The 144,179-nt window shown below is 34.7% G+C and overlaps 4 protein-coding genes across 5 annotated transcripts; 3 read left to right on the forward strand and 1 right to left on the reverse strand.

The window, feature by feature from the left end:
- Positions 1–490: 490 nt before the first annotated feature.
- LOC123523935 (peroxiredoxin-like) lies at positions 491–25,067 on the reverse strand. 2 transcript variants are annotated; one of them, XM_045301708.2, is made up of 6 exons: positions 24,936–25,067; positions 7,898–8,055; positions 6,140–6,256; positions 4,734–4,856; positions 3,712–3,842; positions 491–2,917 (listed from the first exon to the last, which is right to left on the reverse strand). In XM_045301708.2, the coding sequence occupies exons 2-6, from the start codon at positions 8,035–8,037 to the stop codon at positions 2,832–2,834; spliced, it is 597 nt and encodes a 198-aa protein (XP_045157643.1). In that variant the 5' UTR covers positions 8,038–8,055; positions 24,936–25,067; the 3' UTR covers positions 491–2,831. The 2 variants fall into 2 exon arrangements, with proteins under 2 accessions (XP_045157643.1, XP_045157641.2); XM_045301706.2 differs by lacking the exon at positions 24,936–25,067 and adding an exon at positions 8,962–9,114.
- Positions 25,068–47,982: 22,915 nt separating this feature from the next.
- LOC123523934 (thioredoxin-like) lies at positions 47,983–88,291 on the forward strand. The gene is made up of 5 exons (XM_045301705.2): positions 47,983–48,143; positions 67,251–67,355; positions 79,450–79,509; positions 80,471–80,536; positions 86,104–88,291. Exons 1-5 carry the CDS (start codon positions 48,120–48,122, stop codon positions 86,164–86,166), a joined length of 318 nt encoding a protein of 105 aa, XP_045157640.1. The 5' UTR covers positions 47,983–48,119; the 3' UTR covers positions 86,167–88,291.
- Positions 88,292–95,050: 6,759 nt separating this feature from the next.
- LOC123523933 (uncharacterized) lies at positions 95,051–110,069 on the forward strand. Its single transcript, XM_045301703.2, has 11 exons — positions 95,051–95,256; positions 97,545–97,856; positions 98,197–99,319; positions 101,204–101,426; positions 102,828–102,962; positions 103,595–103,783; positions 104,461–104,614; positions 105,042–105,165; positions 105,667–105,839; positions 107,341–107,474; positions 107,959–110,069. The coding sequence occupies exons 1-11, from the start codon at positions 95,220–95,222 to the stop codon at positions 108,160–108,162; spliced, it is 2,808 nt and encodes a 935-aa protein (XP_045157638.2). The 5' UTR covers positions 95,051–95,219; the 3' UTR covers positions 108,163–110,069.
- A 20,338-nt stretch (positions 110,070–130,407) lies between these two features.
- Positions 130,408–142,804, forward strand: LOC123523932 (uncharacterized). The gene is made up of 16 exons (XM_053539398.1): positions 130,408–130,492; positions 130,895–130,953; positions 131,166–131,233; positions 131,874–132,068; positions 132,629–132,705; positions 133,055–133,358; positions 133,625–133,948; positions 134,062–134,148; positions 134,457–134,569; positions 135,569–135,806; positions 135,996–136,304; positions 136,512–136,784; positions 137,076–137,348; positions 138,973–139,068; positions 140,602–140,823; positions 141,136–142,804. Exons 1-16 carry the CDS (start codon positions 130,487–130,489, stop codon positions 141,648–141,650), a joined length of 3,159 nt encoding a protein of 1,052 aa, XP_053395373.1. The 5' UTR covers positions 130,408–130,486; the 3' UTR covers positions 141,651–142,804.
- The last annotated feature ends 1,375 nt before the right edge of the window (positions 142,805–144,179 follow it).

Consider the following 144,179-nt stretch of genomic DNA (forward strand, 5'->3'; position numbering starts at 1 on the left):
TCAATTATGTTGTTTGTGTGATGAAATTGTTTTAATGTTGTTTTTCTCTCTCTGTTTTAGCTCTGTGCCAGGAGGCTACTGAGCCTGTGTGTTATTAAGCAAACAAAATCACAGTTATCACATCTGAGTGTGAAACGTCTTATCAGTTTGCTGGAAAAGAAACCACACAAAACAGGCAAATATTTGGTGGATAGCCACAAGGATGTTGATAACAATCCTTGGTATTGTATTAGAGTTGAAATAATAGATATAAAACAGTGATTTTCTCCTGAATGAAATCACTGTCGAGTGTTGTTCAGATGCCCTTTATTATGTTACTCAAGCTGCGCCCTTGTGATATAACTCCTTTACATCTCAACTCCAAAAAATAATTTTTTCAATGGCAAATTACTGTTTGGGAATATTATTTCTCAAATAGCACTTTTAGATCAAAACATTAACAGAATTCAGGTCCCTACTGCTTGTGGGATAAATTAATACAACAAACTCATTTAGTTTCACCTACAACATTTATTTTTTTATCTAACAGGTGATTTCTTCAAGTGATTTTTGTGACAGAAAACAATTTCTCATGTCTAACATTACTTTTCTTTACCCTTAAAAACCATTAGCTATCCTCCACTAAACTGAAAGAACTTAACAAATATTGTATGGGCATTAGAACACTTCTAGATTAATGCTACATGTGAAACAAGCAGGGAAAAAAAAGACATAATATTAAAAATTCTAAAATGAAAATAAAGACTAAGTTTAGTATCAAAACGAGATTATTTACCATTAATCTTATTTACTTTTTCAACCGAGAAAACAAGTATACTACTATAATTATATTAATCCATATGCAATAAAAACTGTAAAATTCTAAGCCAATGACGAGTTTTCTTATAACACAATACTGCATTTTTCCAGTGAAGCTGTTACTTTAGTTGCAATATCCCTGTATTCATGTGTGTTTCTATACCTAAAATCTTGTCTTAATACTTTCTCCATGAAATACTGCCTAAACATACTGCAAAACTCCAACAAAATCTCAATCAATGAAATCCCACATGATTCAGAAAAGTCCTCCAAAAAAAACCTAAAATCAACAAAGTCTTGCAAATAAAGATATAGCAAATAAAAGTATTAAAATGTAAACAAATTTTAAATGGATGGAAATTATAAAAGAAATGCACGTTTTTTGAGGATTGATAATCTGGATAGAGCACTGAAAGACTAGTTTAGCAATACTTTACTTACTATCAGAAATTGTTATATACATACAACACAATTAAACGTTTTTGTTACTTGTAAACAAGATAACAATGTAGGAAATGTACTTCAATTGTAACAAACCAAAATCTTTTATCTGAATACATGTTGTGGTTGTACATACTCTTTTTCAACTATAAAAAAACTGAGACAGTACATGCATGTATTAATTACTAAAATCAGAACTTTGCCATGTTGAGTAAGAGAGAAAATAGTATCAAACAATTCCAAACCAAAATCTGTTAGTCAAAGTAAACTACTTTGTGAATAAATAACACTAAAAGCTGCATTTATGAATTACATAAAATACACTTAATCTGACTGTAGTGACTAACAAAATAACTAAATTCAATGAAGATTTCTAATTTTTTTTATTTTTGTGTATAAAAATCTGATGTAGTTTTTCTTTTTAAATCAAGGAATATTATTGAAGTAACATAAGCATCACAAACTTAAATTATATCAGTTGGCAATGTTTCTCTCAAAATACAAATAAACAACTTTGAGATTTTGTCCTCAGTCATATTATGGGCAAGTAAAATGATTCAAACATTTCTCCAATCATCACTTTTCTAACCACAGAGCATATCATTTATCTTTAATTTTGGAAATTAACACAATGAAACTAACAGTTCTTCATTATTCGGAAAAAAAAACACCCCAAAAACAGCCTTATCGTTACTATCTGGCCACATGACTAGAAAAAATATTGTCATCACTAGTATTTTGTTTATAAAGATCTAAAACCTTGCAAGACCTTCTTTCTGAGAAGCCACAACAACACAGATTCATTATCTAAATCAAGAAATATCTATTGCTTAAGGTTGTTATATCCATTAACATTTCCTGTTGGCTATACCAATTATTTGTTCCAAGTTCTTTTAAAGTTTTTTACAAAAATATAAATCTTTCAACAATAACCTTTTGCCAAGATTCTGCAATTCAATTAAAATTTTATAAAATTAAGCAAATGTGTCTCTGAACGTGGAGTAGAAGTTGATTTATTACATCACTTAATACATGTTGAAACTGAAATAGGGAAAAATCAAACAGTGGTAAGACATTAACATAAAAAGAACTGTTATACTGTACATAGCACTACAATGCATCAGGAGGTGTATAAAGAAAACATATATCAGAGCAGTCATCATCTCTTATGATATAAAACACACTTTCAAAAGGAACTCGTACATCAAAATGGGGAAAAAATCTGAATCGTCTGTATCTGCTACAAAAGATAAAACAGTAACATTACAGAGGAATATTTTGGCAGTAGACAAATCAGTGAAAGATTTGAAACAATGTAAGCTTTCACATATTAGCATGTGGAGAAAGTAAGGAGATTTGATCATGATTAATTGAGTATTGATTTGCTCAACAGAAACACTGCTTTAAAATGACTGAACTACAAACTGACTGGGAAAAAAAGCTATGATGATGATGAACACTATGAGTGTAAAAAGGTCACGTTATTTTGTTAAACTGTCGGTGAAGAAAGCACCTTAGACTAAACAATATGTCTGCCCAAAAGTCAAATTTCCACATTTGTATAATAAAGGGATCTCCACGGAGTTGCTTGTTCAGTTGTGTTTACTGAAGTAAGTTTGGGATCCTTTCGGGTCTGGCTTCATTGTGTCAGATCCAGGCTTCCAGTTGGCAGGGCATACTGTAAACACAATACAAAAATATGTGAGCCTTTTTTCATACACCTCGCTTTTATGTTGGATGATTGAAGACTTAATGATGTAGTATTAGAAAAAGTGTAAATCTACCTCTCAGAAATATAAACTCGATATTAAATAGTATGAGGAACTGGATGAAAAGTACTTTATAGACGGCAATTTTTAAAACATCTGGAAACTCTATAAAGTTTCCCTAAGCTTCCACAGGTTTAGATAATAACTAACAATGTACCATTTTCATATTAATTTCAGGAAGTTTCATGAAAGCAACTTTTTCAAATTTTTTGGCAATTTTTCTTTTCTCTCAAAATTTGATAAATTGTGCATGTTATGCAAGTAATCAGTGGCAAATATCTCAATAAAGTACCAAAAATATTGTACAAAAGTGAGTAAACCATTGCAATGTTTTTGAAATAATAGGAGAAAATCAACACTCTCTTACTTTTCTATCAATATCTAGCACTTATTTTTACTCCCTTCATCAGGTTTCAGTGTCATATATACTTCAGTGTCATATACACATTCTATGCCAAACTTAGTGGAAATGAACATGTTGAAAAATTTCACCCAAACTGTGGGAGAGTAACTTTAAAAGGTTTTCACAACTTACCCGGTACCTTTAATAACAGAAAACAAAACTAACCTTTATAAAATATAAAGTATAAAACCTTTCCAAAGATTCTACATGGCTTCATAATCACAAAGAAACTGACAAAATCTGATATTTCTTTTCACTCATATATAGTTCAAATATAATTACAAACTCTTGTTACTCTACCTTCTCCATGCTTGTCAGTAAACTGGAATCCTTGCACAAGTCTCAACACCTCATCCACATTTCTACCGACCGGGAGATCATTTATGGTTATCTGACGCAGATTTCCCTTGTCGTCAATAATAAACAAACCTCTAAAAAATAGAAATATTATAATCATTAGTTACTCTATAATTAGTTAGCGTTTGATGAAACACATGTTACAAACAGCCTTACAGGAATATTGAATACATAGAGGATATTTGTTCATTTCAGTGTAAGATGGAGATATCGTCTCGCCGAGTGATCATCAAGTGCAGTATTTTCACAACTGGCACAGCCAGGAGTGAAACATTTCAAAGCTGGTGTTCAAGTGTGAAAGATGTTTTAATTTTACATGATGTAAAACTAACAAATTTTCCTTTTATTTGTGTCTTTTAATGGTTTTTACCAAAGTATACAAGTTCTTCCTGCACAACCTCATGGGCACTGAGCAATGTTACACGCAAAATCATGTAAACACTGGATAAAAGTTAAATGATTCTTTCATAGTTTTAGACTTCTTATACATACTAAATATCTTTATGTTTTTTGTAAGGTATTTATATACATGTAGTTATTTATCCCTACTGGTGTATATTTTGGAAAGAATTTTCAATAATTTATACTTCGTATTCTTTCCCCTTTATTTATGTATACATAGTTTAGTAACCAGTCACGGGTCACTACTTGAACAAATAATAACATAGCTTATTTATATAAGACACAATTATAGGTCATATGGTGACTTTCCAGCTTTATGAAGGAGGAAGACCCCAAGTTCCTCTCCAGGCATTATTTCATCACAGGCTGGCACCTTGGTTGAACCACCAACCTTCCAAAAGCCAGTTGGATGGCTTCCTCACATGACAAATTCAATGCCCAGAGTGAGGCTTGAACCCACATTGGTGAGGGGCAAATGACTTGAAGTCAACGACCTCAACCACTCAGCCATGGAAGCCCCCATGAACATTTTATATACATTTAAAAAGAAAACTGTTTTTTACCTGAAAGTTATACCCTCATCTTCTTTGAGTACTCCGTAGGATTTTGCAATACTGTATGTTTTGTCAGCTACCAGAGGTATATTCATGTTACCTAGACCGCCCTGCTTTCTCGGAGTATTTACCCTAGAACAACAATTAAAATTAGTCACAGATGTACTTTAGTAAGACTTTTTACATCTCAATCTTATAACTCTTAACTTTGATATGGCTGAATCCCTTTTCAAGAAAGCTGTGTAATACTTTTCTAATAGAATTTCTGTGCTAACATACCATGAGGTAAATAATTTATTCATACAAAAAACATGATAATAAACCTGTGAAGAATAAATGCCATGTGAAGCTCATACACTGCAAGAACTTCATTTTCCCAGTTCCAGTCAAGACAATAGCAGATAATACGACTGTCAATCATTTTTTGAATAATATCTCACAGAAGAAATGGACAACTGTTTTGTGTATGGTGCCCAAAATACAAGAAATTCTATGCAAATTATTTTTCAAATAAATATCTTAGTTCCATAATACTTTTATCTTTATGTTAAAAATAGATAAAGCAGTTGTTCAAATAAATGTTACACATAATCAAATGGTTATCATTAATTTTCTTTCAATACTACATATGAAATGCAAAAAGGGGAGGTAATCATAAACAATGAATTCAACAGTATTTTCTGCTGTTATGGCCCATACCAGCTGTTTTTCAAGGGGATAAGGAACACAGGCCAACACAGAGATTACTAGGGCTTCAGCCTGAAGGCAGGATCCTAATAGCTTATCTGATTTTAAATTCTATAGCACTTTTGGATCCTTCCCCTCCCCCGCCTCCACCCCACCCACACATACAAAAGAGCACAAACTGGGTCATATACTGATCAAAGGCATTCTCCAGCAACTGGTCACAAACATTTTCAGTCTCATGACCTTGACCTTTTACATACTGACCCTAAAAGTTCAGGCTTCATTACCTGACCATAGGCAATTATCATATGAACAGATGGAGACCAGAGCATTCTCTAGTTATTGATTAAGAAACTGATGCGTCTTTCGACCAACCAACATGAGCAAACAACATACCTCATCTTCAATGAGGTTGCAGGCCTTGTAAAAATTTGGAAGTTTAACAGAAAACTGTCTCACTTTATTGCAGATGGATAGATAAATGTAAGCTAATTAAGGTGGCATACGATCAAAAAGTAACATCATCTTCCAAGCTCTTGTGCCCGACAATTACCTGGGTTTATTTAACCATTTAAATTAAAACACCTTGAGTACTGCGTCTACCAGTACCATTTTTCAACTTTTAAGAACAACAGGTGCTAGGATTAAACCCAAGGTCTTCTGCACTCTACCATTTACTCCTTGAGTCAGTTAGCCAGTTTGTTGCAATTTTTGTTAAACAGTCTTACCATGCTAGATGTGAGAAGTGACTGTCAGTAGAACACGCTACCACCTCACACTTTATTTTACGGAATTCTTCAACACGGTCACTGAATGAAATAATCTCTGTCGGACAGACGAATGTGCTGAAATTTAAATGATAATTCATTATTACATTATTATCATAAAAATCTTAAGTTTTTCACAAAATACAACTGGGACTGACAAAATTTTATTTAATTTTATCCTGTATCAGATTTCAAAATTAATTATTTCTCAGTGCCATAATTCTTTACAGTACAGACTTATTGACAAATAAACATTTATAACAAATGCATATTACTTGTTTAATCAAAAGCATCACTGCCGAAGGGATTATATATATCTTTCTTTATCTACATTTTACGATTTAATCTGATATTTAAAAACCTTTGTAAGCCTAAGGGGAATATTAAGTTGAATAAAGAAGTTCAAACTATCTCAATACATTTCAGATGTCACATTACTCTCTGTTTGTTTATATACTCCCATCTATTCACAGGACACAACTACATTTTCAAATTTTACCAAATTTATGAAAGACTCAACAAAAAGCTGACAACACAAGACGGAAAAAAAAAAAAAAAACAATTAAAAAGATTTCCAGCGTAATGACCTCAATCAACTGTCTCATCTAGCAGTCAACAACCTATTTTTTTGATATTTCTATTAAATATACTACATGTATTATAATAATATAATGGACTCCTAAACCTGCTCCTCAAATGTGGCCTGAGACTGTGCAGAAAATAAAATTATTAATCTCATGCCTTGTTCCAGCAACATTTAAGAACACAGTCCTGTACATGTATACACAGCTTAATTCATTATAAATGTAATCGTTACTTGAAGCATGTGTAAACAACTGAAGACGCTGTTAATGACATTTCATTTTATGACAGTTCGTTCAGTTGAACTTGATTGTTTCTATTCATCTGAATATAAAGTATGCAACGTGAAAGAATGCATGTCTAGCTAAAATATACATGACATTCATCAATCTAAATGACACTGATCAAATCTAAATGGTTTACAAATCTTACACAAAATCATTGTTTCTCTTGTCTTTCTTCTACAATAGTAGGAATTGTGTTTTTGTTCAGGGAGTTTTAAAACCTACCAGTTTTGATAAAAACATTTCTACAAAAGAAACAGCTACCACTCTAGGCTTACATAAATCACACAGATGCTGCTTCCCTACAGTAAAATAGTGATTATAACTTTTGACATCCAAGTGTGACGTTGACCATGGTCCTAGTCACCTCGGTTGTGCTCTATGCACATTGTCTTATGAATCTAAACATTTGTGCTAGTTTAATGATAATCTGTGCAGTGGTTAAAAATTGGAAGGAGCGGTCAGGAAAGGTTATCTGAAGGGTGACCTTGACCTTGGACCCAGTGACCTGGACTGTGCACTCTGCATGTCATTTTGTATGTGGTGATCTTCCAACAGGTTTAGAAGATATGAAGTAGACACAAAGTTTGACCTTTGTCCTCCACATCAAGTGACTGACCTTGGCCGAGCTGTGCACTCTAGATGTCCTCTTGTAATTAACAATGGATGACAGTTTTGTGCAAATCTTCTCATTAAGATTTGGAGCGGATGCAAAGGACTGATGGACAGATGGACTTTGTAAATTGGGATATAATACTGAAGAAAATAACAATATTCTCAAACAATATTCAAACAAGACACATAACACACTATACAAGTGACTATGTAACATCTGGTTTTGAAATTAACTTACAAATCTGCGGGATAGAAAAAGAAAACTAGATATTTCCCTCTGTAATCAGCCAGTGAGATCTCCTTAAATTCTCCATTGACAACAGCCTGTGCAGACCATTCCGGTGCTGGTTTCGTCAACTTCAGTTCTCCCAGAGACATCTTTGTAAATGTGTCAGTCTGAAAAAGAGTACAATATAAGATTTTGTAAGTGCAGCAGTGCAAAAACTATGTTGTACACTCTAAAGTGGAGAAAAGGCTGATATATTATACAAGTCGATGTACACTCTACAGCTGAGATAAGGCTGATACAAAAATGTTGTACACTCCACTGGGGAGATGCTAGGGCTTGGTATAAACAGGCCGATGCACACTCTAAAGTTGAGAATAGGCTGATATATACATGTCATACACTCTACAGTGGATAAGAGGCTGGTATAAACTTGCTGACGTATACTACAGTTGAGAATAGGCTGATTAATACATGTTGTACACTCTGCAGTAGAGAAGAGGCTAATGGCTACAGTGTTCCTTCTAGCATTTAAAGTTGGGGGGTAAAAACTGTTTTTCTTGCACATTTCCACCCCCTCACTAAGAAATATGTAACAGCTGTCTCCAAAACTGGGGGTGTAAAGTACCATTCTGGGGGTGAAAAACCCCCATTTGGGGGTTTCTGGAACACTGTGGCTAACATACATGTTGTACGCTCTGCATTGAGGGCTTGTATAGAGGCTGATATGTACGGTACATGTTGTACGCTCTGCATTGAGGGCTTGTATAGAGGCTGATATGTACGGTACATGTTGTACACATTACAGTGAAGAGGCGGGTATAAACATGCTGATGTACACTCTACAGTTGAGAAGAGTGTTATAGGGGCTGATATATACATATTGAACACTGTCTAGTTGAGTAGAGACTTACATACATGCTATTCACTCTACAGTGCAGAGGCTGATACTGAGGCTGATAATTATATACATGTTGTAAACTCTTCACATACTGTACTTGACCATTTGAAAATGTCTGTCAAGTGTCAGGTCAAAAAAGCAGGTTAAACAATATATCAAAGTAATATCAACTTACTTCTAATTTACTTGGAGATGAACTTTCAATTAACTTGTCCTGATGTTTAAGTCCAGCTTGTATATTTGAACTATTTTTGAACTCAAGTTCTTCTATGTATCTTTTATACATTAGCAATAAATAATGTCAGATGATTTTGATCCCACTTCTTTATAATTGTCCATTACACTCATGTGATGGCTCTTGTTCTAGAACAATCTGTTGATGATTATGTAACTCAAGTTGTGTAAGATCACATGTGCCTGTGTTTGATTTTTATCTTTATATTAGAGTACTTATATTTACGCTAATTTAGATTTATTGTTCAATTTTTGTCACAGGAATAATTGCTTGATCTATGATATCACCAAATTGAAATCAAATAATACTAAATTTGACTAACTTCTACACAGTTTTGGTTAAAATCACACAGACAGACTCAAGTGTTTTACAGGTCTTTTATACTGTTTGAGTGTTTAGTATCTGATATGAGATAGTGATTAATTCCTAATTACAAACATTTTTCAAGACATTTATTTTCAATGTTTCAAACAAGTTGAAAAAAATCAGTAAAAAAAAAGAAGTAGCCAATAAATACATTGCAGGAAATCATCACTCAAGTTTTCTATCTTTAAAGATTATTTAGATCCGTATTTTAATCTTATGTACATTTCTTGAGAATAAGTCAATGTGAAAACTGTCTTCCTACAAATTTAAAAGGTCAAGGATATAATATTATTTTAAACAACTACTTTAATGAACAGTTAGCTTTTGGTCTCTCATCATGCTCATAGTTACTTCCAAATACTGTTACCTACTCTTGCTTTAAAGAACAAGAGCTCTGACAGTAATGCTCGACTATCAATTACCTTATCAATTAAATTAATATATAAGCTGAACAAGAGCATCGCAATGCGAGCAATATACACCCAAAGGTGTGACCTTTGACCCCTAAGTATGACCTTATCTTGTAGCTAGCTCAAGGTTTTTTCTTGCTGTTTTGGGAACATAGCCTATACCCCCAAAATTGGGAATTTTGACACATAAATGTTCCAGACTGGGAAATATTTAGTCCCATAGAATAAAGTAAGGATGTGTTTAAGCACTTTCTCATACACTTGTTTCACATTGTACAACCTCTTGAACATACTGTCATTACAAAATTGTCCATAATTTGGTCAATGTTTGTGCAATTTTGATGATTTTTTTTTCAGAATGTAGATTGGGAATTTTTGCACTCATTTTGGGAAAAAAACATACTATTTGGCATTGGGAATATAGCCCAATAACGGCTATGAAAACGGCCGAAAAAAACCCCTGAGCTAGCTATCTAGAACATGCGCTCTGTACATCGTCTCGATGTGGTGAACATTTGTGTCAAAGTTTTTTGAAATCCTTCAAAGGGTTAAAGAGTCACAGAGTGATGGCTTTTGACCTCCAAGTGTAACCTTGACCTTGAAGCAAGATATCCAGAACATGCACTCAGCAAGTTGTCTCGATGTGGTAAACATTTGTGCCGAGTTTCTTAACAATCTTTCAAGCAGTTCAAGAGTTACAGAGCGGACAATATGAAACACACTCATATGACTATTGACCCCTAAGTGTGACCTTGACCTGGAAGAGAGCCATCCTGAACATGCGCTCTGCATGTCGTCACAATGTGGTGATTCAGAACACTTGTGTCGAGTTTCTTTGAAATCCTTCCATGGGTCAAGAGTTACAGAGTGGACACAAAACAGACTCATATGACTTCTGACCCCGAAGTGCGACCTTGACCTAACACTAGCCATCCAGAACATAAACTTAACCAAAAATTTCTACATCGAAAAAGGGACATAATTTTGTAAACAAGAGCTTGTAGAACACGCAATGCCCCCCTTGATGCATTCAGTAATTGCACAAGGAACAGAAATAATCTGGTCACTGTAAATAAAAGTTCTACTATTCTGGGTCAATGTGACCTTGACCTTTGACCTACTGACCTCAAAATCAATAGGGGTAATCTGCTGGTCATGATCAACCTCTCTATTAAGTTTCGTGATCCTAGGCCAAAGCATTCTCAAGTTATCGTCTGGAAACGGTTTAACTGTTCCAGGTCACTGTGACCTTGACCTTTCACTAACTGACCTCAAAATCAGTTGGGGTCATCTTCTGGTCATGACCAACCTCCCTATCAACTTTCATGGTGCTAGGCTCAAGCATTCTTGAGTTATCATCCGGAAACTGTTTAACTGTTCAAGGTCACTGTGACCTTGACCTTTGTCCAACTGACCTCATAATCAATAGGGGTCATCTGCTGGTCATGATCAAACTCCGTATCAATTTTCATGATCCTATGCCCAAGCTTTCTTGAGTTACCATTCCCGAAACCGTTTAACTGTTCAAGGTCACTGTGACCTTTACCTCTGACCAACAGACTTTAAAATCAATAGGAGTCATCTGCTGGTCATGAACAACCTCCATATCAACTTTCATGATCGAAGACTCAAGCATTCTTGAGTTATCATCAGGAAACTGGTTTATATACTGACAGACCCACATCTACAAAACAATATACCCCTCCTTCTTTGAAGTGGGGGGGGGGGGGCATAAAAGCAATACAGAGTTATGGGACCTGTGCAATGTTAGTCAGTTGTTTTTCACAGTGAGTAAGTGTGTGAAGTTACAATCCATTTCAACAAGTGGTTACTGAAATACCTGCTTACATACAAAAACTCGCTGAAGCAGAAGCATGGGCGAGTCCAACAGCTGAGGCTACCTGTTCTTTCAAACAGTCGAGCTAAAAAGGTACCTTAGATCAACCACTTAGACCACTTGGTAGCATTTAACTTTTGAGATATGTAGGGAAGTACCGGTAATGTAAATAAGGCTGACCTGCCTTAGTGGCCACTTGCATTAAGCAACTTGTCAGCTATATTCCCAAACTGACATTTTGTTCTAATTTTAACTTGTCTAAAGCAGCCACCTGCCTTAAACAGGCAGACTGTGTCACTCCCTGGACTGTACATCAAAATTTAGTAACGACTTTGAGTGACCTTGCCTAAACTGTCCCTATGCTTTTTTCCCAACCAGCTAACTTTTAATTTTATGTAAATATCTCGAATCAACTAAAACTATTGATCAGACTTTATTCCTGTTTTGACTAAAACAAAATCTTTACTCCAATAACCTGTGGCTTACAATTGCAACAAGGCAAAAATCCTGGTTAAAAAAACCCTTCCTTTCAATCTATCGTCCCAGATAATATTTTCTCAATAAACTCTCCTTTTGTCAACCAATAAAATATTAATATGTGAAAGAAGTCATTAATATTATTATTCATTCCAACAATCACTGTTATTCAAATGTACTCGATATTCACAATAAAGCTTTAATAAATATCACCATATTAGCATGATTAGAGTGCACATCAAATCACATCTGTTCATTTCAATGAACATGCACTCACCTTATTAGACTTCCAGCCTTACTTTAGTACCTGAACAGCCAATCTCATTGATTTTTGTCACCATGGAAACCAATATCTCAATGACAACAACAATAGAAACAGTGCAGCTAGACCAAAAGATTCTGTACATTTTTACATCAGAAAGGTTTTTCTAACAGTACAAACACCTTCTCTTCCTGATTTTTTACTTCACAAAATGATTTATTTTCCAGACTGAAATAACTTTTCACAAGACATGTACATTGTATGGATAGACATGTAATCAGTTCACTTATTGCTCTCAACTCAACACTCTTGTATACACGTAGTCAAACTGCAGTTTTAAAATGAACTACAGTATTTTAAATACTGTGACGAGGGCTTTAATAAGTGTAATGTTTATTGGCACTAAAATGCTGCCTGAATTTATCTGAAACATTAGCAGCTATGACAACTATATTTGTATCATAGTTCGGTGTTTTTTCTTGACAAATTTGGTGCAGGTAAATCGTATACACTGACTACAGGGTGCGGTAACTAAAAGTGTGCAGTATTTAATACCCGCACGCTAGTTACCGCACTGTTGGATAGGAAAGTATGCCAGCGTGTCTGGAACAGTAGACAGCGAAGTGTATTTTATTGATTTTCTGCTCTCGCATTGGTTTATTTTACCTGGGCTTTACACATTTGTAATGCAAGGATTTGAAGTACTCACTGAACTGCTGTATATGGCAATGAGGAACGCCTACAACTACCATATATGGAAGGCTATGATACAAAACAGAAAGAACATTAAAACTCTCGGGTAAACAATTTATACTCGGGGGCTACGCCCCCTCGTACAAATCGTTTACCCTCGAGTTTCAATGTTCTTTCTATTACATATACTATATTGTCATACATGTACTTCTCCAAGTGTAAATAACTGTCACCTTATCATTTATGGGAAAATTCACTTTGAATTAAGACTTATATTCTGTATTTTCAAAGTTACCGGTAAATAGTACTACCATTATTAGTTTTGGCATCAAACACTAGGCAGTAAAATACTCCTAAAAGCTCTGTACATATGGAAGGGATGATTAGCCCGTACATTCATACTAACAACATTTCTAGTTTCAAGATAACTTCTAAATAAGTCACTGACATTGATAATTTTAACTGCACTATCTAAATTACATACACCCTAAATGTGCCTTTAATCTAAGCATTTTTTATGCAACAAATAATTCTAAATGTAACATTACACTCCGAACTATATTCTTTATTTGGCAGGACATTCCCATGGTGGCCATGTTCTTTAACAAATCAAAATACTTCATTATTGTTTGAAGGAATCTGGAAGAGGGCCAGCAAAGGGACATTTCACTGATTTCATCACCCAAGGGTCTTTTAAAAGAATTTTTCTGAATGGCCAAGTTTCAGCTGAAGAGTAAAATAAAAGGTTTTCTGTATTGCCATAATATACTACCTAGAGGGAAACAAGAGGGTCATGATGACCCTGGACCGCTCACCTGAGTAATATGAGCTACATGTTTCAAAGATCAAACTGATGATAAAATATTAAGAAAGTCAGTTGGTCACATTCATGGTCAATGATATTCAGTTTTACGATTGGTATGCAAAACTGTGTATGTCATCAAAATTTCAAGGCTGTATCTTAAAAAACAAGAAAGTACCGTATTTTGGTGTGTATAGGTCGCACTTTTTCTACCCATTTTGCTGCCTGAAAAAGTTCCTGCGACCTATACGACAGAACATTGCCAGCAGAGTTTTTTTTCGAGCCAATTTTCTGACCGTAGCTCTCGCAAAATTACGTACATCTGTCACGAACGAACAAAATGGATAAAAATTATCAATATCGGCGGCCTTTCAACCAATAGCGGTTACTTTCAATAAAATATATCGTAAATAACCCATACAGACTATTAAAATTACGAATTACTTTAATTCAAAGATGTTTTTGCAATTTCAATTACGTTTGTTTCTACTTTCGTTTTACTGGACGCCACTGACATGTACTCCGGGTTGGATAAAATCCGGACAGATCCGTCATCCATTCCAAACATTGTTTATACTAATTCTTAGCGTATTAAAAAACTTAAAAGATAATTTTTTACTTTTGATTTTTAAATAAAAGAAAAAAAATCCAAAAAGAGATATTTTGTTAATCTCAGAATCAAAAGAACGCGGTTAATTACATGACGCGGAAAGGTAGGTCAGTAGGTCAAGTGACATCATATTACTTGGGTTCATCAGGTAATTGTTATTAAACAGTCTTGGAAATAGGATCAAATGATTTTTTAAAGTATTTTTTCCTATATAACTCACATAGTAACTAAGTTACCCCAAGGTGGAGCTTCTTTTAACCCCAGGGGCATAATTTGAACAATTTTGGCAGAGGACGACTAGACAATGCATCATACCAAATATCAAAAGCATAGGTTGTATGGTTTCAGACAAGAAGATTTTTAAAGTTTTTTTCCTATATGTCTATATAAAACTTTGGACCCCCAGGGCAGGACCTCTTTTCACCACAGGGGTACAATTTTAACAATTTTTGTTGAGAACCATAATGCTACAAACCAAATATCAAAGGTCTAAGTGTTGTGGTTTCAGACAAGATTTTTAAACTTTTTTTCATATATCAGTCTATGTAAAACTTGAGACCCCCAGGGCGGAACCATATTTGACTCTAAAGGGATGACTTGAACAATCTTGGTAAAGGACCACTAGATGATGCTACATACCAAATATCAAAGCCCTAGGCTGTGTGGTTTTGTACAAGAAGATTTTCAAAGTTTTCCCTATATAAGTCTATATAAACCATGTGACCCCCGGGGTGGGGGCCATATTTGACCATAGAGGGACAATTCGAACAATTCTGGTAGAGGACCACCAGATGATGCTACAAACCAAATATCAAAGAGGTAGGCCATGTGCTTTTGTACAAGAAGATTTTCAAATTTTCCCTATATAAGTCTATATAAACCATGTGACCCCCGGGGCGGGGCCATATTTGACCCTAGGGGGATAATTTGAACAATTTTGGTAGAGGACCACTAGATGATGCTACACACCAGATATCAAAGCCCTAGGCCCTGTGGTTTTGGACAAGAAGATCTTTAAAGTTTTTCTTTCGGTTGCCATGGCAACCAGAGTTCTGCATGGAATTCAATTTTTTGAATAATTTTGAAAGGGAGCCACCCAAGGATCATTCCTGTGAAGTTAGGTGTAATTCTGCCCAGTGGTTTTCAAGATTTTTTTAGAAAATGTTGATGGACACACAACGCACACCGCACGACGGAGACTGAGGGGTCACATGTATACTATTACAGATTTATCTAAGGAACAAAAACGGCACGTAGTGTTAGATCCCTGTTACAAATGTGTACTTTATTGACTTTTATAAAATTTTGTTATTATCCCCTTTTTTTACGGAATTATTTAAAGCATTGAGTCTTTTCTTTTATTTCAATGTAATTTCTAGTTTTACATTTTGCATTTCATAGATAAAACACAAGTTTTAAAACTGTCTGGCTCCTGAATTCATTTATTTCCAATTTTGGTTGCCCAACCAAGATAGGAAAAGAGAGAAAACATGCATTTCTAATGTCAATTTCACCTTAAAATATACTAGTAGTTGTTAATGCAAATAATGAACAAATATATACAATAAATCTTTTATTTTCATCATTCCTTAAAGTGGCATTATGCGCATCTAATACTGCATATAGTGTGTTTTGGGTGAGTGTTCTATAAAAGCAATTTTCGGTTGCTGTGCATTTATATGTGTTAAATTGACGATAATGCCGCATTAGTATTTGAAGTTGATGCTTTAAAAATAAAGAAATCGGACGGATAAAATAATAGATATTTTTTCAATCTTCTGCGCAATGATCTCCCTTACCTGAAAATGGAAATTTCTGAAGTAGAAGGGAAGCAACTCCTGGTTGCAGTTTGCCTTTTTTTAAAAAGACTGTCCCAGTCAAAATAAGAAAAGTCATATTTGGAAACTTATTATTTTGTACTGGTAACAGGAAGAGTTTGGTATGTTGGGTTAAAAGCTATAATGTCCTCCATCCTTTTTACATGTACATCTATTTAAGCTTGATTTTTACTTGAGAAATGCATATAATTCCACTTTAAGCAAAGTACAATTAACAAGTTTATATTAAACAACTCCAGCTTGGTACAACATCTGATTTGATAAAATACTTCCTGTGAAAGTGTAAAATTTATTGGACCCTGGTATTTATCAAAATAATTTATGAGTAAAACATTATCAATTGCTGCAATGTAAATTTAAGACACTGTCTGGGTAATTTTGTCAAATATTTGGACAACACACAACTTATTACCGATTTTTCTTTGTCAAAATGATCGACAAGGGCATTTAAAAATAATCAACCTACTTTTACCCAAATAAGGTGTGAAACATTATCAAACATATAATCAGCTTTCAAAGTAGGTCAAAGTAGGTAGCACTGCACTGTGACTGTTCTTCTCAAAAAGATCAAATACCACGAGACAGAAAGTAACGTGAAAATAGCAGCAAGTAGTATAATATGTTTGGTATTAAACACATCTTTCTAGGAAATAGAGCTGAAAAAGTTATGAAATTTGACAAGAAAATATCTCTTATAGGAATAAGGTTGGAGAAATGGATGGAGAAATCCAAGTGTACTACTGTACGTGATACTTTGGCTGCTGTTCCTTGAGTGTGCTTCTCCCATTACTGAAGGTCATTGCTGAGGGTTACGCCAAGGTACTTGGCCCTGTCGTTAACTTGGAGGATGCTAACCATGGAGATAGTAGCTTGTCTCCCAAAAAGTGGTTTGTTTGTTGTAATTCTCAACACAGTTCATTTATCAGGGTGCAAGCTCATCTGCCACTTGGGACTCCCAGGCCTCCAGAGCTGTGAGGTCTTCTTGGAGCTTGGTGGCATCTTATCGTTGCGGATGTGTATATACAGTAGCGTATCATCTGCAAACTGGTTGGCTTGAGACAACTGACAGTGGGAAGATCGTTATTGTATCCCAGGAATAAGAGGGGTCCCAACACTGTTCCCAGAGGTACTCCTGAAAGAACTTCAAGTTTCTCTGATGAACTCCCCTCTACAAGGACTTGCTGTGTTCTGTTGTTAAAGGAAAGATGATATCCACTGAAGGCTTCAAGCGTGTTATTACAGATGCCTTAGAAATTTAGTTTAAGTAAAAGACTTTGAAATGGGACCTTTAAAAAGCTTTTGCAAAGGACAAAAGTATGACGTCCACCTGATCTTTTCTAGATTTGAGGTTTACCAAATATCGTGCAATACGGAAGAGCTACTTCCGTTTTCGCTCCAGTAACAATGTCAACATAGTGTAGGCGGGGCTAACATAAATGCTGGTGAGAAAATTGTTTACACCGGTATCATGGAAGACCCGGTACCATGACGGCATGAAAAAGGAGTATAAACAGGTCTAGGAAAGTGGTATATTTACAGATTATCTGTAAATTTACAGATAACCTATAAATTTACTGAGTTTTCGATCTATAAATTTACAGATCAAATGTGAAAACTGCTAAAATCATACTCGGACTCAAAATCGCAGTTTGAAATTAACTGAAGAATGGACATGGAAAGCTTATAAATCAAGCAATTAATTAATTAATTTTGACTATTATATCGAACTAAAATGGATTAATTATGAACACTTAATAATTAGGGGTGTATCGATACATCGAAATATCGATGCATTGCGATACTAGGGCTGTCATCGATAGAAACGATATCGATGTATCAACGATATTTTTTGGTCGATCGATTATCGATTCCCATTTTCAAAAATCGATATTTTACAGAGAGAAAAAACAACTGTCTAGATAAACACTTAGACCCTCTAAAACAACTTTTTCTGCCTGCAAAAATGTGCCGAAAGTAACGGAAGTTGTCAAAAAAGGTCATGTCTAAACTTGTACCGTAGCAGTCTTTTCCCACTAGCCGGCACTACCTATATGGGTAGAAGTAACAAGAGGGCCATGATGGCCCTATATCGCTCACCTGTTATCATTGCACTTAAGGACAAGTCTTCAAGGTCAAAAGATCATAATAGAAATCAATCAAAAGAATTATGAGAAAATATAGTTGAAATTTTCTTTAAGTAACTTTAAAAACAAGATTTGAAAACTTTTTGTAGAGGTCCACTAGGCAATGCTACATGTCAAATATCTAAGCTCTTCTGGTTTATTTTTAGAAAATTTTGAAGATTTTTCTATGTACAATCAAGTAACCCCATGGGGCAGGGTCAATTTGACCCCAGGGGTCATGATTTGAATAAACTTTGTAAAAGTCTAATAGGCAATGCTACATGTCAAATATCTAAGATCTAGGCCTTCTGGTTTATTTTTAGAATTTTTTTTTAAGATTTTCCTATGTAAAATCAAGTGACCCCTAGGGCGGAGTCAATTTTGACCCCGGGGGACAAGGTTTGAACAAATTTTGTAGAGGTCCACTAGGCAATGCTACATGTCAAATATCTAGTCTCTAGGCCTTCTAGTTTATTTTTAGAAAATTTTTGAAGATTTTCCTATGTAAAATCAAGTGACCCCTGGGGCTGGGTCAATTTTGACCCAGGGGGTCATGATATGAACAAATTTTGTAGAGGTCCACTAGGTAATGCTACATGTGAAATATCTAAGCTCTAGGCCTTCTGGTTTATTTTTAGAAAACTTTGAAGATTTTCTTATGTAAAGTCAAGTGACCCCTAGGGCGGGGTCAATTTTGACCCCGGGTCATAATTTGAACAACTTTAGTAGAGGTCCAATAGGCAATGCTACATGTCAAATATCTAAGCTCTAGGGCTTCTGGTTTTTGAGAAGAAGATTTTTTAAATATTTTCCTATGTAAAATCAAGTGACCCCTGGGGCGGGGTCAATTTTGACCCCGGGGGCCATGATTTGAACAAATTTTGTAGAGGTCCACTAGGCAATGCTACATGTGAAATATCTAAGCTCTAGGCCTTCTGGTTTATTTTTAGAAATTTTTTGAAGATTTTCCTATGTAAAATCAAGTGACCCCTGGGGCGGGGTCAATTTTGACCCCAGGGTCATGATTTGAACAATTTTAGTAGAGGTCCACTAGGCAATGCTACATGTCAAATATCTAAGCTCTAAGGTTTCTGGTTTTTGAGAAGAAGATTTTTTAAGATTTTCTTATGTAAAATCAAGTGACCCCTGGGGCGGGGTCAATTTTGACCCCGGGGTCATGATTTGAACAAACTTGGTAGAGGTCCACTAGGCAATGCTTCACACCAAATATCTAAGCTCTAGGGCTTCTGGTTTTTGAGAAGAAGATTTTTAAAGTTTTTCCTTTCGGTTGCCATGGCAACCAGTGTTCTGCATGGAATTCAATTCTTTGAACAATTTTGAAAGGGGGCCATCCAAGGAACATCCCTGTGAAGTTTCATCAAAATTGGCCTGTTGGTTTAGGAGGAGATGTTGTTTAAAGGAAAGTGTGGACGGACGTACAACGGACGGACGTACAACGGACGGACGGACGCCGGACGGTGAGCGATCACAATACCTCACCCTGAGCACTTTGTGCTCAGGTGAGCTAAAAAGGGCTCAACTTCAGAATCTATTTGCAAAAAGTTACGTTGTCCTGTCTTGAAAGGTCGCTTCGTTGTTTGTGCATGTAAAAACATAGAGTATTATATATACTGTTTCTACGTCAATCTCGGCTCCTTACTTGTTCGTGTATAGCTGATCACTCAGTAAAAGGTACAGAATTTAGCTAGTGCCCGTAACAATAACAATCAAAGATGGCCGAAGAGGAAGCCGTCGCCGGCTTAAATAGTGGAAAAACAGTCAAAAGACGGAAGGAAAAGCTTTGTTTTGGTTCGTAGAAACACAGGGTGTTGCTTAAACATGCCTTTCAGTACAACAAACAAACAGTCAAACACTACAAATTTGAGGCCCATTGAAAACTTGGGCAGAAGTTAAAAAAGAAAAAAAAAAAAACAACAACAAAAAAAAAAAAAAAACACGCGGTGCCAGTACCTAATCCGAATGTAAACTTGTGCAAGGTAAAAATTAAGACAGGGTATGAAACAGGCTAAAAATAAATAAAAACATTGTAAATAAATAAATTAATTAATTTAATAAATAAATAGTATCTGTGGAAGAGAAATGCAGAATTTTAGCTGTTTGAAACCCAACTCCAGTGCCTGGTATTATAGTTTACTAGGCTGTAAAGTAGGATAAATGCAAAAGAGGAGTGAAGGCACAATGAAGATCTATAAAAGACTTCATTAATTTTCATTTATTTTATTTATTTCATAGATACAAATACAACATAATCAAACAGTAATATAAAAAGTAGGCAAAAAAAACAACAAAAAAACATAACATTAACAAGAAGGTATATAGCATGCCCATAAACAAAGAGATTGTTAATCTAACTTAATAATTGATATATCGATGTATCGTCGATATTTGTCTTCCGATATATCGGTATCGTCGATATGCAAAAGACCCAATCAATGACAGCCCTATGCGATACTAAGTGTCCCGATAGTTTGCATCGATAGAAAAATCACGATCCAATAACAATTGCCGATAGTTCCTTCAACAATCGATAATTTCGACAGTTTTGAAATTTTTGTAAATACAGAAATAATTTATAATTTATAAACCAAGAAACAGAGCCAGCTTTCATTTGCGCCTCGGAAAACGTTTTCGTCTCCATTACAATAATTACCCTCACGGAATTAAACTACCACAAAGGAATGGGAAGTCTGGGAGATAATTAATAACTATTATATATATTACTATAGCTTCTTAGAAACTTCGATTAAATATATTTAAATAACCTGTTTTAAATGAGAAAATGTACTATGGACATGGAGAAAGTAGGCTACTTGTATGATATAGCAAACTGTTCGATAGGGCCCTTCATTTAGTGCTGGTATACCTTAGTCTGATCTGTCAATTTTCATCTTTTTCAATGCTTTGGGTTATTAAACATGTTGACATTCGCAACAAAATGGCCGATTCGTTTGAGTATACTTTGCATAGGTTTATTGTTTTACTTATTGTTCCAAAGCCAAGGAAGGCAAAGAGAAAAAATGTTAAAAATATTAAAGTTAGATTTATTTCTGTCCATTTCAGTTATACAATCATCTCAATGTGTATTAACAGCAATTATAAACAGTGCCGTGTCTTACACACTGTAACAAATTATGTCAGCTGGTAGTTTTACTGTATAAATCATGGTGGACGATAACTACTGCAATAGTATCGCAATAGTAATCTGCAAGAGAATAGTATCGCAATAGTTTTTCAGCAATATCAATAGTATTGCAATAGTCAAAATTGGCCTAAATAGTCACCCCTATTAATTACTGTTGTTCTAAAAAAAAATAACATCACACTGCCGCTATTGAAATTAAATGTCATTTAAAACAGTTAATCATTAAAAATTCTTGAATATTAAAATATGAAAATTTAAAGTACAAATGTATTTCAAAACTGTTTTAATTTTGAAAAACTGGTGAAAAAGTTGTTAAAATTTAAACATTCCTATCCTATAAAGGCTATCAGATGAACAGATTGTAATGTGTGATGTCACGGCGATCTCGCCATTATCGATTTAGGCAAACTTTCGTTTTATCGGCTGAATAATGCATTTATTTCTTGTAAATCTAAATAGTATGTATTCACATAAAATTTTGTTTGCATATAAGTATCGATATCATAAGTAAATAACATTAAAACTATATAAAATCATAACTTATTCATTAGGAGATCTGTTACCGGACGGCTAGAAAATCCCGAGGATTTTCTTTCCGGTAACCGGAGGACTAGAACAGGCTGGTAACATTGCCCGATCGGGCTTACGACATAAAAACTAATATTTCTTGAAAAATAATGAAGATATTTCTTTCAAACTTAGTCCATTTATTAAGTGTAACAAACGATACAAATTAGAATAAAAATAACTTAGTTGCCTTCAGTTTTGGTAGAATTATTCCCCCTTTCAGATTTTTATGACACATAATCTTTGAAGTCCAAAAAAAAATTGTTCTAATGCTAAGTTTTAAACAAAAAAGGGTTCAATGGCTTTCTAATGCTCTAAATAATTGCGCTAGGACATCAGTGTATACATTTTACTGTGCTTTCACTTACAACATTATAGAGAAATGTTAGTTCTAAAAATTGTTCATACATCTGCCCTAGAAATAAAGTACTTACCCTAAATATATAGAATAAAGGTATTGGCGCGCAAGTTTGGAGCAATGGAAAGCCAATGAACCCTTTTCTGTTTTAAACATTGCATTAAAACATAATATTTTGGACTTCAAAAATTATGCATCGTAAAAATCTGAAATAGGGAAGTAATTCTAACAAAACTGAAGGCAACAAAGTTATTTCTATCTTAATATGCATCATATGTTATGCTTAATAAATGGACTAAGTCTGAAAGAAATATCTTCATTATTTTTCAAGAAATATTAGTTTTTATTTCAAAAGCCTGATCGGGCAATGTTACCCACAGGCACGGGTCAAGTGTATATTTTTTTGTTTAATATAATTTTTATCACACAAATATACTTTATATATGTTAGTCAAAAGAAAAAAAATCGATGACAAAAAATCTGGTCATAGTGTCATTTACATTGAAAAGGTGAACTATGCGAGCGTAACGCTATGGGAAGTTACTCAGCAAACTTGTGGAACATTTCAAAATCAGAGTTTATACACTTGCAGCCACTACCTGCATGATCGCACCTTTGAAACATTTAAAGCCTTCCATAAATGCTAAAATGACCCCATAAATTGCTTTGAAAAACACAGTACAAGTCTCTAGGAGCGAAATATTTCAGTTATCCCCGGTGATTTCATTCCGGATAGCGGACGTGTTCCTGGTTTTTATCACTTCGTTTGGCAGCTGAAATCGCCGGGGATATTTGAAATATTTCGCTCCTAGAGACTTGTTCTGTGCTTTTCAAAGCAATTTATGGGGTCAGTTTAGTATTTATGGATAGCTTAAAATGTGTCGAAGGTGCAATCATGCAGGTAGCGACTGCAAGTGTATAAACTCTGATTTTGAAATGTTCCACAAGTTTGCCGAGTAGCTTCCCATAGCGTTACGCTCGCATAGTTCACCTTTTCAATGTATATGACACTATGACCGGATTTTTTGCCACCGATTTTTTTTTTCATTTGACTAACATATATAAAGTATATTTGTTTGAAAAAAATTTATATTAAACAAAAAAATGTACACTGGACCCGTGCCTGTGATGTTATACTCAACATCACTAATCTCGCTTCATCACTAATTTCGCGGTATGTGAGTTGCGCCACCTACGTGGTGTTTACCGGGGAAGTTCGTGACCTATTTTACTCATGCTGGCGAAAAATGTTCCTACCTGCAGTTACACTGCTAAATATCCGTCAGTATTTATTAAAATCGTATTTTTCACATATCTATTGCAAAAATCCATGAATTAAGCAAATATTTGCAATGTTTATAAGTTCGTCTACTGATCGGCATTTGTCCTCATTAATTATGCAAATTAGGTCCCGCCTATAGGTTAGAGACCGCAAAATTTTAAGTAACATCCCCCAGCTACACAAAAATGAATGAAATATCGGTATCAGGCAAAACATCAAAACGTCTTAACTCGACGGATTATAAGAAGGAGAAAGGGATGGGGGCCCCTGACCATCTCCTCAAAATACACCCATGATAATGAGCAGTGAATTTTAACATGCTAGATAACTATCAAATAGAAAATATTAAGTAATAGTACGATTCTTAGGCTCCGCTACATTATGACCATGCCCGCGACCTTGTGATTTACTTGCAAAATATCTGGTGTGTCCGCTGCCCAGAGGAGAATATTTTCGATAGTGCCAATGTAAACAGATAATATAAAACGTTTAAACTGGCGTTTAATGACTTTTGAGTGTTCCTGTTAGTTTGAATTCGATAGCTTTTAAATGTTTGAATTATATTTAGTATTTTTAAACCTATACCGCGACATTAGTGATGTGACGTCACATGATAACCATGACTGACTATTGTTGTTCGAAGTACACATGGATGTTTCATGAATGATATCTTATTCATTTTCACACAGTTATTGACGCATATGACATGAAATATTGTGGTAAAGACAAGAAATACACTGTTGTGTTGTTTCTTTTTTAATGTCGTTACGTCGAATGTCAAGTACCGCGACAGATGAACGGTATACCAGCCTGTAGAACGCAGGACGACTAGACACTTCCTTTTATTTTTCATTAATTTATGATAGAACTTTCATAAAAAAATAGGAGAAGTGATATGCTATAAAGATACGTAAACACGATCTGAATTTGCCGTTTTTCATATGACACAAAGAAGAGTTTGAATTACTGACCTTCAACCCTTTATTTTGGACTGTCAAGGCCAAGGACTAAATATTTTGACCCGTAATTAGACGGAATAGCGTGAAGCTTTTAAATTATATCAAGCGGAAAAGATATTAAACATTATCAAACATTGATGTGAACAGATTAAAGGAAATAAACTTACTTTTAATTTTCGCACACAAAATTCTAGAAAAGTCACACCGGCCGGTTGAGTATAAATGATGAATAGCAAATGTCACGAGGAACCGAGGTCATGTGAATGTCACTGTAGTGGAAGATGTATCCTAAATCTTTATTTCATGCGCCAAGCGATTCTTCTGGTTGAAAACCACTAAATCAGTAAATGTTAGGTTTTTGCACCTATTTTTTATCACGTTGCTATGGTTTCTCCTGGGTGGATTGAGTAGATTAGGAGAATACCAGTCGTTTCACCCCCTGGATGTTTCACCCCTAGTTGTTTCACCTCCCAAAACCCTAGTTGTTTCACCCCCCATTTGAATATGAAAAGTATGATTGATTTAAGCTGAAGTTTCAGTTTAAATTATCTAAAAAGAGGTTTAATCCTAAAAAGTATGGCTATAAACATGCAATTTAAATTATGATATATAATAATGTTAGTTGATCAGTTGATGTATGGTGAATAAGCCTTTGTAGATAATACAGCAACTTTTTTGTTGTTGTTTTTAATGTGTCAATAAATTATAAATTTAGATATTTAGTGTTTTCAAAACACTAATAATTAAAATCAGCAACACAAATATAATTAATGACATAGTTTAATCATAAAAGATATATTTGATTGATGTAAACAAATATTTATGTGATATTAAGTATAAAAGTTTTTTTTTCAAATGTGCTTACATAATTTTATGTCATTGATGATTACATAAGGACTAAGTTCACTTTGATTATATGTGTATAAATGAAAGTGGTGATACTTGTTAAGATATTTATGTGATTTTTTCCAAAATTAAATGCTTATTTTTGAAGGAAAATAGTTTAATAATGTATAATATAATAAAATATATGAAAGTACAAGTGTTTCCTTGTTTAATTCAATAATGAATGAAGAATGACTCTTTATGACTTTAGTTATACTTTGTCTGGAATGTAGAATGTGTATCAAGTGTCAGTTGCCAATCAGTGACACATTAATTTCACAGGAATTTCAAAAATGAATTGACATAGAATTTCACAGGAATTTCATAGGAATTCACACCTCCCTGAGTAGCCTCTCCCCAACCCAACCAGCAAAACCTTGCCATTTTATCTTTAACATCCATTAAAATTAGGTTTTTTTGGCTGTTTCTTTTAAATTCTATATTCTGAAATAAATATCAAGGAGTAAATGCGAGAGTTCTAAGTGCAATTAAATAAAGAAACACTTAGAACTTTTTCACATTTACCTCTCGATAATTATTATGCAGTTTTTTCATTCATTGAAATAAGTCTTGTTGTGTAATGATGTTTTTTTTTGTTTTTTTTTTTTTTAGAAATTAGTATGTAGTCATTTTGTACTGATAATACTAATTATTTTTTCACTGATTTTTTTTTCCATTTGACTCAAAGTTATCTACACATTTTGCCTAAAATAAACATTCAAACAAATTAATTTATTGAATAATTTACAAATTTAACTATAATCTGCAACATTTTTTTTTTAAATACTACAGAATTATTATTATAAACTTAATAAAGATTATTCTTAAATTCAAGAGGTATGATAAGTTTTCTAAGTTTCTAAATTATGTAGTCTTTTTATTGAAATAAATAACAATTTTTTACTGATTCTTTTTTCAGTTTGACTCAAAGTTATCTACACATTTTGCCTAAAATAAACTTTCAAGCAATTTTATTGAATAAACAATTTTACAAGAAGGATTATCATAATTTTACCTTTTTTATATATCTTTTTTTAAGAGTTTTTCTAAAAAAATACTTAAATTATTTTGATTTATTCAGAAATACAAAATGTATGTACAAAAATTAAAATATTTAATTCAATAGACCTATTAACTGCAATTTTTTTTATAAGACTGCAGAATTATTCTTAAAAACTTAATCAACATCATTTTTTATTTCCAAATAAAGTTGCTGAATATGTTGATTAAGTATGTGCTAAAGTTCTGCTGTTATGCTTCTTTGATCTGAGACTGCTCAACACCTACCATTAATCAAAGATCAGTCAAGTTTAACAAAAGATCATTTAACACCTATTTAATCACTATAAATAATCAGGGGATGAAACATCTAGGAGTGAAACAACCAGGAGGTGAAAAGTCTAGGGGAGAAACGTCTAGGAGGTGAAACGTCTTGATACCGATTAGGAGGCCTAGTACTCTATGACTTTTACTTACCCCTACGCATGGCCATTATATTCTGTCAAGAATGTTTGCAATTACTATAAAAGAAGAAGAAGAAGAAGAATCAAGCTCGTTGTTGGATGTCATTTATTTAAGACGCGCCTTCTTTTGTATTTCCATGATGGTAATTTTATACGGTTTGCATGAAAAAATTGTGAAATAACAAGTATGTAGTTACAAATTAGTTACAGTGACATATATAAGTCCAAGACAATGTGTTTTATGTCTAAATATGCTAATGAATTAATGTAATAATATGCACAATACTTAATGTATTAAAGCAGCATGCCTCCAGATCGTTCGACAACAAAAAAGAATATTTTTTAGATATCTTGAAATAAATGCTATATTTCTTATGAAGGTTTTAAAACTTAATTACTGACAAACTTTATGTTACGGAAACACATGAGAATTTGCTGTTTTTACTACTTTTTACGATGAAAATCGAAAAGCGTTTTACGCTTTTACTCCAGGTAAACTGTCTCGATTATAAATATCTATAGTTTGAAGTCATTATTCACTACTTCAGCTATAGCGCTATTGGTTACGATGACGGAAACATGCCGCGGCGGTCCGGGGTTCGATTTCCGGCGCGGTCATATTTTTTTCTTGATTTGGAACTTTCAAAATAATTTAGAAACAAAAATTCATATTCTAATGTTCATAATATGACCAAACTTCAATTTGAAAGAAATACTATAATGAATAGAAAATGACTGGGAAAGTTTGCAGACGAAGTTGTGAAAACACATTTATTCAGAGAGGGCCTAAAAAGTCCACATGTCATGTTGTTGAATAGCTGTATTATACCAGTATAATCATAATTAATGGTTTGCATGAAGTTCATGTTAGAGGAAAAATTAGGTCAGTATAGGTTGTGGTACGGTGGGTCTTTAAAATCCTTCTTTGTTTCATATAAAAAAACGACAGCTTCAGGTCGTACTTACATATCCTCAAAGAACATCACTATTCCCTACACCTATTTTTCGTGAAAGTTCTATCATAAAAATTGGAAAATTCAGATCATGATATTGTTTCTCAAGAAATTCAGTTGAAAATAGGCCGTCCCTTCCAAACTAAAAGAAAAATATTCTACTATGAGAAAGCCTACTGGTCAAAACTAAATCAAGAACTAAACAAGTTTAGTAAAGATTTCAAGGCTGACCATTATCCATATCATGACCAGGCCTGGAATGCATTCAAAGTCAAATTAAATTGCCTGTGCTCAGAAAACATCCCAGATAAATGTACTAAAGCCAGGCAAGACCTCCTCTGGATTACCCCGCAAATTATAAGACTCATATACTTTATCCCCAAATCATAGATAGAAATAATGTTAACCCTGGGTTACTCTTTCAATTTTAGACGATTAAAGCTGCCATCCAAAAACAAATTCGCAGTTCTTACTATTCGTATTTAGAATCTGTCATTTTTGAAGGAGACTCGCAGCCAGGCCGTAATAAGAAATTGTATACCTTTGCCAAACTTAAAACTGTGGAGTTTCACCCCTAAAGTCTGATGGAATCACTTACATGGATCCCATTGACAAGTCAAACATTCTAAACAAACAATTCAAATCTGTATTCTCTAGCCCTCAACCACTCAGCTTGAAACATATTGGTTCAAGTCTGTTAAACCCACCAGAAAATCACACGCCCCCTGTGAATATCACAGTTCAAGGTATTGATAAGTTGCTGTGTGGTCTCTCCCCTAATAAAACAAGTGGCCCTGACAAGATCACACCCCGTGTCCTAAAAGAAAAGAAGTAGTACCCATCCTGTGTGAAATCTTTAGGTTTTCCCTTCATAAAGGCATTGTCCCACATGACTGGAAACAAACTACAATTGTTCCAGTGTTTAAGGAAGGCCCTCAATCCAAACCCAGCAATTACAGGCAATTGCATTCACCTGTATTGCTTCCAAACTCATGGAACACATCATTGTCTCCAACTTGATGAACTATTTTTTTTATGATCATAGTATTCTTAGCCCCTCCAACATGATCTTAGGTCAAAGCGAAGGTGTGAGACCCAACTGGTCAGCTTTACACAGAACGTTTTTGATAATCTTGGAAAAGGTCAGCAGACAGATGTAATTGTAAGGATTTCTCAAAAGCCTTAGATAAAGTGGATCAACACAAGCTCATCCACAAACGCTGTAAATTTGGTGTAAATCCAGAAACTTTAAATTGAATAAAGTATTAAAGTATTTTTTTGCAAAATCGTTCCCAGAGAGTGGCGGTTGATGGTCACCTATCTTATGAACTTCCTGTACTATCGGGTGTTCCACAGCGCTCTGTTATTGGTTCTTGCATTTTTCTTACCTACATTAATGACTTACCTGAATCCATCAAAAGTAAGGTCCGACTATTTGCAGACGACACCATTTTATACTTGACAATTAGCTCCAAAACAGACTCTCAGAACCTACAGACAGATCTACATAAACTTGAAAACTGGGAACTAGACTGGGCTATGGAGTTTAACCCAGATAAATATGAGGTCCTAAGAATCACCAGGAAGAAAATCCCTTACACACTGCACAACACTACACTTAAAACCATTGACTTAGCTAAATATCTATTTCTAAGGATTTAAACTGGACCCTGCAAAAGAAACATCGAAACATCAAGCAGAAGGGTCAAAAATACTGCTTACACTACATACGTTAGACAACAAGATGAGTACTGCTCAATTGTTTGGCACCCATGGCAGAAACATTTTGCCTATAAGATCGAAAGTGTCCAGAGAGCTGCGGCCAGACCTGTATGTTTGTAATAATTATGATTTCTCCAGCAGTGTAACAAAAGTGATAAACAACCTCCACTGGAAAACTCTAGAACATAGAAGGATCAATAACTCTCCCATATTCCTGTATAAAATTCAACATTCAGCTTGTTTATGTTGACCATGATTACCTCATACCCAATAGAAATCTGAACTTCCTCACACCCCAGACTCGAACTCCGTATCACATGAACTCCTTTTCCCCTAAAACTATACGTTACTGGAACATTTTCCCTGGTCATATTCAGTCTATTCCCAGCCTCAATATCTTTACCCAGAGGCTGGTGACGGTCATTCATTAGCTTATAACGTACTGTTTCTATTTTTTTTACCTTTGCACTCTATTTTTATTTTTAGCTTTTAACCTTTGCACCTAACTTTTATAGATTAAACACTGTTTCCCTGACAAGCGCCTTAATTGATTGTTCGGGAGTACCGACTAGAACTGGAACACGGGAGGAACTGTTACACGAGACTCGGTTATGGAGGATATCATGTTACAGATTTAGGATGCTGCTGCTACAGTTTTCCCGGATAACGTTACAGCATATGAAGGATAATAATTGCTGGTGGTGGTTTGTTGACCAAAGAAATGGTAAAGATTTATCTCTTTTGTTTTGCAAAATATTATATTGTATTTCTAGATCAATGGTATGTATGTGATTTGAGATATGGCTTAACATACGAAACATCGTATATTGAAGTCTATCAACCCTTTTATGACAGCATTCGAAATTTTAATATAAAATTATCAAAAAGGAATTGACTAAAAGATATTTCAATCATATTTTATGCTCAATTGCATCGATAAACAAGAAATATCTTTATAAAAGATGGTCGGCGAATTGTATTAAGACAAGAAGTTTATGAGGTTTTCATATCATTTGTGTTATTCTATCATCTATCTAACATTTTGAAAATAGCACAACTAAACACAACACTTAACAGCAATTTAAATGGTTCTCTTTAAAATGTTTACAAAGGTTTCCTAGATGTGCAATTTTGTTTCGTTTATTCTACGACAAATAATTACAGAAGCAGTCTGGAAGGCACTTCTCTACATAGAAGACTCTAATCACACCCTTATTCATGTGATACGCAGACCGTATTCAGCTCTTTCTGTAAATTGATATCTGTTGGTATTTGAACAGGTTATTATCATATTTATTAAACTTACTTATCATTTTTTAGATATATCAATATTCTTGCTAAATATACTGAGCGAAACTTAGCTTTAAAACTGTGAACAGCGTCATTTAGCATAAATGCTTTGTCTAGATTTCATCCAGCGTAGCACAATCAGCAGAGTGAAACAAATAGACACTCTCGTTCAGTCAGGCAGAGTGTTGCATAAAACGTTCATTTTGATAAATTATCTATAATGCGTTATCGAGTAGTCTGATTTGCAAACTGAAATCACGTGGCATGGTCACGAATTCGTTCTTAATACGGCATTCGCCGAAAAACCCTTTCAGGCATGCGCTTATCATACGAGATAGAAAAAATACTGTGGGTCTAATTTTTCGTGGTGTTATTTAATGTTACAGTTTAGCACGATATGTTCTTCTTGATGTGTTACAGATTTAGGATGATACTTTTTGGAATACGTTTAGATAATATACATCACCAGAATAGTAAATGAAATTTAAACATCATTAATAATGCGTTTAATTTTGTAAGATTTAACAAATACATTATACCAAGTGCTTTATTTTTCGAAATTCTTTGGTCAACAAACCACCACCAGCGATTATTAACAAGATATCCTCTATAACCGTGTAACAGTTCTTCCCATACTGAGAAATTTTCCTCACTTATCAGGGGAAGGAAGTGTGCAAATACTACGATTAAGTCAGTTTCGCTGTTAGCGTTTTCTCCCCTTAGCGCTTTGATAACTCTTATCTCAAACAGTGATCAAGTAACAAGACATCATCTCTTACATGCTTGATTGTCTATATACTTTCAATTGATATAAATGAATAGCATTCTTTATTCGGAATGTGAATGTTGTCACTGATGCTTTTCTTTAAACAAAATATTTTAGCAATTTATTTTCTGTGCTTTGCGCGAAACAATGGATACTTTTTCGCTCCTAATACGCAAGTGTTTCATTAGAAATTTATTCGTTTTATAGATTTCTGATCTGAAATTTTAATCCAACAAAAGTATTTAAACTGTACGAGAGGAAAACATTTCAATACAAGATAGTGATATGTTTTGTGATAGTATTTATTATCAGATCAGAAATCAGATTTTTTTTTTGAATAATTGATGTATTCTTCAGACTGAATGACAAGCAGATAGATCTATCAAGTTTACCAAATCTATTCAATAATTTCATTGCACATCTTTTAATAATATCATGTATTGGTATTCAAACAAATCAAAGAATACATGTGTATGTGTATGGATGAATGGCTATACCCTGTTTTAAATGTACGCATGCAGCTATGATAAAACATAGAGTTCTTATGAAATTTGATAATATTGAATTAGGTACATTATATACAATATCTGCCCATCTGTTTATAATATATCATCTCCAACACCATTCCCCTTATTTTCAGAGTCCTTATCTTTGCATCATCTTAACACACACTTATCAATAAGCATCAGTAGCTTTGCGGAGTAACTTTTGTAGTGATTCCTAGTGATTTCAGTCTTCTTTTAAGTTCTTTCGTGGTCATTTCACTGTCGGGTTTTTTCATTTTCTTTTTCAAATTGCTTTAAAACTTAATTACTGACAAACTTTATGTTATGGACACATACTAGAATTTGCTGTTTTTAATGCTTTTTACGATGAAATATAAAATATAATTCCTTGTGCTTGTATTTTTATCTATAGTTATATTATTTTATGAATGTTTGCCCGGTCCTGAAGATTTTAAACGACATTTTGTAGAACGGTTTTAAGTACGTAGAAGAATGGTCACTATAGTAGAGTTTTTCGTTGAAAAATCATGATAAGTGTGACACGTTTTCCGTCTTTTACAGAAAAAAAATATATAAAAAAATGTCAGACAGATGACTCGAACACACTACCCTGCGGTTAGTGGCAAAACGCTTTGTCCGCATGATACATGATGGTATATTATTAGCATTTCAATAGTTATATTGTTGTTTAGGTTCGGACACCGAAAATTTATTTACGAAAACATGCGGAATATTCATGAGTGCCAGGTCAATACTTACGGACAATACGTAATTATATTATATAGTTTAATTTGAGAATTATTTTCTTTCCTTGTTTCTTATTATTTTTAATAAAGGGTAAACCATGAAAAAAAAATAAAACCTAAAATGTTGACCCAAATGAACACAGGTGGTAGTTATTAGTTGTCGATTCTCCATTCATTATGAAACACATGTGCATCTGTCCACTGTTAATTACATCTAATTAAGAGATAAACATCTTTTTGGCGTAAAACGGCACGCACTAGAAAACTGCTATCAATTTTGTAATCTCATATTAATTCTTTGAAAGGCATTTAAGTTTAGTACTACATTGTCAAAAATTATAGCCATTTAGATTTCGAAAAATGTAGGAACATTTCAATTCTTTCTTTGCGAGATTTTTTTTACAATTGGTTATTCCATTTAATTATTAGAACATTTTACAAGGTGCGTATAACAAAAACCTACAAATCATAGTCAATATCTTGTCAATTTTCTTTTAATTCTAATTCACTGATACAATTCACTGATACTTTGACATAAATCACGCATTTAAATTCAAATACTTATGTCATACATCGGCACGTGTCACGATGTTATACCTTTCATTCATACATGCCGTGATTCGGATGGCAACATACGTGTCCCTTTAGAATATAATTAACATAATTTAATTTCTGCGTACACTGATTTAAGGCATATGACCATAAAATTTATAATGCTAATATTTTGTTAATACAATACGCTGTCCCGCGCCACGATGATATATACATGTATACAAGAAACAGGATGCTACCTGACCAAAATGACACTTTAAATTTAAATTTAATAAATAAATTAATTAAATAAAGTTTAAATAAACTTATTCACTGAAACACCCAGTCATTTTGTCAAAATAAGTCATAATAAATATATTGTGTTATTATTTTGGTTATTACTGTAACGCAACTACAGAGCTACTTTCACTTTTATTTTCGAATTTTTAAAAACATATCTCAGTATTTTCAAAGGAAAATGCCACGAAAACTTTAAAAAGAAAAAAACTTTTAAAAGAACATTGGTCAGAGGGAACGCACCTAAAAATCATGCTAAACTAAATAATTATACAATCATGTATTCCTATTCCGATACGGCTCTATCTTACCGTAAAACTTAGCACGTTTTTGTCAATATACAGAAAGCGTTGAAACTCTGTTTTTAAACTAATTTAGAAGCAAGAAAGAAATAACTTAATTTATAATAAAATATATGTCTAGAATGTGCATGGCGGGAACTTTCCAAATATATCAGGGATGAAAATTTAACTTTAATATTTCCATCAAAATAATCAGTAAAAACAGGGTTATCGTGTAATTCTGCCAAATATATATAGGGAGTATATTGAATTTGAGAGACTTTTTTCAAACGAATTTAGAAGCAACCAAATATTTACTTATTTTGAAGAAAAATATACCATCGTAAAGGTATTGAATTGTTTTTTAAGGAAATATCAGGGATGGTATAATAGAATAAATAGAAATGTGTAATTTATGACATTTTCTATGGTAAATGTATCATTTTCCTATATAAATCAATGTAAGTTTAGGAATAGGATTTATCAGTTGCGCTGTCCGGTGGCTTATCAGAATATGTGCCGTAGATGTACTGATAAGATCGCCAAAGAGGAGAATTGTTCAACATGCCGTGAGAACTAAATTAACGAAAAAATGAAAAAAAAAGAAAAAAAATAGGGGTTAAATAGTTCCTAGTGAAATGTCAGTCAGTTGTGGTCTGCTACCCTAAATGTGGCGCATATTTGCCCTTGTCCGGACAATAAACACTTAATTTCGGTTTCAATTTGCAAATGTTGCCATATGAGGCGTTTAAACATGAAAACCGTCTCATTTCATGATGAATGTTTTCTAGCAGTGAAATGTGTGACTAAACACTCGTTTTACATAATTTACACAAAAATGGGAAAATTAGGATCTACACATGTATTTACTTTGGACTTCTTTACACCACGGAGGCACATTTTCGACCGAATTGCGTCACAGTGTTTAGGTTAGGAAGAACTAAATGCTTCCGCTTCTATTTTCTATGTAAAAATAACAATATATAGCAAACTTCATTAGCATTTCCAGCCTTTCACTTCTTGTGAGACTTCCATTGTCTTGAAGGTATGTATTTATGCAACAAAAAATGGGATTAAGCATTTAATTTCAGGTGCATGAACCACAAATTATGTACTTATTGAAAAAGGTCATTTCATGTAATTAGGTAGAGTTTTACATGCTTGCCATCTTTGCGACTCTTGCGAGTCTTTTACTTAAAGTTTTAGGAGACGAGTTCAATTATCTTTTACAGTCTGGCCATTTAAGATTATGAAGGAAACATATCTTCCCCTAACTACTTTACACAATTGACAATTATCATACGTCCCTTTGTTTCACCTGTGAACTGAAGGAAAATTCTACATGCAGCTACCCAAGTTTTCTTAACTAATTTGTCCCATGGGTTAATCCCCTGTGAAATTAAAGAAAAAAAACCCCAGCGTTTGCTAGGTTTTTTATCAATGCTGTCCTGAGGGTTGAGAAAACAGCTGTCAGCCACAGGAAGAGATGTAAGAACATTTGCTTGTCTATCATGTTCGAGATCTGGGAGTTTCCTCTCCTAAAATCATATTTACAAACCAGAAATACGTCATTTCGTCAAATTGTTCTGCGTAAAATCCACGACTCAAACAACTTTGGAACCACCTGACCGGATAAAACTATGGACAATGCGTTTGTTGAAAATAGAAATATTTATAACAAAATTAAATTCATAGATATAGAAAAGTGTTAATCTTGACAATCAAAAGTAACTGTGTACCACGAACTTTGCACCACGTCATCGAGAGTCAGATGTTGCGGTTCGACACTGGGTATAGATAAACAATTTTGGTCAAGCCATAAGTTAACGGTTACCAGGGGCGGATACAGGATTTGGTGTTAGAGGGGGCGTAAAATATTTTTAGTCTAGAGCAAGAAGGCGGGGGTCCGGGGGTATACTCCCCCGGAAAATTTTGAAAACAATGCATCCATCTGGTGTATTCTGGGCGTTCTGAGGTACTTTATTTTATATTGACAATGGACAGGTTTTGTGAAAAAATCAACACAAATAACATGCTAATTATAGATAATTAGATACTTTTAGGCATATAATTTATACAAGTGTGTATAGGAGAGATCGCCGTGACGCATTAACACCTGTTTATCTGGTGGTGGGTAAAACAAATGTTTTACATCATTTGTGTATGGGATCGGAATTTTTAATTTTTAATAACTTTTCCGCTAATTTATGGATTTTAAAAATTCAAAAAGTTTTGAAATGCTTACGATTTTCATATTTTCTTATTCAAATATCTTTTAAAAATGAATAACAATTTTAAATGACAAATGATTTTAAAAGAGGCGTAACGATGCTCCAAACTTTTAGAAAAAACACTGTAAGTTAAGCATTCATAATTAATCCATTTTATTTCGAAATAATAATTAAAAGTAATCAGCAAATTGCTTGTTTTATATCCTTTCCATTGATCAAAAAATTATTGATATCATTTGTGTTTTAAAAAAGTTTAAGCCGTTAGAAAAACATCACTGTTTACAAAAAAACATGGATGCTCGGCGTCTGCCCACCCGACCCTTGTCTTATCAGTTCTAAAAATAGAAAATACAACGGATTTATATACAAACATGATCTCTCCTATATCGGTAGTCTACTCTCAGTATTGCATGAAGTTAATGGATAAGTAATAAACGCAATAAACATTTATGCATATCACTCATTCAATAGCGTTAAGGTTCTACTTCATATAAAAGTAAAATATGTACTGAAACAGTCAACATTTTAAAATAATTAACACCCAGCCATCATTCCATATCGGTCTGATATCTAACCGACGTCGTTGTCTATAACGGCCCGATATCCATATGGGAAAATTAGACCCATCGTGAAAATCACCACAAAAGCTCATTATAAGTTTGTCCAGGTAAATCGACTGTTGAGACTGTTCGCTACTTTTCGGCCTACTTCGTATTTTAGGCCGATGTCTAACAAGTAATCTCTTCTTCGTCAATGTACCGTTACATTAATACTTTTGATCATATGGATTTAAGGAATTATATCAAGTCTAATTTACAGTGATTGCAAAGATAAATTAGAATCTAGATAATAAATTGGAACTAATCGGAACATGAATGGTATTTGGCGGATTAATCAAAATACATTTATAACGACATTTTCAACAAACACATTATTATAAATCCGAAAATCACTTTGCAAAAATAATTTCTACTATCTTACAATCAGATGGAAGCCCGCTTTTATAATACTTTGTTTGATGATCATGATTATGAAATAAAGGTTTTAAATAGTTTTTTTGTGTAATCAAATAACTGCACATTTATTATTATGTCATGAGCGGTGTCCAACTAGCTTAGAATCTTATGCCAGCTCGAAGATAGAAATTCAACTTCATAATCCCAAACTACCCCTGAAGATCGAAAAACGTCAAATTTCAAAATAGCTTTTAATGATCGAAATTCATAATATTCCAAAAGCCAAATTTCGATCTTGTATTGAATGAACAGCCTAAAGATTGATATTGATTTTTTAAAGTCAAATATCGAGCAAACAATTAGTGTCGAGCCAGCTCGAAAATCGTGCTTACAATTTTTAAAGATTGACTAGAAATTCATGCTAGCTCAAAATATTTAGTTTAATTTATACTAATTTATTTAGATCGGTCGTCATGAAAGCTTCAAGCTTCCTGGAAATACAAGTACTGGTGTCATATGAGAAGTCGTGGCCGTGACCCCAGTAGGGCTCGAACCTACGACCCCTGGGTTGAGCGGCCGACACATTATCCACTAGACCACCGCTCCCCGCAAAATATTTGAATTTCAATCTTCCTGCAGGCTTTAATTTCAATTCTGATTTCTTTTGATTTTAATTTCGATTTCCGAGTTTGTGCGAAATTCAATGTAAGCGAAATTAAACGTCATCCTTTCGAAAATTTGAATTTCGATCTTCTACATCTAACTTGCCCAAAATATATCGCCTCAAATTTCAGCGTTTTGAAACTCAGTTTTAAGTCTTTTTTCTTCCGTAAGTTACACGCTCGAAATTTAATTCAAGCTCGAAACCAGTTCCTTAAGATTTCAATTTTCGACAGACTCGATGTTCAATGCTGGCTTGAATGAACCACTGAACATTTCAGTTTTGAGCTTCGAGTAAGATCTAAATTCGATGCAAACTCGAAATTCTTCTTTTCGAAATTTTGAATTTCGATCCTCAAGCTGTTTAAAGTTGACTGTTGGCTGTAAATAAAATCATATTATGGAGCGTCCACTAATTTATAAGTCCGTACATGTGTGCAGTTTAGCGGGTGAGAAGAAATCAGTTTTTACCGTCAAGGAGCTTAAATTCCGTAAGAATTTACGGAAATGTACGAGAATGTTCGAGTCTTTCCGATAACGAAAAAAAAACTATACTCATCTGCAAAATGCTTAAAAAAGACCATTTTCTTCTTCACCTGGAAAACTGAAGTTAATATGAAACAATAGCTAAAAGAACATAGATTACTAAGTCGTTTGCAATGGTCTTCAAGGGCAAATAAGAATCTATTTATTCTTTGTTATTAAACAGAAGAAATTTCAGCAAATTATCCATATTTTATTACGTATCTGTACATGTAATTGTAGATAGACAGACATAAAATATACGCCAAAAAGACCGTTTTCTTTTAAATTCATTTAAAAAATAAAATATTCATAAGAAAGACAATGCATTGAATATTATCACATCGTTTGCAAAGCTAAAATACCTATAATACTTTTTCTATAAATTTAAATAAAGTAAAGGGCTCCTTCTTTGCGCTATATAAAATATTTTCATTTGTGCGAAAAATCGACGGGTCTAATTTTCCAATATGGGCTTCAATTTCGGCTGCAAATAGGTATGATGTCGGCCCGACGTCGGCAGATGGTATCGGACCAACATCATAATGACATTGGTCCAATATTGGCAAACATCAAAATGATATCGGCCCGATATTGGCAGATCGTGGTCGCGAAATAGTGTGATTATCAAAGTTATCTTACAATATACATTTAAATTCCCAGAGAGTACTTTTCTTGAGAACTGATGTGTCTCGCATCATGTGTATGATGCTTATTTAATTTTATTGATACAATATTTTTCACAACTATATGCTGCATGTTTTATACAGTTACGTAAGCTTTCTGCATATTATTAACACTATTAAAATTGTTCAATTAGAATTTTAAACACATTCATATTTTCATTTTTTTTTGGCGGCATTTTACATAAAAATAAAATGCATCTTAATTTTTACCTCCCTTTATTACATATAAAATTTTGATAAATACCGTCTACAAATTGTTTGGAACCTAGTCTGATTAATTCTGGCATACATCATATTTGCTTAATAAATTAGCACATATAAACAATTAGATTACTTTTTCACGTTTTTCAATAATATTTTGAAAAATATAGTTATATTAGAGAATCCAATATCGGCCCGATGTCAATCCGACGTACTAAATAGGTACACTAATTGATGTCGATCTATTGATTTCAATATTTTGCGGCTCTACAACGGCCCGACGTCGGCCTTACAACGGCACAGTTTGCCGACATTCCGACATTATACCTATATCGGGCCGATATAGTTATGCTGGCTGGGCAATTACGCGTAAATCATTTAAAATGTCTTAGACGTATTTATTATGTATTTGTAAAACGCTATTGAATATGTTTTACGTAAAAATAGGCATTTAATCAAAACAGTTTCAGTTTCAGTTTAGATTGATCGACTTTTGAAAATATACAAACAATAGTGAACATGATTATAAGAAACTTGATCAACATATAAATAAAAGTGTCTTTGAAAAAAAGGACAAATAAAGTTTCGATATCGCATAGACTCAAATATGTTCCACAAAATGTATAATTTATATTATGAGAGCTATTTAACAACACATCTGCAGTGATCCAGATACCTCTTTTCCATAAACTTTCGGCCACAAACTGTGTACATTTAGGTGATACCTGCATAGAACAACTGCAACACGTGGACTTGAATTAACGCACTAGCTTCTGCCGTTCAAATTTGTCTTTTCTTGTGAACATATTTTGATATTGATCACATTCGATCATTTTGTCAACCGTTGTATCATCAGGTGTTAGAGTAAAGACTTTCTATGAGTGTACACGTAACAAGCCTTCAGACAAAAAGAACAGGCGTGAGCTCGTTCCCTTCATGGATGCACTTATGTCTGCTAAGCAATGACACATACTGAAACTGTTTTAGGGCTGTTTTAATCAGGGCTGTTATATTTCGATCTTCTCAGATCGTTCAGCACGACTTTCATGCCGTGTTATTGGTACTGTTTAGGTTTCCCAGTTTGAATATTTCGGCCTGGGTGGTTCCACTACTCACGCTTTCATAGCTTTGGGTATTGTATAATCACCCCTCGGATATAGTGCCTGCGTTTTAATTTTATCTTTTGGTAGTTCCTGTGTTATGCAGACTCCATAACTTCAGATCCCCTTTCTAAGTTCCATTTTGTTTAGTTCTGCTCATTGTTTTCTCGTTTAGGACAAACCCATTATTTTAACTGGGAACCATACGCCGCTTTTCATGGAATTACATGCAAGTGTATCATGTAAGGTTCCATGTGCACATCTGCGGATGGATGTCTTTAAATTATTTTTTGTACTTGTAGCATGTGTAAATGTTGAGTTCTGCTCAACCCGGGGCTAGAGGGCGTGGATGGTAGCATGCATTTCAATTATCGTCCATGAACAGGTTCCGTCAAACCGAGCCTGCAATATTTTCGATTTTGTCGTGTTTCATCTGAGTGACCTGTGGAGTTTCCACTTTTTCCATTTACTTACATAGCACACTGAAAATACCCCATCTGAAAATATAAAAAAAGTTTGTGACTGTCATTTAACAATCCTTCGGGATCATTGATTTCAACTCATTTAGATTTGAAGATTGAATACTGCTTAAGCCGGTGCTAGGGGGCATGGGCAGTGTTGCATTTTCCATCACTGCTCATGAACAGACTAAATCAAACAGAGTCTGCAATTTTCACTGATTGCCTTCTTTTCGGTGCTTCCGAGAGATCTACTTTCCAGATTTTATTTACTTCACAACAGCAGGTGTTAAGTGCTGTGTGGCGGCCGTAAAAAGTCGCTCCGACTGCATCTCAGTGTTGTTATATTTTCTGGTCCTTCGGCGTCATTGATTTCAACTCATTTAGATTTGAAGATTGAATACTGCTTAAGCCCGTGGATAGTGTTGCATTTTCCATTACTGCTGATGAAAAGACTCAATCAAACCGGGTCTGCAATTTTCACTGTAAAAGCTATAAGTAAGCCTTTTTCATTAACCTGATTCAAGTGTGTACTTCAATTTTGTTCATTAAAAAGTGATTAAGCGCTACATTATAATTATTAAAAATAAAATTAGACATGTATAAATTTTTAAAAACGAGTGTAAAGTTTGTCGTCATCACTTTGGTAGCGATACCTTTTATCTATTGTAATTTGAGTAGGACACGAGAACACAAGACTGAACAATTGCTATTTATGTCGAAACATTTTGGTCTTATAGCAAAGAATTAATAAAATCTAAAAGAAGATCATTTGCAAAACAAGTAAAATAATAGAAGTAGACTTTGTCTGATTGGGTCTCTTTGTTAGAGACAATGAAGTATAAATATCTTCAGTGTACTCTAGTTACCTTGTTACCAGGGAAAATTCAAATTAGTTGAACCGCAGCATTTTTTTGTATTTCAGGTAATCTAATGTTTTAACTCTGCTATAATCTCAATTTCCTTTATCTCTGCCCCTTCAAGTACAATATTTATCCAGGTTTTATGTACATGACTCTCCGAAGGTATTTTATATTGAAAGAGGAAGGAATTCAAATACGGATATTTAACACTTTTCAGTGTATTTTGGTTTCATTGTTATCCGTAGAAGTCTGCATAATTGATAATTTTACTAGTACGCGCGTTAGCTTTCTAATGTGAGCTTAAAATGTATATGTCGCTAGGCTCGTGTTTCCATGGTAACGCATTTTCTCTCATTTTTAAACAATTATGTATGAAAATGGGTTTTTCGACGGCTTCAGTGCCATTCTGTTAATGACAAACATGGAATATTGGGGTAACATTATTAGCAAAATACCAAGCACTTTACATGGTACCCTATTTTTCTTAAAGTTTAAAGTAACCATGACAACAGAGATGTTTAAAATAGCTTTTCTCTTGCTCTCTGTCGTAATTTCTTATAAAGAACATTAAATAAAATTATCTTTCTTGTTAAATGTAGCTTTAAAACATCCTATTTCTAACGTAAGTATTGTTTTCGTTTTATTTGCATTTATTTAAACAAATTTCACAGCTTAAAATACTTACAGCAGTACCCTCGTCAGACATTTTTATGGAAAAATCATTCTGCATGCAGCTACTATTCTCACGAATACTGTTGAAATGAAAATAAAAAGCCGAAGCTGTGTTCCTTAGACCAGTGTCAACGTTTTTGAATTTTACATTTAGATATATAGGTCACGGGCTTCGTTTCCATAGTAACATCTATTTAATTCAAGAAACCACAATTTTCTACAGAAATTCGAACGATTTAGCTTTAGTTTATAAATAGCAAATTATCAACAGAAACTGAAAAGTAGGTATTACAAATCAAACTGCCCAATTTTGTTTTTAAATGGCCGTAATTAGTTACATTTCATCAAACTATATTCCCAATAACATCAGTTACCATCATCCATTTTCTTACATTCCGCATAACATTTCAATATAACTACATAATAAGAAGCAACATATTGATCATTATTCAGAGCGAAAAACTCATGAAAATATTTCAGCAAATAATGGATGTTTAAAAATAGTTCAAATAAAGAAACAATGCACATAATTACGTACTTTCAAAATAAAAGCTATTAATTTTGCGCGGTAACTGACACGTAACGTCATGACGTCGATGACTTCATTTCAAGGCAACAGTTTCTGCCGCAATTTATTCATCATATCTGCATTATTAAACCATGAAGCATCAGATCGGAGACAGGTTCATGATTTTTCTTCAGGAGAATGGATATACATATTTAACACATTTAGTGTCGTTAATCGTCACGTAAGCTTCCGGTTGGGCATGCGCACATATAAATATTAAGTTAACACCTCCTTAAGCAAAGTATATTTTTTGTATCAGATCTATGCTTCTGATAAGTTATTCTATATGTTGGTCGGACAACCAGGATTGGTAAATGGAAATTTTAAAATACTCAATTGTTACGATTTACTGATTACCGCAGGCCTAGAACGCCACAATCTGTAACATAAGATAAAATCTATTGAGAATGCCGCAATACTACAAGAGGATCTGGATCAGCTGCAGCAGTGGGAACAGGACTGGCAGATGAGCTTCAACCCTTCCAAGTGTGAAGTACTTCACATAACGAGGAAGAAGACCCACATCCAGTCGCCATATACCATTTACGGCCATACCCTCACTATAGCTAAGACAGGGAGGTACCTGGGTACGACACTATCAGAGGACCTTTCCTGGAAGCCCCATGTGGAAGCATCAACAAAGAAAGCCAACAACAGCCTTGCATTCCTTAGAAGGAACCTCACTAGTTGCCCAATGCAGACGAAAGCGATGGCTTACAAGTCACTCGTCCGCCCAATCTTAGAGTATGCCTCAACCGTATGGAACCCACATACCCAGGTTTGCATTCAGCAATTAGAAGCTGTGCAGCGCCGTGCCGCTCAGTTTGTCAAGGGGGATTATCACACTACAAGCAGCTCCACGCAGATGATTGCTGACCTAGGCTGGCCTTCCCTACATTATCGACGGCAACAGGCAAAGCTATGTATGATGTACCGTATAGTACATGGGCACATTGACGTCACAGTTCCACAGAACTTGCACCATACATCGGCAACTACAAGAGGCGTGCCCTCCGTTTCATCGTGCCATTCTGCAGAACAGACTTCCTCAGACACTCCTTCTTTCTCTCAGCTGTACGCCTGTGGAACCAGATGACAGAGCACCTTGCCACTGCACCAAGCTTTGAGACATTCAAGAGGGATTTGGTGACATGTTAGCACACCTGACAGAAATTGTAAATAGTTTTAAACGCACATCAATTCATAACTTTATCAAGACATCACAGTACATTAGGCGTTCTAATTGACCAATCAGAGAGCTGCATTTTCGAGTACCTGCCAGTTTCTCCACTTGGGTATATGAGATATATTTACGATGAACATGTAGTGACTTTAGAAATAAATATCACACTATGTTAGAAATCAAATTAAGATTTTTCACTGCACATGCCCCAGATGATGCTCCAAACAACAAAACTTCGAAGTTTCATTGAAATATTATATCATCTGTAATGACTATGCATTCAATCCAAAGACAACCGAAAGCTTTCTGTCTAATTCCTAACTAATGTTCTGTAAATATTTCATGTATTACTGAAATAAAACATGTTTAAACTAATCCAAAGACAGATATTAACATTGATGGTTCATAGAACTTTTATTACCTAGAAATAAGCATATTTATGTTGGTACTGTATATCGACCACCAAATCAGAATGATTTCTTTGAAAAATTTGAAAAAATTCTTAAATGTTTAAGATCTGACTGTGAGACTGTGATCTTAGGGGATTTTAATATTTGTTATTCTCAAAAACCTATCCACCTTTTTAAGGATTATTATGGAATTTTACAGTTATTTAATCTTGATCAAATTGTAACAGAACCAACTAGAATTTGTAATGGGTCGGTCAGCTAGTGTTTTAGACCATATTCTATGTAATAATAGAGAAAACATTTCACAGAGTGGTGTTATACCTGTGCGCCTTAGTGACCATTTTATTACTTTTTGTACAAGGAAAAGTTTTAAAGCTAAATGTTATCGTCATAACACTTTTAAAATAAGATCCTTAAAAAATTACTGTAAGGAAGATTTTATTTATATGTTAACGCAAGCCGACTGGAGCTCTTGTTTTTTATCGACAGATGTGAATAGTGCCTGGTCATCCTTCAGAGACATTTTTACCAAAATTATAGATTCTGTAGCAGCTGTTAAGGAAGTTCGGCTGAAGTCAAAGTCTGAACCGTGGGTGACTTCCGAGATCTTAGAGAAAATAAAGTTAAGAGATAGTTTCATGTATAGTTATAAAAAGTTTGGACAGAAAGAGGACTGTAAAAAAATTTTGCCTCTCAGAAATTTAATACAGAGAGAAATTAAATCTGCCAAATCCAGTTATTTTTCAGACAAGATAGAGGAAAACCGTTTTACCCCTAAGAAACTCTGGCAAAAGTTGAAAGATCTGGGATATGAAAAATGTAAGAAAAGATAACCTGAATGTAGTTTTATCAGTTGATATGAAATTTGTCATGACTCATTTAAAATTGCAAGCTTTTTAATGACTTTTTTACGAATATTGTTCTGTCCTGGTAGCTAAACTTCCATGTGGAAAACAGAAATATGATCTGAAATCAGATTGTCTATCACAATTTTATAAAAGTAAAATCCAGAAAGCAAGGTATTGCATTTAAAAACTGTTTCAGAAAAGTTCGTCTTTAAAGAACTCAGTAATTTAAAGTCTTGTAAAAGCACAGGACTGAATGGCTTACCGGCAAGGTTTTTAAAAGATGGTGTAACTGTTTTAAAAATTCCTATTACATATATTATAAATCTGTTAATATCAGAGGGAGTTGTTCCTGATGACTCTAAAGAAGCTAGAGTTAAACCATTGCACATGAAAAATAGTACATTAGATGTCTGAAACTATAGGCCCGTCAGTATTTTAAGTATTGTATCAAAATTTTTAGAAAGAGCAGTATATGTTCAATTGAATCATTTTTAGTGTCAAATAATATCATGTATGATTTTCAGTCAGATTTTAGAAAGTCATATTCAACTGATAGCTGTCTTATTTATTTGTTGGATTCAATCAAAATTGATACTTCCAAAGGTCTTTTTACTGGTATGGTCATGTTGGACCTGCAAAAGGCGTTTGACACAATTGATCATAATATTTTGTTTGGTAAACTGAAACGTATGGGAGTCAGATCAATACCTTGGTTTAAATCATACTTGTCAAACAGAAAACAGGTTGTTAGTATAGGTAAACGTCTTTGTAATGCAAATGCTGTGACATGTTGAGTTCCTCAAGGTAGTATACTAGGACCTCTTCTTTTTTTATGTTATGTTAATGACATGGTAACTAGCATTGGTAACGATTGTAAACTGATGTTATATGCTGATGATAGTATGATTTTGTTTAGCCATAAGGACCCTGGAATCATATAAACTAAAATTGGTCTAGTGCTAGGAAGGTGTTCAGAATGGCTGGTAGATAACAAGTTATCATCACATTTAGGAAAAACTGAATATATTCTTCTTGGTCCTAAACGTAAACTTAGCAAACAAACTAAACCTAGCATTAGCTGTAATGGCCATACAATAAAAGGCTCAGCTCAAGTAAAATATCTAGGTTTATTTATTGACAATACTTTGTCAGGGGAAACCATTGTCCAGAATATTGTATCCAAAGTCAACACAAAATTAATTTTTTATACAGACAGGGTAGGTGCTTAGACTTTAATTCAAAAAAGATTTTATGCTCGGCGTTAATACAGTGCCACTTTGACTACTCATGTTCACGTTCCTGGTACGAAGGCCTAAACAAAGGTTTAAAAAACAAACTACAGATTATGCAAAACAATGTTATTAGATTTATTAAAGGTTACTCTCCTAGAGAGTCTATTACAAGCAAAGGTTTTGCTGAATTGAACATGCTGAATGTTAAAAATAGAGTTGCACAACTAAAATTGAATCACATGTATAAAATTTTTCACAACAAATGTCAACCTTATTTAAATGATAATTTTGTACGAAAGTGTGACAGTATAAAACATAATACTAGATCTAGTGAATGTAATTTTACAGTTCCTAGGGGCAACAGTATAAGTAAACAGACTTTTTATTACAGTGGTATAAAGGATTGGAACTCCTTACCTAGTAACATTAAATCTATTGAAAGTTTTAAGAGGTACAAATCAAGAGTTAAAGAGCACTTAATAAAAAATCTAGTAACAGAATGTAACAGTGATTTTGTATACTTTTGATCTCTGTTGGAATACATATGTCTGTGATATCATTTTAAGCATACTTTTAATAATTCCGTTTTCCACCTAAGCCATGACCCCCATTAACCTTGTCCTAATATTTTTTGTGTTAAATGGACCCCATTGGAAATAAGCTTTTAGCTTAATGGGTTATCCATAGGTCCCTAGCATTTTAATTACACATGCAGTTTCTTTTCTAGCAATGTAATGTAACAGAATTGTGTTTTTTTTTAGAAAATATGTTTTGTCTGTGATATTTATGTATTGTAACGTGTTCTTTTATGCTATGACCTAAATGTAAATAAATAAATAAATCGAATTAATACCTTTATTTTGTTAAAAGTTTGAGATTTTACACATGGAGTCTATGATAAAGTCCGAGTAAAATGTAATCATTACCCAAGTGAAATTAATATCATTCCACAATTTTTTGGACATGTTAAAATTATGAATTGCGCGTACCTCACATCTACTTTGTACAGTCACCATGTACGACAATGCTCCAGAGTGAGTCCCGTACATGAACGGAAGAAATAGAAGAAGAAGAAGAAGAAGAAGAACATAACTTATATAAATATTCATAACATTATTTAAAATCACACAGCTAGAACAGAACCATCAAGATTACAGCTACCATCAAGATTTAGTGGATTGTAACCGACAATATTGACGAACGGGCAATTGACGTTGTCGCACATTTCATACAGTGATAAAATATCCATTCCTTCCTGTAGCACGTTGTTAACAACGGACTTTTGTTTTTGTTAAAAAAGGGAACAGACAAACAAATCAAAATGGTGAAAATGATTGCAACTAAGGTACGTTTTTTTTTTGTTTACAGAAGTGTCTTAATTGTCAACTGTCGATTTCCTGTCAAAAGAAATAAAAATGTGTAGAAATTATCGGTCGGATGGTCATTGCACAACTGAAACATTAGTCATCGAGTCAATCGACAGGGTAGGAATGTGTAATATTTACATATTATCTTAGCCGAACTAATCCGACGTATACAGTTTGTTTTATATTGTGACGGTCAAAAGTCAGAAATTAAAAAGCAGCCACTCAGCGACAGTAACAGGCTGGTAACATTGCCCGATCGGGCTTATGACACAAAAAGTAATATTTCTTGAAAGGCAGTGGCTAGGATTACGGAAGTATTTAAGAGGCATCAATTATATTTAAGGACATGTATAAATTATGCTGTAAACATACTTTTTTCCACTTAAAATATCGATTTTCATGCCTGTCATACTATTTTGTGTTATCGATCCGTTATTTTGGGTTACGATATATTAATGGAGGATTTCCTTTGTTTCTCAAACCACGAGGTCGTGGCGGCCATATTGCTTTTTAAGAAATTTTTAATTCTGAAATGGATTATATAGGCTGGGAACACGAATGACACTGTTTCTACCAAGCTTACTCCAGCGTTATTGAGTGTTACTTATATATAAACGCATATTTTCTTTGTATAAAGCACCTATGACAGTTTTATATAAATATAGTTCAGGCACTTATCGTAAACTGAGGCAACTTCAGTGTTCTCGTTATTTTATAAACTTTTAAAATAAGACATAGTCAGTGCAGCTGACCCAGAGGTTTAGATTAGCTATTCTGAGATGCAACAGAAAGTATGAACTTTTAAAGAGCTAGAATGTTCTTTTATGAGTAGAACTGTAATATAGTATTTTAAATTTTATCTACGGAGATCTTATGGAAGATTTTATTGACTTTTAAAAGATTTTATGAGATTCTATGTATTTCTTAAGAAGTAATGTACTGTAATATTTTAAAGATCTGTCTTTGAAGTGATTGATGTCTGTTGAGAGCTTCTGCAGAAGTCCATTCAGTCATTGAACACGGTGAATAAGACTTCTGGTGCTGCCAGGGGGAAAGTGCTGTGAGTATAGTCAATTGAGGTGAGAGGTTGTTGAAGAACAGCTAAAATGGAGGTAACCAATCGAACGCGAAAGCTAGACAGCAGTAAGGTAAAAGATTATTATCTCTCCATTAATAAAGCATTAGCGAAAAAATTACAAGCAGCAAAACGAGCCGAAATATTAGAAATATCCTACAAGGATGGTGGAGTTGTCTTAACGGCAGATGCAACTACCTTTGAATTGATGAAAGAAGCTTTAATATCTTACTACTCTTCATACCCTGCGAATAAGGGAACTGCTAACATTACGAAGTCAACCGACAAAACTGGTGCTAATATAGTACAATACTGCATCAGAGTGAATTCAGACTTTACAATTAATATATACATAACAACTTGTAGACTCCTGGTTAATGGCAAAAACACCGAGCCATTTCTGACTGAGGATCTTGTTCATGTGCAGCAAATTATGAAGTCTGCAACATTTAATGGTACAACAGTTGACGTGAAAGAAATAAACAAGCTGTTAATAAGTGAAATTGAGAAAGCTCTGAACCGTTCTACCGAACAGTCTGCTAGTAAAATGACCAGAACATATATTACTGGTTCTACAGGAGATACTGATAGAAATGACATAATATGTATAAAGTGTAAAAAGAACTGTCGCTCTAAAAGCACGTATTGCACACTCAACAAGCATTGGATTCATTATAGGTGTGAAAAACTCACGCAACAGGAAATCATTCAGGTTGAGTCAAATGAAGATCTACATTATTCTTGTAAAGTATGTAAAGATGATTTAAATAAACAAACACTTAGAATACCTAGAAGGGCGCAGATAGAGGCTAGCTCTCAGGCACAACAAATACTAGAAGATGAAATATTAGTACATAGTGACGATCAGCAGAAATATTGTCACGTCTGTATAAAAACAATAGGTCAAATTAACACTGAATCCTGTGAACTTTGCTTTTCAGAATGTCATACGGAATGTTGTATTGATAATGATCTGATGGTTATGTGTCTTGCCTGCCAATCCATAGAAAGTTTGCCGTCAAGTCCAGGAGATGGAGGTAAAGAGCATCGTATGGATCTAGACACAACCAAGGGAGGTAACTGTAATACAGTTAAAAAGAAAGATGTGGAGAAAGCAGGTAATACTTACAATTCAGTTGGTATTCAAACAGACTGTACGTCCGAACATTTGAGTGAAATGACATTAAATTCTTTAAAGCAAAAAGAACTGAAGCTAAAGAAATTTGAATCAGAGCTTAAACAAAAAGAGAATGAACTTAATGATAGTAGTGTTAGGACTGTAAAGCTGGAAACATACATAAGGAAATTAGAGACAAGAAATGAAGAACTAGAAAGGACATTAAAAACACTATCAAAGAAAATTGAATCCTTGGAGCAAGATAGATCAGTTAAAGATAGTCTAAATCATGTTAATGAAAATAAGCAAAATAATAATAATGGGAATGCGAGATCTCAATCTACCTCGGCGTCAAGTGTAGGATCCTCTATGACACACAATCTGTTGGATGCCATTCATGAAAGAGTATCGAACTTTGTCATCAAACAAGTAGAAAAACAATTAGACAAACTAGATTTGCAGTTAGACATAAACAATCAAACACAAAATAATCAGGTAGTGAATTCTCACATAATAGATTGCGATTCTGATGAAAAGTTACAGTTTTCCAGATCTAGTGTAGGAAATACCTCTCCAACTGTACAGAACCTCCAGCCACTAGAGACCATGATACCAAAGAGTAGTACTGAAGCAGTCCTGGGAGCAATGCCCATACAACAGACAGAATCTGATCCTGGTAAGATACAGCATGACAACAACAGTCGAGAGCAACATAGTAGCAACAAGGCCGATAAAGGAACTGAACAGTTGCAGGAAGGTAATAGGGATCCAGAAAACGAGGTTATTTGTGTTCCAAAAAACAAACTCCATATTGCCTTAGCTGGACAAAAACTTTATTACAAAAAGCAAACAAGTATGAGTAGAACAGAACTGTGTAAACAAACTAATGCCGCATCATGCAGTGACACTCAACCAAATAGTAAAACAAGTAACCTATGTACATCCACGAATTCTTTTTTGTGGAAAACTACACCTCCAAACGTAACAAAGTAGCAGATCAAACGACTAACAAGCCACCAATCCTACTGAAAGTTGCTTCTTTTAACTGCAAAAACGTCCGAACAAGTGCGCATGCAATTAATGAGCTTTTAGTCTCAAATCATATCGTGTTACTACAGGAAACCTGGTTATTCCAGTGCGATCAAGATCTTTTGGGTGAAATTAGTAATCATGTAAATTATACAGGGAAAGGACCAGATTATCTAGATCCAATCCAGTCGTTTCAAATGCCACGGGGCTATGGTGGAGTTGCAATACTGTGGAAGAAAAACTTAGACAGTGAAGTATCGACCCTGTCAGATGGGAATGAAAGAATACAGTGTATTGAATTAAAAGATCATGGTAAAGATTTTATTATACTATCAGTTTATCTTCCCTCAAGAGGAAAAGTCGAGGCTGACTCAGAATTTCAGGATTGTATTGACCAGTTAAATGAAATTTTTACAAAATACAGTTCCACACATGAATTAATAGTTGGAGGAGATTTTAATGTTGACCTATCAATGACTGAACGTTCAAGCAAACGTCTGGATTATATTACAAACTTCATTCAGGAATGGAATCTTAGATTTGAAACCAGTGGCAAAACATACATTAACCCACAAGGTGTGGACTGTACTGAAATTGACTATTTTCTTGTTATAGCAACATCCCAGAAAGTTATTCATGATAAGAAAATTTTAACAGGAACTTTTACAAATGTATCTGATCACTACCCTATACAGTTAACAGTAAAATATAATACACCAGTGAAAGCCCGAGGTGAAGCGGCAAAGAAAAATAAAGTTCTAAGAGTAAACTGGGATAAGATTGATAAGGGTGACTATGAAAAGGAAATTAACAGCAAGCTTAATGAGTTTTTAACCAAGGATTTTTGTAACCCAAGTGAAGTACGAGACCAGATTTTAGAAACAATCAGTGTAATTAAAAACAGTATGTCTAAATTTAGCGTAAAAAAGAAAACTCTCGAGGCAAAACCAAAATTGAAAGTGTGGAACTCGGAGATATCAGAGGCACTTAAGAAGTTACGACAAGCATATAAGTACTGGAGTCTGAGTGATCGACCAAGAAATCCAGATCATCCACTATTGACTGAATTAAAAACAAAAAAGAAACAATTCCGTACGAAATGTCGGCAGGAGCAAGCACGTAGACGTAGAAATGATATTGAAAATATTCATTCCACAAGATCTAAGGACCCTAAACTCTTCTACAAATTGGTGAATAAACAAAGGCAAGCAAAATCTACAGTTTCAGAAGAACTTTGTGTCAACAGTGTGAGATATCAGGGCTCTGAAAGTGTTACTGAAGGCTTTAGAGAACATTTTGAGAACCTAGCCAAAGTAAACAATAATCCAACTTTTGATGACCATTATAACAGCATGGTGAATCTAGAAGTACAACATATAAAAACCATGGTAAATGAATCTGACATTAAATCTGTTAGTATGGAGGAACTACAAGCAGCCATGAAATCGGTAAATAGAGGAAAGTCGCCTGATTATTATGGGCTCACAATCGAAAGTATTCTACATGGAGGTGTTTTATTACACAACCAAATCCTTAAAATAGTTAACGCAATATTTGAAACCGGAGTTATTCCAGATGTTCTTAAGTTAGGGTTGTTGACTCCGGTATTCAAAAATAAAGGTAATAAAACAGAAGCTGGTAACTTTAGAGGCATTACTGTTCTGCCTGTAATTGTAAAATTAGTGGAAATAGTGATCAAAAACAGAGTGGCACCGGTAATGGAACTTCATCAGAATCCATACCAACGTGGGTTCACTTCCAACACATCCCCTCTCCATGCAGCACTTATTGTTGAAGAAATATCGAGGGACAGTAAAGATCATAATAGAAATATTAACTATGTCTTCCTAGATGCCAAAGCAGCTTTTGATGTGGTAAACCATAATCACCTTCTTCGTCGTGTATATCATGCAGGAATCCAGGATAAGCACTGGTCTCTCATACATAGTCTACACGAAGAAACCCAAAGCGTCGTAAAATGGTCAGGACACCTATCCGAAAAATTTCCAGTTTCTCAAGGAGTGCGTCAAGGTGGAATTCTTAGCACTGACCTCTACAAAGTCTATGTAAACCCACTGTTAAACAACCTACAGTCTACCTGTATGGGATATACCATTGGTACGACAAGATGTAATGCTAGTGCTTGTGCTAATGATGTAACAATCAACTCTGTCTCATCTACGGAAACTCAAACTCATAAGCATGGCAGAAGATTTTGCTAATCAGGAGCGGTATACCCTACAACCAACAAAAACAGAAGCTCTGCTTGTAAAGCCAAAAAACTACAAAAATAAAAGTAAAGACTTAAGCCAGTTCCTTATATATAATACAGAAATACCAAACGTTGATCTTAGTACACACCTCGGTATCTTGAGGTCTACAACTGTATCTCGTACAGCTGAAGAAAATGTTGAACGCAATATTCTGAAAGCCAGAAGAACACTCTACAGTTTTATGCCAAGTGGTCTACATGGACATAATGGGCTTGACCCCGCCACCTGTCTTCACCTAATACAAATGTATGTTATTCCAGTGCTCACATATGGACTCGAAGTTATTTTGCCAAATAAACAACAGATGGATAAGATTGAGGTCTTCCAAAAGAAACTATTGAAGCAAATTTTATCTGTTCCACAAAATACGGCGGACTCGGCTGTCTATATCTTGAGCGGTTTTCTTCCAATAGAAGCCTTAATTCACAAAAAAGCTCTAACACTATTCAACAATGTATGTCATCAGTCTGATAACTCTGTCGAAAAAGAAATAGCTGAAAGACAATTAACTGTTAAATCTGTAAAAAGTAACAGCTGGTTTATTGAAATAAAGAAACTTTTTTGGAAGTATGAACTGGGTAGTATTGATAATTTACTTCGTAATCCCGTTGATAAATATATCTGGAAGAAAACAGTGAATGACTCGGTAAACAAACAGTGGAAGGAAGAGATCTTGAGTATAGCAAAGTACCATCATTCTATCAGGTTTCTGAACACTAGCCATTTTATTCCTGGAAAGCCACACCCGTTATTAAGTATACAAACCAACTCATTTAGAGATTACACCAGAATACCAGTGAAACTTAAATTGATTACCGGTACCTACATACTACAAACCAACAGAGTAGCCTTTAACCAAAATGCAATAGATCCAGTGTGCCAGTTGTGTTATACAGACAATGAAACCGTTGAACATTTTCTTCTTGACTGTCCAACCCTGCACAATATTCGGGAACCAGTCTTATCCGACATGTTGTTTGAATTACAAACGTTGGGTTTGAATAACTGGACTTCACTGAGCACGTCACAGCGAATAGAAATTCTTCTAGACTGTACACATGTGGCTGACAAACTGGGAATTCCTAGGAAAAATTTAAACAAATTGGGTGGTATAGAATTTCACTGCAGAAGACTCCTCTTCAACTTACATGTACAAAGAAATAAGAACTTCACTGCAATGAAAAATAAGTATGGTAAAAGTAGAAACGGTGACATTCGTGGTCCTAAGTAAATTGTGTATCCAGAACAGAGATAAACTATCTCATTAACTGTGTATTATTAAAGAAAAAATTTAACTGTTCCTCAAAAAGTGTATATACCGTTTAGACTGTTGTAAGGTGTACATGACATTCTATTTTGGTGGAGGGTTTCTACGACGTCTACACAGTAGACGGTTCTCCTATACTGGAGGTGAAGACTTGGATACAGATACAGATACAGGTGGCGACTACATGCCCATATTTTACAATTTCCATAAAAAATATTGTGTTTTTTTCTTTTGTTTCTATTTAAAAAATAGTGTTGTAATTTTGTTTTTTGTTAAGAGCATGTTATTATTTCATATTAATGATTTTTCTTTCTTTTCTTCCTTTTTATTGATTTTTTCCTTCTTTTTGGGGGGTCTCTCTTTTTTTAACATTTGACTACAGATTTTTAACAGCTGTTACTCTGTTTATACACCCGGTAGCGAGTGCCGCCATTAATATATCGTTAATCCTAAATGGCGGATCATAACACAATACGACAGGCATGAAAAAATCGCTATTTTAACTGAAAAAAAAGTTTAAAACATCATCTATGCATGTCCTAACATATATTTGATGCCTCTTAAATACTTCCGTAATCCTAGCCTAGCTGTCCTCATGGGGTTGTCTAGAAATACGGAACTTCCGTAATCCTAGACTCGGAGGCTAGGATTACTGTACCGTAATCCTAGCCACTGCCTTCTTGAAAAATAATGAAGATATTTCTTTCAAACTTGGTCCATAATTTTATTAAGCATAACAAATGATACAACAAATTAGAATAAAAATAACTTGGTTGCCTTCAGTTTTGGTAGAATTATTTCCCCTTTTCAAATTTTTATGACGCATAATTTTTGAAGTCCCAAAAAATATGTTCTAATGCTAAGTTTAAAACAAAAAAGGGTTCAATGGCTTTCTAATGCTCTAAATTATTGCGCTAGCACATGAATGTTTACATTTTACTCTGCTTTCACTTACAACATCATAGAGAAATGTTAGTTCTAAAAAAATTGCTCATACATCTGCACTAGAAACAAAGTATTTACCCTAAATATATAGAATAAAGGTATTGGCGCACAAGTTGGGAGCAATAGAAAGCCATTGACCCTTTTCTGTTTTAAACATTGCATTAAAACATTTTTTTTTTGGACTTCAAAAATTATGTTTCATAAAAATCTGAAAAGGGGAAGTAATTCTAACAAAACTGAAGGCAACAAAGATATTTCTATCTTGACAAGCATCATATTTATGCTTAATAAATGGACCAAGTTTGAAAGAAATATATTCATTATTTGTCAAGAAATATTACTGTTTGTGACGTAAGCCCGATCGGGCACTGTTACCAGCCTGAGTAAGCTTGTCTAATATTATCTGTAAATTTACAGATAGCCTGTTCCCCTATATTCTCGCGGTACTAGTGACTTTAAAAACAGTAAGCAAGCAAATAAAAATATAACAGTTATTTTATTTAAAAAATAATTTAAAATAATTCATTATCTATCAAAACGTACAAGTTTTGACACAAAATATAATTAAAATACTCCCGACAATCACGTGTCAACATGTACACTTACTACCATTTTGATTTTGTATGTCCTTGGTATTTTCGCGTTAAAGATGTTGTTGTTGTAGTTGTAGTTGTAGAATTATTGTTAGGTTACATACCACGATATTTGTTTATTTCTGATACACTAAGGACTTCAGTGTCTGTTTGTAAAAATAACAGTTTAATTACTGGTACTGATGATAAACTCGAGCAGATGATAAGGTCGACCACCTTCACACTATTCAGTTGCAATTGGTTTTTAGCTCACCTGTCACAAAGTGACAAGGTGAGCTTTTGTGATCACGCGGTGTCCGTCGTCCGTCAGTCCGTCCGTCCGTGTGTCCGTAAACTTTTGCTTGTGACCACTCTAGAGGTCACATTTTTCATGGGATCTTTATGAAAGTTGGTCAGAATGTTCATCTTGATGATATCTAGGTCAAGTTCGAAACTGGGTCACGTGCCTTCAAAAACTAGGTCAGTAGGTCTAAAAATAGAAAAAGCTTGTGACCTCTCTAGAGGCCATATATTTGACAAGATCTGCATGAAAATTGGTCAGAACGTTCAACTTGATGATATCTAAGTGAAGTTCGAAACTGGGTCACGTGCCTTCAAAAACTAGGTCAGTAGTTCTAAAAACAGAAAAACCTTGTGACCTCTCTAGAGGCCATATATTTCACAAGATCTTCATGAAAATTGGTCAGAACGTTCACCTTGATGATATCTAGTTCAAATTCGAAACTGGGTCACGTGCCATCAAAAACTAGGTCAGTAGGTCTAAAAATAGAAAAACTTTGTGACCTCTCTAGAGGCCATATATTTCACAAGATCTTCATGAAAATTGGTCAGAATGTTCACCTTGATGATATCTAGGTCAAGTTTGAAACTGGGTCACGTGCCATCAAATACTAGGTCAGTAGGTCTAAAAATAGAAAAACCTTGTGACCTCTCTAGAGGCCATATATTTCACAAGATCTTCATGAAAATTGGTCAGAACGTTCACCTTGATGATATCTAGATCAGATTCAAAACTGGGTAACATGATGTCAAAATCTAGGTCAGTAGGTCAAATAATAGAAAAACCTTGTGACCTCTCTAAAGGCCATATTTTTCATGGGATCTGTATGAAAGTTGGTCTAAATGTTCATCTTGATGATATCTAGGTCAAGTTCGAAACTGGGTCACATGCGGTCAAAAACTAGGTCAGTAGGTCTAAAAATAGAAAAACCTTGTGACCTCTCTAGAGGCCAAATATTTCATGAGATCTTCATGAAAATTGGTCAGAATGTTCACCTTGATGTTATCAAGGTCAAGTTCGAAAGTGGGTCACATGCCATCAAAAACTAGGTCAGTAGGTCAAATAATAGAAAAACCTTGTGACCTCTCTAGAGGCCATATTTTTCTTGGGATCTGTATGAAAGTTGGTCTGAATGTTCACCTTGATGATATCTAGATCAAGTTTTAAAGTTTGTCACGTGTCATCAAAAACTAGGTCAGTAGGTCAAATAATAGAAAAACCTTGTGACCTCTCTAGAGGCCATATTTTTCATGAGATCTTCATGAAAATTAGTGAGAATGTTCACCTTGATGATATCTAGGTAAAGTTCAAAACAGGATCACGTACCTTCGAAAACTTGGTCAATAGGTCAAATAATAGAAAAACCTTGTGACCTCTCTAGAGACCATATTTTTCAATGGATTTTCATGAAAATTGGTCAGAATTTTTATCTTGATAATATCTAGGTCAAGTTCAAAACTGGGTCACATGAGCTCAAAAACTAGGTCACTATGTCAAATAATAGAAAAAACAATGTCATACTCAAAACTGGGTCATGTGGGAAGAGGTGAGCGATTCAGGACCATCATGGTCCTCTTGTTTATATAACTGAACATGCCGTCTAATATCAACCACTTACAACACCAACTGGTGTAAACAAAAACAAAATTGGTAAATATTCTGTATAAATAAATGACTTACATTTGTCTGTTTAAAAAATATTTATCCAAAAATACTGGGGAAGAGGATGTTTTTTTGCGCATGCTCACTGTCAACACATGAAGGCCTGACATTGGGTCACTTTTCATTACTTGATCCGGAATGACTTTTGCAACATTTTTGGGAAAGTTTCAATATAGTACTATGGAGATTTTTTTTAAATGACAAAGTGGTCGAATTTATCATCAGTCAACATTCGTACAGTCTCCATTTTACATACCTCTTTCAGGGCCTCACTTCTTGTGAGTTTGCTTACTAAATATAAATTTAAATTATGTCAATTATTCAGTAAGAGCTAAGCTTTATTTTGATACCAACCATTGATAAAAATTTGCAGAAATAAAAAAGTTACAGGTAAAAAAACTCATTTTCTGTTCGAGTTTATCATCAGTACCAGTATAACGATATTAATATGGTAAAATTATGCGAAATGTTCCACACCTAGTACTTAACAATTTACTCATTTTGACAGCGTGTACACTTGGAAGAGCTGTCCCTTCTCAGAATCCTGACCATTGAACCTTTGTATGCGACCACTAAATCCAGTCCGTTTCGGAAATTATGGTACCAAGGCGTGAATTAAAGGGAATCGGGGCATTGCGGGATCGTGATGTCGTTTGTCCGAATCGGGCCTATTTATAACAGACGACATAAACAAAACATTGGCGAAAACGATGTTAACAAGTGAAAAATACAGGATTTGGTTTAATTAGATAGAAATTTAAGTACTTCAACTATTTTGAAAGCTAACTCACCAAAATTCTATGCATTCTTGATGAAATGGTTAAGATTTGAACTGAAAATGAAAGTAGGTTGTTCGTAAACAACGTCAAGATGGCGCTTCCATGCAAAACGGAAATAACGCGAAATTACCAATGACACGAGAATACCGCGGATGACTATCAGGGTTCTCGCCAGGCTATTATCGCCTGTCGCGTGTGACATGCCTTCAGACTTCGAGTTGTATATTCGACATCCCTTATTTCCCCCGTCATCCCTTAATTGACGAAGCGACATGTCATAAAATCATCCCAATAAACACCCCGATTAATCTGTTAGTGTATTCGAAAAGCTTCCCGATAGTTCAGGTAAAGCGATGCCAGTTAAGATAACCGATAAACCAATGACAGCTTCCTATATGTGGAACGTATGACGTAAATTTCATCGTAGCTCCGCCTTCGAATCGGGCCTATTTATAACAGACGACATAAACAAAACATTGGCGAAAACGATGTTAACAAGTGAAAAATACAGGATTTGGTTTAATTAGATAGAAATTTAAGTACTTCAACTATTTTGAAAGCTAACTCACCAAAATTCTATGCATTCTTGATGAAATGGTTAAGATTTGAACTGAAAATGAAAGTAGGTTGTTCGTAAACAACGTCAAGATGGCGCTTCCATGCAAAACGGAAATAACGCGAAATTACCAATGACACGAGAATACCGCGGATGACTATCAGGGTTCTCGCCAGGCTATTATCGCCTGTCGCGTGTGACATGCCTTCAGACTTCGAGTTGTATATTCGACATCCCTTATTTCCCCCGTCATCCCTTAATTGACGAAGCGACATGTCATAAAATCATCCCAATAAACACCCCGATTAATCTGTTAGTGTATTCGAAAAGCTTCCCGATAGTTCAGGTAAAGCGATGCCAGTTAAGATAACCGATAAACCAATGACAGCTTCCTATATGTGGAACGTATGACGTAAATTTCATCGTAGCTCCGCCTTTAAATCCTTTGACAGGCGGTATCTTGTGATGTGTACATGAAAGTGACTGTTTTCGCAAGTTTTAAGATTATACATGTCATTAGATATAATGACAGTTGATTCAACAATTATTGTCCGGATGTTTTTCGCAATCAAGGAAAGACAATGTAAGGAATTAAGTCAACAATTGTGCAACACGGTAAAATGCTTTTGAACAATTATCGCTGTAATAGTAATGTTTTTCACATGTATGAAATGTGTTTGTTTTCTCGCGCGGAATATCGAAAAGACAATGCAAGAATTAATGTTTTCTGTCGTCACTTTCAAAATAGAACTTGTAGAGAAAAGTTTGAAATACCCTCCGTGCATTATTTCATCACGAACGGACACTTTGGTAGAACCACCGACCTTCCATAAGTCAGCTGGATGGCTTCCTCACATGAAGAACCTCACATGAAGAATTCAACGCCCCGAGTGAGGCTCGAACCCACATCGATGAGGGGCAAGTGATTTGAAGCCAGCGACCTTAACCACTCGGCCACGGAGGCCCCGGTCACAATTTCAGAATCCCTCCCAGCCACGCCGAATGGCCAAAGGAAATCGGGCATTGATCCAAAATGGAAACCAGCGTTTCCCTGGATGACAGTCTCAGATTGTGTTGTTTTACATGTGTGTACAACAAACAGTTGACATTTTCAAAACCTTAAAATTGATAAGTTTTAAGCAAATAAACTCCACAGGAATAGAAGACATAAACTTTAAAATACAAATAGATCTGTGTGCAGTGCTAAAATTGTGTTGTTTTATGTACAATAAATAGTAAATGAACATTTTTAGCAACTTAAAACTGATGAACTTTCAATTGTCATTCAGCAAATAAACTCCATAGGATTTTTATGACCTAATATCTTTTCTTGTTTTACATGTAAATGATGTTTATTAATCACTGGAAATACCACTATGTTTTTCACTCTGAAATGCACCAGAATGCACCAAAATGAGTTGTAGTAACACAAATTTTCTGGGGTGACCCCCATACCCCCCATGCAGGAGGGGCCACCCCTCCCGCGTCCACCCCTTTGCTCGTCAAAAAATATCCTTCTGCATCATGCCTTCAGAAAAACCTGGCTAGAACCCTGACTATAATATATAAATTTACAGATTTTTCACTTTGTAAATTTACAGATCAAGTGTTGAAAACTGCTAAAATTATATTTAGACACAAAATCGCAGCTTGAAATTAATTGATTTACTCACAGACACTTGGGGGTCTGGAACACCCAACCCCTCCAGCCCAAACTACTACGCGCCTGTATATATTTTTATGATCATCATGGTATATCCAGGCACAGACTGTAATCACACGAGCAATGTTAAACTTATTTGAACTCATTTGAAAATGTATATACCGGTACTAATTTCCACGATTTTAATTTCTGCGGATTACTGTACAGAGGTTAACTTAATTTCTGCGTTTATCCATGGAGAGTTGCTATAATATTTGGGACATGGCTCTGTATAGTGAAGTACAAGTTACAATGTTTAAAATTTATTTCATGCATAAAATACAGTTAAAAACACACATGTTAAAATGCCATGTATTACAATCATGTATTACGATGATGTACATGCACTCAGTTCAACAGTTACTGCACAATACCCTGAAACACATTTAAAATCTTCATTTAAAATACAAATGTATTTCACCACCACTCACTAATTCATTTTGACACTGTTTAAACTCTAATTTCAAGTACACTGGTAAAAAGAGGCGACAAACGGGGCGATCCGATATACGAAACTACGAAATATTTGCAAATTTAATTTTCGCACCTGGAAGAGACCCGCAAAATATGGCAGAAATTACCTACCCGCAGAAATAACCAGTTATACGGTAGGTCACCAGGTCAAATCAAAGGAAAAGCTTGTTAACACTCAAGAGGTCACAATTTTTGCCCAGTCCTAATGAAACTTGATCAGAATGATATCAGGGCCTCCGCTGTTGATCACCAATGTCGCCATTTGCGATAATTTTTAAGAATTTGGTGCTAATTTTTGCAAACTGGCGAAAATAAGTGTTGCATAGTTTTTTTCCTTGGCATTTGTTTTTCGCTCACCTGAGCACGAAGTGCTCAAGGTGAGCTTTTGTGATCACCCTGTGTCCGTCGTCCGTCCGTCATCCGTCGTCAACAATTTGACTGTTATCACTCTAGAGGTCACAATTTTGGCATAATCTTAATAAAACTTGGTCAGAATGTTACCCTCATAAAAATTTTAGACGAGTTTGATATTGGGTCATCTGGGGTCAAAAGCTAGGTCACCAGGTCAAATCAAAGGAAAAGCTTCAGTGTCCAACAAATCAATTGCCCGGAGCCCGCGGGCTACCAGAAATTTTCGTCGGGCTACCAAAAAAATCTGGAAGTAAGCCCGCCGGGCAACCATAAATCTAAAGCATCAGTAGCCCGGTCATTGTTGATTTACAAAATCAAAATCCGGTTGTTTACTCGATTTTAGCTTGCAATAAACAACAACTGACCATGTGTAACGATTATCCGGTCGTAACTGGTTCAAAGTAGTTTATATTTAACCCCGCCCATTATCAACGGTAGCTGCAGAAACAGTCTCCGCCTTCGCGCGGATTTTTTTATCAACTAATTACGTCACGGCGAGTGCATAGGTAACGAGAATCATTGAAGTGTTTATATTAATTGATAAAGGATATTGATCCATAAAAAAGTGGAAACCCACGACAAAAACTCGCCAATTAATGAATTATCCATAAGTGGCCAGCTGATCACCCAGCACGTGAAAAGTGCCCTGTAAGATTTCTTCATGCAAGCTTTAAATTACACCATTGTTTACTATAATAAGTATATAACTAAGCAGTCTGGTCCTACAGTAATTTCAACTGAAAATCCACAATTTTTAATGAATTTCGAAAGCAAAGATGAGTTTAGAATGTCCGTTCACGATTCTAATAACACTCGATGTCGTATGCAAACTTTCCATATTAATTCCTTCAAAGAAGCTATCATTGTAAATTTTTATGATAATTAACATCAAAATTTGAGGAACTATCTCTGGTTCACCTCAGTGAGTCAAGTAATCTGAGCGAAAACCACTTTCACACAACATTCCGAAAGTGTACCAGGACAAGGATAGTATGTTTTGGATATATATTTTTTACAGACTGTTTTAACACGTTTCTGTTAATGAAATATTGATGAAAGACCTAATCAATATAACGTGAATTTTGATAAATATTAGTGTACAATGTGACCTGAAATAGACCTTTTTATTATGTTGTAACATGATCTTGGTTTCAAACTTAAAGGTCTTCCATAATTTCATATTTATATGAATAAGTTGACATCCTTGGTGACATTTTTAGCTCGACTATTCGAAGAATAGTCTAGCTATTCTACTCACCCTGGCATCGGCGTCGGCGTCACACCTTGGTTAAGTTTTTGCATGCAAGTACATACAGCCATCAATTAAAGGCATATAGCTTTGAAACTTATTTTTTCTTTTTCTATGTCAATTACCAACCTCTTTGGGTCAAGTCCCATAACTCTGACATGTATTTTGAGCAAATTATGCCCCCTTTTGGACTTAGAAAATTTTGGTTAAAGTTTTACATGCAAGTTACTATCTCCAAAACTAATGCAGATATTGTTTTGAAACTTCATATGTGTCTTCGGGGTTATAAAACTAGTTGATAGCAGCAAGTCCCATAACTCTGACTTTCATTTTGGCCAAATTATGCCCCCTTTTGGACTTAGAAAATTCTGGTAAAAGTTTTGCGTGCAAGTACATACAGCTATTTCTAAAAGGCATATAGATTTGAAACTTATTTTTTCTTTTTCTAGATCAATTACCAACCTCACTGGGTCAAGACCCATAACTCTGACATGTATTTTGAGCAAATTATGGCTCCTTTTAGACTTAGAAAATTTTGGTTAAAGTTTTACATGCAAGTTACTATCTCCAAAACTAATGCAGATATTGATTTGAAACTTCACATGTGTCTTCGGGGTTATAAATCTAGTTGATAGCAGCAAGTCCCATAACTCTGACCTTTATTTTGGCCAAATTATGCCCCCTTTTGGACTTAGAAAATTCTGGTTGAAGTTTTGCTTGCAAGTACATACAGCTATTTATAAAAGGCATATAGATTTGAAACTTATTTTTTCTTTTTCTAGATCAATTACCAACCTCACTGGGTCAAGTTCCATAACTCTGACATGTTTTTTGAGCAAATTATGCCCCCTTTTAGACTTAGAAAATTTTGGTTAAAGTTTTACATGCAAGTTATTATCTCCAAAACTAATGCAGATATTGATTTGAAACTTCACATGTGTCTTTGGGGTTATAAAACTAGTTGATAGCAGCAAGTCCCATAACTCTGACCTTCATTTTGGCCAAATTATTTCCCCTTTTGGACTTAGCAAATTCTGATTAAAGTTTTGCGTGCAAGTACATACAGCTATTACTAAAAGGCATATAGATTTGAAACTTATTTTTTCTTTTTCTAGATCAATTACTAACCTCACTGGATCAAGTCCCTTAACTCTGGCATGTATTTTGGGCAAATTATGCCCCCTTTTGGACTTTGAAAATTCTGGTTAAAGTTTTACATGCAAGTTTCTATCTCCAAAACTAATGCAGATATTGAATTGAAACTTCACATGTGCCTTCGGGGTTATAAAACTAGTTGATAGCAGCAAGTCCCATAACTGATATGCATTTTGGTCAAATTATTCCCCCTTTTGAACTTAAAAATCTTTTGATACTTAACCTTTTTGGGTAATATTTTCCTGCTTCTGGGACAATATTTCGAATAGTCGAGCTTGGCTGTCTTACGGACAGCTCTTGTTAAAGCAAAAGACTTGAATACTTCGAAAAAAAATAAAGTAGTGTAAAAATCCTTGGTAAACACTGGTAATGGTTTTGGGAAGATACCATTTACCACTTTATTCTGTGATAAGTATTCAAAATTAATGCAGTGATCATAAATGTAATGAATACTTAACTATAAACATCTAGAAATGCTTTTTTGAGCCCTTGAAATAACAATTGGTACCAGTTAAAATTTCTATGAATAAAGAGAATGAAATATTGACCTTTTTTCTGTTTTCCATCACTCTTAACAAAAGGCATCTGTAACAATATTTGGACAATATCAACATCAAAATAAACATTTATTGTCATTCAAATATATATATAGACTAATACGTTATGAATGTGTGTGTGGAACTGAATTTTGATTGTTTTTAAATTTATTTACTAAACAATGTTACAGACCCCTTTGATTCTCACGTCTCAGTAAGCCGGGTTCGGATAGAGCAAGTTTATACTTTCGGGGTTTAAATTGCTGGGCAACTACAAAAAAATGCTGGGCTACCAGCAAGATTATAAATTTGTCGGACACTGAGCTTATTAACACTCTAGAGGTCACAGTTTTGGCCCAGTCTTAATGAAACTTGGTCAGAATGTTACCCTCAATAAAATATTGGTTGCGTTTAATACTGGGTCACCTGGGGTCAAAAACTAGGTCACCGGGTCAAATCAAAGGAAAAACTTGTTTACACTCTAGAGGTCACAATTTTGACCCAATCTTAATATAACTTGGTCAGAATGTTACCCACAATAAAATCTTGGATGAGTTCGATATTGGGTCATCTGGGGTCAAAAACAAGGTCACCAGGTCAAATCAAAGGAAAAGCTTGTTAACACTGTAGAGGCCACATTTATGACTGTATCTTCATGAAACTTGGTCAGAATGTTACTCATGATGATCTCAAAGTCCAGTTTGAATCTGGGCCTTCATGGCCCTCTTGTTTTCTGTAGTGATGTAAGTGGCCTAAGAATTGGTTCCCGATACACGTGTTTACCTAGGCGTTGGTAGTAAATAAAATCGATAACCAGTCTAGGCGGTGTATTTGACAATTCGACTATTGAAGTTGGTTGACACTTTTAGAAGATAATTGCGAAATAACGTGTGAATTGATGATTAATCAGTTATCAAAACATTTGCCAGCTTGTATGTTTGACCTCTGCCGAGAATTCACCAAAATAAATGCTGATTACAATGTACTTTATGTTTTGCGATTTTTACAAAAAAGATTGACATGTTTGTGGCATGCTGTTGTATGACTTAAATAAGTACAAAGATACATTTAATTTGTTACATTTTGCAAATATATCAGATAATTTTGTAATTCCTCAGTTTTCATAAAAGATTTTAATGATGGATCTGAAAACAAAAACACAACAGCAAGGTATTGCACACACCAAATGTTGGTGTTGGCGCCTGCATCACAGTCCTGATTTGGTCAAGTTTTCGTAATCTGTGTCAATTCATTCCCACAAGTAGTTACTTATAAAAATACAAGGCAGTAATGAACAGACTCTCAGTGCAGAGTTTCCATGCTCTCTTTATTATTTTTTTATGAAATTATGCCACATTTTCAACATGCAATTTTTGGTTAGGTTTTGTTATGTAAGCTTATATCTCAGTACCCACCAATTGGAATGGATTGAAACTTCACACAGTTGTTCACTGTGATGTGCTAGCTTACATTGCACAAGTTCCGTAACCTTACTTTGCATTTTTACAAGAAAGAACAGTTTTGACTTCTCGTGGACTGCTTGATTAATCTCCATTGATCTTGGTCAAGCATCATTGTTATGGTTTGGTGGGGGGGACACCAGAGTTAAAACTAGAAAATTTATTTATAATTCTAAACAACTTCTTATCTTTTAAGTTTGTTTTAATGTCTCATCAAAATAAAAAAAGCAAACAAATAACTTTGAATGAACAAATAACTTTGAATGAACTGCATTTATAGTGGGTGTTCACCAAATTGGTCAGAAGCAAGGTCAGATGGTCATGGTCCTCTCCAGGTGAGCGACTTGGGGCTTCTTGTATAGTTAATGATTCCACAACCTCTTTGAGTAGAAGCTGGCAACCAGTATAAAAGGTGTCGTGTACTGTTTGCTTTCATTTCTTAATTTGACATAGCTGGTTAACAATATGTTTGAATGTAGAAAACTGTGATTAAACATTCTATATTTGTATGTTTTATTACAGGCAGAGTGGGATGCAGTGATGAAGGATGCAGGGGACAAAGTTGTAGCTGTAGATTTTACTGCTTCTTGGTGTGGCCCTTGTAAAATGATTGGCCCAAAATTTGAGGTATGTAGTCATTAATTTTTGCTCTCTTGATCAGCTAATAATAGTCTACAAGTGGGAACTGTGAATTATACACTATTCAGGTGTGGCATTAAATATATTACTTTATACTTATATATAAACTATATACTTATATAAGAATCTTACTTGTAGCTGAATGTGACTCTGTACCATAATTCAGAGCTCCAGATAAGCTTTTGGTGCAATTGGGTATTTACCCATCAGTTTTTGTTTGAATTGGGTATTGGAAATTTGAATTGGGTGGAAATAATATCATTACCCAGCCTTTTCAAAAGTAATTGGGTATTTGCTAAAACCAGTTGGGTATTTTACCAATCTCACACTAACAATTGAGTATTTTTTGCTTACAGTATACATGGTATATATCATTAAACAGGATTGACTAAGTACCTAAGTACTTTAATGGCGCCCTTCAATGTTTAATACAAAAATGTATTGAATGTTCCATACTGTTGTAAACTTCCTTTTTCACTTTTAATGCAGTCGGAGATCAGTTCATCCACAATATCCTGAACGATGTGGTCTCCACAGTATGCATTCTCCCAAAAGATGTCATCAAGTATTGGTGACACTACATCGTCACAAACAGATAACTGTCATTGTTGAACAGCAAAATATCCCATTAATTTGTGCTGCAACAATGTTTTTTCTGCAACCTCTTTTACATTTTATCGGGGTGTAAAATTGATTACAAAGCGTCCAAATAACACCGATAGCTGACTGAATGGTTCTGTGATTTGTCCGATAAATTGCATCCTGTTCTGTGGTAACGTATAACCAGTCAGTCAAATCTAGCGTTAAAGTCTCGTACCTGTTCTAGTATTAAGGAAAATGCGATACACAAGCGATTTTTTACGAATTGGGTATTAGGAATTTTACTTGCCTTTCAGTACGCACACTGTATGAATTCAATTGGGTTTTCTGCAATTTTAATTGCGTAAATACGCAAATACGCAGCCTGTCTGGAGCTCTGCATAATTGATCAAATTAGTGCCATAAGGTCAAAAGTGGCCACACCTCTGTGTGTTACATTTACTTACTACAGGCCTTATTAAAGAAACTGAGGGGTTTACTGTCTACCCTGATTGTTCAAATTTTTGCCCTAAGTTAAAATCTTGCCATGCCCATGTGTGAATATGTGTCTATGATATAGGCTAATATAGAAAAATGCTTTGAATATCTTCTTCTCTGAATCTGTAATAGCTAGAGCCTTGATATTTGTATACAAACACTCTTGAAGCCTTTTTTCACAGGTTAGAGCTTTAAGGTCAGTGACCTCTTGTATGTTTTAAGTTCACCTGAGCACAGAGTGTTTGGGGTGTCCGGGTGGCATGGACGACCAAAATGAAGGAGAGGGCCATCTAACAGTAAAGAGAACAAAAGAGAACAATAGATTCAATCCGTTAACAATAGAATAAAGGGCCAGGGCCACCTATTCAAACAAAAGAAAATAATAAAAGAAATTGCTCCCACTTCCATTTCTGCCGGACGTCCGTTCGTCCATCATCTGTCCTTTCTTGGGTGTTTATATGCTCCTCAAAGGGGAAGCATAATTTTTAGCTCGACTATTCGAAGAATAAGTAGAGCTATCCTACTCACCAAGGTGTCGGTGTCGGCGTCGGCGTCACACCTTGGTTAAGTTTTTCGTACCAGTTCATATTTTGACAAAGTCTTCTAAGATAAAGCTTTGAAACTTTCAACACTTGTTTACCATCACCATGGCCAGTTATAGGCAAGAGCACATAACTCCATCAAGGATTTTGGCTGAATTATGGGCCCTTTCGACTTAGAAATCTTGGTTAAGTTTTTCGTACCAGTTCGTATTTTGACAAAGTCTTTTGAGATAAAGCTTTGAAACTTTCAACACTTGTTTATCATCACCATGTCCAGTTATAGGCAAGAGCACATAACTCCATCAAGGATTTTGGCTGAATTATGGCCCTTTTTGACTTAGAAATCTGGGTTAATATTTCGTACCAGTTCATATTTTGACAAAGACTTTTGAGATAAAGCTTTGAACCTTTTAACACCTGTTTACCATCACCATGGCCAGTTATAGGCATGAGTACATAACTCCATCAAGGATTTTGGCTGAATTATGGCCCCTTTTGACTAATCTTGGTTAAGTTTTCCGTACCAGTTCATATTTTTTGTAAAGTGTTTGACATATATGGTTTTGAAACTCTTATAACTTGTTTAGTATAATAGTATCTATCTGTAGGAAAGAGTACATAACTCTGTCATCTATTTTGGCTGAATTAAGGCCCTTTTTGGACTTTGAAATTGGTTCATACATTGCCATTTAGTGCAAGACTTATCGAAATCAAAGAAATAAAGGAACATTGTTTGTCTAATCTATTTATTGTACCCCCCGACAACAAAGTTGTAAGGGGGGGTATACTGGTTTCAGGTTGTCTGTCTGTCTGTCTGTCTGTCTGTCCGTCTGTCTGTCTGTCTGTCCGTCTGTCCGTAGACGCAATCTTGTGCGCACCATCTCTCCTTATCCCCTTGACAGAATTTAATGAAACTTCACACAAGTGATCAGTACCAACAGTAGTTGTGCATGGGGCATGTTAGGTTCTTTTAGAAAAAAAATTTGCAGAGTTATGGGACTTTGTTTTTTTGTTACTATACTATATACATAGACACAATCTTGTGCGCACCATCTCTCCTCATCCCCTTGACACAATTTAATGAAACTTCACACAAGTGATCAGTACCAACATTAGTTGTGCATGGGGCATGTTAGGTTCTTTTAGAAAAAAAATTTGCAGAGTTATGGGACTTTGTTTTTTTGTTACTATACTATATATATAGACACAATCTTGTGCGCACCATCTCTCCTCATCCCCTTGACACAATTTAATGAAACTTCACACAAGTGATCAGTACCAACAGTAGTTGTGCATGGGGCATGTTAGGTTCTTTTAGAAAAAAAATTTGCAGAGTTATGGGACTTTGTTTTTTTTGTTACTATACTATATACATAGACACAATCTTGTGCACACCATCTCTCCTCATCCCCTTGACACAATTTAATGAAAACTTCACACAAGTGATCAGTAACAACAGTAGTTGTGCATGGGGCATGTTAGGTTCTTTCAGAAAAAAAAATTGCAGAGTTATGGGACTTTGTTTTTTTTTGTTACTTTACTATATACATAGACACAATCTTGTGCGCACCATATCTCCTCATCCCCTTGACACAATTTAATGAAACTTCACACAAGTGATCAGTACCAACCCTAGTTGTGCATGGTGCATGTTACATTCTTTTAGATAAATATTCTGCATAGTTATGGGACTTTGTTTTTTGTTACTATACTGTATACATACATTCTATATACATACAGTCCACATAATTATACAGTCTTGTGTGCGTCAAATTGCAATGTACTGTGTCAGTGCATGCGGGGGGTACATTCATCACCTTTAGTGATAGCTCTAGTTTCTTTTGTCTGAATATCTGTGGAAATATTTTGACCCAATTCTTCAATCAATTCTTCGAATAGTCGAGCGCGCTGCCATCAGACAGCTCTTGTTATAGTCACTGCTTCGTCCATCCAATTCCTGCATTTCTTGTCTGGAGTATTTCTCAGCAGCCACAAGTTTGAATTTAGTGAAACTTCATAGAAAGCTTCACTATCAAGAGTAGATGTGCAGTGATTTTTTTTGCGCCGATTTGACTCCGAAATTCGGCGTCTTCCCAACTGACGAAAATAGTCATAATTCCCAAAAAATGCTTAAAAATTACCAAAAACAAGATGATTTTTCCCAATTAGATTGATTTCTTGTGAAAGTTGAACTAAAACGATGCAAATAATCATAAAAATTCCGACTCTAATTATGGTTTATTCGCAGAATTTTGTTGCCAACTCGAAGCGCGTTGTTTACATAAAACGGGTCACGGCATAGTACGGCATTTAGTATGACTTTCATCACGGCCGTTAAACGCTTTTTCATGCGTCAAAATGAGTCGGGAAAAAAATTGTAAGAAACTTACCAAAATTAATATCGAAAAATGTCGCATAATTCCAAATATTATAATAAGAAAATAAAACTTAAACACGCCATCGGTACTCCGGACATTCGAACATCTTTTGGTAAAGTTAAAAGAAATTAAATTCAAATCAAACGTCAGAAAAGCAGTGATCTGTCAAAGAAATCTGGGTCCCCACAAAATGACCCTCAGAAATCAACAGAAGCTCATGGTAACCCTAAGCTATCTGAGCCATCAGATCCTGTTACATCAGAAAATAACCTGTCTGTCCTGTCTGTTCAACCTCAGTGCATATTTGAATGAAATAAATTTACCTTAAAATAAAACTTTTCAAAATGATTTCTTTATTAAGGTTTGTTAATTTTTCCCAATTTTGAAGTTTATCGCGCTTAAAATTCCCAATTGAAAAGGCATGGGCTGTTGCCAAAAAAAGTAAAAAATCACTGATGTGCATATTGTCTTTGTGTTTCTGTCGGATGATTTTTCACAGAGTTATTGCCCTTTGATTATTCATCAATTCAGTAGAACCCCACTATTTAGACCGCAAACGGTTCTTTCAAAAAGTGATCTAAATAGTGCCAGGTGGTCTTAATATAGGAGGAAGTCATCCAACACACACAGTCATAAGGTCTAAACTGGGTAATGTATATAAGAATGAGGAGTGGTTCATGTGTTTGAAATTGATATTTACAAATAACTGCTGTCTGGACCTGAACATTTGAAAGAATATTTTAGTTTTTAGCTTGACTGTTCGAAAAATAGTCTAGCTGTTCTACTCATCCTGGCGTCAGCGTCGGCATCGGCATCACCTGCTCAGGTGAGTTATTGTGATCGCTCGATGTCCGGCCTCTGTCGTCTGTATGCGGCTGTATTTTTCAATAGATCTTCATGAAATTTGGTAAGAATGATTGCCTTGATGAATTCTAGGTCGAGTTCAATATATGGATCATCTGGGGTCAAAAACTAGGTCAAATCAAAGAAAAACCTTGTGTATGCGATAGAAGGCATATAGATTTGAAACTTATTTTTTCTTTTTTCAGATCAATTTCCAAACTCACTGGGTCAAGTCCCATAACTCAGACATGTATTTTGGGCAAATTATGCCCATTTTGGACTTTGAAAATCCTGTTTAAAGTTTTGCGTGCAAGTTACTATCTGCAGAACAAATGCAGATATTAAATTGAAACTTCACATGTGCCTTTGCATCAAGTCCTATAACTCTGACATGCATTTTAGGCAAATTATTTCCCCTTTTGAACATAAAACTTGTGGTTAAAGTTTTGCATGCAAGTTACTATCTCCAAAACTAAGGCCAGAGTTTTTTTATTTTTCGTTTTACGGGAGCGCCGGTCCTAAATATTGCAAAAGTGGAATAAAATTAAAATTCATTTTCCCGAGTTTTATTTTATTTTTTCCGCCGGTCGGTTGTTTACAGCCCCAAAGAAAATAAAATTAGTGTATTTTCACCTGGACGTAATTTCACAGGAAGGGAGTTTAACGCGTGCAAAATATCGTGTTTTGCCGTACATCTATCGGCATTAACAGGGTTTAAAATTCCACTCGCCTGCTCGCATTGGCGAGTTAAGTCTGAGTAGGACGAGTGGACCTCGCTGTGTACTCGACCGATCGGGCGAGTGTTTTTTTTTTACGTCCTTACTTTACCAAAATTCAGAAATTACATCTACAAAACGTCAACAAACTTTGAGATGGTTCAGTCGCTACCTGGATTGACTGGAATTTACCCGCGAATCGTAAAGATATCAAAACGTCATGCCGGTAATTTTCCATTCCACAAGCACGTGTGACCTATCGTAACATCTAATTTACATCTACACGTACACAAAAACCGTGCGTAGTGCAGTCATTTTTTAATATTTTCGCTTCAAGTTTTCAACACCCCTTGAGAAATAATACTTTTTGAATTCTATAATGATTTTAATAAGATATCGACAAAAATGTAGGCAAAATTCTACAAAAACGGTCGAATGTTCATATAATCATTTGTAAAAATTCAAACAGCGCGATCTTAATTACTTATTTCTTTCTAAAAGTAAATACATGATGAATACTATGGGCTTAAAATTCAGACTTTTGACCAGAAAGTACAAAAAACAGAATAAAAAAATCTTAAATAATGAAAAAGCGGCTGCGATTACAATACATGGAGTAAGACGGTTTTTGGCTAGTGCGGCAGAATAGGTTACGTGACCTCGTGAACGTAAGTAGAAATGCGATTTTAAAATAAAGCAATGTGATGTCACTGCGGTTTTTATAAGTTTTAAATGAATCTTTGTACATGTATTTTTTGACCAACAATTTAAAAGTTTTTCTTGTCAAACAATAATGTAAATTCCTTGAGGGCAAATAGGTCACAGAGGTAGGATATCCACTATAGTAACTATCGTTTGAGACATTTACCTTTTATACGGGATATAGCACATTCGCTTTTGATAACAAATTAAAGAAGAAATTTTTTATTGATTTCTATTTCTCAGCAATTTTAAGAACCGATGCGGTACGATCATACAGTGATATGTCACATGGCGCGAAAACATGACGTAATGCCATGACAATCTCGAGCGAAAATACCGCTTTGATCTCCACTTCAGATGTCAAGATACTGACACACTTCTTTTAGCTCTTAGAGGGGGTGTAAATTGATCATGAAAACAAGGTCAACATTTACTTAGTTTATCACTGAATAATTACCGATAATCTTAACGTTTTTTTTTCTCTTTCTACACGGTGGATGGACGATGATTATGTCCAAATATTTTTAGACACTTTTCAAAATATATATTTTTCGGGAAATAATACTATTGTACATAATACTCCTTTAATAAAAGTGACAGTATTAAAAGTATTAAATTGTCTAAAGATTGTCTTACTCACATTTTGTTTTCAATAGATTCAACTTACAAGTTTGCCATAGAAAGGCAATACAATATCATAGGTGCTTTGACATTAAATTTTATTCAAAACATTAGTTGTTTGCAGAACAAATAAATGTTTGTAACAGCAGTTTTTTTTTACATTTTTATTTCAATGGTGACCCCTCACACTTTACACAGGCTTGGGACTGTCTGGCATAAAGCAGCTGGTAGTGTTGGCAAAATCTGACAGATGGTCCATTTCTTTTGTAATTTCAATAGAATTCATAAGTGTATAAAGAATAATAAAGAATACTTTTTATTGGAGACAATATTTTGACAAAAAGTGATGCAACTTCAGTACTTGAACTTAGTGTAGTATAAAAAGGTGCAAATTACAGAAGCAACTTCAGTACTTGATTTAAGTGTATTATAAAAAGGTGCAAATTACAGAGTTAAATGAGGTAAATTTTCAGATTACTTTTTGCTAGATTATCTTTCGTTTTTCATCACTGAAAAAAAAATCTTGCCCTCTGCACTGTGACTGTTATTCAAAGTTATTAAATACTTTATTTTGCTGATAAAATCCAGTATATTATGAGCTGGCATAAACTGTAAAGTTAGCTCATTAAAGATGATATTGGTGAAAGATACAATAAGTAAATATTATGTATAAAAAGCAGAGGTTACACAGCAGAAGATGCAAGCAAACCAAACCACCAAAACTACTACACTACTAGGCCACTTTATACCAGACGTGTTTAGTCTCTACTTGCTGTCACTGAAATTTACTGTGGCTGTTGTAACAGATAAAATAATTTTTGTCTTCCACTTAAATTAAGTAAAACAAGCTTTCTGAATTTTAAAGACTTGCCAGTGTGAGTTACAGTGCCTGAAGCAGTTTATTCACAAGCATGCATGAAAATTTTATTCAATGTTCATCCTGTATAAATGGCTTTTATAGTCTTAAACATAACAATACATCACAATATCAAATACTGGACACAAACACAAGTAAACAAAACTTGAAACGAAAGTTCATCAAAATAAAAAAAATCTTAAAAAATTCTATTTTATTTATATTTTTTTCCGAGATGCTCACTTTCAAGCTTTTTATTTTTTATTTTTATTCCCTCCTCCCCCTGCTCATTTTTCAAAAATCTCCCGTAAAACGAAAGATAAAAAAACTCTGGCCTAATGCAGATACTGGATTGAAACTCTATAGATATTTTAACATTTAGGGTAATATTTTCCTGCTTCTGGGATAATAATTCAAATAGTCAAGCTTTACGGATAGCTCTTGATATTTATAAATTTTAATTAAGACATTTTGTGATAAAATATTGTTTTTATTCAAATCAGCTGATATCTTATATTATATCTCTATTCAACCAAAAATTTAATAAAATACTGCTTGCACAAATTTAGGAATTGTTTGCAATTTCCAACATTTATTAATTTATATGATCTTAAGCACTTTTTTACCTCAGTTTTTCTAACGTTGGCTTTTACCATTGCTTTTGTTAATAAGCTAATTTTTTAGCTCATCTGATTTTTTGAAAAAAAATGATGAGTTATTGTCATCACTTGATCAGCGTCGCCGTTGCCTGGTTAATTAAGTTTTATGTTTAGGTCAGCTTTTCTCCTAAACTATCAAAGCTATTGCTTTGAAACTTGCAACACTGGTTCACCATCATAAGCTGACCCTGTACAGCAAGAAACATAACTCCATCCTGCTTTTTGCAAGATTTATGGCCCCTTTTGTACTTAGAAAATATCAGATTTCTTGGTTAAGTTTTATGTTTAGGTCAAATTTTCTCCTAAACTATCAAAGCTATTGCTTTGAAACTTGCAACACTTGTTCACCATCATAAGCTGACCCTGTACATCAAGAAACATAACTCCATCCTGCTTTTTGTGCCCCCCCACCCCATGAGTGGTGGGGGCATATAGATTTGGTCTTGTCCGTGCGTCCGTCCATCCCTCTAAACTGGGATAATGGGCCATTTTAGTAGCCCAGAGGTGACTAGGGGGCCGTTATAAGCAAGGGGCCATGGCCCTTTGTTTTTTGCTGTAAATGAGTCACAGGGCCTCAGGGGAGGTAAAAATTGTGTTTTCAAGAAATGGCTCATTACACAATGTGTCCAAAACTAGTGGGGGAGACCCTTACCATTTTGGTTGATCAGCAGATTATTGGGGGCCATTGTTGACCTTTGTAGGCCCCTTAAAAAATGGCTCTTTGGCTGTTGGCCCACTAACGGAAAGTAGTGGACCGTCCGTCCGTCGTCAACAATTTGACTGTTAACACTGTAGAGGTTACAATTTTGGCCCAATCTTAATGAAACTTGGTCAGAATGTTACCCTCAATAAAATCTTGGACGAGTTCGATATTGGGTCATCTGGGGTTAAAAACTAGGTCACCAGGTCAAATCAGAGGAAAAGATTGTTAACACTCTGGAGGTCACAATTTTGGCCCAATCTTAATGAAACTTGTTCAGAACGTTACTCTTAATAAAATCTTGGACGAGTTCAATATTGGGTCATCTGTGGTCAAAAACTAGGTCACCAGGTCAAATCAAAGGAAAAGCTTGTTAACACTCTAGAGGTCACAATTTTGGCCCAATCTTAATGAAACTTAGTCAGAATGTTACCCTCAATAAAATCTTGGACGAGTTCGCTGTTGGGTCATCTGGGGTTAAAAAACTAGGTCACCAGGTCAAATCAAAGGAAAAGCTTGTTACAGGGTTCCCACGCTTCCTGGAAAACTGGAAAAGTCCTTGAATTTTTCATTTCATTTTCAAGGCCTTGAAAGTACTTGAATTTTAAAGAAAGAGCAAAAAAACCTGGAAAAAGTCGGGAATTTTGTTCTTTCTGTATGCTCACAATATTGCCAGTGTACATAAAAAGCAAACATATTTAAATAGAGAAACACTGGCATTGCTATCCCTGTTCTTGAAAAATTCGCGTCTTCAACTCTTCACATCAGTTGAGATTTTAGTAGTGTTACACCTACTTAGTCCATACGGAGTTGTCTTTCTTAGTAAAGTGTCTGGTGATTAAGATGAAAGAAAAACGCACGCTTTGAAAAATGATTTCTTTCCTACAAAGAAGAGAAATTGGCAAAGCTAGTGTAAAATACAACCGCAAAAGTCTGAAAATTGACAATAAATTGGTATTGCCAGATGACTGCATTGTCGTGCTTATAATCTGACTGAAATACATCTGACAAATTGCAGAACACCCTTAAAATTGAATCACAAGGTGAAGAGATACTTATCAGCACAAGAAGTCAGTCTAAAAAGCAACCTAATGACAACTTTGAAAAGTCCTAAGCGCTTGGTGAAAATTGAGTCCTGTTTTTAGTTTAATTAAATTTACCTGTATTATACCCCCCACTGATGAAGTTCAAAGGGGGTATATTGGAGTCTGTCCATCTGTCCATTTATGTCTGTCCATGATTCTTGTGAACCTAACTAAACTATTTGAAGGTTTAGTTGAAACTTTACAGACTGGCAGTGGCAGTATATGACATCAGGATGTTCACATTACAAGATAATCTAGCAAAGGGGAGATAACTTGGACCTATATATTTTCCATTATGTCTCTTAAACAGTACTACTTTAACAAAGCGAAAGTGAACAAGGCAGAAGTATTCATCCCCTTTAGGGATAGCTCTAGCATATTTTCTTAAAGTTCTAGCACCTATTAAAGATCTTAGAAGCAGTGAAAGAATTTCACTTCTGACGGGACTTGAACCTACAATGTCTGGATCAGGTTCGGGCGCTCTACCTTTGAACCACGAGGCGCTCTATTAGTCCTTGAATTTTGTGAATATGTCCTGGAAAAGTCCTTGAAAAGTCCTTGAATTATTTCCACAGAAAAGAGTGGGAACCCTGTTGTTAACACTGTAGAGGCCACATTTATGACTGTATCTCAAGGTCCAGTTTGAATCTAGGTCATGTTGGATCAAAAACTAGGTCACCAGGTCAAATCAAAGGAAAAGTTAGTTAACACTGTAGAGGCCACATTTATGACCATATCTTAATGAAACATGGTCAGAATGTTGATCTTGATGATCTATAGGTCAAGTTCAAATCTGGGTCAGGTGGGGTCAGAAACAAGGTCACTAGGTCAAATCAAAGGAAAAGCTTTTTAACACTCTAGAGGTCACATTTATGACTGTATCTTCATGAATCTTGGTCAGAATGTTAATCTTGATGGATTCAAGATCCAGTTTGAATCTGGGTCATGTAGGATCAGACACTAGGTCACCAGGTCAAATCAAAGGAAAAGCTAGTTAACACTGTAGAGGCCACATTTATGACCATATCTTAATGAAACTTGTTCAGAATGTTGATCTTGATGATCTATAGGTCAGGTTCAAATCTTGGTCAGGTGGGTCAGAAACTAGGCCACTAGGTCAAATCAAAGGAAAAGCTTTTTAACACTCTTGACGCCACATTTATGACTGTATCTTCATGAAACTTAGTCAGAATGTTAATCATGATGATCTTTAGGTCAAGTTCGAATCTGGGTCATGTGGAGTCAGAAACTAGGTCAGCAGGTCAAATCAAAGGAAAAGCTAGTTAAAACTTTAGAGACCACATTTATGACCATATCTTAATGAAACTTGTTCAGAATGTTAATCTTGATGATCTTTAGGTCAATAGGTCAGTTGAGCGATACAGGGCCTTCATGGCCCTCTTGTTGTTGTATAGATTACGGCAAATAATTATGTACTTAAGCAATGCATTTTTTGATAAAGTTGAATTTCAGAAGCTTTCTGAAAGTTAAACAGACTTGAATTATGTAAAATTTATTGAGGACATGGAACTAGTCTTGTTCTTCAGTTTCGGATAAGATTTTTGACTGTAAATTTTTGGTATGGTAAATCTGTGGTCACGCTTCGCTGCCCACAAAAACAAAATGAAAGCAAATGCAATAACTTTTTGTTATGTTTAGCCTATGCAGTTTTTAATCAGAATGACAACATTTATAGGAAAGTAAATGTAATAGGTCCATCACGGCAAACTTAAAGATGTAGTTAATAAATAATGATAATTTAGTAATTTGGCTGAAATTTTTGGTTGTCTGAGTTAGAGAAGGTGGAAGGGCTTCAGAAAGAAAAATTGAGATCTGACTGTTAATTTTTAGGATGTTTCAATTTAACAAGTTTATTTCTATAGAAATTGTTTTATACTTGCAGGCCTTCTCAACAGAGTACACTAATATCATATTTATCAAGGTAGATGTGGATGAGAATGATGTATGTATTTGTTTAGAGAATTATACTCTTTAACGATTATTTTGGCCATCTACAATAAAGCAGTGAACAGTGTATACCACTAATAGTATTATATTTTACTGGCTGAGTGATTAAGGTCGTTGACTTCAAATTACTTGCCCCTCACCAGTATGGGTTAAAGCCTCACTCAGGCATACAACAGAACTCTTAGTGTATGGAAGCCAGCTGGTTAATGGTAGGCTGATGGTTCTACTTATATGCCCACTCATGATGAAGTAATGTCCGGAGGGCTAAGCCTGAGTCATACACCACCATGAAAAGCTGAAAGTTATCATATGAACTATACTTGAGCCGTGCCATGAGAAAACCAACATAGTGGGTATGCGAGCCGCAAGGATCCAGACCAGCCTGCGCATCCGCGCAGTCTGGTCAGGATCCATGCTGTTCGCTAACGGTTTCTCTAATTGTTACTTTTTTATTGTAATAGGCTTTGAAAGCGAACAGCATGGATCCTGACCAGACTGCGCGGATGCGCAGGCTGGTCTGGATCCTTGCTGGTCGCATACCCACTATGTTGGTTTTCTCATGGCACTGCTCACTTGTCACTCAGTTGTCAGTGTGATGTTATAGTTTGATTAAACTCAACAAAAACAAATAAGAAGAAGAAAGCATGTTTACATCAGATTTTGGTTGATGGTTCTACTTATGTACCGGTTCATGATGAAGTAATGTCTGGATGGATAGCATGGGTCATACTCTACAACGAAAAGCTGGAAAGTTACCATATGAACTATACTTGTCACTGTGACGTTAAACTCAACAACAACAAAAAAAAAGAAGAAAAGCATGTTTACATCAGATTTGTTGACTTTCTTGTGTTCTATGAAAGGCTGCAATGTGCAAAACTCTTACATCCATTATTTATTTGATTCTCTGTTCTGTAGGTTACTAGAACATTGCATATGCTTGATGAATTTTTCAGGAAGTAGCACAAGCAGAGGGAATCAGTGCTATGCCAACTTTTAAATTTTACAAGAATGGAAAACAGGTAGGTTTTTAGCTCGACTTTTTGAAGAAAAGTAGAGCTATTGCACTCGCGCGGTGATGTCCTCAGAAATTTGACAGAGTTATGCACCTTTTTCTTATGCTCTATTTTTCTTAAATCACTCTGCGTCTGAGGTCCGTCCTTCCTTCCATTCTTCTGTCTGTTAACAGTTTCCTGTTATTGCATCTCCTCAGAAACTACTGGGGAGATTTTGACCAAACTTTGTCAGAATGATCCCCCTGAAAATCAGACTGGCTCAGCAATTTTTGAGTTGAGTTATGGCCCTTTGTTATCCCCCGCCGATGAAATCGGGAGTGGGGTATTGAAATGGCGTTGTCAGTCTGTCAGTCCGTCAGTCTGTGTGTTCGTGCATCCGTCCAATTTTGTCCGGACCGTTACTTTGACATGAATGGACCAATCTTGTTTATGTTTGGCATGAATGTTAACCTCAGTGAGAAGGAGTGTCAATTGCGCAAACCCCATGTTCCTATCTCAGAGGTCAAGGTCACAGTTGGAGGTCAACTGTCAAATTGAAGTTTGTTCGGAGCATTTCTTCTTCATGCATTGTGGGGTTTTGATTTAAGTTGGCATGAAAGTTCACCATAATTAGATGGAGTGTCTTGCACAAGAACCAAAGTCTAAGGTCAAGGTCACACTTGGCAACTGGCGGGCTCGACATTCTGCCCGTGGGCATACTTGTTTTTGATAAAGTCACCTATATCTGTTACTATCAAAGCTATTGACTTGAAACTTAAAGTAGTTATTGACTGTCAAAGTCTACTCCAGGAGTAACAATTTCCATAACTCTGATTTAAATTTTTTCAGAGTTATGCCCCTTTTTAACTAAGAATTGTATGGTAAAAAGTTTTGATAAAGTAGAATATCTCTGTTACTGTCAGAGCTTTTGACTTGAAAGATAAACTAATTATTTACTGTCAAAGTCTTTACCAGGAGAGACAGACCCCATAACTCTGATTTGAAATTTGACAAAGTTATGCCCTTTCTAGCTCGACTATTGGAAGAATAGGGGAGCTATCCTACTCGCCCCGGCATCTGCGTTAGCGTGGGCGTCACACAAATGTTAAAGTTTGCGTACCACCCCAAATATTTTCAAAGTCCATTGAGATATTGCTTTCATATTTTGCATACTTGTTAACCATCATGACCCAAGTCTGTAAAAAGGAGGAGGCAACTCTATCAAGCATTTTGACTGAATTATGGCTCCTTTTCGACTTAGAATAAATGTTAAAGTTTGCGTACCACCCCAAATATTTTCAAAGTCCATTGAGATATTGCTTTCATATTTTGCATACTTGTTTACACTCATGACCCCAATTTGTAAAAAGGAGGAGGCAACTCTATCAAGCATTTTGACTGAATTATGGCCCCTTTTCGACTTAGAATAAATGTTAAAGTTTGCGTACCACCCCAAATATTTTCAAAGTCCATTGAGATATTGCTTTCATATTTTGCATACTTGTTAACCATCATGACCCCAGTCTGTAAAAAGGAGGAGGCAACTCTATCAAGCATTTTGACTGAATTATGGCCCCTTTTCAACTTAAAATAAATGTTAAAGTTTGCGTACCACCCCAAATAGTTTCAAAGTCCATTGAGATATTGCTTTCATATTTTGCATACTTGCTTACCATCATGACCCCAGTCTGTAAAAAGGAGGAGGCAACTCTAACAAGCATTTTGACTAAATTATGGCCCCTTTTTGACTTAGAATATGCTTATTGTAATGTTAAAGTTTTACTCATTGCTTATATTATACTATCAAGCACTGAGAATAGTCGAGCGCGCTGTCCACTGACAGCTCTTGTTTAAGTTAGAATTTTTATGCCCCCACTTTGGGGGGGGGGGGGTGGGTATATAGATTTGCCCTTGTCCGTCCGTCCATCCTTCCATCCGTACGTCAATCCGTCTGTCCATCCGTCCGTCCTTCCAAGAATGTTGTCGCGCCTAGCTCCAAAAGTATTTGACGTAGAGTCACAAAACTTTACAGGAATGTTGGTCAGCATGTGTAGTTGTGCACCTGGGGTTTCGCGTCCAGATTCATTCAGTCATGTAGAAGTTATGGCCCCTGACTTTGTAAAAATTGGTCATTTTAGTGTTGTGTCGGGCCTAGCTCCAAAAGTATATGACATAGAGGCAGAAAACTTTACAGGAATGTTGGTCAGCATGTGTAGTTGTGCACCTGTGGTTTCGCGTCCGGATTCATCCAGTCATGTAGGAGTTATGGCCCCTGACTTAGTAAAAAATTGGTCATTTTAATGTTGTGTCGCGCATAGCTCCAAAAGTATTTGACCTAGAGTCACCAAAGTTTACAGGAATGTTGGTAAGCATGTGCAGTTGTGCACCTGGGGTTTCGCGTCCGGAATTCATTCAGTCTTGTAGGAGTTATAGCCCCTGACTTAGTTAAAAATTGGTCATTTTAATGTTGTGTCGTGCGTAGCTCCAAAAGTATTTGACCTAGAGTCACCAAAGTTTACAGGAATGTTGGTCAGCATGTGCAGTTGCGCACCTATGGTTTCGCATCCGGATTCATTCAGTCGTGTAGGAGTTATGGCACCTGACTTAGTTAAAAATTGGTCATTTTAATGTTGTGTTGCGTGTAGCTCCAGAAGTATTTGACCTAGAGTCACCAAAGTTTACAGGAATGTTGGTCAGCATGTGCAGTTGTGCACCTGGAGTTTCGCGTCCGGATTTATTCAGTATTGTAGGAGTTATGGCCCCTGACCTGGGAAAAAATTGTCATTTTAATGTCATGTAGTGGGGGCATCTGTGTCCCATGGACACATTTCTAGTTTGGTTAAGAGAAGGCGTGTCAGTTGCGCAAACCCCATGTTCCTATCTCAGAGGTCAAGGTCACAGTTGGAGGTCAACGGTCAAATTGAAGTTTGTTCGGAGCATTAGACGGAGTGTCTTGCACAAGAACCAGGTTCCTAGGTCTAAGGTCAAGGTCACACTTGGCAACTGGCGGGCTCGACATTCTGCCCGTGGGCATACTTGTTTTTGATAAAGTCAAATATCTCTGTTACTATCAAAGCTTTTGACTTTAAACTTAAATTAGTTATTTACTATCAAAGTCTACACCAGGAGAAACAATTTCCATAACTCTGTTTGAAATTTGACTTTTTTTGTTTCTTTTTTATATCGATGTAAATGAGATGTGAAACCAAAATTTGTTGTCCTGTTTGGCGCCATATAACCTATACTGTGTTGGTGCGCTGTAAAACCCAAATAAATAAAATTATACATGAAATGTATAATGTCCATTATCTCTGTTACTTTCAAAGCTATTGACTTGAAACTTATCATGTATTTACTATCATATGGTCCTTGACTTAGTGAAAAATGTATAGGGGCCCCCGTGGCCAAGTGGTTAAGGTCGCTGATTCCAAAATACTTGCCCCTTATCGATGTGGGTTCGAGCTCCACTCAGGGCGTTGAATTCTTCATGGTTCTTTTTAGGTTCTACCCAGGTGCCCGCTCGTGTTGAAATAATGCACGGAGGGGCGCCTGTGGTCTTCCTCCACTATTAAAGCTGGAAAGTCCCCATATGACCTATCATGACATTTATGTCGGTGTGATGTTAAATCCAACCAAAAAAAAACAAAAAAACATTTATGATGCTCTAACAACTGTGATAATTGTTGGCTAGGCTTGTTTTGGGGGTCATTAGGTCAATCAAGATATTGGTGGCTTCGAGCCAAAAATAGGTTTCCTGTCAATAACCGAAGAAAGTTTTACCCTACAATAATCAAACTTCATAAGATGATTACCTTTGATCAGCAGATAATACCTAGTTTTGGGGATCAGTTGGTCAAAGATCGGGTCAGTGATTGATTGAGCTGAAAATTGGTTTCTGATCAATAACTAAAAAACTCTTTGGTATACAGTCATTAGATTGATGATTGGCTGTGGTTAGTAGATGAATCCTTACGTTTTTTATGGGGAAAGTAGGTCATAGGTCAAGGTCACATTGACTGAGCTGAAAATTGATGAAAGTCAGTGTCTGACCAATTATTAAAGAACATTCTGGCATACAGCCATGAAACTCAATAGGATAATTGCCTATGGTCAGTAGATGACCCCGAATGTCTTTGGGGTCAACAGGTCAAAGTTTAAGGTTACAGTGACTTAAGAGGCTGAAAACGGTTTCCACTCAACTGGGGATTTCTTTGATGAATGATGATTGCCTAAGGACTCAGTAGATGACATTTATTTTGTTGGGGATCAGTAAGTCAAAGGTCAAGGTCTCAGTGACCTCAAGACACAGTTTTTGCTTATTAACTAAAGAATGCCATGGCCAACAGTCTTTAAACTTCATAGGTAGATTGCCTTTGGTCACTAGATGACCCGTATTATTTATATTCAGTATGTCAAAGGTCAAGGTCTGGAAGTCCCTTTCCTGCTCAAAATCTTAAGACCACCTTGGCCTGCAGCGGTCAAAGTTCATAAGATGATTGCCTGTTCCCCTATTGATTTTGGGTCAAATGACATTACCACAGTAGTGTTGAGATTGAATATTGGGGGTGGGGGGTGGATATAGGAATGGTCAATCTGTCTGTCCATAGCAGTTGTGTCCCACTGTATCTCCTAAACCTCAAGTAAGAATTTTCTCGAAACTTTGGTCAAATGATCACCTCATCAAGACAGTGAGCCATGTTGACAAAGATCAGGGTTACAACTCGAGGCCAAAGGTTTGAGTCTTCCATTTTATGTCTGCTCTGTATCTGCTAAATTCCTTGAAGGATTTTCAAATTCATTGATGTTGTCATACATGGACTATTAAAATACACTTAATACTTCCACCTAATACCATCAACCCTTTTACTATCCATAACAGTGGTTGGGGATATAGCTGTCTTTCAGACTACCTTGTTTTATTGTAGAAGAAAGAGTTACAAATTTAGCAAAAGAGTTATAAGTCTATTATGTTTAAAATGTACTGTTTGTTTTATTAACATGTATCATGAACACATTTATCATTTTCTGTTGATCCATGTGAAGTCCGGCCCCGGAGTTTTTTTTTTGTTTTTTTTAAAAGTTATTATATTTAATTGTATCAACTTGGAGTCACTCTAAAAAATCTGTTAAGTGTCTCCAAAGAAAAGTGTATTCCACTAATTATGTCTCCCACACCACTGTGTGGGTGTGCTTGCGTAAGTGAAATTGATCTCAAATTTCAAGTCTACTGTTTATATTTTGTTCCAGAGCATAAACATTCTAGGTTTTAACTTAAAAGTTGGTATATAGGTAGGTGTTGGGAAAATTTGCAGAATGCATAAACTGGGTTTGCAGGTCAAAAGTCATGTTAAGGTTGATCTCAAAGATAAATCTGTATGTCACATATCATGTCTAAAATAAAACTTCAAAACTATAAAATTTATTGACTTGAAATTTGGAATGTAAGCTGGTGGTAATGAGAAAATATGCAGAATAATTCTTGGAAATTATTAGGTCAGTGAATTGATGGTTTATTAGGTTAGGTGACAAAATGTCGCTTTAAAGTTCATGCTCCTGTTACATAATATTAACAGATTTCTTTGATTTGTTTTCAGGTAGATGAATTGGTAGGAGCCAGTGAAGCAAAATTAAAAGAAATGTGTGAAAAGCACAAGTAGAAGGCAACAAAGACCTGATTTAATGTCATGGTTTAACATCTGATATATCATGCTGATGAAACAATAATACAAAAGAAATGTATCAAAATTGAAACTGATTTTTTATTAGATATGTGTAGAATCTTTTGATTTTTTTGGTTTTGGTTAACAGTTAAGTGTGTAGTGAAAGAAAATATCATATTACTCTATGAATGTATGATTTAGACCAGTGAATTCAGTTTATTGGATATAAATGGTAAGATCATGTTTTAAAGCAGCTAAACTTATTAAACCAGTGTGTTTATGTGTTGAAAGGATCAGTGTAACCATGGTTATTCGTTTATTTTTTACACAACAGAAATACTACAAAGTACTTACATTAACAATTACATTTGTATAGTTATTTAATGTACTAATAGACTGTAATAATACTAATTACTTGTTAATGATGTTTTACTATTTTTAGAGAATTTCATTTCTTAACCTGCCTACTTATTGCGAAAATGAAATAATGTTGGCTTTTTTTCGCTCAGAAAAAGAAGTATTTTGGTTAGGTAATCTTTTTGAAATAAACTGAAATAAGTCACTAACTTTGCTACATTTGCAGTTGTAGAAAGTGGTTTTCACTACTTGATAGTTGTTATATACCATAAATTTGATATATTTTGCCTCATGAAAAGAAGATTTTATGTAACAGAACGATGCGCAAATTTTGATACCATTTAAACATGATATTCAGGTTAGTTGTTTTTTGGAATAATCTGATGTTTTGATCAGAGAATTTTTTTATCTACGTAGTATTTTTCAATTGTCAAATAGCAAACACCATTTCTAGAAACGATTTTTTTAAAGGTTTAAATCCACCTTTATTCTTCATTAACATTTTTTTTTGCTGTCCTTGCTTCTGTAGTTGAAATAAACCACAAGTTGATTAAAAACATTTCTTAATGTTTATGAATTATTTATTAATCTCTTCAAACTAATTTTCCGACAGTTCATCAGGACTGTTTTCTCAGTATCCGGTTTGCTGTATTTAATGTATTTTGTGGATTAAATTAAAAACTATTGCATGCATATTTTAAATGTATTTTGTTGACTATTATTTTTGTATGGCTTACATATTTTATTGGTAAGCACATGATGTGCAATTTGTCATGATCAGGGCTGCTTCTAACAGGATGTGGAATTAGGCAAAAAGTACTTTTTTTTACGAAATTGATTTTACACAGACTTTACTATTATCTATCACACCTGAATACATTTTAAAACCATCATGATCTTCAAATATTCTGTCTTAACTGTTGACTTTAAGTGTTCCACAAACTTAAAATGCTATTTGCCCAGGAAACTACCTCGTCCGATTAGTGACTAATGTTATAAAACTTTATAAGACTATCCTAGGTTTTGATACAGGTAATATTTAACCTTATTTAGATCATGTTAGGCTGAGGGAACTTCAATTTTTTAATTAGTTTCTTAGGACTAGTCTTTGATAATTTTGACCACCGTCCTGGATTAGAACTTCCCAATTGAGAATTATCTAAAAATATTAAAAAGAACTATTTTAATCCTCTAGTATTCAAAATATACCATAAAGTACCAATAACAACAGGTCTCTATGGGTCTGCATAAAATAGAAAAAGTTTTTTTTTATATGGACAAAAAAGACAATGTCAGTGAAATTACCGTAATTAACCAGCAAATACATCTATTCCCAATGACATTGATGTAACCAATTGTTAAGTCCTTGGCCTTGCATTGGGAGATGTAATGGTTAATACCATCCTTGTTACTCAACAATTCAGACAATGCATTAAATTATTTATATAAATTTGTTCAGAGATAAAATCAATAGCGGCTATGCCTAGTCAGTCAAATATGCTTAAACATGTGGTTACTTTTCAATATGATGCATTCATTTTTTCTTGTCTTTTTTTTTTTTCTGAGAAAAAGCACTTTAATCATTTGCTGGAATAAGTGACAGAGTGTGTTAGAAAACATATCTTTAAATTTAATCATCTATTTATAAAGAAAATTAATTTTTTTCACAGCTTGCAATGAAATATGTGTATTGTGTCTTTTATTTTGAAGTATATTTGGCCAACTCAGATGTAAACCTTTCTTTACAATAAACATTGGATATAAATTGTTTGTTTGTTTTCCTTTTAGCTCCACTATTCGGAGAATAGGGGTGCTATTCTACTTGCCCTGGCATTGGCGTCGGTGTGAGATTTCTGGGTTAAAGTTTTTCGTCAGCCTTTGTTTTTCTTTGTTACTATTGCTTATATCTTACTGTAACTTCACATTAACATTGTTCAGCATGCAAACAAAGTATTTGCAGGAGCTGGGCCCTTTATACCCAAGGTCAAGGTCACCAAGGTGTTATACTTTGGTAATTTTTAAGGTTAATTTTTTTTCGGCAACCTTTGTTTTTCTGTCATATCTTTGTAACTATTGCTTATATCTTACTGCAACTTCACATAAACATTATCCGGCATACAAACAAAGTATGTGCTGGGGTTGGGCCCATTATACCCAAGGTCAAGATCACCAAGGTGTTATACTTGGTATTATTTTCTTTAAATTTTTTCGAAAGCGTCGTATATAGACATATCTTTGGTACTTTAAAAGATAATGACTTGAAATTAAAAATATTTCTTTATATTCATCATCTGTATATGTTGTTACAATCCCCATAACTCTAATTATATTTTTGCAGATTTATGCCCCTTTCATGAAGTTTTTTGGCAATTTTCTCTTTCTAGATATGACTTAAGATGTATCTTTAAGATCATCATCTGCATGTGTGGTAACAATCCCCATAACTCTGATTTGTATTTTTGAACAAATTATGCCCCTTTCGTACTTGAATTTTTTAGCTCACCTGAGCAATGCTGCTCAGGTGAGTTTTTCTGATCGCTCGATGTCTGTCGTCTGTCAACATTTAGCTTGTGTATGCGATAGAGGCTGTATTTTTCAATTAATCTTCATGAATTTTGGTCAGAATGATAACCTTGATGAAATCTAGGCCGAGTTCGAAAATGGGTCATCTCGGATCAAAAACTAGGTCACTAGGTCAAATCAAAGAAAAACCTTGTGTATGCGATAGAGGCTGTATTTTTCAATTAATCTTCATGAATATTGGTCAGAATGATAACCTTGATGAAATCTAGGCCGAGTTCGAAAATGGGTCATCTGGGGTCAAAAACTAGGTCACTGGGTCAAATCAAAATAAAACCTTGTGTATGCGGTAGAGGCTGTATTTTTAGCTCAACTATTCAAAGAATAGTCTAGCTATTCTACTCACCCTGGCGTCGGCGTCGGCGTCACATCTTGGTTAAGTTTTTGCATGCAAGTACATACAGCCATCAATTAAAGGCATATAGCTTTGAAACTTATTTTTTCTTTTTCTAGGTCAATTACCAACCTCTCTGGGTCAAGTCCCATAACTCTGACATGTATTTTGAGCAAATTATGCCCCCTTTTGGACTTAGAAAATTTTGGTTAAAGTTTACATGCAAGTTACTATCTCCAAAACTAATGCAGATATTGTTTTGAAACTTCACATGTGTCTTCGGGGTTATAAAACTAGTTGATAGCAGCAAGTCCCATAACTCTGACTTTCATTTTGGCCAAATATGCCCCCTTTTGGACTTAGAAAATTCTGGTTAAGTTTTAGTGGAAGTACATACAGCTATTTCTAAAAGGCATATAGATTTGAAACTTATTTTTTCCTTTTCTAGATCAATTACCACCTCATGGGTCAAGACCCATAACTCTGACGTGTATTTTGAGCAAATTATGGCCCTTTTAGACTTATAAAATTTTGGTTAAAATTTACATGCAAGTTACTATCTCCAAAACTAATGCAGATATTGATTTGAAACTTCACTGTCTTCGGGGTTATTAAACTAGTTGATAGCAGCAAGTCCATAACTTGACCTTCATTTTGGCCAAATTATTCCCTTTTGGACTTAGCAAATTCTGGTTAAAGTTTTGTGTGCAAGTACATACAGCTAACTAAAGGCATATAGATTTGAAACTTATTTTTTCTTTTCTAGATCAATTACTTACTCACTGGATCAAGTCCTTAACTCTGGCAGTATTTGGCAAATTATGCCCTTTTGGACTTTGAAAATTCTGGTTAAAGTTTTACATGCAAGTTTCTATCTCCAAACTAATGCAGATATTGAATTGAAACTTCACATGTGCCTTCGGGTTATAAAATTAGTTGAATGCAGCAAGTCCATTATGATATGCATTTGGTCAAATTATTCCCCTTTTGAACGTAAAAATCTTTTGATATTTAACCTTTTTGGGTAACTATTTTCCTGCTTCTGGGACAATATTTCGAATAGTCAAGCTTGACTGTCTTACGGACAGCTCTTGTTCAATTGATCTTCATGAATATTGGTCAGAATGATTGCCTTGATGAAATCTAGGCCGAGTTCGAAAATGGGTCATCTCGGGTCAAAAACTAGGTCACAAGGTCAATCAAGAAACCTTGTGTATGAGATAGAGGCTGTATTTTTCAATTATCTTCTGAATATTATCAGAATTGATAACCTTGATGAAATCTAGGCCGAGTTCGAAAATGGGTCATCTCGGGTCAAAATAGGTCACTAGGTCAAATCAAAGAAAAACCATGTGTATGCGATAGAGGCGGTATTTTTCAATTGATCTTCATGAATTTTGGTCAGAATGATTACCTTGATGAAGTCTAGGCCGAGTGCGATAATGGGTCATCTGGGGTCAAAAACTAGGTCACTAGGTCAAATCAAGGAAAAATCTTGTGTATGAGATAGAGGCTGTATTTTTCAATTGATCTTCATGAATTTTGGTCAGAATGATTACCTTGATGAATTTAGACCAGTTCGAAAATGGGTCATCTGGGGTCAAAAACTAGGTCACTAGGTCAAATCAAAGAAAACCTTGTGTATGCATAGAGGCTGTATTTTCAATGATCTTCATAAAATTTAGCCAGAATGATAACCTTGATAAAATCTAGGCCGAGTTCGAAAATGGGTCATTTGGGGTAAAAAACTAGGTCACTAGGTCAAATCGAAGAAAAACATTGTGTAGGCAATAGAGGATGTATTTTTCAATTGATCTTCATGAAATTTGGTCAGTGTGCCTTGATGAAATCTAGGTCGAATTTGAATATGGGTTATCTGAGGTCAAAAACTAGGTCACTAGGTCAAATTAAAGAAAAATCTTGTGTATGCGATAGAGACTGTTTTTTTTTTCAATTGATTTTTATGAAATTTGGTCAGGATGATTGCCTTAATGAAATCTAGGTAGAATTTGAATATGGGTCATCTGAGGTCAAAAACTAGGTCACTTGGTCAAATCAAAGAAAAAACTTGTGTATGTGATAGAGGCTGTGTTTTTCAGTTGATCTTCATGAATTTTGGTCAGAATGATTGACTTGATAAAATCTAGGTCGAGTTTGAACATGGGTCATCTAGGGTCAAAAACTAGGTCATATCTAAGAAAATGCTTGTTTTATCGCAAGAGACCAATTTTTTGGTCCAATCTTAATGAAAATTGGTCAGAATATTTGTTTCCATGAAATCACTAGGTCAAACATGTTTTACACTGTTATGGTGTGTTTCTTAGGTGAGCGACCTAGGGCCATCTTGGCCCTCTTGTTTGACAAACCGTTTTTTGGTCATAACTTTGGTACTGAATAAGATAATGACTTGAAACTCAAAATATATCTTTACCATCATCATCATCTTGTTGTATCTTCCTTTTAAAGTAGAGATCTCTTATTGAGACATAAATTCATTTTACTGTCAAACCACCGAATAGTGAAGCGCGCTGTCTTATGGACAGCTCTTGTTAGATCAAGTCATTTACTGAGAGTCTGTTTTATTTGATACCAGTATTTCGGTTCTGTAATTTTACTCCGCTGCTTGTAACCTGTCTAGTGTTTGTGGATTCTGTTCAAAAAGTTACTTGGTATCTACATGCAACTCGCAACTTTATTTATTGTTTTTGCCCAGTGTCTGTCAGTCACACTTCATTTCCGATAAATAACTGGAGAACCATTTGATCTAGAACCTTCAAACCTCAAAGGATGGCAGGGCTTATGGAGTAGACAAACTATTGTTTTTGGGGTCACTCCCATCAAAGGTCAGGGTCGCAGGGGCCTGAACATGGAAAACCATTTCCGATCAATAACTTGAGAACCACTTAACCCAGAATATTGAGATTTTATAGGATGATTGGACATGCAGAGTAGATGACTACTGACTTTGGGGTCACTCTGGTAAAGGTTAAGGTCACAGGGGCCAGAACATGGAAATCCAGTTCTGATCAGTAACTTTAGAACCGTTTGACTTAGAACCTTCATAGGATGATAGGACTTACAGAGAGTCCGCTTCGAGTGCGGGAGGTCGTGGGTTCGATCCCTGGCGCGTCATACCAAAGACGTAAAAAATGGTACTAGTAGCTTCCTCGCTTGGCGCTCAGCATTTAGAGGATAGTACTAGGACTGGTCAGCCCGGTGTCAGTATAATGTGACTGGGTGGGGTATCATGTCATGTGTCTACGGCGTGATATTCCAGTGAGGCAGCACTATAAAGTTGAGCATTGTGCTCACTGCTACAAGTAGACACCGTCGTTCATATGACTGAAAAATTGTTGAGAAAGACGTTAAACCCGAACACACACACACACACACACACACACACACACACACACACAGGACTTACAGAGAAGATGACCCCTATTGTTTTGGGACCATCCGTCAGTCACACTTCATTTTCGATCAATAACAGTACTGGAGAACCATTTGACCTAGAACCTTCAAACTTCATAGGGTGATAGAGCTTACAGAGTAGATGACCCCTAGGATTTTTGAGGTTACTAGATCAAAGGTCAAGGTAACAGGGACTTGAACATGGAAACCCGTTCCTAGTCTATAACTTGAAAACCACTTGAACCAGAATGTTGAAACTTGATAGGATGATTGGACATGTAGAGCAGATGACTGCTATTTACTTTGGGGTCACTTTATCAAAGGTCAAGGTAACAGTGACCAGAACATGGAAAACGGTTTCTGATCAATAAATTGAGAACCATTTGACCTGGAACCTTCTCATTTCCTAGAATGATGGGACTTACAGAGTAGATGACCCTTATTGTTCTAGGTTCACTTAAGCAAAGGTCAAGGTGACAGAGGCCTGAACATGGAAACGTTATCAATACCTTGAGAACCACTTGACACAGAATCTTGAAACTTAAAAAATTGATTGGACATGCAAATTAGATGATCCCTATTGATTTTGGGGTCACTCTGATCAGAGGTCAAGGTCACAGAGGCCAGAACATAGAAAACTGTTTCCAATCCCTAACTTGAAAACCACTAGTCCCAGAATGTTGAATCTTCATGGGATAATTGGACATGCTGAGTAGATGATCACTATTTTTCAATAGTTAAATGAGAGTCAAAACAAGAAAAAGATATTTCGGTCATTTCTCCCCCACCATCAAGATAAATAAATAGATAAAAAAAATATAATAAAAAAATATCTAAATATATTTTTCGTTTGGTACCATGAATTCAATAACAACCGTTTTCAATTTGACATGGCCTTATCAGTGAAAGCCTGCTTTGGACCACTATGCCTATCTAATCTTGTCATCTAATTATTGTATTAGGGGAAAATGTTTAAAAGAGAGAAATACATCAGCCAAATGTTTAGGATAGACACTAGTAATATAAAGACTTTAAAGTGTCATGGTATAGTGAACATATACAAAATATGATATGAAACTTGAGTGGATAAAATTATTGTAGCAATGAAAAAATGTGTACAGCACAATCCTAAATTATCTCAAATATGTGATTGAACTTTTGGCCTTGTACTTTGAAAGCACATGTTTATATAGCCCTACATCATTAAGTATTCAGAAATAAACTAACTTTCGTGTCCAAGAATGGTCATCATCGTAGGTAGGGTACATTGTTGCATTGTACTATATTATTAATTTAATGAATCAAGATCTAGTCATCCAATAGCCACACTGACATTACAGTCATATTTGTCCATTTTTGTACGTAATAATGGCGATTCTCTCAATCATCGGCAATGTGGTGTTGTACTTGTCAGTGCGTTTTTTTGTTTTTGTTTTTTTTTTTGTTTTTTTTTTATAGTCTCCATCAGTAGAACCTGGGTGGGAATATATAACTCATGACCCATTTTTTCAAGATTCGTAGTCAGTGTTACCACTAAACCACAGTAATTTGACTGCGCCCGCTTTCGAACTCAAAAAGACCACTGTTCCTTACACATGCGCACGTTGACGCCATTAAGAATCATTCTTCGGTATGCACGCCATTTCGTTGTTAATACAAAAATATCTAGTTCCCTGAAATGTTGAGAAATTATGATGACAACCTTAATAATTGTTTACTATACTGCATGACCTTCCCATACAAGGGCAAAAAAGCAATAGCTAATAACTGTGTTGAGGCGTTAAAACTTCGAAATGAATGATTTAAAATATTACAATCTAGTGAAACTCTAATTGAAAGTTATACATGGATTGACCAAAAGCACGAGCGTCGTTGCTCTCAAATATACATGAAGTACATACTGTAATATAAGTTTTTTTAACTCCTGTTTTAGATAAATAAATAATCTACTAACAGTTTCTAATATAATTCAATTTATTTCGATGTTTTACGGGTCGAGTTCAAGTCTAGATTATAAGTTTGTTAGTGCTTGTGTTTTGTCAGGTAAGTCTAGATTATGAAAATTTGTCAGTGTTCATGTTTTGTCAGGTAAGTCTTGGGTATGAAAGCAAGACAGTGATCGTGTTTTACCAGGTATGTCTTGGTTATAAAAGTTTGTCTGTATTCGTATTTTGCCCTAAATATTGTCAACATACATGACTGTTAAAGGACTGTATTGAAAACAATGAATGTGGAACAAAAGATTTAAATGATCCGTACTCTACACGCGTTTCGGTTTTCATTTAATCGTTTTACATACTTAAGAAATACAAAAAAAAAAACTTTGGTCAAATTAGAATTCTAAATTTGTTTAAATTTTCCTGTAAGGATGGGAATTGGAGCTAGTGTCTCTTCTAATTCTAAAGGTAACACTTTACATATATACAGAAACAATTCTAAACGAATATCTCCTTTAAATCACGTACACATCATAAAAAATCATAAAAAACTCATCAATTTCTTGAAATTAGTTTTAAAAGATATTTATCTTATATAAAGAAATCGGCGTATAAAGGCAATCCTACTTATTCAAATTATTCGTTTTTATAGACACGTAATATTTGAGCCGCACCATGAGAAAACCAACATAGTGCATTTGCGACCAGCATGGATCCAGGACAGCCTGCGCATCCGCGCAGTCTGGTCAGGATCCATGATGTTCTCTTTCAAAGCCTATTGCAATTTGAGAAACCGTTTGCGAACAGCATGGACCTGATCTGCGCAGACTGGTCTGGATCCACGCTGGTCTCAAATGCACTATGTTGGTTTTCTGATGGCGCGGCTCAAAATTTTATCTCGGCATACTTATTCAAACTATTCGTATTTATAGACACGTAATATTTGTGTTTATTTTTCGTAGAAACGAACGCTCTTGCATTTTTTATTTTCTACAATGAGCTACAACTAGTACACTGAACACGCAAACTTATAAATAAATTATTCTTGTAAGCGAAAGTGAAATCTTCAGTTTCGCATCATCGATGAAGTATATTGTCCTCTGTTTTTAACCTGACCTTAGTCTGGTTCCCGTCGTACTTTGTATTTTAATCGACAGTGAAGGGGCAGGTAATCCAGACTAACCTTACCTCTGCAGAGGTTTATAGTGCGGGCAAAGAAGAGTAATTTATCATTGTTTATTTATATCTCTTATAAACAACGTTCCTTATTCAGTTTGTTTTACTAAACGGTTTGTTTATTCATTCATTTTAGCAAATCGTCCTCTTTTGTGAAAAAAAAGTTATGATCAGCCTAAAAACTGTTTGTTTTAGTGTCTGTCTCTCGTTGATCAAGTCTCATCATTGCATAAGATCAGTTCAGTTAAAATGATAAATAACGATCAAGAGGGAGCGTGACCGTCACCTTGTACCCAACACGTAGCCTGGGAAGCCGTTGATAATATTTATGCTTTGTCAGAAGAAATCATACCTAATATCTATGCATTAAAGACCCCCCACTTAATCGGCGCTAATTAGTGTTAATTGGCATTAATCGAGTTTCTGATATTATCAATTTGCAGGTAGAAAAAAAGTTAGAAATTGTCAGACTGGATTCCCAGGCTACCCAACACGTAGAATATAAGTGATACTGCATGTTCAATTTATCACCTCGTCTTATGCTCCCTGATGATGGACCTCAAGATATGTTTCACTTTATTATGTTTTCCTTGGAAGAAAAAATAGGGTTTATTTTGTTTTGCTCTTGCCGGTTGGCAGACACTTGTTTTCCAACAATAACTAGAGCACGCTTTTTGTCTGATCAGTAGATGACATAATTGGTACGGGAGTCAGTAGGTGACAGGGGTCCCGCTGAAAACTGTTTCTGATAAATAACAGAAGAATACGCATACAATGGTCAAAACATTATGGAATGACTGTTTGTGGTCGCGAGATGGTCTCTTTGCTTTTGAGGGCAATAGATCAAATATCAAGATTACGGTGACCTGGTTTTCAATCAATTAGTAGTTGATGTTTTGCCCCATTAGTAGGAATGCCATATTTCATAGGTTGATTTCCTGTGTTCTTTGGACAAATCCTATTGCTTGGGGTCAATAAAGTCTATATAGATCCACTAAAACTGGCTTTTGATCAGTTACTTGAGAATTTTTGGTCCATGACCAGCATATTTCATAAACTTATTGTCTAAGGTCAATAGACGACCCCTTTCATTTGTGGGTTTGGTGTCACACAGTGACATCGGAACTTAAATTGTTCAGGCATTATAGCTCGAGAATCTCTTCAAACTATAGTCTATGATTTTCCAAGGTCAATGAATGACCCTATCATTTTTAGGTCATAGTCACAACATACTTGTGACTTCGCCCTTACCCTGCTAAATTTCTAAAATGAATTGTCCATCTTTCAATTTGGACAGTACCATTAACTGTTAAAAGGGCTGCTTACCAAAAATATACTTGACTGAATGGCGAACAGTGCAGATCATGGTCAGACTGCACGGAAGTACAGGCTGATCATGATCTACACTGGTCGCAAAGGCAGTGTCAATCGTGTCCAGCAATATAAGGGTTAAAACACCCAGGATCATCGGACAGCTATTATAGACGGGATGGTGATATATGTGTTTTACAAGCAGCTCTTGTTTTTATGTTTGTTTACAAGAAAAATATCACTACGCCATATATTCATCGATTTCATAGCTGAAACCAGTCGAAGTAGACGTCAAAAAGATATAAATGTCATCGAGCATATACAAACCGAGATTACAAGGCTGGATGATGCTTCTAAAGATACCAACGCACTAGACGAATTTATCGACGCATCACAAACGTACAGTAACACGAGTACCATATCAAGGGTACCAGCAGTAAACTTGGTAACAGAATCCGTACAGAAAACAATCAACAATATTGATGGTTATTTTGACAATGTAGACAAACACTTTGAAAACCTGCAAGCAAAACTTGGCGAATTCAAAGAAGCTGTGTTTGAAAGATGTGAACAGTACTCAGGTAAATATCAGAGACCTGATGTTAAAAAGAAATTAAAAAACGAAAATCAGGCTGGTAGAAAATATTTGAGAACACGAAATTATAAACCATCTATTTGAAAATTCAATTCATTTGCAAAAGTCATGTAGGTATACTTTAATAGTTAAATTTTTGTGTACATTTATCGAGCACAGATAAAGCGTTTCTTTCAAACTAACAGATAGTTTTCTACAATAAGACATTTTTTTTTCTTTTTTTCTTTTATATACGATGATAGTTTATTGTGTTATTAAAACGAGATACTTTAAACCTGATAGGTTTTAGCCTGCTTGTGTGGATAAAAAAATCATTCTAATTTTAGAAGACGAAAAACTAAATAAATTAAGCAGAGCCCGACAACAGATAAATGTTGTAGATGAACTTATTCTGAAAGCTAAAGGACGTCTTATTCAAGCGAAAAAAGACAACAAAACTTCAGAAATGGTTAAATCAATGAAACGACAAGTCCAAGACCTCGAAATGTTCAAGTCCGATCTCAAAGCAAGTAGATTTGACAGTGCAAGGTCAAAAAAGAATGAAATGTTTGAAAAAGTTCTGCAGAGTGAAGGAAGCGAATATGTCATTGAAGATATTCTAAAATGGCGAGATGAAGCATTGAAACTTAGAAGAAAATATGAATCGCTCCTGGATGATAATGAAAAGCTGAGGACCGAAAGCGAGAACGAAATTATAACATTACAAAACACTAACCAGATATTTATAAAAGAATTAACAGAACTGAGACAAGAAACCGATATGGCTGACGAGAAAGTTAAACAGTCTGAGGAAAGGGTGCAACTTGTTGAAGAGAAGTTGCTTGATGAACGATTATCGCACGAAGTAGAAATAAATTCACTGAAAGCAATGCTTGAAAAGAAAGACGAGATTCTAGCAAAGTTAATGGGAAGTAACCCAGTAACACCGGGCCCAGAGCACGAGCAGGTACGCCTTTCGCCAGAGGGAATAGTTGGAACATCGGATAGTGAAAGTAAGTATAAAACAAGTGACAGTAGAAGTCCTAGTCCTAGCAAGGAAAATGATGCCAACAATGAAAGCAAAGGAAAGGGAGACATTAATACACATAATGGCAATTCACAGTCTTCAGTAAAAGAAGAACACGCAAGCGGTAAGGATAACGCTGATGATTTCTACATAAAACGTGTTTTACAAACCATAAAACCTAACAAACAAAACAGTAACGGTGGCAATAATGTTGAAACTAATGACAAAGAAATAACAGAAGAACAAACAGAAAAAATTGAAAGAACGGAAGAAAACTCGGAAACACAAAAGCTAAATTCAACTGAAATAGTTTCATCCGAAAAAGAGAAAGATACCGAATCAGAAAATCGTCAGGACTATGTTGAACAAACAAATACTAATGAGAATGGTACAAAAGCTCAAGATATTGTTTTATACGAGGAGGGTACAGTCAAAGAAATAGTGTAAGTAAACAATGATTATTTTTCTTAGGCATCGTAGGTGACTGCAGCAAATTTTTAACATTATCTAAGTACTTAACACTTAATGTATAAGAAAATGTCAACATTATGTTGACGAACAAGAAGTTGTGTGTGTCCTGTGACTGACTACGCATGTATTACCCTGTGGACAAGCAATTAAAAATTCATGATCATTTAAACCCAAGAGAGAAAATTTCTATCAAATTGTAAATAATTTATGACACGATTACTTCTCTTTAACTGATAAAATCTTTTTAGGCTATCGATTTCCGTTAACTGTGGGTTGTATTTATAGGTTACTAGGTAAATTCAATCTATAGTTTAACTGAGTCGGTCTAGTCGCGTGGATACTTCGTACTTCAATAAAAAAATAATATCCAAAAAAATCCTTGACAGTTGTCTAAAAGATAACTGTTGTTCCACAGACGCCATCCGGCTTTTTGTTCGTTCTTTAACAGAAGGAGGGTTTATGAAATTAGTGTCCTTAAACCTAAATAATCAGGCTAAACAAATAGTATAGCTGCATATTAAATTTCATGTAGAGTACAGTGGTTCGAGCCCTATGAGAATTGTGAAAAACGCGGCATGTTCTTTTTCTTTCTTTTTTTTTACCATTTTTTGTTTTTGTCCGCATGCATATTATATTATTGAAATCGAAAATTGAAAGATCACCGCGAATTTCTAAGGCTGCTGAAATTCCAACAGAGGTTTGAACGAAAATAGTTGTCATTTTTGACAGTGATCTTTAGCAGATTGATATGTGGATTTTTAGCCCACCTGAGCAATGCTCAGGTGAGTTTTTCTGATCACTCGAAGTCCGGCGTCCGTCGTCCGTCGTCTGTCTGTCTGTCTGTCGTCTGTTTGTCTGTCCGTCAACATTTAGGTTGTGTATGCGATAGAGGCTGTATTTTTCAACTGATCTTCATGAAATTTGGTCAGAATGATAACCTTGATGAAATCTATGCCGAGTTCGAATATGGGTCATCTGGGGTCAAAAAGTAGGTCACTAGGTCAAATCAAAAGAAAACCTTGTGTATGCGATAAAGGCTGTTTTTTTTCTCAATTGATCTTCCTGAAAGTAAGTCAGAATGATTGCCTGGATAAAATCTAGGTCAAGTTTGAATATGGATCTTCTGTAGTCAAAAAGTAGGTCACTAGGTTAAATCAAAGAAAAATCTCGTGTATGTGATAGAGGCTGTATTTTTCAACTGATCTTCATGAAATTTTGTAGAATGATAGCCTTGATAAAATCTAGGTCAGGTTCGAATATTGGTCATCTGGGTTCAAAAACTAGGTCACTAGGTCAAATCAAAGAAAAACCTTGTGTATGCGATAGAGGCTGTATTTTTCAATTGATCTTCATGAAATTTTGTCAGAATTATAGCCTTGATGAAATCTAGGTCAAGTTCGAATATGGGTCATCTGGGATCATAAACTAGGTCACTGGATCAAATCAAAGAAAATACTTGTTTTTGCTCCAATTTTAATGATAATTGGTTAGAATTTTTTTTCTCCATGAAATCACTAGGTCAAACATTATGGTGTGTTTCTCAGGTGAGCGACATAGGGCCATCTTGGCCCTCTTGTTTAAATGTAACTACCATAAACTGCGTCAAGATTCAGTAAAATGACGTTATTATAGACTGACATGAAAACCTAAGAAGCATGTTATACGTTTTAGCATTTTACTTAAGGTTTTAACTGACTATATTTCTTTTAAATGTCAATACTACACAAACCGGATAAAAAGATAGTTTATTTGTATGACGTCACGCTAAAACAATAGAAAAACTCATTATTTAAATTAAACATATTGTTTTGGGTCATAAAATATGGAAGTTGGAATCATATTGATCATTCTTTCAGATATAAAAGAAACGATAGTGAAATAGATGGCAATTTATCATACCATAAAGGCGTGGGAGCGGTCCTTCAGACGTGTAATCAAGAGTTTGGTGTGGACAGCGTTTCCTGCGAGATCATAGATGAACTCGAAAATAACATGCTACCCGATTTCGTGGAAGGGGAGAGAGCCGTCAGCTTTCAGCTTCATTTTCAAAAGAAATTGGGCAGTGACTTTACTCTTAAAGTAAGATCATTGAAGCTTTAAACTCACTCAAAGTTACCCATAGAAATAGAATTTAGATGGGAAATTAAAGAAAGAACTTCATCATTCGAAATAAATTATTCAAACATCAAGAGGTTCATGAATTTTATCCACATTAAAAACATACATCTCTGACCATCAGGGGAGATAATTGGGACTATGTCTGTACATATTGTACTTAATGTCGTTCAGATTCAGCTGAAACTTATCAATGACAAGACATCTGGGGTTAAATAATACAAGACCTTTAATTGCGCGCGATACATAGATATAATAAAGTTTAAATTGGTTAAAAATTGAAAATAACCATTAAAAGTTGAAAATTACACGTAAAATAGGCAATACCGTCATAACCATTCTATAACATAGCCATTCTATAAGGAGACGCCATGCACTGTCTCTTTAACACTATAATCATATCTCTTTATCACATTTAATATCCCGTATTACAATCAATCGTATTGTAGTAATGTCTGAAATTATCTTCTATATAAATGTACAATGTCTACAATTTCCAGATTAATTAGGCATACATAATTCGAAAGTCTGCATTTCTGTCAGATATTGTATTTAGTTTGTTTATGCCACATATTATTGTTAATCAGTCAGGTCCAATCTTCAAAATTTGAAAATTTAATTTTGGTGCTCCATTCTAACAGGGTTGTTTACAAATGTATGAATACATATTCAAGTGTTATTCACAATGCTATTTCAGTGTAAAATATAACGTCTTTGCTTTAGAATTAAAGAGAAAATTGTCTTTTTAAGTATAAATATTTTATATGAATTTCAGGAAATATTTTTCTATTGCAGGACTTAAAGGTCCAATACTAAGGAAAGTGAACATTTTAATTTCTTTTAAAAAGCACGGAAACTATTTCATTTTATTGGAAAATGAAAGTTGGTATGTAGAAATTCGAAATAAATCGCAGTATATGTACAATTATTTTTCTATGAAGTATGAAGAAAGTTAAAAAGACCTGGGGGGTCATTCTGTCGATTCATTGAAATTTCAACATAATACACATACATTTCTTTGAGTTCCAAAGACCTTCTGTAAATTTTGACCTGCCAATCTTCATTATTTAGTGTCTTGCAGAAGTCTATGCACTGACTATGAAAAAAATTGCCTACTCACTTTCCCTTAGTAATGGACCTTTAAGATACTATTTCTGTAGTAGTCAACCCTTTAAGGATATGAAATAAGCTGTTTGATAAGAAAATTCAAGTATCCATTGCCTTCTATATCCAACTATGAATTAGGCATTTAATTTTTGGTCTTTTGAAGGACTAGATTACGTAGATTATATTCCACTAAATTCTACAAGAAAATTGTTTACGTGGTTGTGGTTTTATTGATAAACTGTTATTTTTTTCTTGTAGGAGGGCGAATCGTTTAAGTTATTTCTTCCACACCGAACTATCCACGAGTTTGAGGAAGCCAGTTTGATACAGTCTGTGAATGGCGAGGACTGGGAACCCTGTGACCCTCTGGATGAAACTCCCTCTTCTATTGATGTAAAACCTTCTCTCTCAATTTGATTTTATTCTCTCTTCTATTTTATACACTACTTAAGTCTGTGACGGTTCTTTATTTCATATAAAATCCATTTACCTTAAAACATCATTTCGACACTTTCAGACTTATCCCATAAAGAAAGAACTCTGTTGCTACTATAGAAAGGTGGGTATTAACATTTATATCTTAAAAGGTTACGCTTCCTTTAAATTTACTCTTTTCGCTTCTTTCAATGTCTCTTTTCGAGACATAAAATTCTTACGCCTCAGTATTTATCTAGCATGAGATCGTATCATGCAGATTTTGATAGAATGCGACAAATACATAATGAAACGCTACCACCACACCCAAGAGCCGCTGCAGTTTAAGGTGATCAAGGTTTCTTCCCCTGAAATTTCTTGAAAATAATGTCGGTAAGGAATTGTGAGTTCTTTGGGTGCATTTTTGGGTCTAATATTTGATAAGTATAGGTCACTTCTAAGCCGACTCGGGCGCACAGGCTCCCCACCCTCTTGTAACTGGGACGTATGTGTAAAGTCGATGTAATGGTATGTCGCATGTTATCCAATATCTTAATTGTTTTTTTTTAAATTCATCTTGCGTTATATGTTCTTACTTTACCTTTACATAGGATGTGCAAATGGTGTGCTTGGAGTTATATGACTTGACAGACATAAAGCTCATTGCTATTGCAAGAGAGAAAATTGAGTATATCATTGCTGGAGAAGGTGATATTGACCAGAAATCAAAGTACGACCAGACAGTCACTCTGAAAATGTCAAACGCAACTTTCAAATCCAGGACTGAAGTGAAATTACTGGTAGAGAAGCTATACTCGATAAGTTCGAAACTTAATATAAACCATTAATTTGAAGCAAATTAAGAAATGCAAGAAAAATGCTGATATCCATAGGGTTTGGTGTTGTTATCTGATAAAACAATCCTTTTACAGGGATTATAGACCTGTAAATAAAATGGCCGCATTACTTAACTGTTTTTTGTCTACTGAATAAAATACGTCCGCTACAGATTGTAATCCCAGTTATACCTGTAGCAGAGGTACTTATACCCTAACAATATACAGTTTTGCAATGGGTTTGACTGTTACATTTGTTCGAAAAAATGATCATTGCTTCCTTCATGCTTAATGAGTTCGGTCTGATTTTGGTGTTGCGACTAAGCATTTTTTTCTACAGTACATAGTACTCTAATATGCCACATCTTAACAGCCGAAATGTTCATCACGGTCATGCATGTCTTCAAAATCAAGTATAAGTATGTAATGATATTTGTTTTCTGTTTGATTGTAAGTTTCTTGGTCATTCTAGAATGGCAGGTTAGAAGCAATAGACTGGGAATACAATCTCCGACGCTCAGCGGACAAAAAATACGGGTTATTACACATACAGAATAAAGATGTTTTAATATATATAGTATACTTGTAATCAGATATCTTCTCTCAATGTACACTAATATAGTATATTGTGCCTCGCCCAGGTCCATGACACACACCGGCGGGAGATGTTGGCAGCCATTGAGATACATGATGAGTGTAAACAGATCATGTCATGCACGACATTTGTCTCTCTGCTCTGTGAACAAATCACCAAAGAAGACATCTCGGTGATCATGAAGCTTCAAGAAGATATAGGTGAACATAATTCTACATGCTTTAAAAAATTAAATAAGTGTTTTATCCACTGACGATACGATTTTTAAAACGACTTTTAAAACAACGTAAGTTCGAAGTTGCTGCAGTCAATTGTTTTTGCAGTATGATATGAGACCTTTTGCTGAAGACTTTGTCCATTGGATAAGCCTGACATTATGTTCTACGCCATATGAATTTAAACAAAATGTCAGAAATTGTTAGAAAAGAAATTATCAGTAATTTTTTTTTCTGCAGTACGAACATAGTCTACTTCCATTAGGTTCAGTAATTTTGTTGAGCAAAGGTTAATTAGCTTGATCATCTAATTAGTCTATTCAGTACCTAAAATGATATATTTATAACCAAGTCTACATCACTGAGGACCGCTGGAGATACACACCTAATGACACAATGTTAATATTTTCAGATGCTGAATGCAAGTACACAATGTTCAGTCTTGACGACTATGGTTGGACACTCGCAGATTGTGATTGGCAGCAAGAAGAGAAAGAGCTGGTAGTACATTTAAGGGCAGGTGCCAAGAAATATAGGTGATAAGTCAGTAATGGCATGTGACTTCTTTTCTCTGGTTTCAAACTCTTATCATTGGAGTGGATTCATTTAAAGAATCTCAGATTTTATTCCGATAGTATAATCATTGCTTTTCATGCCTGAGTATACCACTTATGTATACCTGATAGTTTTGCTACGTTTCTATAGTATCTTTATCATGGGCGTACCCATTGGCGAGATTAAGGGTACACCGTCATTCTTAACCTTTAGCCTGCTCGCAGCAATTGGTTTTGCCTTTGCGACCATTGCAGACCAAGATCGTGCAGGTTGATCATGGACTGCACTGTTCGCTATTCAGTCAGTACATTTTCAGTGAACACAAATTTCAATTATAAGTGGTACTGCCCATATTGAATGATTGACAAGTTGGTTATAGAAATTAAGCAGGGCAAGTGTTAAGTAGAATTTTCCGGATGTAGTAAAGCCGATTGATATATGTTTTAGACCTTTAAACTAGCATATGTATTCTCAAATTAAAGAATACTTGGTCTGGAGCTCCCTAAAGATATGAGTGCAGAGGAGAAACTAGAAGCTGTGAGGGTATTACATGATCATACAAGTCATTACCTGGTGCGGCTGCTGTTTAGGCAGCGAGAGGATGATCCCACTCAGGCCGTCGTTATTTGCTTGCGCTCCAAAATTGTCAAAACAGGTACATTTTATTCTTCCAATAATGCGACTAGGGTTTTCTGGAATTGAATACTTTTCTATGTGATATGAGGTTAATATATTTTTCTTAAATTAGACCAGAAAGAAATCTATGAAAACATGCTATGTCAATGAAGTTTAAACGCTATATCTGTTCAAAACGTCTTTCTGAAAGATAGTCCCTATGCGTGACTGCAGGTCTATTTCGTTTGGCGTTAAAGTTAAAGGTTACATTGGCAGGTAAACTTTAATTTTATGACTTATTGTCGTCTACCAAGGACACCTATTGAACTAGAACCGAACTTCAACCAACAAGTTTAAAGGGTATTCCTATGGGACCTTTTCTCTTGTTTTGAGATCATGTTGTGATTACACAAGTATTGTCAATAGACCAATTGATACATGCCGCTGTATGCGGATGCTATAACTTTTATGCATACTTCTTGTGTACATGATTCAGCTATGAGTAACAATATCACCAATCATCAAACTGTAATTCCCGATTTGTTTTCATTTTTAAATCTCCACGTTCTTAAAATATTGTTCTTCACAGTTTAGTTGGGTGGTTGCGTTCTTTGAATGCCGCCTTTCCAGTTGAACATTTATCCTTGGTTGTTATGATAGTGCCTAATATATGCCATTCAATTCAGTTGTAATGCTGATCAGTATTTTTAGGGTTGGTCACTGACATATTAAGTATGAATGCACTTTTCAAAATATTTTTAATCGAAATCATTTACAAGAATGCACAGACAATTAACATTAAGGGTCAACAAAGTGTTTGTTATTTTTATGTGTTTCGATATCTGATTAATTTTCTGCTGGCTCCACAGGAATTAAACTCTGATTAAATCAACGAATTGTATACACAAGCATTTTCAAAGTTAAATTGTTTGTGAAAAAATGGACACCTGTATAAATTGTATTATTAATGATTATATGTATATAAGTATTGCTCTTTGTAAATATGCATATTGCAATAACATTTAACTACAGAAAACATCACAGGTCAATTTTAAGGGTTGGACAACAAGTTTTGACAATATTTGGCCTTACAATAAGCAATACACAAACAATATCAAAACGCCACAGAAATGAGCAATAATAAGAATATGACGTGGTCTTATTGCTTGTTTCAAAAACATCAAAGAAAGGAAAAGAAAACAATTTATTTTATGAGTTTTGTAAGCTACTCATTTACAGGTGATGAGAAACATTTCAATGATCAATATCGTTATCATACAAACTTACAGTTGATTAAAGTGAGCACTGGTACAATAAAAAACGTTTTTAAAAAGATTTTATACGAATGAAGAATCTGGTTTCAGCTTTGTAATTACGAACAAAGCAGCCAAGAAATACCAATCAGTGGCTTTTACTTCTTCATTTTATTGCTCAATATTAGATAAAACATTAAAGTTTATAAAGTTTGCAAAAAATCTGTCAGTCATTAATGTACTGCATAAGTTACAACGTCACAATCATAACACGTCTGCTACTTTCAGGAATTTATGAACTGAAAGAATTAGGATACTCTGTGGGAGGGTATCCCAGTTCTCAGTTCTGTCTGCTAGAAGGTGACACCCTATCATTACAATTCTCCGGGGACATAACCGCCAAACCTGTACATTCAGAGAAGGTATATACAGCGTTTAGATATTATACATTGTATTGTTGGAAACAATATGCTTCGAACAAAAGTTGCTAAGGATAGTGATATGTAACCATCGCCAGCTGACCAGTTGAAATCAGTTATTCCATTAGTTGCTGGATTGCCATGACCTATGTCCATAAACCAGGCAGTATAAAAAGCTTTATTGATCTGAAAAATCGAATCTATACGTGTCTTACAGCTGTCTTATAAATGTTACCAAATCACGACTTGTTTGTAATAATGTTCTAGTTCAAGTAGTATCGAATATGCTTGTCTTAAAACTGTAACTAAATTATAACATGCTTGCAGTTTGCAATATAATTCTGTTCGACAGTTTTGAGAAAATATCAAGACAAATCTGATATTCATTAAGTCTAAACGTCGAATAAAGCAACTTCTTTCCTTCTTCTCATTTATAATTGTTGTCGAATGGCTGTGAATTAAAAGTAGTTCACGTCCAATCTTTCAGATGGAAATGACGTTCTATCCACAGAAAGAAATCGCAACGAAACAATTATTACTACAGTCACCCGATAAGACAGAAGACGATGAACAAAATAGTCCACCTCAGGGATTTCTGAGCATCCTGAAGAAAAATGATACACAGAAAATTATCCTTGGAGAGACGATTAACTTTCAAATTGAAAGCAGTCCGAAGGACAATGAATCGTGATAAATGTAAAATTATGTTGAGTGTGATAGGGAAATATCATATATGTAGATATTTAAAATAAAACCATTTTGATGTATCTATCCCCCTCCACCCAACAACTTAGATACAAGGCCACACTTTAGAGTTAAGCTATAATTGATAATAATGGTCGAAAGAAAACGTGGTCAGAAATATACATGTACATTTTGTATATATATTTATTATATCTATATTTATAAAGTTTATATTTCTAATACAAGTGTAACAAATTATAACATGATTATTAGAACCGTGCTGTATGGCATTAGATGAACACACAAATAACACACACTTGTATGCTTAATTAGTCAGCAATGACCTTCGTTAAATATCTTGCTGAAAGCACTTGTTTGTTATTCATCGACCAATTGCAACTTGCGTCAAAAGATATGCAATACTTATTCACCTTTCCTTACTGAAAACAAAAAACAAAAGTCTTAAAAGAAAGAAAACATTTTTGAGGGGGTATTTCAATTCTCTTCAATACTAATAAGCTACTGTGTCAACAAACAGGTTTTCGACTGGTAAGAATCATTTGATTGTTTTTGTTAGGGCTTACTAGGTGCGTTTACGTGATCTGTTCAACGGTGCTACAAGGACATAATATGTTTTTGAAACGTCATATCTACTTCCAATTAATTGCAAATATTTGTTTAAGGTATATTTCGTTTTTCAATTCCTTAATCAAAAGTTATACAAATAAAAACATTGTCTTTTGAAGTGGAATGGATAGATTTCTGAAATGTAAAATATCGTATTTTTCAACATTACAATCCGAAAAATAAACGAATCATTAAAAATCGTGACGTAGATCTTCAAAAACAAATATGTTTGTAGTTTTGGAGAAGTCGGCAGGTCGTATAAAGCTCACAGAAGCGACAACATTTCTCATAATCTAATCTCCAGCGAAAAGAGTTAACAAGTTGTTTGAAAGAGACATAAAGATTTGAAAAATATATAAGGATAAGCTTATAAGGAAATTGTACAAAACACATTGCATTTTTGTAGCTCTAACAAAAGTGCTTAGACTATTTTTGATTGCAACCAGAAAAAAGCGTGTTGTAAGCTGAGTTGTACAATGAGGGCGACACAACTTAAGACCCTTGTGGGGGACAATTTACATTTTGAGAAGTTACCAGAATTGCCGAAAGGCTCGGAAGTGTTTGAAGCAGTGCGAGATGAATTGGAACACGAGCATGAGCCAGAAACAAGTAAAACTGAAAATGGCAATTACTTAACACTTGAAATGGATAGTCCGCCGAGATCACGTGCTAACTCACATTCACGTGCATCTCCTGCGCAGATGTGGTTTACAGCTAGAGCACGGCTCGACAAACCTTCAATATATAAGGCAGTGGTTTTATCATCGAGTAAATGGAAACGCTGACCTACGAATTTTTACTGATCAATATATGACAAGGATTAATAAACTTGTTCATGTTATCAACAAAAGACTGGCAGATAACTGAAGTATTCGCAATTTTGGCAGTGTTTTGGTCAATCGGGGGTAATCGGAAATTAATAGCTGAACGTATGAGGACAGACAAGTGATGGTGATGATAGAAGAAGGTTCACGTGTCAGCCTGGTAGTAAAGTTGTACAGATTTGATAATGACATTTACTAACTGACTTTTATTGAATAGATATAATTTCCGATTGAACTTTTCCTGAAACTTGTATTGTTTTAAATTCTAAATTAAGTGTGTTTACTAACATGTTTTAAGAGAAACAATACTGTAAATGTATTTGTTATTGGGCTTTTATAACACTGTTATTATAGCCTTTTAGCAACACTTTCTTAATGAACCATTTTTAAACTGTAAATTCATTTGATGTTTGTTCAGCATTACTGTAACGATCGTTAGATTAAACATTGAGCTGTTACTGTATTTGTGTATTGTTGAGATTATTTTCATCGTACCAACACAAAAAGAAGTGTTCAACTTAAGTTATAATATCAGACAGATTACATCGGCCTTTTTAACATGCTCAACACGTTTTCATGTATATAATCTTTTGTTTAATTATTAATACAAAGTAAACAGCTACACACTAAGATTTTTTTTAAACCAGTGATACGGCAAAATGAATCTGTCATTTCATTATTGGATTAAATTATTTTTTTCTGGTGTTCATGCATATTTATTCCCTGCCGAATAATGCACAAACTGAATAAAGCTTTGTGTTAATTAGTCTGAAAGTCTCGCCTAAACCAAGCAAATGGCTTGAAACCATTGCTACTGGAATTATAGATTTATCAACGGTGTAGTAATAGAACTAGCGTTTGCATATATAATAGCAATATATATTTTCAAATATCTTTATAGAATATATGTTGAACAAAACAGTTGTTTTTTTGTCTTAAATAATCTGTATAGACGCCTTACCAGACACAAAACTATCTGGTAATGTTTGGAATTAACTTGACGAAATTCATTAAGTCTGATATATTGTAATGTAATTTCAAAAAGGGGGCTAGGCTATTGTTTTCAAAGACTAAATTATTCAATGTCATGGATAGTATATATTCATTCAAAATTAGTTAAAGGCTTTCACCGGAAACTCTTGACCTTATAAAACTGACAAGTTATCGTAGCTCTGGGCAGGTTAAGACATAACACCAGGAAAACTACATCTTAATTTGGTAATCAACTGTCTGGCCGGTACATATAAAAGGTCTGTGTACTAGACAATCAGGGAGGCAAGGCGGCAGAGCCACCAACCGTGGTTCTGCCAACGTAAGTCAAAATACCATTATGCCTCGTTAGGTTACCTTCCAAATATGTAGATTTCATGAAAGACAACTCAAACATAATTAGTTCTTAACATTTTACAGTAGCTAAATATTATTTGAAAGATGGACACTGAGACAATAAAATTACTTGTATTAAAGACTTTCTTTAACTACCTGAAATTAAATAAACATCAGAAATGAACTACTGTGTCTTCAATCTTATATGTGTGTGTGAAAGTTCTACCACAGGTTTTACAAGTCTGGTAACACTGGAGCCATGTGGCTTTTAGAGATCATTATGCTACAAGTAGATTTTTGGTGCCGAGGACCAGGATGTTCTCTGCGAGATTGTTGCGGCCACGTATTACACGAAGTACTCTGCCACTATGCATCACGCCGAACTGAGAAGACGACACGAGCCAATAGATCTTCGAAAACGCAAGTAGAAATGTCTATTTTTCCTTTTAAAAGTTTTGGGCATATTTTGGGAGAAAAAATAGTTGAATTCAATCTAGCACGAAATGCAATTTAAAATTAAAACTGTTACTGAAAAGTTTGCTTTAATAAAATTATGTATCAGATCAGAGTTATGTATAAAAATATTTACAAATCTTGTAGGGTAGACGAAAATTAAATAAAGCAAAATAAAGCAAAACACTGAAATATATAAAATTTGAAAACTCTGTAAATTAGCTAAATCGGGCACACGAAAGCTGTCAATATATCATGGTTATAAAACAATTGAAATATTACTTCATAAATATATTGCCATAGGGTGTTTAGGTTGTTTCTTTTTGACAAACCTAATATATGCTTTTTTTTCTAAAAGGTACGCATTAACAAGCGATGCCTATCAAGAAAGAAATAAGATGAACAGTAGAGTAAACTAAACTGTTTACAAATAAAGTAGAAAAATACAAAAAAAGAGAATAAAAGGAAATTACAAATGTAAAGTACATGAAAAATTATGCTGCTGGCAGTTTATCTTTTTGAGGATTTTTATTAAAATTACAATTGTAGTATGCTGTGATAAAATTAAAGTTCAGTTGTCAAAGTAACTGTGGATAATGTCATTTATAGTATAAAATTCAGATTACACCTGTCAAATATTAGTTAACATGTATGTAACTGGTCACATTTGCTTCTGGCAGTTCGCATGTCAAACTATATTTTAATATACCTGTATTCAATTTGAAATTCATAATTTAGACTAAACTTGTTTAAAAGTATTTTGCTATCATATTTTTTGGAGCATTATTTAGATAAAATGTTTGTATGAGGTTTACTGTTTCAAAAGAATGAAGGTTCGGATATTGTGATTATAGTAAACGTAACGTGGCAGAAACTAAGACCATGGTAGACACAGGAAATGTGTTTGATGATGACCTGTGAGCAGTGACTCACAAAGAACACTAGATTAGTGTTATTTTAGGTATAAAAGGTCATGCTAACAGAAGCATGGGAAACCTATAGAATATACCTACGGAATAGTAGATAAGTATGCCTACGTAACGAACGTATATTTTCTATGAGAAGTGAACAATATATATGCATTTTGTCAACGTTTTGTTCTGAATTAATATGTTGATATTTTATCAAATTGACACAACTGATAAGTTTTCATGTTAACCGAGCTTGTTGCACGTGTACAAGTTGACGACTAGTGTGGAACATTATTAAAACTTAATAGATATGTAGAGAATATATCTTTTATGTGCATAAGTTATTCATATGAAAAGTTAAAGATACAGTTCATCAAAATAGAATTTAAAACGCATGGTAAAATAAATGTAAATGAAAATAAAAGATGATTAATATCAATATTTTCTTAAGGGCAATTTTTTTTATTAAGGCCTTTCGCCAGCTGTCAGAAAGTTGATATGTCATGTCCTCTTGTATTGAAACCGTATAGATCTAAATATAAAGTATATAATATTAATATCAAAGAAGTAATAAATTGGGTGCAACTATTTTGTTCAAAATTTCAAAAACACGTAAGGGGAAAGGAAAATGGGCGAAGACACTTGCTATATGTGCATAAAAATGCTGTGCAAATTTGTGAAAAATCAGAAGTCATCATGGAAAAAATAAATAAAATGCAGTCGTACTGGAAATTCTGTGAAACAAAGAAGAAAATTAAATTCATATTCAGACTGGGGATTTCTTCGAGCTCATGACAAGGATAATTCAAATAGTCGTTTTCACGAGGACTGGCCTTCGAATTAAAAACTCCATGGAAAAATAATCTATAGAAACAATGAATGTTTTACAACAATCATGGTGACAGATAATAAAATCTTTATAAGTTTATAACATGCGTCTTGATGGACATTTAAGCATGACCTAACAATTTTAATTTTAGACGGAGAAACTCTTTCAGGATCACAGCCGAATAAAGAAGTGCCTTTGGGAATGAGCTGTCGAAATTCAATAACAATATGACATTTGCTGATCATTCTTTTAGTCAATTTCAGTATATGATAATTCACCGATGAGGTTACACAATACATGCCGATCGACCACACAAGCCTACAACATGTCTGCATGTAATACCACTGGGCAACGACGAAACACACAATAAATAGTCGCGTGGAATTTTATGTACAATTGTATTTCCATTTCAAATATTTACCCGTCGCGTTTTGAATTTTTGTTGTTAACTCTATGTCCATCAGTTTTTGTTTAAATCTGTATATTTGTCAGCAAAAACGTTTGATATTACCTAACAAGCATATGTGTTCAAACACCTATTTTTGCATTACAATTCATAACATTCAAAAGTTTCCAAGGATAGTAAAATACCTTTTTTCATTGTTTTTTTCGTGAAGAAATGAAGGAATTTGTAATGTAATTTCAAAAAGGGGGCTAGGCTATTGTTTTCAAAGACTAAATTATTCAATGTCATGGATAGTATATATTCATTCAAAATTAGTTAAAGGCTTTCACCGGAAACTCTTGACCTTATAAAACTGACAAGTTATCGTAGCTCTGGGCAGGTTAAGACATAACACCAGGAAAACTACATCTTAATTTGGTAATCAACTGTCTGGCCGGTACATATAAAAGGTCTGTGTACTAGACAATCAGGGAGGCAAGGCGGCAGAGCCACCAACCGTGGTTCTGCCAACGTAAGTCAAAATACCATTATGCCTCGTTAGGTTACCTTCCAAATATGTAGATTTCATGAAAGACAACTCAAACATAATTAGTTCTTAACATTTTACAGTAGCTAAATATTATTTGAAAGATGGACACTGAGACAATAAAATTACTTGTATTAAAGACTTTCTTTAACTACCTGAAATTAAATAAACATCAGAAATGAACTACTGTGTCTTCAATCTTATATGTGTGTGTGAAAGTTCTACCACAGGTTTTACAAGTCTGGTAACACTGGAGCCATGTGGCTTTTAGAGATCATTATGCTACAATATTTTGGTCTTAAAACATACGGGTAATCCCAAATTCATAAGTACGTCATTTTGGCTACTGTCCATTCATCACTCATTATTTCATCAGGTGCGAATTCTCATAAATATCCTATACTACCATCTTACATGGTAATAAAATCCTTAAGATATAATATATTCATTGGAATATAAAGGGTATTTAACGCCACACTCATGACAGTCATGAATGTATAACGCCTTTTAATGAAACAGATTAAAATCTTCTTTCGAACTGAATAACTGACAAGGATACTAGATATGCAGAATGTTTTATCTATTTTAATTTCATAATACAAATCGATTATAACAAAAAATCGAAATTTTACTATAGATATCTGCGACATTTGCACAGTGGTAAAAGTTTTATGAAAAGGTCTTTCAATTCAGAATGGCAACAAAACTGTAAAATTTAAAATTAGACGTCGAATTTCTCATTAACCATTCAAGCACCGAATACTGATGGTGAATAAGTAATAAAATCTGCCATTCAGACATTGTTGAATACATTGCAAAGATGTATACATCAGATGACAGACTATCAATCTTAAACTGAATTAATTTATTCTCTCTTGTCCGAACCTGAAATTTCTTATTAGAGCAACCAAGTACACTGTGATTTTTGCTTATTGTAGAACATGTTTGTTGCATAATTGGCCCGTCAGATAGTATTCTGGAAGAAATCGTTAAAATCACATACAGGGACCAGCATCGTATATTACCTTTTCAGCCTGCGTTTCAGGTAGCGGTCATGGGTTATTACAAATTTATTGAGATATATGAACAATTTTGGAGCGAAGATATTGCGCGACTTTAGGAGCGAAGATATTGCGCGACTTTAGGAGCAATGATATTCCGCGAAGGAACGAGTATATGTTTCTCGATCATTTTGTTACATACGAATCTACATGTGTCGTAAATATATAAATGAAATAAGTTTGCCCCGGATGAAACTGAAAGTACTTTTCAACATGAAGACATACCTCACAAATGGCGTCATGCACTATGAAGTTTGCTCATCAATATGGGAGAATACTGGTGTCTCCGGTCCTGTACTAAGTATATGGGGACTGAACGTTTATTCTTTGAGTTGTGTAAAAGTGTAAATGCATATGTAATTAAACGATCATTAGCTTTACATCGAAAAATATGCATTCGTTCATTTGCTACGTTATACTGCCATCTAAAGTCGTCCGAAATTTCCGCTTTGTAATCGCCAGCTTTGTACTTTCTAATGTGACGACACTAATTGAAATGACGTCATGAAGGACGTTACACACCCTATATGAAATGAAAAAATGACGTTTCAGGTTAGTTGTTAACTTATGGGAGTTTAAACATGAGTATTTAATAAGAGAAGAGGATGTTGCCATATTAACTGGCGGTAACTCGACATGTTCCCATCATTGGGAATTTGCATGTCCTCGGTGAAGTTATTATATGATATCAAACTCGTTGTGTCGTATATGTACCACGTGACCGTACAATATATTTCCATTTTGATTACTGTTTATATTGTCCACACTGAAAGGTCCAATTTTGGTGCGAACTCCCATGTTAACTTAAGTTAAAAAGCCATTAACTGTTAGAAGCTACCAAATATTCAGAATAAATATTACAACTGTTGTTTAATAAGAAGTTGTGCTGATCGTCTGATATATAGATGATATCATATGAGCCGCGCCATGAGAAAACCAACATAGTAGCTTTGCGACCAGCATGGATCCAGACCAGACTGTGCATCCGCGCAGTCTGGTCAGGATCCATGCTGTTCACTTTCAAAGCCTATTGCAATTAGAGAAACCGTTAGCGAACAGCATGGATCCTGACCAGACTGCGCGGATGCGCAGGCTGGTCTGGATCCATGCTGGTCGCAAAGCCATTATGTTGGTTTTCTCATGGTGCGGCTCATATATCTTTATGAATGATATTGAGAACAATAAGCATACACTATGTCTAATCGTTCAGTATAGGTTTCAGTTAGGCACTCGTCAAAATATAACCATTTCACCTTACAATTTCAACACTGACATTAATATTGAACAATTAAATTCTGCTGAATTAAAAAAAAACTAACTGGCGTTTTGTCAGCTGTGTTAAGACTGAAGTCTCTGTAGTGTCCGTGTCAGAATTGTATCACGGTATCCAATCTGCACTTTCACTTTTTAATTTCAAACTTTTATATCGTGGGAAATATTCATGAAACGCCCCGCAATATTTTTAATGTATTAATAATGTGACAAGCAGTCAATTATTTGGACAAAGACTTTTTCAATATCTTCCTTGATACTCAAGCAGACAACAATTTCATTGTATTGAAACTTCCACTGAAGTCATTATTTTCGTTAGGACATACATATATCGTATTTGTCACAACTTGATAATCGAGGTAATTCCGCTATTATAAAAATCATGAGTGTTTACTTGCACTTTAAATTCGTATTGAAATTTGCAAATTATTTGGGATAGGAGCGAGACAATCACCTGCCATTATCCATCAAGCATGAAACAGGAGCTTATAAGTACACACTGAGGCCCGAATCCGCGACTAATGATGTCCAACGTAATACGTTGGTATATGGACACGCTCATTTTGAATTCTCTACATCATATGTTTAAATTTCTAACATCATCGACAAAGAATTACAAACTGAAGAATTACTTGTAATATTTCAATTACACTTTATAACTGGATATTTTGGCCTTTAATGAAATCTATATGGACGATCTCATCTCACAAGCGTTTTCATGGTATAGCTGGAGTGAATTATTCCACGCGGCGTATCACCTATCAGAGCATTTTTACGGCAATCAGAAGGCCGACCTTTTAGGAGGCTATAGTTCTTAGATGCCATCCATATTCTTTAAGAAGATGCTTCTCGAACACACATAGGACCATACGAAATAAGGGCGTCTTTTAATCTTCTGTTGTATCGCCCTGCATTCAAAACGTTCTTGTGTTTACGACATGCACATTTTTAGGTTATTTAGGGTTTCTATGTAATTACAAGAAAATGGTTATGGCTTACCACCGTGCCTTTGATACTATATAGTTTGTAAGGGATTTGCCTACCTAAAAAACTTTTATTTACGAACAATGTCATGTAATTCTACGACACGTTTAGATTATGTACATGATTAACTGGTTTAACGATCCAGTGGTAGTTTTTTGCCGCTAACTGTACCAGTGCGATGTCCCCTGTACTCCTTTGATTTTTGTATGTATTTCAGTTTTTGAATGCATTTCAGTGTTTGTATGTATTTCAGATTTTGTATGTATTTCAGTTTTCAGTTTTTGTATGTATTTCAGTTTTTGTATGTATTTTATGCATATCTACGGTACGTACACTTTCATAAAACACTGCTGTAGGAGTTTGTCTGTTCATGTTGGAGCCTTTTTTATTTCCTTTTTTGTTGAGATAAGAGTCACTCAGATACAATCGAGATCAAACCCAGTTCTTTGATGGCGGAGGAAGACCCAAGATGGAAGGGAACAACTGACCTATCGTAAACCGGCTGGAAGTCATCCGCACAGTAAAAATTCTAAACTCTAAGCGAAATTTCACAACAAAATAGGTGGGGGATAGGTGATTCCAAGACAGGGGCCTTAACCATTAGGCCACGGAAAACCTTTTTTATTTCGTACACTGCTGCTAAACCTTTTATATCTCTCATATAAGGATATAAACCTATAACACATTGTTCCCCTTTTCAGCGTAATAAAGATGTTAGGTGATATAGGGAAACTGTTTTAAAATTTTTCTGGAATGTAGTTTCAATTTGAAAGGGACTTGTATATCGGCGATTAGTGAAATACATGTATATTGTTCAGAAAATACGAAGAATGAAACATATTTGCAAGAATAAAGCTTGCATAACTGGGGAGTCCATTCGCTACAACATGGTTAGCTAAACTGATGATAATTTTCCTCCTGAAATATTTCAAACACACGTAAACAACGATATCATTACGAAATATGATATGCGTCTTAAACAAGATTTTCTCTGATTTATTAGCGAAAATCTTAACTATACTAAAACTAATGACGATGTTTGACCTAACAATTGCCTTATCATATTTAAATTTAAAGTATGTTAATGGTGAAATATACTACCAGGCGACAAAGGGCACTATACGGATCAAGAATATGTTTACATTTCACTTACAATATTTACTTACATCCCTACTTAATATACACTGAATTGCTAATGGGTTAAAAGCTTTATGACCTTAAAGTAAAAAGTTTTGAATGTAGGGCGATCCAACAGAAGCTAAAAGGACATCCTTATTTCGCATGTAGTCCTACAGGGTCCCTTAAATGCGTATTCGAGAATCAACCTCGTTATAAATATGGATGATATCTCAGAATACAGATTTTATTCCAATTCTCATAAAATTTACTCGTTCGGCTTAACTATTTAAGAAAACTAGTTCAAGTAAAACTTTAATTTAAGTGTCTCTGGGCATTGCATTTCTTACCCTACCCCATCATTTATAATTAATACAGGAAAAGTTTAAGTTGTGGACCCATTATGACAATCGGAAATTTCCGTGAGATTTCGGCATTTATCGGTTGCCATCGAAACCTTTGCTGATATGACGTCAAATGTTTTTATTGAATAGCGGTTTTGGATTGGTTGATAAAATGTGAAGGGAAACTTGTAAGAAGCTGATAAGTTAAAATGTCTTGCCTTGTATCATGAAAATATCTTCAAAATCCTAAAATGTAATGGTTTCTGTGCAATTTGAAATATTTCATAGTTTTAGCACAATTGAGAGCTGTTGTCTTTGAACGGAAACATAAAGAAATGGATCTGCTATGCCCATATAAAAAGGGGATTTTTTTGTGCATGAAAGGCTATTGGCCAAAGGAAATGATACCTCATGGGTCAACAAATGTTTTGTGTTTGATGAGGGGATCTTACAGAGTCATTTCTTTCATTGTATGCCTGTGGGAAAGGTCTGACCATGAGCTACCTTTCCGGCCGGACAGTTCAGAAGTAAGAATAAGAAATCGCAAGGAAATTGACAAATACCATTATGAGTTAATTAACCGATCTACTGATATTATTTTTAGTTTCTTCACATATTGCAGCAATTGTGGCATTAATACTTTGAAGAAGAAAAGCAAAACAAATATCTGAATATTCCTTTTAAGGGCATCAGTTCCTGTATCTGTAGAATGTGTAAAATCTTTTCTAGACAGTTTCGACTTTTTATTTTTACTCAAAGAACAAATAATTTTACAATTTTGTACTTGCCACGTGTCTACGGCGTGATATTCCAGTGAGGCAGCACTATAAAGTTGTGGGCATTGTGCTCACTGCTACAAGTAGACACCGTCGTTTATATGACTGAAAAAATGTTGAAAAAGACGTTAAACCCGAACACACACACAAACGCACACACACACAAACGCTCACACACACACGCACGCACGCACGCACGCACGCACGCACGCACACACACACACACACACTTTCAGTAGTACACGTGTGCAAAAATGCTATCATAAAAGAGAATGGTAAGCAAGGTAAGTATAAGGAAACTGATGCTAAATATTGCACACATGGTGGCTTTTTGTTGTGAACCAAATCCATCGTTCAATTAATCTTTAAAGAATATATCGTACAGGTAATCTGACACTTGTATTAACCGCGAGTGGAGTCAATTTATATCAATTTACTTCTATTTTGTACAACAAGATTAATAGCTTTTGTACGATTATGAAACCTGAAATTAAATTTTATAAATTGTGTTTACTTGTCAAATAACATTTTACACATAAATAAAGAAGATAGAAAAACGCGGCTGTACTTCTTTTAATTTCGGGCCTCATTCAGTACTTTCCAATATTATCTTGACGCCCAACAATTTAAGTGTCTCTTAATGACTCTTTAACATAGAAGTTTTAATCCGGTTTTGCCGTCGTTTCATTTATTAGCTTTAAAATTTTAATAAAAAACGAAATCCAGACAAACAGAATTTAAATGACAGCTAATAATAAAAGCTCGTGTCATCTTACAAAGAATGCAAAACAAATTACCAAATTTTGATTTTTGAACTCTTATTTAATATAAGGACAACACGCAAAGTTTCATTTAAGCTTTTTCGTCCCTATAGGTAAACACTTACAAAGTTAATCTCAAAAACAGCTGGATTTATGCCTGATGTTTAAAATTTTACGACAACTAATCTTATATTACATATGGCTAATAAATTTTTAATACAGACATAATGATGCGAAATAAAATATATGCCAAAATATGGAGTGAATCAACTGAAAATGATAAATTATAAGTGATGAAAATTCAAAGTTGATAATAAATAAGAATTGAACTTTCTAATGTGAACACAAATTTGAAAAATAATCAAACTTATTTTCAGACTTTTGAACGTCACATGATGGAAATTAATTCATTCTGGACAGCAGGCATGTTAAATTAAGCGATTTGTGTTAATTATATCTAAAGCTTTCGAACGGTTTATCTTATCTTGTTGATGAAAGAAGAATTGAGGGATAACCAGTTGCAAACATGAGGAAGCTAAGCGACCAAAACAATAATTTCCCACCAATTTTAGAAGATCCTGAAAGCGGAATCGATATGCGAGACAGTGAAAATAACAAAACAATTGTTTATGACACTCTGGCTTCTTCCAAATCCACTTTACCAAAGGGGTCTGTGACTTTCCAGCAAGTTCTTGACGAAATAAAAAAGGAAAAGGAAGCAGAGAGGGCTCTTATAGAAAAAACTTTGAATGCTTTTGCAACAGCGAAGAAAAGACCGTCAGTGAATGGAGATGAAAAAAGTACAAGGAACAATAAATGGAAAATGGCGTCATTTAGGATGCTGTCGAGGTCAAGGTCACAGAGGGAATCTATTTCAAAATAAGAGATTCCATATTGACAAAATTATATATTGGAAAATCGGATACTAATTCGCAGTCAGATTTTAATTGGATGTTAAAAAAGGACTGGTTGCTTCATAGGACCTTCACTACACATGTGCTATAAGGAATACAGCGTGGAAAAATGCAAATGCCTTTGCATAGTTAGATCTATCTCCATAAACAATATCATTATACCCTGAAAACGTAAGAGATATTTTGGTATATTTATGTTTATCTAGATGCTCTTTAGTAGAGTATGTTTTGTTGATATTGCTGTATTACCCCAAATATTACAATTTGCTTTTGTTTGTTGGTTATTATTATTATGGATCAGTGTTGTTATATTTTCTGGTCCTTTAGGATCATGGAGAAAATTCAATATCTGTGTAAAAGAGGTCCGCTTAAGCCGGTGCTGAGTGGGGTGGGGGTGGGGGAGGGGTTGCACTTTCCATTGTCTTCTTGCGAGTTTTGCTACTCGATCATGATAAACCTGACAGGTTTATTTTGGACTCAATATACTTTTTCATATTGCTTTAATGCGAAAAAGCCCCATGTGGTTCTGGGACGATCTATGTATGAAAAGAATTTGAACCACTGCCTAATAGGGTCTTAATACTTGGTTTTGCTGTAACTCTGTGATTCCAGCAGGTATGCAAATTTTGATTCCATACCTCATGTTTTTATTTCGATGTAAATGAGATGTGAAACCAAAATTTGTAGTCCTGTTGGCGCCATAAAACCTATACTATGTTGGTTCGCCGTAAAACCCAAATAAATAAATTAATAAATTAATGTGAAAAACAATTTGAACACTGTAGAATTACGAAAATGTTCTGCAAATAGATCTATGCGTAAATAAAAAATTCATATTTCTAATTATTTTTATAGTATGCTTCTCCATCGCTTGTTTACGTTTTAAGGAGCTCGACACGATCAGCAAACGGGATATTTCGTAAAGGATCATGACGTTTTTCTTATGAAGAATGTACTGGTTGTAATGATACACGCAACGAAAACGTCCTTTATCTTACAAGTATGAATACTTTTGTGATATAACTACTAGTATATTGAAAACGGAAGTCTTTTAGCTCTGTAGCTGTTTAACGTATGTAAAGAAATGTTATTGTATACGTATTAAATGGCTTTCGGGTCAATGTACAAATGAATTTGACTAATTGCCTGCAAACCATTCAATAAATATTTTATTACATGAGTTCATATACAGGTATATAATTTAGGTATATAATTTCTTAGATTTTATTTCTTCAAGTTTTGACTTCATTCTAGCAAACATACATTGAATTTAGACCCGTCATATAGCACACAATATGGACCGACTATTTATATGAGCCGCGCCATGAAAAAACCAACATAGTGGGTTTGCGACCAGCATGGATCCAGACCAGCCTGCGCTACCGCGCAGTCTGGTCAGGATCCATGCTGTTCGCTAACAGTTTCTATAATTGTAACAGGCTTTGAAAGCAAACATCATGAATCCTGACCAGACTGCGCGGATGCGCAGGCTGGTCTGGATCCATGTTGGTCGCAAAGCCACTATGTTGGTTTTCTCATGGCACGGCTCATATAATGTATCGTGGAAGCATAAACGCATGACTTATTACAGCATTCTTTGAATATTTACCGGTGCTATTTTAACTGATATAATTATTGTGTTTTTCAATATCAATAATTATATTTGCATAACTTTGATAATGTGTACAAGGGTGTTGTGGGACACCCATTGTTTTGTAATTTAACTTCTACTGTATAGCATTAAAGATCTATTAGAGTAGAAAATTATTATGTTGTGTTATTTTTATTTTGTTTTTGCTTATTGATTTATTGGATATTTTTTCACACGAATTTGGTACAATTTCTGAAAACACAGATTTGGTAATAACTCGATCATTTTGGAAATGTACGATCCCTTTCCAAAGCCACCATTCCTCAATAACAAAGATTACATAAAAGTGTTTTATTTCTTGATAAGTTTATTTTCCCGATCATTTCAATGCATTTAAAACAGTCTGTATATCTGCGAATAGTTTGAAATATTTACGTTTACATATCTTTAAGGAGAATAGGCCGGATATATTAAACCAATATTAATGTTTTTCAATGAACGTAAATAATTAATAAATAAAATTTTAAAGAATAACATTAGCCAAAAATGTCTCATTTTACCACAATTAATCAACATAGAGGCCTTCTGTAATAAATCGCTATCTACCCATTTATTGTACAACAACAACTTATATTAACATAGGTTTTTGAATGGTTTACGGCACTGCAACCTATTTTAAAACGCTGATTTTATCAATATTGACTGGAATGGATAACTTAAACGTTTAGGATAAGTTAAAATACTTCCGAATATCGTCTTATTTATGTGTTTGATGCTTTTTTAGTTTGACATCGGTAAGGGTATATCCCTTTTAATTGTGGTAAAATGAGGCATTTATCACCATATGTACGTTGTTCTTACAATTTTTATCTACTTATCATTTTACGCTATGTATCGAGAATATAATCTGCTGGATATCCTTTAAATCATGAATTATCAGTAGCATTTCTTTATTCACATTGCATGCATTACTTAATAATGCAGTTAAGCAGTATTTTATGAAAAATTCTTTTCATGCAGTTCGAGCAAATATCGATGTTATCAAGTACCCCACCCATCTGCAGTAACATTGTGATTTTGTTTTACGACATGAATGTTTTGTTCTTGTTTCTGACATTGGTTAGAAATTCTATAACGTTCTGAATTTTGACACCTCAACACCTTTTGGTAAAAATAGTAAATTACTCTACGTAGCCTACGAGTATTTGCTAGAAATCTTAAATATTTTTTCTAATATTCAAAGCAAATATTTATGCCATAGTAAATCAGTAGTAGAACAACACAGCATATGGTCCATAATAACAGCCAAAATACAGATTAGACGTTAGATCTACTTCAGAGTATCAAATGTATTCTCAAAAATATGTCACGACATTTTTGAGGACTATATTTCTGTGATACTACTTATTCCACGATGAAATTAGTTCAACCTTAAAAGTTAAACTGGCCAACCTAGAACACTGAATAGAATGTGGATACGTCGAACATTTATAACAAAAACATAATGTATACTTTGATCACAGTTTTCAACATAGGCATGACGTGTATAAATGTAGCAAGTTTCCAGTATGCTTGTCAAAGAACCAGCAAAGAAGTTACATCGTTTGAACACTATTTATAGGTAAAATAGTTTATAATGGAGACGGTTATTCAAAATAGAGAAGAAACGTTTGTTTTAATAGAATGATTCCAGTTATTTATGTAGCCCTCGATTAACTTATAAAACGTAACAGTCAAAAAAGAAAGTTAAAAGAAAAAATTTGTTTTACTTTTCAACGGCTGATTCCAATGTATGCGAATTTCAATTTACCAGACTCGTTGACTTCCTATAAAAGGAGATATTTTAGGTAAATCAAAATATGAGCCGCGCCATGAGAAAACCAACATAGTGGGTTTGCGACCAGCATAGATCCAGACCAGCCTGCGCATCCCCGCAGTCTGGTCAGGACCCATGCTGTTCGCTTTCAATGCCTATAGCAATCAGAGAAACCGTTAGCGAACAGCATGGATCCTGACAAGATTGCGCGGATGCGCAGGCTGGTCTGGATCCATGCTGGTCGCAAACCCACTATGTTGGTTTTCTCATGGCGCGGCTCAATTAAATTGACAAATTTAAACATCATAAAGTACAATGACGGTCAAAGGGAAATAATCTTGCCTTTCCCATCCTCTTTTGAAAAAAAAAACATTGTACGGCTTACTTGAATTACGATACATATCACCCTGAATTTCGAAATGAATTTATGATTCGATAATGTTTGCTATAACTTATAATTTGATTTAAATCAAATGAAAACATAAATTAAAATTATTGCCAAAAGAGAACGGAAAATGATCTGTCGCATACATCACAAGTCCCGTTGATTTTAAAATTGAATTAACAAGTATGACATATATCTTCAAATTGTCTTTTTCTCTTACTATATAGATCTATAATACAATAAAGAACATTAATTTTACTTACTAGTAACAAACACCTTCTCTCATTTGTTGCAACATAGATGTTTAAATAGTGAAAATCAATGCTTTTTTCTATGTACATGTGCTTGAAACGTTCATACAAGGCAAATATCAGATTATTTTCAGTAGCAATAATAGCATCAGTGCACTTTCGTTATACTTATTATTTCTTATGAAAAGACGAACAAGTAGTACACGTTTATTTTCGATTAATCTACTAAGTACGGTCTAATTACAGTACGGTCTAATTACAGTATTTGAATACACTCAGCCTCTTCAGTTAACTCTATTTGCTTATCGATACTGTCTTTTTCTTCTTTCCTGCTGTTGGTTTAACTTTGGAGTCAATCCTGGTCGGAATTCTTGATAACAGTTTTCCATTCGGACCTTGTTTTCCTTTCCTGGGCTGCTCCGCGTTGTAATATTCACACATCCTTATCCTGTTTTCCACTTCCATTTCTTCGTACATTTCAGCAATGATTCTCCGAAGTTCTGAGGATCCTGGCGGTATAATGTCTTTGTCTATTTTACGTCTGTATAAAGGAGGCGTTATTGCCATCACTGATGGTGTATTCCAAGGGTCCTCGATTTCCAACGTTGACATAGAAGACTCAGTCATATCGTATCATAATCACGTGGACTGTATTCCTTCAGGAATTCTTGAATGTTTAATCGCTCTCAATTTATTAAAACCAGTATCATCTTTATGTCTAACTTTTTCTCAGGCAGGTATGCTAATATTTCTCTTAGCTGAACGGAATCTGTACATAATATATCTATTCCTTTTATACGAATGAGGAAAGGGTTTTCATTTTACACTTACAAACTTAACTTTTCACAGTTTTCAGGTTCAGTCGTATGTTTGATATTTCCCAAGCTTCATCATAAGCACATTTTTATTCAATTTTTCAGAGCGTTCTAAGCCCTAATTTCCTATGTACTGCGATCGTCTGTCAAAGGAAAATGTTGTTTCTCTTTATCGATGTATATCTATCTATCCTAAAAAGCATTTCTTACATCTTTCAATTAGAATTTTAATAAAAGACAAACAATCTTTTTATGTTTAGATAAGTTTTGAGTGTTACGTCCAGTATTTCTAAAGAATACCAGATGGATGACTTTCGTTTTTATTTCATTTTCAACACCTTGCCGATGCTGAAGTAATAAAATCACATTCGTCATTAAATCTAACCTGTAGACAATTAAACACCAATTAATTCAGCCATCGCTTGCTTTAAAAAAGAGAATAATAGATTTTAAGTTTAATCTGAATTCACTAAGTTACAAATTGATTAATACAAGACACGCGTACTGAATACATGTCTATAAGTTTAAACCAGCATCATCATGTCTTTTACAAACGTAAAATGATTAAAGAAAACCGTTTCTGTTCTGGAATAAGCGGGCAACGTCGTAATACAGCGCTTTTTCTAAGGCATCATAGCTAAAAAGTTTCACTAATAATCAAGAAAACAGTTACACATTCATGCCGGAGATAAACTTCTACTTTAACATGATATCAAAATCATATGCAGGTTGTAAAAAACATGCAAAGTGCTATTCCACCTTAATAAATAAACTGAAATTTAGATGTCCCAATATCCATGTATATAAATCTTTTTTTTCTTCAATTATTTTAATTGATTTGTCTTAACAACATTTTGTTTTCTTTTTCAAGTGATTTTTTTTATCCGTAGAAGCTTCAGTTTTTCTGGCTTGAATGAAACTATTGTACCAGGAAGCTGGACAAAATATGCGCCAATAGATATTTATATCTAATGGATTATCTTTCATGATGGGTACCACTGTACGAGCACTACATTGAGTACTATGAGCACATCAAATACAGCTTACATAGAGGATACTACATGAGTGCCTTTTCATATTAAATTTATTAATCGAGTTGAATGAAACAAAAATATGCGAGGCTCTGTCGAGGATTTTATCAATTTTATTCAACGGGTTTAATGAATTCAATGTGGAAAGTCACAAATGTTATATACTTGTTATCACATGTTTAGCCTTTCCTGACGAAACATCAAAATTCTACTTTCTTTAACTACTATAAACAAGTCAATTTGACCAACGTCTTCTATACATTAAACGACGTCGACGTCAAAGCTTTATATTGCACTTAGTGTATTATCACTAATATGAGGTAATTTCCCTCCCGCGATGTCAAACGTGTGATCAAAATATTTCTTGGGTAACAAAACAACAGCGAACATAGCATTTAAAAGTAAGTAAAGCGGAACGTATTCTTATTACCCTTAAGTAAATAAGCATACTATCTCCTTATTTTAGTTTTTTTTGTAAGAATGTAAGTTTTACATACCGGCTATAAGAGTGTATGTTTTCATATCATTGAAAAGCTCTAAAGTACTGAAAATGATGTCTGTGGCGGTCATCGTTCAACTTTTAGCCTGTCGGGTAATTTTGCCTTTGCGACCAGTGCAGACCAAAATCATGGTCTGCACTGTTTTCTATTCAGTCAGTAAATTTGAACACCCCTTCGAATAATTAATGTTATTGCCCAAATTGAATGATGGTCCGGTCCATTTTAGAAATTTAGCAAGCTAAAGGTTTAAAAACGAAATAAAGAAGGAAATGAATTAGTAACCTACATGATAGTTGTATTTCTTTTGCAAATAAAATGTTTGAAGCAACAAAGTCCAAGCATCGCATACATACTGTTGAACTATATTTCATTTATCAAATTATCTGTAAATCTGTAAATAGAATTAGATTAATGTATTTTTCACTAAAATTACTTATCTTAAAAATTTCAACACGTGTGTATTCGCTTGGCTAACTGTATTTATTTTTATCATAGAAATATTTCTTGACAAAAATAACAATACTTAGGCATATTATTATATAACCTTATTATAAGGCAATAGCGAAATTGAAGTGGTTTGTATAGCACGATTAAATCCTATACTTCCGCGGGGGCGTAGTCCCAGCACAATACAGGTTTACGAGCGATAAAAACAAAGCAGTGGACATCATTGCCGTTAAATGTTTTGATACATTGACATAATAACGATCAGTTAATCGTATAAAATTTCGACGGTGGTGATCTTTTGCGGTGACATAGGGTAAAAGGACGTCAAAAATGACGTCACTCATCCATGACGGACCCATGAAATGGTGTACTATTTATAGTAAAGTATACTGAACAGCAAAAGAAACTATTCAAATGTATGACTGGGGTATTTTTTTTTTAAAAAGAATTAAATTTATAAATTTGTCTTGTTTTCTGCATACCGCATAACACTTGAAGAACTTCACGTGGTAAATTTAAAAAATCGATCAACCGTGAAGTCAGTAGTCCCACATTAGCCGTTTTGCACGAAATTTATGTACGCGTGCAATTAATGATTTTCTTTGTAAAATTTTATTGTCATTGGAAACATTGATGATTGACGCACTCGAAAAACAGCCTAAAGTTAAAAAAATATTGTTAGTTGCAAGGCACGAATGAATCAAATTCAGCGCGGGCGCGCAATTTGGATGTTACAATGCAGCAGGTGAGTGGAAGATATAGCCAGAATTTCGTGCTATTGTGGGACTACTGACTTCACGGTTGATCGATTTCTTAAAATTAACACATGAAGTTCTTCAAGTGTAATATGGTATGAAGAAAACAAGTCAAATTTATAAATTTAAGTTATTTATTAAAAATACCCCAGTTACACATCTGGATAGTTTCTTTTGCTGTTCAGTATATATTTTATGATACGAAAAGCCGGGAAGCTGCCGCAAACCGAGATCAATATGTTACGAATTCAGTGATTGGTTGCAGCAACAAGTGACCTGTGACGTAAGCTGCGCAATGCGGAAATTTTGAAAGTTTTCCTATTGCAGTTGCTCTTTTGTTTGTCTATTATTAAAATGGGGGTGTACAGCAGTATGAATATAACTATAAAACGCAAGTCTGTGCGATAAACTGACAACTTCTTAATTTTGACGTTTACATTATTCATGATTGAGTTTACATTTATCCATTGTAGTAATTGTTAAAAAGATTTAACGGGCAGTCGTGAAATTTGTTAGAGAACACCACTCCGGAAAGGATGTAACCTGCCAAAAGGTGTCTCAAAAGACATTTTGCCGCCAATTTTTGACAGGAGAATTATGGCTGGTTCGATTATTGTTGTAGGGGTGTTATTAAAACAAGTTAAGGAGGTAGCTCTGCAAGGTATATTAAACCAATTTTTTTTTCACAATACCACCGTATTTTGTATATCAGTGTTTATATATCTGTGTTCGTACTGTAATTACTGGTGAATGCCACGGTCTATGCCAAAACCAGCCAAGCCTTTCTTTTTTAAAAGGAAACTTTATTGATGCCTCATCCGACTACTCATTCGTTGGAATCCATAGTTCTATAAACATCACCTATAAATACTTAAGATTGGCATATGTGCGTTTGATCTGTTGATTGGTCAATATAACTATTTACTATAATAGGAGATGACGAAAGACTTCTTGAAATTTTATATATGTTTGAAGAGAGAAATATTAAAGCATGGTGCTTTACTAATGTTGATTTAATGGATATTTAAAGATGTTGCCAATTAAGCTAGATCTGCATGAAATCACACAGAACAGACAGTGACGTCATTCAACTACCCCAAAAAAATGGGAAGAAACCCACGGACTCGATATAAAAAATGTTGATGTCTTTGTGTGTTTTTTTTTTCCTGTAAAATGAAATGCATTGAAATACTGCATGGGAGGATTGTCACAGCGACTTCGAAACTGTTAAACAGTAAGAATTAGTATAGCATAAATAATAAATGCAACCTAAATAACCATCTTAATAAAGATGTCTTTAAAATACATATACATTAGTTTCAGATATATTTCTGCTACACAGGAGAGATTATTCATCATTACTTGCTGTCACATTATTACGAAGTACATTCCCTTGCTGTGGAAATTCCCATGTTTATATTTATCTCATTTTTAATCAAGAACAAATTCATCCAGTTTTATATGTATAAGAAATGTCTTGATTTTTATATATATAATTTAAAGATAAATAAAATCAATGTTTTTCGCTTTTGTCGATTTTTTTTTAAAAAAAGTATATTGTTTATTTAACCACGTGACTCTGACAGAAGAAAATGTGACCCGGTAGAGTAATGGCGGTAAGAAAATTTATACCTTTATATATTACATATTAAGAACGATACAAGAATATTTTCAATCATAATTCCACAAAGTAATTATACATAAACTTGTTAAGCCTTAGTATATGTAAATCACTTAAGCGAAATATTGTAAATACTAACTTTATTGAAAAGTAGGTCGACACACTCGTCTTTGTTTGTAAACATCGTACAGTGAAATAACTTAACCTGTTTATGATAATATAATGTATATAATTCGAAAGAAGTAACCGTACACATTTAAGTGTCAGGTTTTTGCTTTGTAATCTTCCTAAGTAGCTTCATTAAGGGATCCTTTGATGTGTGGACGCTATATCGAGGAGAACTATAAATAGAAACACGTAATATTATGCTTAGTCAGCATTTTTGAACATATTTTAGAACACTCCTGTATCCAGTGTACCGCCGGTAAAACAAAAGAAATTGAAAAGATCGTTCAGGTAATATTTTTGATTTTCTTTATAAATTTCAATATATATTTGTGTTTTTGAAAACGCTATCAATTTATTAACACAATATAATGCATTCAAGTAATACTTACAAGTAAGCATCATTGTATTTATTCCCTATGGTAAAATATACAGTTCAGGCTGCTTATATAAGCATTTAACAATATATTCAACAATGTTTGTCACTTTTTTCAATTTTATAGCGCGGCGGACATAGATTCCGAAGAAGAAGAGGATGCCGTCCAGTCAAAATGTATGAAATACTCATATGGTAAGGGAATAAACATTTAATATAATTTCGATAAAAGAAAAAAAAAATCAGCTTTTTAGCTCACCTGGGTACAAATAGCTCAAGAGTCAGCTTTTATGACAATATATATTGCATCAATGTTTTGAACAAGTTCGATTATGGACAAGATTGCTCCAGTCATCAGACTGGTATCGAATTAATCATTTTCCTTCTTAAATATTGTGAAACCATTATGTTATCATTTCTTAAGCTACTTTCATAATATAGACATAACTATACCGTTATGGCCAAACCCTATATTTTATATTATTAATTCTACTTGACAAACCTTCATTGAGCATAAAATATCTGTAATGAAAAGATCTCATAAAGTTTAATAATGACCGAGGAAACTAAGTAAGGTCATACCTGAGTTAGCTATATTTTTAAGGAAATATAAAAAAATTCATACAAATTTTGCAGGAACAAAAATGTTTTTGGTTATTCATCTGGCAAAAAACTCAAGTCTACTGACTTTAATGAAAATTAAGGCAATGCATCGTTTACATTATCTCCGTTAGATCCTCCTGCCAAATAAATACTCTGTTTACGATTCCAAAAGAATCAATGCATGAATGATATAGTAATGATAATAACAATGTAAATTGGTCTGTGATTGCAGAATTACAGGATACACTAGCATCAGATACTGTTCAGCCCTCTCCATTAAAAAAAGTTGCATCAGATAATACCGTTGCAACCTCTCCACTAGCAGATTCTGGATATGAAATTTCTGTAGGAAATACTCCTGGCTCCAACAAACCGTGGAAATACGTGCAGCCAGGATCCAGTGGTTACGTCTCGGGGTATATTTCAGGTATTTGATTTATTTCTATTTAGTTTATAGCAAAAACACTAATTTGGATGTTTATGTTAAAAATTGCGTGATTAAGCATGGTTTTATTTATTTTGTTGGGATGGCGACTTTCAAGCTTTTCATAGTGGCGGAAGACTCCAAGATCACTTTCCTGTATTATTTCATCATGGGCGGACACCTGTATAGATCTACGGGCTTTCCGGACTTTCTCACTTGAAGAATTCAAAACCACGAACGAGTCTCAAACCCACATTGATGAGGGGCAAGTGGTTCGAGGTCAGTGGCCTTAACCTATCGACCACGGAGGCCCCGTTATCAAGAATTGAACAGCTACTAATAATTTTTGTCGCAATCTTAAAAGTAAAAAGATATCTAACTTCAAACTGCTATCATAACATGTTGTCTTAAACCAACAGTGATTTCTATAATCATTATTTAGGGATGAAATTGATCACGACATAATGTACAATCTAGGTACTACGAACTAATAAAATAAGGACGTATTAGTCCATTTTACTTCATATAACAAAAATTAATAAAAACCACCTTTGTTTAATCAGATTCCGACTGTGGAACACCTGCGGTAGGTCAGAGAACACCGGGTCCATTTTCTCCTGACTTTGTTCCGAGAGAAAAGGTACTTTATACAGTTGTTACCCAAAAGCGATATTTAAAAGAAATGAGTATATATTAGTCTTGCAAAATACCTGAACTGGTTCTGAATTCGGAATTTTGATTTTGAAACTTTAGTAATACAACTTTTAACTAGTCCTATAAGTTTTAATGTAGATCGGCTGATTTTCTTGCTGAGTATAATGCTTGTAATGGTTAATAAAAATTTGAATATTTTGTGCACGTTCCTTACATTTTGTCTCAATAGTAATATTATGTAGCACAGTGATAAAGTTGATTTCTCAAATCTTCCATTTTAAATAGCACATTCGAAATTGAAAAGTGACAAAATATTTTTTTTTTATATTTCACAGAAGACTATCGTTCCCTTCAGTCCGTATCACCTGAAGTCATTCATTCAGAGGAACTTTGTACTGATAAAGGAAGAAGTAGACCCATCAGGTATTGCGGATATTCTCAACACAGAAGGCATCATAACGAACAATGACGTTGAAATGATCAGAGAGGAGAAGTTTAGAGTGGGGAAATGTGATATATTATTGAAGTCTATTGTAAGATCTACACTGAAGAATGATCTCCACACACCAAGAAAAGTCATCAGTGCTTTTGAAAAAGAGGGTTATGGTCATTTGTTCAAGGAATTTAAAACAGAAAAAGGTAGAATTTAACACACTTTTGTGATACTACTCCATGATAAAATTAAAACACAGTTGGCGGTTATCGGTTAAACCTATACATATATATTAAACGCCAATAAAACACGCGTGGATGTTTTAATTAAAAACCTTTGGTATAATGACAGTAATAATATGATGCACTTGTGACTTAAAACCGATATACATGTAACACTATATCCTTTAATATATCTCATATTCTCTGGTATTTTTCCGTTAGAATTTTTAATTCTACATACTCTTTTTCAGCAAAACCAAAAGAGCAGTGTGGACAAAACGAATTGACAAAAAAAGAGATTAAAGGACGATTTTATCGTAATAGTTCTTCCCTCGAAGATGAAGTCGACCCGTTGTTAATCATCGATGATCTTGTAGCTGAGGAAGTTCTATCTTTAGACGAACACCAGGACATCAAAAACACAGACTTTAAGCCAAAGAAGGTGCAATTTTTGATCCAGTACATATTACGAAAGTCCGTGAAAGATTTTTTGGCGTTTTGTAGCGTACTTGAGCGACATTATCCGTCTTTAGCGGATCTACTGAAACGTGGTGAATCAGGACCAACTCTTATAGGTATATAGTTTAATATACTGTAATTATAAAAAATAAATTCAAATTTGATACGTGATTATTTTTTATTTCCCAATTATAATTCTGAATTCAATGTTTCTTTTTTTGTTTAACAGATCATAGAAGGACCTCCTCGATTGACATTACTTTAGTTAAGAAACCAGTCGAAACATACGGAAACAGCAGTAATCTTGCTGATAAAGGTCGGTTTATTTTTGAATATTAAAGTGTTTGAATGACGAATGTAAGTGATAATCATACAGAGCATAAATATTATTATTCTTTATAAAACGAAAGATAAAGATTGTTCCAAAATGTCGCAATTTACATAGTTAACACAAGAATGGTAGCCTTTACCTAGTTAATGTTCCGCTGATACAGATCATGTTTATATGTGTTGGTAATAGCCATCATATTATCTTAAATATAAATTATGGTGTAATTCTAACTTTTATGTTCAGACCATCGCCAGTTACAATACAGCGCAACCTGAATATGATTTATAATTCAGAATCTGTCGAAAATACAGAAGTGAAGTTCTTTTTTGTTGGAGAGGGAAAAGAAGAAGAACGAATGATTGTTGATGATAATTTCCCCGATGTCAACATTGACCTACAAGAAGAGGTATACTATAAAGAACTGTTTTGCTTTATTTCATAAACTTGAGTTCTACAGGATATTGTTGAAATTCTAAACAAAGTTAAGATTTAAGATACTGTCTTATTTTCTTTCACTTAGAGCTTTTTAATGCAGAGCGTCTCTACTAAATCTGATGTCATCCATTTTCATCTATCAGAAGTCTTTCATAATCTCGAGACGAATCAAGCCGGTGGTAGCGGCACTTTCCATTACATCTCATGAACAGACTCCGTCAAACCGAGTCTGCTATTGTTTTGCTTGGTTGCATTCTATGCTTCCAAGGGATCTTCTTAGCGATTTCATTATTGTGTAGATAAAAATAAAGTGCTGACATTAAGCTTTGTGTAGTGTCCACAATAAGAGACTAATATATTACACTGTGAAATAATTACAATACTCGCAGTTACACAATCTAATTTGCATCAAAAGAATGCAGTTTCGATGACTTGTATGCGATTGTATCCCACAATATGAGCCGCGTCATGAGAAAACCAACATAGTGCGTTTGCGACCAGCATGGATCCAGACCAGCCTGCGCATTCGCGCAGTCTGGTCAGGATCCATGCTGTTCGCTTTGTAAGCCTATTGCAATTAGAGAAACTGTTAGCGAACAGCATGGATCCTGACCAGACTGCGCGGATGCTGGTCGCAAACGCTCTATGTTGGTTTTCTCATGGCGCGGCTCATATGTTAAAAAACTGAGATCTGAAGCTGACTAAACATCTTGCCAGGGAGTTTGGAAAATTGTGGTTACAGGCAACGTTTATAAATAATTAGTTCAGGGAAGAATTGTAACATTTGAAGGATGCGTTCTTTTAATATCGCATCTTCTGACTTTCATCCTTGCGTTTTGTTTGCCATACAAAGCTTTTCTCGGATCTGGATAAATATTTAGTGAGCTAAAGGTTACTTGCATGCATGATATTAAAGAATTTCTTCTTGCACAAATCATCTTAAGAGATATATCGTGTTTATCCATTACAGGCAATGGAAATTGGATTTAACATTCCAGACGTTCAGTTCTCAAGTATTCGTATAAATCTCACAAGTATGTCAAGACAGTCCCAGATGGAGTTTTTAAAGATGTGTAGGGAATCACCCATGTTTCTGGAGAAATGGCTACAACACCTGATTACCGACAAACAAATACAACGTTTGAAGGAGAAGAATATTGACAAGATGTCATTTCAAATAAAACTGTGCCTTTCAGAATTGGAACAAAGTAATTTAATTGTCTTTTACTGAGCATTTATTACTCGACTCGTTTCATTGTTCATTTAACCGTCTTCATGTAGTACAAGCTGACACATATTTTTAGCAAATAAAAGAAAGACAAATAACCAGCAAACATTACTTTGAACACATTTACGAGTGTTTGTGTTTTTATTCTTAATTATTCTATTTTTTTTAGGAATGTGTTCTTGCAAATTGACCAAAGAAGTCATAGTCCAGCATTATTCGTCCCTGGAAAAGAATTTACAATCTGTTGATCAGATTATAAAGACATTTGGAAGTTTTGAGGGATTTGATGAAAAGACCAGAAGCATGTTTAGAAGTTTGCTCGTGAAAGACACATCGGGGAATAGGACAGAACAATTCCTTCGAAAATTGTTAGACTTACCAGATACAAGAATATATCTATGCCTTTTGGAGAAAGAAATGTGGCAAAACAATACTCAACGTTTGAAACGAGTAATAAAGGTCCAGCAAACAAACGAAGGTAAAGACAGATTCAAGTTTTATTGGTGAAAGTGTACATTTCTCCCTACAAAGTTCTGCAATATGTATTCATTTATAATTCATAGATGAAATAGGTTATGATATAGTTTTTAAAGTAGTTGAATTATCGCACTGCTTATTAATTATACACATTGCTTTTAACATTGTTCTTGCAGAATGTATAAAACGAGAATTTCGTCCCTTTCAGAAACTAAACTTTCTGTGACAGACCTTCGGCGTAATATGAATTTCCTAGTTGACGAACTTGAGCCGAGGCACTTTAGAGAAATGTTGACAGGGCTGGAGGGAAGCGAGCGTATTGTAGAAAAAATCATGTCAACAGAACCGAGAAAGGAAAGATGCAGAGAACTTCTGAACTTTATCATTCAGAAAAAGAATACTGACAGATTTGTACAGGAGTTGGAAAGGCGTAACAAAAGTCACGTTCTTGAATTTCTGCGTGCGTCAAGACAAGATGTCGGTATGAATACTTATCATTAATTTAAAGATTTACTCCTTTATTTCCTTAAATGACTCTATATAGCGTTTTATACGTTAAATAGATCTGTTAAAATTATCGAATATTGAAGGATTTCCATTTCGATTTTTTTTCATGTGATAGTGGATATTGATATTTTACATTTTATTTATGTTTCCGTACATATTGTCTTTCGATAGTTTATTGTTCTTCAGAATGAATATTGAAATTAAACTGTTGCTTTAGAACGTACAAACTGTCGATATTGGATAAATCTGTGTTTATTATTTGCAGAACAAATAGATCTGAAGGAAGCTTTGGTCGCTAATTACAAGCGTATCGTAGATGAAATAGAGCCGCGCGTATTTCGTCAAATGTTTGTCGAAAGACGGGAAATAAAAGCTAAGGATTTTGATGTGATCTACAAGATGGCTACAAGACGACAGAGAGCCATATGGCTAATGAGAAACATTTTAAAGAGGAATGGATCAACCTGGAAGTGTTTTATGGACACACTTGAAGTTTCAGGCTACAGACATCTTGTAAAGATGATAAACAATGACATCGGTGTGTACTTTTTTGACATGAAATGAAACTCTGTGATCATAATTACACTGATTTTAATTAGAGATAACTGTTTACCTAATTATATTAAAGTGCATAGAATTTGTTAATAAATATTGAGTGCTAATTTAGAGACTTACCCTAAGCCCTCTTTACACAAGGGAAACAATCTGTTTATAGAGTGAAATTGTTGAGTGAACACCGTTTGACAATCCTAATCCTGTCCTTGTTATATCAGTGGAATGGAAAAGTAACCTATCTATGTTACCTGCTATACAGGATAACACAGTCATGCATCTAACATCCCTGATATTGTTTTCTTTGATTTTCTCATATTTCTAGATATTTTCCTATAATTTGACGCATAAACATGGGTAGCAGAGATCATTATCTTTCTAGCAATAGCTTTCTCAACATATTTTACCTTGTGAAATTCTGTGGGTTTTAACATTTTTAAAACAATCGTCTACAGGTTTGTTGACAAATTTCACCACAAAAATGTCACACTTTCACTCAGGACATTAAATGATTTTATCTTTACATATTTTTCTTTTCAAAGTGCTTATCTTTACAGTAATTGCTACTAATAATGCACGATTTTGCGTGCCTAGAGGTAAAAAGTGCATAATTTGCATGAGATACTATGTACAAAAGATAATAGGTAAGGGTAGATTTCTCGGAAGCACAGAGCACCAAAAACACAGCCCCAGTGCCACGCATTTACATAGTAGGCCCACAACAAAAAGAAGCTGTAATGGTAAAATATTTCAGAATGGTTGCTTCAAACATTCAACACGTACGTATTAATTTATAGGGGAAGGAAATGGTATGGGGCGAAATGGGGTGGGGTGGGGGCGTGGGTAGGAATCAGAAGGGGAAAGTTGAACAAGGACGAATATAAAAGGGAATGCCATGTTCTTTAAAAACAGTCGCACAACAACGTAAACCACAATAGCGCAGACACTCATTTACCAAAGATAAACACACAACTACAAACAACTGAATAACATAGAAAAACGAACAAGCAACACATGAGAAAACAGTAGGGCACCGTTATAGACTCGCAAGCATACAAACGCACCCACACAAGTAGGAAAAAAACAATCAAGTACCGTCTTAAGAGCCCCGAAAACTTACTAAAAGTAAAGGGGGACGGGATGCAAAAAGTAGCGTAAATGCAAGGGAAAGGAGAGGGCAATAGGGGGAGTGGGGCGGAGGAAAAACTCCACAACAAACAAGAAATCATACGCAACAGACAATACGCAACAGACAAAACAACCAGTTGAAAATAAGGGCACCGCCTTGGAACGGTAAGTTACCTAAATAAAGGAAACTGGTGGTTTAAACGCGTTTGGGGCATACCAACCTCACACTTACCCTACTCTTAACAATGTAACCTAAGCCTACAATAAAGTTTTAGCGGAGTAGTCTCCATTTTTTCCAAATATTTTACCCTGGATATTTTTTTCAGCTCAAATAACTCTTTTTCAGAAAATGTTATCTTATTTTTTTTTCAGACTGCTTACTTTGATGCAGTTAGCCACACATATATCTTAAATAGATAATGCCTACTTGAAGTTTGTATTTTAGTTCCAATGCCTAGCTAATTATGTTTTGTACATTTCAGACTCATACAAGGAGTGTCCTAGGCTCTACCAGTCATTGCTTGGTGCACACAATACTGTTAACATAGAGGGCGAGTTCCAGCTGCAATTTAAGCAAGGTGAAAACTGTTTTCAAGTCGATTTTTAGCCCACCATCATCAGATGGTGGGCTATTCAAATCACACTGCGTCCGTGGTCCGTCGTCCTTCCGTCCGTCCGTTAACAATTTCTCGTCATCGCATCTCCTCAGATACTACTGGATGGATTTTGACTAAACTTTGTCAGAATGATGTATTGGTACCGTTGTTGTGTCCCCCTGAAAATCAGACTGGTTCAACAATTTTGAGTGAGTTATGGCCCTTTGTTTGTTTTTATAATTTACATAGATTAATATAGGGAAAATCTTCTTGTCCAAAACCACAGGATCTAGGGCTTTGATATTTGGTATGTAGCATCATCTAGTGGTTCTCTACCAAGATTGTTCAAATTATTTCCCTGGGGTCAAATATGGCCCCGCCCCGGGGTCACATGGTTTATATAGACTTATATAGGGAAAAAAACTTTAAAAATCTTCTTGTCCAAACCACAAAGTCTTGGGCTTTGATATTTGTAATGTAGCATCATCTAGTGGTTCTCTACCAAGTTTGTTCAAATTATCCCCCTAGGGTCAAATATGGCCCCACCCCAGGGGTCACATGGTTTATATAGACTTACATAGGGAAAAACTTTTAAAATCTTCTTGTCCATAACCTACAACATTAAAATTTGGACCACATGTATAGTTTTGAGTGGCAAGATGAACCTTTACATGAGTTGACTTTGATCTTGACCTAGTGACCTACTTTCATATTTCTGTAGCTACAGCCTTCAAATTTGGACCACATGCATAGGTTTGTGTTCCGAAACAAACTTTGACCATGATATTGACCTAGTGACCTACTTTCACATATTTTAAGGTACAGGCTTCAAATTTAGACCACATGCATAGTTTTGTGTTCCGAAATAAAATTTGACCTTGATTTTGACCTAGTGACCTACTTTCACATTTCTCAAGCTACAGCCTTCAAATTTGGACCACATGCATAGTTTGTGTACCGAAATGAACTTTGACCTCGAGATTGACCTAGTGACTTACTTTCACATTTCTGAAGCTACAGGCTTCAAATTTGGACCACATGCATAGTTTTGTGGTCTGAATTGAAATTTGACATTGATTTTTACCTAGTACCTACTTTCACATTTCCCAAGCTACAGCCTTCAAATTTGAAGCACTTGCATAGTTTTGTGTATAGAAATGAACTTTGACCTTGAAATTGATCTAGTGACCGACTTTCACATTTCTCAATTTTGGACCACATGCACGGACCACATGCACAGTGTTGTGTTCCGAAATGAAATTTGACCTTGATTTTGACCTTGAGCTAGTCTTGAAATTCGGAACATTCAAAAATGGCTCACTGGTGAGCGCCAAGATCACTCTGTGATTTCTTGTACAATATTTTCGTCTTGAAGTGGCATTTACTTTTGCCAAAACATTCTGGATGAAAAGTTTATTTTAGTTTAGTGTTACGTATTTTCATTGATAAACTATATTGCTTGAAACAATGCATTAATGATATAAGGTATTTTGAATCATTTTGTTTCATCGACAGGCGATGTATCGGAATCTGCTTTACAAGTCTTCTTACACAGAACAATATACGTTAGCGATAGCCAAGAGAAAGAAATCGCTTCTCCGATAGACGAAAAAGTTTGCTTGGAAACTCCAGATATTTCATCTAAAGAGACCATTACGAAACGCAACAGGACTCGTGATTGGATTCAAATGCAGCAAAGTGATCGTAAAAGAGAACGCAATGATTATGACGAAACAGGTAACGGATTCAAGCTTGTTTGAACTGGAACAAACTCTGTTTTTATTTATGTCTACTTGTAGTTTATTTCTATGTGCAGAAAGTTTTTGAAGCAAATAAATACATGTAAGGAAATGCAGTGCAAATGAGCAAAACATATTTTTCAAGTTTTTAGAATCTTTTTGTTTTCACTCGTATCAGTTTCTTTTATGCCAGATAGTTAAGCTATGTAAGACGCAGTCATTTCAGTACCAAAAAAATAGATGTATAAACATAAATTTGTTTCGTTTTGAAAATAAATAAGTTATTGTCCACGTTTCGTTTTACCCTCAGAACAACCAACTGAAAGTAAACAATTCCGACCTGAAGTAGCATTAGCTGTTGGCGCCATTCAAGACTTTTCTCCAGCCTCATCACCAACTTTTGGAATGATTCGTCAAGGCGATTTGGCCGACAACTGCAGCTCAGCACCTCTCACGCGTTCATTATCAAGAGACAGTGACGAACGACCACTGTATGAAGATATTTCACCCCCATCATCACCAGGTCGACAAAGTATCGATAAACCTCACATGATTATCGAAGCACCCTGCTCTCCGTTAAACATGTGTCAATCAAAGCGTCGAAACTCGTTGTCGGACGGATCTTCACATACCTCGTCTCTTCCAGCATCACCCAGCTGTTCTAGAGATGTATGTGTAAGCGCTTCACGCACAGAGCAGGACTCTTTAAACTCTACATCCAGACCATATCGCACTTGGTCTCTAATGCGTGCCAGTTTGAACTGCCAAGTTGAAACGTTTATTACTTCTCTTCTGAAAGGGAATTTCAAATCTGCTAAATTTTAAATTCCTTGAATTATTTATTTTACAAATATTTAGTCTTACCAAATGTATTTTATTGACCTTTGCAATACTGTACATGATTAACTTGTTTTTCGTTGTGTTATTATTTTTATTGATTAAGTGATTGATTACGTGTTTATACTAATACTTGGTTTGTTAAGTTTATAGGACGTAAGTGATAATTTCGAATGAAGTGCAAATTTATACCATTTTTGTTCTTGTCAGTTAATATAAATTCGCCATGTCTTCCCGATAGCTTTATTTATCTATCCTTTTTGAATCATTAGTTGTAAATACTTATCACTAAATTTATCTGTATTCAACGCTTTTTCCTCGCTGCTTATTTCATAAAAGTAGATAAAATATAAATGTTACAAAAAATTATGCGATCTCATTTGATTCAATTTGGTGCTGTAAACGATTCGTAAATTAGATTTCTAAGAAAATGCTCAAATCGTCGCTTGTCTCTTATAGTGATCTAAGTCCAACACGTCAACATATTCAAAATACTTTATTTCGTTTATTCTTTGACAAAGCACAAAATGTGTGGTGACATATGTTCCATTTCAGAAGAAATATAGACGTTTATGATTTATACCTCTTTAGATAATTAAGTATTTGTGTATGAGCATATTTCAATTTTGTCAAAATTTAACGATTTTCTTTTTGTATATGGGAAGAATTGACATAGTCTCAGTTTAGGGACATAGATCAATTATTCATGTAACAGTAACAGAAAACATATGACCATATAGTACATAATAATTGGTTTTACACAAGTAAAGTGTTATAGTAAGCCGTCTCCATGGTATGGTGCACGACCTTATAAACAAGCATGCAGATAGTGTAAGGCGATAACTTAGTAACAGGAAGCACAATATTAGTTCAAATGGTCCAGAAAACAGCTGTCTTCGAGACAAACGGTATAAATATCTCAAAATGCAATTGGATATAAAGATCACAATAAGAGTCTAGCGACGAAATACCAGACTAGTTATTTTTTTTGCTAGTTAAATAGGCAGTTTTTCAAAATTTATATTTTTATACACTTTATATTTATTATATATGTAATCGAATTTCAATGTATTATCTATAGTTTGTGGTTTCTCGATTTGTTAAGTAGTATTTATACAATTGATAATAAACAAACAAATCTCTTTGGACTTCTGTATTAAAATCAAACTACAAGACCCACTGTTTGCTTTGTTTTCGGTGCTTCCGAGGGATCTACTTTCCAGATTTTAGTATTTTCAACTCATCCGAACCAAAGGTTCAGGAGGAGATGTTAGTATAGGTATATGGTCCGGCGTCCTTTGACTGTCGTCAATCGTCACTACTCTTACGTAGGCATTGTCTGGTGTGAAACTACTGATCTGAATTAAACCCTTGTCTACATCATCCTGACATTGATATCTCTCAGGTTTATTCAATCAGGAGCCGTCAGCGCTAAAATAGAAAAGGGTCATAGATGAATTCTTACCGATGTTGATCTATCTTGCGTTCTTGCCTTGGACCTTTCTAAAGTTTGTTTAAATTGTGAAGCTTGACTGCACTTACTGTGACTTAGGGGCCAAAGTAGGAAAAAAATCGTTTAATTTAATCTTCGGCTTAATTGGTTGGACCTTGCTTGTTTAAATGGTTCCATTGATGCAACAGAAATGAGTAAAGGAAAAGCGTTCTTGAATGAATAACTTGTTTGATGTAAATATACTTGGTACAACGTATTCAGCATCATTGCAGAGGCCTTTATCAAGTTTTCTAAAAAAAAGTTTGCTTGACTGCACTATAGTATACTAGGGTTCAAAATAGAAAAATACCAGTCCAAGAACTTCGTCGGCTCATGAATCGCTAGACCAATATTTATTAACTTGATCGGAAGCAAGATATGATAAGCAGCTTTTGACGACCAACGGCCGTTCGTTGACATATTTTGTTGCTATTTTTTTTTCTCTTGTGTGATATTTTCGTACTTTTCTCGTGAACAATATTCGGTATGGTATTTAATTTTGTTGTAAGTAAGTGTCAAATGGGCTCTTTTGAACACGAATTGTTTTCAGTTTAGTTCACACGGTTCAGAGGCAGTAAATATCAAAAGGGTTATTGTCGTTAACAATGACATTTCTATTTGACTAGTATGCACGGTTTCAGTAAATTACCATTTTGTCTTTTTGTACCTATTTCTCCATTCTACTCTCTCCCATCCGCATATTGCAAATGCTTAAAGTGGTGTATGTACGGATGTGTACTTAGCAGCAGATATATTCACTATAAAACAGAGACAAAAGAGTCAGATTGACAACAGAGACAAACAAATCGGACAAATGACCATTTCGAAACGTCATGTTTTAAGATCACAGTCCCTTAAGTTTTGTCATAATTATGAACATTGAACATTAGAACATGGATTGTTTTACAAAGCAAGAAGAACCTAATGTCTAAATCGTGAATCGAACACGGATTGCCTTGCCAATAAATACTGTACTACCATCTTGACCAATACATAACAGAGAAATTCGTACTTTATGGCCGTTT

Source organism: Mercenaria mercenaria, chromosome 3 (genome assembly GCF_021730395.1).
Source record: "Mercenaria mercenaria strain notata chromosome 3, MADL_Memer_1, whole genome shotgun sequence".
NCBI classification, from domain to species: Eukaryota; Metazoa; Mollusca; class Bivalvia; order Venerida; family Veneridae; genus Mercenaria; species Mercenaria mercenaria.

Bases quoted from the DNA above. Each gene is read 5' to 3' on its own strand.
- LOC123523935 (XM_045301706.2), bottom strand. From the start codon at position 9,072: ATGTATAAAAGATACATAGAAGAACTTGAGTTCAAAAATAGTTCAAAT. The intron at 6,257-7,897 runs GTAAGTTAATTT...TTTAAATTTCAG, and splicing joins TTTTTCTATCCCGCAGATTT to CACATTCGTCTGTCCGACAG. The intron at 3,843-4,733 runs GTAAAAAACAGT...TCTATTTTTTAG, and splicing joins GATGAGGGTATAACTTTCAG to AGGTTTGTTTATTATTGACG.
- LOC123523933 (XM_045301703.2), top strand. From the start codon at position 95,220: ATGGGAATTGGAGCTAGTGTCTCTTCTAATTCTAAAG. The intron at 101,427-102,827 runs GTAAGATCATTG...TTTTTCTTGTAG, and splicing joins GCAGTGACTTTACTCTTAAA to GAGGGCGAATCGTTTAAGTT. The intron at 102,963-103,594 runs GTAAAACCTTCT...ACCTTTACATAG, and splicing joins AAACTCCCTCTTCTATTGAT to GATGTGCAAATGGTGTGCTT.
- LOC123523932 (XM_053539398.1), top strand. The intron at 136,305-136,511 runs GTAAAGACAGAT...CGTCCCTTTCAG, and splicing joins GGTCCAGCAAACAAACGAAG to AAACTAAACTTTCTGTGACA. The intron at 137,349-138,972 runs GTGTGTACTTTT...TGTACATTTCAG, and splicing joins GATGATAAACAATGACATCG to ACTCATACAAGGAGTGTCCT.
- LOC123523934 (XM_045301705.2), top strand. From the start codon at position 48,120: ATGGTGAAAATGATTGCAACTAAG. The intron at 67,356-79,449 runs GTATGTAGTCAT...TTATACTTGCAG, and splicing joins TGATTGGCCCAAAATTTGAG to GCCTTCTCAACAGAGTACAC. The intron at 80,537-86,103 runs GTAGGTTTTTAG...ATTTGTTTTCAG, and splicing joins TTTACAAGAATGGAAAACAG to GTAGATGAATTGGTAGGAGC.